The 113,796-nt window shown below is 31.7% G+C and overlaps 6 protein-coding genes across 12 annotated transcripts; all 6 read right to left on the bottom strand.

Annotated features, from left to right (window-relative positions):
• Positions 1 to 1,735: 1,735 nt before the first annotated feature.
• LOC132759826 (tetraspanin-18-like) lies at positions 1,736 to 13,580 on the bottom strand. Of its 3 annotated transcripts, none has more exons than XM_060751700.1 (10): positions 13,475 to 13,580; positions 12,708 to 12,990; positions 9,675 to 9,830; positions 9,336 to 9,446; positions 8,579 to 8,653; positions 7,545 to 7,637; positions 7,070 to 7,264; positions 5,690 to 5,773; positions 4,114 to 4,190; positions 1,736 to 3,810 (listed from the first exon to the last, which is right to left on the bottom strand). In XM_060751700.1, exons 2-9 carry the CDS (start codon positions 12,765 to 12,767, stop codon positions 4,125 to 4,127), a joined length of 840 nt encoding a protein of 279 aa, XP_060607683.1. In that variant the 5' UTR covers positions 12,768 to 12,990; positions 13,475 to 13,580; the 3' UTR covers positions 1,736 to 3,810; positions 4,114 to 4,124. The 3 variants fall into 3 exon arrangements, with proteins under 3 accessions (XP_060607683.1, XP_060607676.1, XP_060607669.1); XM_060751693.1 differs by having other exon boundaries at positions 12,708 to 12,892; positions 13,334 to 13,557; XM_060751686.1 differs by having other exon boundaries at positions 13,334 to 13,557.
• Positions 13,581 to 15,789: 2,209 nt separating this feature from the next.
• LOC132759703 (uncharacterized) lies at positions 15,790 to 37,016 on the bottom strand. Its single transcript, XM_060751524.1, has 16 exons — positions 36,323 to 37,016; positions 35,397 to 35,552; positions 34,755 to 34,865; positions 34,464 to 34,538; positions 33,784 to 33,876; positions 33,067 to 33,261; positions 32,204 to 32,287; positions 31,251 to 31,319; positions 23,043 to 23,198; positions 22,372 to 22,482; positions 21,903 to 21,977; positions 20,373 to 20,465; positions 19,912 to 20,115; positions 18,360 to 18,443; positions 16,788 to 16,895; positions 15,790 to 16,487 (listed from the first exon to the last, which is right to left on the bottom strand). Exons 1-15 carry the CDS (start codon positions 36,380 to 36,382, stop codon positions 16,830 to 16,832), a joined length of 1,632 nt encoding a protein of 543 aa, XP_060607507.1. The 5' UTR covers positions 36,383 to 37,016; the 3' UTR covers positions 15,790 to 16,487; positions 16,788 to 16,829.
• Positions 37,017 to 42,144: 5,128 nt separating this feature from the next.
• LOC132759848 (tetraspanin-1-like) lies at positions 42,145 to 48,437 on the bottom strand. Its single transcript, XM_060751711.1, has 7 exons — positions 47,884 to 48,437; positions 45,757 to 46,020; positions 45,298 to 45,372; positions 44,352 to 44,459; positions 43,824 to 44,012; positions 43,092 to 43,175; positions 42,145 to 42,513 (listed from the first exon to the last, which is right to left on the bottom strand). The coding sequence occupies exons 1-7, from the start codon at positions 47,941 to 47,943 to the stop codon at positions 42,343 to 42,345; spliced, it is 951 nt and encodes a 316-aa protein (XP_060607694.1). The 5' UTR covers positions 47,944 to 48,437; the 3' UTR covers positions 42,145 to 42,342.
• Positions 48,438 to 48,569: 132 nt separating this feature from the next.
• LOC132759859 (tetraspanin-1-like) lies at positions 48,570 to 55,636 on the bottom strand. The gene is made up of 7 exons (XM_060751720.1): positions 55,493 to 55,636; positions 54,348 to 54,611; positions 53,203 to 53,277; positions 52,472 to 52,579; positions 51,046 to 51,234; positions 50,564 to 50,641; positions 48,570 to 49,798 (listed from the first exon to the last, which is right to left on the bottom strand). The coding sequence occupies exons 1-7, from the start codon at positions 55,550 to 55,552 to the stop codon at positions 49,640 to 49,642; spliced, it is 933 nt and encodes a 310-aa protein (XP_060607703.1). The 5' UTR covers positions 55,553 to 55,636; the 3' UTR covers positions 48,570 to 49,639.
• A 1,600-nt stretch (positions 55,637 to 57,236) lies between these two features.
• On the bottom strand, positions 57,237 to 65,710 carry LOC132759868 (tetraspanin-18-like). The gene is made up of 7 exons (XM_060751730.1): positions 65,344 to 65,710; positions 64,362 to 64,631; positions 63,544 to 63,618; positions 61,901 to 62,008; positions 61,245 to 61,433; positions 58,905 to 58,988; positions 57,237 to 58,585 (listed from the first exon to the last, which is right to left on the bottom strand). Exons 1-7 carry the CDS (start codon positions 65,401 to 65,403, stop codon positions 58,424 to 58,426), a joined length of 948 nt encoding a protein of 315 aa, XP_060607713.1. The 5' UTR covers positions 65,404 to 65,710; the 3' UTR covers positions 57,237 to 58,423.
• Positions 65,711 to 69,268: 3,558 nt separating this feature from the next.
• LOC132759875 (tetraspanin-16-like) lies at positions 69,269 to 103,931 on the bottom strand. 5 transcript variants are annotated; one of them, XM_060751745.1, is made up of 9 exons: positions 103,710 to 103,931; positions 83,141 to 83,311; positions 80,247 to 80,513; positions 79,924 to 79,998; positions 79,341 to 79,448; positions 77,192 to 77,368; positions 76,097 to 76,180; positions 74,689 to 74,765; positions 69,269 to 72,848 (listed from the first exon to the last, which is right to left on the bottom strand). In XM_060751745.1, the coding sequence occupies exons 2-8, from the start codon at positions 83,198 to 83,200 to the stop codon at positions 74,691 to 74,693; spliced, it is 846 nt and encodes a 281-aa protein (XP_060607728.1). In that variant the 5' UTR covers positions 83,201 to 83,311; positions 103,710 to 103,931; the 3' UTR covers positions 69,269 to 72,848; positions 74,689 to 74,690. The 5 variants fall into 5 exon arrangements, with proteins under 5 accessions (XP_060607728.1, XP_060607734.1, XP_060607748.1 ...); XM_060751751.1 differs by lacking the exon at positions 103,710 to 103,931 and adding an exon at positions 97,034 to 97,181; XM_060751765.1 differs by lacking the exon at positions 103,710 to 103,931 and adding an exon at positions 92,179 to 92,326.
• Positions 103,932 to 113,796: the final 9,865 nt, after the last annotated feature.

Consider the following 113,796-nt stretch of genomic DNA (forward strand, 5'->3'; position numbering starts at 1 on the left):
TGAAAAAGAGAATAATGTGTAGGGTGTTTGAATATATTACAGAAATGAATTGCAAATTATTGTTAAATTTATTATTGTTAAACAACATTACAGGTATTGTGTAGGTGTTTTATGAACATGCCTTATGTATTGTTTAGATTTAGTATTTTTTACAAAACTTGCCATAGATAGATTTGATAATGAAATCTTATAAGATTGAATAATTTTAAATGCAAATTGTTATAAAGAAGGAATAATTATATATTTGTTTTTATTCAAACAACTTTTAAAACAACTTTATACAAAGGTAAACTCTGTTTTCAGACTAAACAGTATTGTCTGGTTGGAAGTAAAAAATTATAAATTCGGTTTAAGAGATTTTGATAACATTAAGGGGAAAAAAGTGTAATATTTTGTTAATTGAATAAAGTACTAGGAAATTTGAAGGATAAGTGTATCTGAAATAAAAGACCATAAGAAAGCCACCACAATAACTGATATTAGCATTGAATTGGTTGAAATGTAGACTTTGTATATTATTCACATTGAAAATATACTTTAATATGCCTTGGATTGAATTAAATGTTTACATGATAATAGAATCAAATGTAGACACATTATCTCCACAATATTTGCCTTGAATTAAATTGAATGTAAGCACAATATTTTTGCTTTGAAAGTAAAGCTTATATTAGCTTGGAATTGAATTATTAAATGACCTTGAATTGAATAAAATGTATCTGACATTAATTAAACTGATGTTAAAGAGTTGAATTGAATTAAATGTAGACAGAATAATTTCAGTCTGAAAATAAAACTTTGAATAAAGCGTTGAATTGAATTAAATGGCCTTGAATTGAATTGAATTGAATAAAATGTAGACACTGTGTGACTTCGCTCCAAAAAAAAACTTATAATGGCCTTGAATTTATCAATATCTTCATTTTGTTGGCCTTGAATTGAATTAAATGTAGACACAATATATGTATAAAATTGTTTTTAAGAAAGTATGTATGTGTATATATTATAAGACAAAATGAACATACATGTAGTATATGTAAATATTATTGAACCAACCTAGTGCAATGATATTATGTTTGTTAATGTTTATACTTCTATAAATAGCTTCACATTGTTAAGGTTTTTTTCTTTCTTGACCAGGATGTAATTTGTAATAAATATGTCTCTGGAAACAAAATTATTTTTGTTGTTGTTTGTTTATGTTTTATTCTTTCACCTGCAGATCAGGTGATTTTGTAGACAAAACATTGCTGCTATGGGGGTATTGTCATTTTCTTTTGATATCATCAAAAGAATTTGTATCATCAACAACATGGCCGCCATTGAAGTGGTCCCTACCCTGTGCATATGTATAACAATTCATTTGACAATCTCCATGGACAAATCTGCCTCTTAAGCAAGGGCTAGTGGGTTCGAGCCGTACTCTGGTCACAGCCATGTTTCTAGCCCTACTCATGTCACAGCCATGTTTCTAGCCACTGAACAGTAGACGTTTTTTGTTAGGCAAAATATGGATTGATCTTGTCGGGAATATTGTATTCTCGCACAAAACATCAAAAGGTTATCTGCTTAAAACAACCGGTTTCTGGTTGTACATAAGAAGGTTTTATATCCATATGTTAAGTCTATGTAATAGCTTTGTGTATACCATAAAAAATATTGTACGATTAACTAATATCTCGGTACCCCGAGTTGTCACTTTCTTTAAAATAATAGATCTAAAAAAAACAGGTCGTCATTTTGAATATTTTAATTATAATAACAACTAACAGTACATAGATATTATTTTATATCCCGTAAACATAATTATATAAAATAACTGTTTTATAGCATAAAATAACACATTTACAATCTTAACATAATGTGTCTTAGCCCGTCATACGTTTTTACCGGCACGTGCATTTTGCAACCGATATCGGCATGAAATACACATAACAGGTCAGTAATCACGCGGGCCTATCTGAAGGCACTCTAAACATATACAATGTACATGTACCGTACTGCAGTACAGTTGTAACATTTAAAATTAGAAAAACAGAATCAGGAAGTATACAAACAAATAAAAAACATTTTATGTCATGTTTTTAACAACACTAAAATTAACTTATTAGAACAAAAATGATTTTAACATATTGCAACATAATGAACCAATATCAATTAATTCATATTAACAATAATATTTTGGAATTAAAAACATATGAAATTAACAATACATCACTATGCAATCAAAGGGGTCTGACACACTTGGATGTATTCAGACATAGTGTAATTAACTTACACAAGCAATTTGAAAAAAAATTAGTGGGGCAAATATTTTATATAGTCTCTATATAAAATATTTGTCCCAATATTTTTTTTTCAAATTGCTTGTGTAAGTTAATTACACTATGTCTGAACACACCCAAGTGTGTCGGACCCCGTTGTATGCAATTACCAACACACACAATACAAGTTCCACACTTTACCCTGTTACCACACATATTTTGCGACATACATGTATTTTGCGACATTAAACAAATGGATGCAGTTCTGAACAAAAATGAACACAAATATTAAGAACCTGAATATAGTGTTGCTGGAATTGAAATTATTTCAGATCTCCAGCGCCATTTAAATGCGCGCGCTCTACAACAAGGTCAAAGCACGTTAAAGTGCATGCAAAGTTATAATCTGTTTATTGCATTGCATTTACTTAAACATTGCACAGTCGTTGCCAATGCATATGGTTTTCATAGAAACACAATCAGTTTTGTAATAAAAAAAGCGCATTTTCTACATTTAAAAAGAGTATTTTCGTTATCTAAATAGAGCATATTCGTTATCTAAATAGAGCATTTTTGTTTTCTGAATAGACAATTTTCGTTTTTTTTTAAATAGAGAATTTTCGTTATTGAAATAAGGCATTTTCGTTATTAATAAGTACTGTAGAGCATTTTCGTTATCTAAATTAAACATGGAATGATGGTGTTTACCAAAGCATACTAATTACTGACATAGAACATTGTGATTACTTTTGTGATTACTTAAATAAAGCATTGTGATTTCTTCAATAGAGCATTGTGATTTCTTCAATAGAGCATTGTGATTTCTTCAATAGAGCATTGTGGTTATTTAAAAAGAGCATTGTGGTTATTTAAAAACAGCATTGTGATTACTTAAAGAGAGCATTGTGATTACTGATTTCTTCAATAGAGCATTGTGGTTTCTTCAATAGAGCATTGTGGTTATTTAAATAGAGTATGCACATTCCTTTCATAAAGCATTGTCATTACTTATACTTCAATATTTCATTGATACACCGTTTACGTTACTTTAAATAGAACATTGACGATGAAGATAAAGAACATTGATTAGAACAATATATGAATAGATCATTGGCTTTTTGTTTATCTAAACAAAGAATTAACGTCATCTAAAAAATATTGCAACAAAATATACAGTGAGCTGTTCGACACCCTTTCCTAATGTAAATTAAGTTCTTAAACAATTAGTACTTGTTATTACAAAGATCTATATAAAATAATAAGGCAAAAACATTAACAATAATATTGGGCAACAAAAATGATTTCTGAGGTCAAACATTGACAGACAATTATGGCAAACTAGCATAATTACAGAGGTATTCATTTCAAATAATTTTCATGCATTTTAATAAAGAAAGTTTAAAAGAATGCAAGCTCTCATGTTTCGGTACCCGACACCATCTGATATTGCTGTTGTTGTTGTTTTTTGTTGGTGGTGGTGTTGTTGTTATTGTTGTTAATATTATCACAGATTGTAGTCACCATCACAACTTTTAATTGGTAATAACTGTAAAGAAAATAAAAAATAAGTAAAGTAAATATCAAAGTTCATTTTTAAGAAGAGATAAATGTTTTAAAACTCTGGGGGAAGATGGTAGCTGCAATATCCCAAAATTAATTATCATTTTCAAAAAGATTATCATTTAGGTACCTGGAACAATGTATTAAACGTGTATTTAACAAATTGTTTACAAATATGCAATGTGAATATCGTATTTGAATGTCCAGTCGATATCCGAATACTAAACCCTACTGAGTCAACAGTCATAAGAAGAGTTGACAAAGGAGGTAAAATAAGTATAGAACTTACGGTATGATTCTTTATACAGGGGAAACCGATTTTTCTTCGGATCGGGCAACTGTTATGGCAAATAATATGAAGGCAATCTGAAATGAAGATTTTCCAGGTAATTTCTTATGATAATAGATAAATTAAGTAATAGTAATTTCTTTCCTTACAAAATCAACTTTTTATATTAAGCACAATAGTCGGAAAAAATCGGCATATTATGTTAAGAAACATTAGAAATATTAATATGTATATTTTATTATTTTATTATTATTATTATTATTATTATTATTATTATTATTATTATTATTATAATTATGCCTCTAGTGCAATATTGTTCAATAGATTTCAAAATGGACACTATAAAATGAAAAGTAAAAAAAAAAAAAAAAAAAAAAAAAAAAAAGACGTGGTAAACTTAAAGGCCCATTTATGCCTCAGAAATGATTTTATTTTTATTTCTCAAAAGCTTTTTAATTCTGGTGTACTTTTATAGTATCCAAAAGGTTACTCAATGCCAATTACCTGAATTTGTTGCTTCTTGGCAATAAGAACAGTTCATAGTGAATAAGTATTTTGTATGTAAGTCAAAAATAATACTTTGTTTATATTTTGCTACTTTTATGACAAATTGTTCCACATTTAATGCTACTTTTTTAGGTAACAAGCATCTGATACTCTTTTAACCTATTAATTAAACATCATAAAATTCATGTTTGCTTTTTCTGAAGAACCAAAAATGTATTTGTTTCTGAGGCATAATGTGCCTTTAATTTGTTTATCTGGCACTAGTCCAGTTAACTAATTTCTCTAGTATACTTTTGTAATACTCGTAAGGTTCAATGTACTTAGTGCATGTAAACAAATCTATTTTAACTATAATAAAACAATTTTCTAATTGAAGAGTCTCTGCATTAACAATACGCAGTTTCATGATAAACTTTCCCCCATCAACATTTATGTGATAAGTAATCAAATTAGTGGCCTGAAGACACATACTATAATGCGTTCATATACCTTGGAGAATAGCCAACATAGATAGTGGACACGATGAATACAGTCTCTAATTCAGAAAATATCAAACATAGTTGAACGTAGTGAAAAACTTGTCACTATGATTAAAATTAGCTCCTAAATAATAATGCAAGGTTTCTTGTATAGAAATACTGAACATAGTCAGTATACATGTATAGATGTTTGCTTACCTGGAAAATAGCTAACGCAGGCAGCATATATGTGTTTGTTTACCTACAAAATAGCTAATAGGGTTTTGCTTACCTGTAAAATACCTTACACAGACAGTATGTATGTGTTTGCTTACCTAGAAAATAGCTACTGGGTGTTTTCTTACCTGGAAAATAGCTAACACTGACAGTGTTAAGGTATTTGCTTACCTGGAAAATAGCTAACACAAATAGTATATATGTATTTGCTTACCTAGAAAATAGCTACTGGGTATTTTCTTACCTGGTAAATAACTAACACTGACACTTATAAAGGTATTTGCTTACCTGGAAAATAGCTAACAATGGCAGTATAGAGGTATTTGCTTACCTGGAAAATAGCTAACAATGGCAGTATGTAGGTATTTGCTTACCTGGAAAATAGCTAAGACAGTAAGGATCGGGACCATTAATGCTGTGTTAGCCATAGACAGATCCCATATCGTCTTATAACAACCCTGAAATACAAACACTCATAGATAATACCACACTTTTGGACCTTAAAGAAATTTAACATTCATTTTTTGATAATACAAAACATTTTTCAAACATAGCATATAATGTTTTTTTTTAAATGTGTATATGTTAATTAATGTTGATTTCCGTATTTAGAAACCATCTTGTTAAATTCCTGAAGAAAATGTGACAGGAAAATGAGTAAACTGGTACTTTTCTGAACCAGTAATGGACCAGTTAATTAAAGCATTGCCCAAGAGTCCCACGACGAACTGTGGAGACTAAAATACTGTTGTAGTTCGTAAAAGAGTTTATTTGCAAATAAGGTAAAAGTACTAGATTGTAGTCTATAAAAACCTAAATGAAACGTCTTGATTTATCTGTCGCTACATAAGTTATGACATTTTGCGTATATCATTTCACGTAATTATTTCTATCATGGCCCATATTCAAGACACAATGTCATAGACGAAAAAAACGTTGTCCGACAATTCTTTTAATTAATGAGATATCAAAAATCAACAAATGCGGTCAGAGTTTGTGGTGGTCGTAAGATATTTGAATTAATAAGTTGTTTTTGTCTATAATAAAAGGAATTTTGTACATAAACCACCACTTTGTATTTTTATATGCAACTTTTGTTTTGATATCCAACTTTTGTTTCATCATGATTAGAATATGATGAACATAACACGTCATTTTGATGAATATTTAGATTGTTCTTGACAGTAAAATAATTTTATGACCGATTTAAGAAAAAAAAATTAAAAAAGAACGAAAAACCCAAATCACACAAAAACACAGGAAACAATGCTTTGTGGTATTTGTGGTTGGCCTTTTCAAGAATATTGCGTTACAAGGGTTAGGTCTCTAGTCAATAAATAAATTATCAATACAGTCCTTACTACCAGAGCATCATCTCAACGGAAATTTTCTTCCAAATCATGCAGTTTTCCCAAAATTCTAAACTTAAAACAGCTTTCTTACTTCCCAAATAAGCAACTGTAGCGAAAATTGTTCCAAAAATTAAGATCCCAATTAAGCGAGAAAAATCACTGACTATTCTTTATAGACAATTTGTTAAAATAATCTTGTCATTCTCATTTTCGGAACTACTGGCAAAGAAACAAAGGAACGAATTTTTCCAAGGAAAATAAGAATGTACATGTTAGAATCCCTTTTATGTACAGGTACTTGTTAATAAATGTTTCAATATTACAGCTTTCTTCAAATGATACTTTGTAACGCGGACCAATGATACTTCATAACGCAGAACTGAACACGGAGGAGTCACTTACCGTCATACCAGTATTAGTTAGACTATCGTATTTTATGGCACATTGAAAATGATTGGCATCTTTGGATGAAGGCAATGTTTTACAACAAGCTACTGGTGTTTCCAGTGTAAAAGTCCGGCCTTGAACTTGTAATGTTTTGTTCCACGAGGTTGACTCACTAAAATCTTTATAGTTGTCAACACCGCAACATTTAAACTGAAATAAAGTCATACACAGGCATGTTTCTTACATATTCTTTATTGATCAATACACGTACTTCCTTAAAGAATGTACTTTATTGATTAATACATGTACTTTCTTTTTATAAGACTGCTAAAATATTTATTTGTAAAAATCAAGTTCGATCATGATTTACAACTTCTTTTCCAAGTGGAAACTTGAAGCTAAACTGAAAATCTGAACTCTGACTAAAAGAATATATCACGTTTTCAGTCCAAAGAACTTTCAGTGTTGTATGGCATATACATGTATTTACCTGGATCATTATAATGTTCCATGCCAGTGAGTATACTTGCGCTGACGCAATACCTTCATATTCTGACAAAGAATCCTTCAGCTGGTCCGTTACCTAGGCAACAGAAAACACATCCAGTTTAAGATTCACATTATAAACGTTTAAGTTCTACTTACCTACTCGCCCTCCCAGTTTATTTTTTATTATCATTATGAGCCCCCTCCCCTAGCCCCCTTACCCATTTTCATACGGGCCTGTAAACCATGAATATGATAATTGATTTTATCTATAATTTATCAATGAAAAAGCAATTGTTTGAATTAGTTCACAGATACAGTATCTGAAATCAGCAGCTGATAATTATAAAATCAATTGTGTTCTATTGTTTTATCACCTTGACTTAATATATATCACTTTCTCGAATGTTTCAAAATATTGAGTGTCTCAATTTCTTGCAATGTATATTAACAGTCTTTATTGTAAGAAATGTCAACAGTTATGTTACACGAAAACGCCATCACTTTGCTTGTAAAGTGTAATGTGTACATACAAAAAATATGTGTATTTATTAAAGGAAAAACATTGAAAGCGTAGATATAATTGCACGTGTAAAAAAGATATTGGTCTTTCTAGCTATGTTAATTGTCCGGCATTTTCTAACTTTGTTGTTTTGAACAATAGTATATATAAATGGCAACAAAAAATCTAACAACTATTGGTCTATTTACTCTTAAATAACTAGTGTCTACAGTAAGATATTGTCTGTTTCTAAATTTTCAGTACTTCGATATTGAAATTAACACAATTCAGCATTCGGAACACCGCGCCAAATACCAATTATTTTATCCGAAGTTTTACGGAAATAGCCGAAAAGTTGCGATTGCAAATTCAGCAGAGTAATGGTGCAAGTTCAATTTATAATCTGATATTCGATGACAAAGGGTCATGTTATTATATATAACTAAAGCAAGGATGAAATAATCTATATGGTCTTAAACATCACGAAACGCTTCGACAGACAAGGAAAATCGACCTTCCCAGGTCATAATACATACCAAGTCGGGTTTGCCGTATAATAAACCAATGGCTACCATTTCTCCAACAAATATCGTGACCAGTGCTATGATATACTAAAATATAAAAAAAGAAGTACATTGTTAATATGGAAACTGCAAAACGTTACTTAGAAGTTATGCATATTTGATAATTGTAAACAGATTTTTTTAGACCCGTTTTGTGTGGGAGAGTAGCTTTAACAAATACGTTTTACAATGAAGAAACATGTATGCTTATATATAAAATGTTATAAATGTAGTTTAATTCGAATCACGTGAACATATGACCCATTTTAATTTTTTTTTTCGAACGCAATTTTGTTACTAATACATTTGAATTACGGACTTGTCCTACAACACCCATTGTTTCAGGGGTTCCAGTAACCGGAAGCATTGAGTCTTGACCGACTGTACGGGCGTGTCAACTGGCATGATTATACTATTGCTATGTGTAAGTCATTTTTGCAATTTGCATTAAAAAAAGAGTTAAAACTAATGTCACTTCCGAAACTTAATTTTATACAAAAATATATTACACTAGCATCACTTTTCCTAGATTTAATGTTGATTTAAGTGCTTAACAGTGGGAATACTTGCACATGTATCTTTTCTCCTCGGTTTCATTTTGAACGTGGCCGCACTCCGAACCCATGATCTCCTAAAATGAAAACCAACTTAGAAGCAAGTCATGTGCTACTTGTAGTTAATATAGATATGATTGAAGAAAAAAAAATAAATTGCCATCCCTATATCTTACCAGCCACAGCATAAAGCCCACTTTACAACAAGCACCGCAACATCCTACAAACGAGAAAACAAAAAGTGTCACTCCGCCAATGATTAGACCCGTAGCCAATCCCGTCATCACCTGAAAGAACAATAAAAACCCCAGATAGCTTACTATCTAAAATATCTTTTGAACTGTTCGGTTGTTATAAGGCCAATACGACATGGCGTTGTGCCTACTTTATTTTATCTACAACAATGCACCGCTTATTTCTTATTCATTTTAAATACGGACATGTTTTAAGGAAAGTTATAGATCTGTTTTCAAACAGGGGCAATAACTCTGTAAATAAAGCTGTACAATATTGACCTCGCCTAGGTTGATGTCGTCCACACTAAGGGCAGCTAGTCCTGTATCCTTGGTAACCTTCTCCAGTTCATCTATCCCCGTCTTCAAGAATGGTTCGTATATTGTTTTACCATACCGCAAAATAAACCCAACGACAAATATGGCCAAACCCCCGAGCTGCAGTGAAAAATTGATATTATGTATTTATTAGTATAATAATATAACTGTAAAACATATGGTGATGAATTCTTTATTAGTTATTTTACAGGAAAAGTGTTTGTTATTATACATATAAAAGTAATTAATAAAACATCAACATTATCTAAAGCTGTGAATGTCGCCGTAAATATTACAAATCATAAAAATGAATAACACTGGCCTTTGATGATTATTTCTTGAATTAAAACATAACAGAAGTGCATGACTTTGAACTTTTTATGTACCTGTAGCGGATATACACAGACTAAATCATGTATTCATTCTAAATTTATCTTGTACGTTGCAAAATTTCAAAGTTTTTTATGTGAGTAATTAAGTGACGTATATATTATTATTTAGTCACCCAAACGTGATTATCAAGATGCAAACCATGAATTTAATCAAACCTCTTATAATTGCGAAATTTTTTCGACAATATTAACAACAACATAATCATTTTAATTCGTGTATCTATTTACGAACTTTGTCATGACTCAATATAAGTATATAATGAACTGATTTATTTTAGCTCTGCTTTAAATAAAGTTATATCATTTTCCAGTTCACCAATAGGATTCACTAGTATTGTTGTACTGAAGAAACATGATTTTCTTAGGATCACACTCACTATCCCTGTGTTAAATCGCATACATCTCAATTGCTAAGACACTATTCTATGGTTTAATAATATTGAATATTGAAATGCATCCCTTTTTGGTTAAGTTCGACTGTGGACTGTGTTCTTATATAAAATCTTTTTTTTTTCGTAAAATGCCTGGGTTAATTAATACTAAAAACATAAGGAAAGAAGGCTGTCACGTTTATGAATCGAACATTACCGAGTTGACAAAAAAACTCGAACAGAAACGCTCTTTTTTTAAGTAAACAATGATAAAACAGAGAAAACACATTCGACCTTGCGATTACAAACAAGTTGACTGAAAGCGTTTATCAGTTGATACGGCCACTTTAAATGTCCTATCCACTCATTTCAAAAATAAATCATTTAATCATTTTGTTGTTGACTTAGACTTATTAGATAACACAATCGGCCATTGCCTTCAGGTATCAGCTCGATGAATTTCGGCATATTCCGCCACTTTCCGTGTATTAATGAGCTTACAACAGAAGCGGCATCAAATCTTGCAAAATCACTGCTTTCTAAATATAGTATTTAAAGGCCCATTATGCCTCAGAAATTCTATCATTTTTATTTCTCAAAAAACTTTATTTTTGGTATGCTTTTATAGTTTCTAAAAACATTATCAGTTGCTTTATACATGCATCTTTAGTTCTGTTGGCAATGGGTATAATTATAGTGAAGTATTATTTTGTATTAAGGCCAAAATACTACTTTGTTTACACTTTGCCACCTTTTCTACACATTACTGCATATTCAGCGCTACTTTTTTCAGTTGTAAAACATCTAACATGCACTTAATCAATTACATGAACATTATTTGACACATGTTTGACATTTCTTAAAAAATACAAAAATGGATTTTTGAGGCATAATGTGCCTTTAAGGAACGGAAAGAGACGAAAATTGCCGAATAAACATAAGGTCAGAGGAGTGGCTAGCGGCTTAAACAGTCACGCCCTTTGAAAATAGCCTTTGAGTGCGTTAAAGCGACACGCCTCGTCTAAATCAATGACTTTATTATGTACGATGCAAACCCGTCATATATGGATTATGTGCAAAATTCCCAAACTATTATCAAGCTTTTCTTATGATTCAATTTTTTAAAATCTATATTTATATCGAGGGACACTTAGCTTTTAAGGTTATTTCATATACTTAAATATAAATATATTATGAAAAAATAATCTTAATTTAATCTTTAGTAATTTTGTAAAGTCAAATCACGATCATGTTATACTAATTTAAGGAATGGCGTATTCTGAAATCTTAAACTCCGGGTTAATGATTCCTGGTTTCCTAGTATAATGACTCCTAGTTTCATATATGCTTTTCATAACAAGATATACTAAGACGAACACAAACTTTAATATGTGTTTTTGTTTTAGTTTCTGATCAGTAGGAACGGTTGTATGATTTGTTTCAAAATGTTTATAATTTCCCTTTTCAAATAAATGATCGACCATGTTATCTTATTAATACATGTATAAGACCGATAATGCATTGTATATTTTTTTGAGTCAAAATCAAAGGCCTTTAAGGATATTAAGCACATACATGTTCATTTTTTTTTCATAACCTTGGTATCACTTACAGCGGAACACAGAGTGATCTTAAAGGGCTAAGGCTAGGCACAACTGGTATTTATAACACTTCCAGTTACTCATTGCATCTAAAACTTCAGATCTTAAACAAAACGAGCTTTTATAACATAAGATCGCTTTCATCCCTATTTTGGATAAGGACATAATTTTATATTTAAAGTAAACAAACCTACGAGACAAATGAGTTTTTGATTACTATGTCTCAAAATTCCCCTGTTAAGATAAGTAAGATATATGGCAATCTACAGGGTAGTTTATGTTTATATAACTAGGTCTTTGAAAACGATTTTATTATTACACATAGATAAGGAACTGATCCATGTCATATTAACAGGAAAAACGCATTGGCCCGATACCGAATTGTAAAAGTTTTAATCGTAAGAACCGATACATTTTATATCGGTTGGAAATAAACAGGAGCTTGATAGAAATAGCTAAGAAATTGCCCGGACTATGATTGGTTAATTTACAAATTTGACTAAAGACAGACGATGATATCCGGTCAATAGCAATTGATACACGTGCAGGCACTTTCCCCAGAAATACAAGATATATATCAGATGAAAAGTTACCCAAAGCAAGTCAAGCATAAGGAGATTATAAATATCTTACCATAAACACTATATTTAACACGACCAGCAGCAGACGCGCTAATCCGTCGAAACATCCCATCTTTAGTATCCCCGGCCTATATCCCTATTCTTTTAAACTGTCACCTTGTCAACCGTGTAATCTGTATAACTTCCGGTGCTATGGAATCCTAAGGGCTCACATTTTGTACAAATATCGCACTTTATCTACAGTAAACAAAATGAGTTGACTTGAAAATCTTTGACCTACTTTTTGTAATTCAATAGTGCAGGTGATAAATTTCACAGTATTTTCGATTGTTCACCTGTATTTAAAACGAAACTGTTGTTAAATATCTTAAATTCTTATCGTTTAAATTCTGTATGTATTTTCTTATACACATTAACACATCGTGATATCGTGTTAACACAATATATATGACCCTTATAGGTTTTTTTTTAAAAATAGAGTCTGAGTCATGCTTGTTTAAAATATCAAATCATAAAACATACTGCGTATAAGAACGTGTCATTAACCTTACGTTAAATAATTTACTTTAATTTCAAATTGAAACATAAACACATTCATCATATTGTGTAAAACATTCTTAGCTAATCCGCTTTTAACGAAAACAACTTCGGTACATGATTTAACAAATATATTCTTACCGAATGTAGAACTAAACCTAATTAACGTTACATTCCTTATCTATTATCTTTCACCTTTATTCATGTATGAAACATCATGTATTAAACACCATCACGTCCATTTAAAGGCAGTATGCACCGTATAACAAACATATATATTACCTTAATTGAACTTCTTGTTTACTACTTTATGCTAATTTAGAAACCGTGTCACATGATTTAATACACCACGTAAACGCTCTGTACCTGGCTATTATTTAAATACGCTATATTTAATGAGAGTATCTGGGTGCCTTGAGCACATTAATATATTTCGCATGATGATACCTAAATCTACATCTAATATATCAACAATTAAGAATGATTTTAAAGGTGTTTATATAGCATATGTACGTTTATATAGCATGCGTATATATGTACATGCTTCATCAAAAGCAATATCAAACAAAACGTAGTACGAAAGACGAGTGGGGACATTTCAACTTCCCGATTTTATCTTCGTGAATTCATAATTTTAACTTGAATTCACGTATTCAGCATACGATATTCACGAATTCACGACTTCAACTTCACGAATTCACGATTTCAACTTCACGAATTTACGATTTCAACCTTACGAATTCACTATTTTAACTTCACGAATTCAACTTTGCGATTTCACCTTCTAAACTTTGCGATTTTAACTTCACGAATGCACGATTTCAACTTCATGAATTCAACTTCATGAATTCATGTTGAACTTCACGATTTCAACTTTTTGAATTCATGTTTTGAACTTCACGATTTCAACTTCACGAATTCAATACATTTGTATTTCATCTTCACGAAGTTGAAATCGTGAAGTCATAAAGTTGAAATTGTGAATTCTTGAAGATTAACTCGAGAATCCAAGAAATTAAATGTCACCACCGGTCTTTCGTACAAAACAGCTGCTGTTACTGCTTCTATGGCTTTATAAATCGATACACTGTGTTTACAAGTTGACAAGTGACAGTGTATTTGTTCTAAATATAGATTATTTATTAGTTGATCTGTTTTACAATTATCTTCATTTTGTGGGATTCCACCTAAATGTGTCTGCTGACATTGGTAAAGTCTGGTTCTCATTAATCAATATTGAAAAAGGTGAAAATTCCAGACTCGGTGTAATTGAGTCTGTTAAGGAAAGATACTGTAACGATAAATCACTCACGCCCAATAGCACCGCAATTTCACTTGAAATATTCTTGTTTATTTTCATTTGTCTAAATTTCAGAATGTTTAAGGCTGCCCGTCTCCAGATAAGCCACAATATTTCAAGAATGTTAAACGTGAGAAAATGTATCAAGATTTTAAGAAAAGTAAAAATAGTTAAGACGGGGGTAATGATTTACATGTCATTATAGCGTTTAATGATTGTATAGTATTTATGCCAGATATTGATATTGCGTGACTAACGCATTAAGGACTTTCTTTGCACATTTTGACCTCTTTTTGGTAATTAACGTGGATTGAAGGGGTCATTTGCATTGTTTAAATCACTTTCTTTGTTCACTTAACAATAGTTTACCTTTAAAAAAATTTCATGAAAATAAGGAAGCATCTGGAGGCATGCTGCTTTAAACAGCATGTGTAATTCTGTTAAGAAAGAACGACAAAAACTTGACGCGTTTCATTATAGGGTTGTTACGTTTTGCTGGTCCCTCTATAACTAAATAATGTTGAAGATTCAGTACTCCTTTAGACGGTGCTGGGGGCGTTAGAGTTGTGTTTTCCATTATATCTTATATGCAAATTCAATGAAAGCTCACATATCTATTGTTATTTCATTACTCTTCGAGAATCTCTCCTGTTTTTTAGAAAAAGAGACGAGTTGATATATTTCTGTGACGTCATGAAATACAGTTTTTTTTGTCTGTTATCATGAGTACATGCAGAATCATTTCAAATTATTACGTCATGATTAAATTTTATCTATATTTTATATATCATTTTTATATTGAGGGTTTTATATAACAAAGCAATATTTATTACTAAAAAATCAACATTTATTAAAGCACATTTGTCTGACAATTCTGAATATATATCTCAGTTACACAGTCTTCAATTTGTGCACTTTGGTCCAATTAAATATTCACCGGAAGTAAAGTTTTTACAAACGTTCATAATTGTATCTAATTATAGATTCGCCGGAAGTAATGTTCCTTCAATAATGCTTAATACAGTTTGTTACGAAAGTTTTCTCTGGTACGATATTTTTTTTCCAAGAAGTGTCCGTATGTGATAGAAAGATACTGTATCCAATGGTGATAGAACAAAAAATGACGTCATCACGAGATGTCACGAGTTGTGCACGTTTTGATGATTTGTTCTTATAAATTACAAAACTGACAAAATCATACATTCTCATGATTCTTAACAAAGCAAATTTTAAAAAAATAAAACCGTATTAAAAATAAAAAACGAAAATATGTAATATATATAGCACGAGGTTGTTACTGTAGCAGATGTAAGTGTAAAACAGATCGATTTGACGGGCACACTTTTTAAACAGTTCAGTGTTTAATGTTCATTTACAATGAGAACAATCAAAGCAGAAAAAAACAACATCATAACAAAAATATCTGAATGTCGACAAAAAATATTATTCTATATATTATGCAAAACCATCCGATCTTTTCTTGACAGAGGACTATGTGTATGAAATTTAACCCTTAACTTGCTGAATTGTGCAATAGACTTTCTATGCTTTAAATTTGGAAAATTCCGTCCGAAGTTTAAAATATTGAAATATAAAACATACAAAAATATAAAGTCGCAATAGTATACAGACTGGCAAGCAGCACTGACAAGCAGGCTGGTTAGAAGGGCCAATAACTGTCGGTTCCTGCGAGTTAAGGAAAAATTTGCTCAACATTGAACTGAATACATTTTTAAGACTTGACACCCAACATGCACCCAGCAATTTTAGTGAAGGTATAATAGTTGAAAAACAAAAATAAATGCGCTTATATAGCAAAACGATGTGGCCATGATATAAAATATTCCAGAAATGTCAAATGATGGTCAAATGATCGTCTAAAATATACATTTTGATAGCATTTGCCATTTAAGAAAAATGAAATATCTGGTAAAAATATAAAATAGCTAAAACATATCACAGTAAAATGGACGGAACTCTTTCTGTTGTGTATAACTGAAAATAGAAAAAGAAATAAATTAACGGTCTTAAAATCATATGAACATAACATTTGAAATTGGAACATATTTGGAAAAATATAATTTCAAACTCAAAATATCATTGTATATTTACATTGTAAACTATAACGATCAATTTTTTTACTTTCTTAAGTTATAATGCTAACTTTTAGTGAACTTGATTTTATTTACATGTAGATGCTATATATTTCGGTTCTCAAGAAATGATTCAGTCAAATGGGTTATATATCAACTTCTTAAAAATGTATAATGAACTTGTATATAGCGGACAACTTACTCACAATTTTTCTCTGATTTTCTATCAACCAATCACATGTTGTTATACTGGTCCCACCTTGTCATTCTCCGCCTTTGCCACCATTATGGCAAAAAAGATGAAGAGTATCTTTTTTGGATAAAAGATTGTAAAAATTGTTTCAAAACAAGTAATAGTGATAATTTATTTGAATTAATATATATTGTCAGTTCTTTTAACAACATTATTTTTACTTTCAGATTTGTTAAAATGGTTAAAAACTTATATAATGTAGAACACATATATGAGTCAAAATATGTTGAAAGTACTGAACAACTCGGTTGTAACCACGTATTTTTTGTGAAATTGCTTTAAAACAAATAATGTTGAAATCATATTTGAATCATAACTCTTTTTAAGTCTAGGTATCAAAGTTCAAGCAACTCTTTTGTTTAAAATTTGCAGAATAAACATTTTATTCAGACAGTTTGTAGCACAATGTGCATTACAATGGTACAAAGGCACTTTTTGAGTTGACCAAATAAATTTATCAGAGGATTGATAATCTTACTTATGCCACAATTACATCAAATGCCATGCAATGTCCATTTGGAAATGTGACCATACAATGAATAAAAATAAAAACCTTAAAGGTCGCCAAACACGGCCAATATTAAGATTGTTTTTTTTGGCTCGATTTAGCTGTCCTAGGAGGAAATGAAAATGTCAGCTTCCCCCCCCTCCCCAGCACCGGCATTGACTTAATCAGCCCTTACAGTATTAAAGTTCGAGTAGTTATTAGAAATAAATTCATTTAGATGTTTAAACGACGGTATTTAACAAACATTCAATGTTAAACTTCATATAAAGTAAATTAATTAATGTTATACACGTCAGGTCATTTTTTATGTCAATCAAATGAAGCATTTTGGAAGTAATTGATTTTTGGCGTGCTAAAGTTGACTTAGTCAAATGAATAGTACACAGCTTGTTAACATTTGGCGTAACAATAAAGTTCTTTTTTTATTAACGACTTTGTTGTGAAGTGACAAATGTGTAAGGAAAGTGACAAATAAAAGGAAATTTGAAAGAATAAATGAGTTAGTTGCTTTAACTGTGACGTCAAAAACTAGTTTATACAGTACATGTGGTAGATATCCCATAGATAATACTTTAAGGGTATAATACATGTATATACCATTATCGATTATACCTTTTCGTTCTTATAAATTTTACACTTTTAGGTTATTATTATTATACACACAGTATGATTGCACATTGTTTTGATTGCAACAAAATTCAAAACGCATTTTTAAACCAAAGTAAAGATACATGTGTAAAAATATTGATAACATTTAACCCATAACCTGCTGGAACCAAAAGCGAATTACATTTGCAACAAGTATAGAACCAGGTCAGCCTGCATATCCGGGCACGCTAACCAAGAGCCATACTGACTGTAGCTCATTTTTTTCTTCATATTTTGATAACGGACTCCCTTAAAGTTTGAATGGACTGTTCAAAATTCAAAGCTAGGCAAATCGATTATTGAAAGTCAGCAGGTTAAAGGTTAATTACATGGTTTATGTGAAGAGGAAGAGTTTGTATACCAACCTGTATGATACCACAAATCACCAGCACGGGTACGGCAATGGCTGTGTTGCCAAACGACTGGTCCCAAATTGTCGAGTAACAGCCCTGTCATAAAAATGAGCATGCATTTAATGAATAGCCCTGTCATAATATTTAAAAAAAATATGAACTTAATGATAAAAGTAGTATTATACGAGCGTATGCAATTAGTACAAAATTAACACTCTTGTTTTTGAAGGGCTTGAACTTTACTGCAATACACTAAATTATGAATTATTTCTTTTCAACATTTTTACACCAATAGCAAACATTGTTTACATGCCTTAGCAAACACTGCCACGCCATATAAAATTAAAAATATTCCTTCCTTAAATTTTGAATACAATTTACAATAATTTCTTTTCATATGTTAGACCGATGCTGTACACTTCTTTGAATTCTAATTTATCGGACAGTTGATCAGCTTTCATCCTATTTGTAAAATATTTTCGTCTTGAGCCAATGTAAAAGAATTTTAAAAATAAGCAATTGTGATAACATAGTAAGTTATTGGTACCGAATTGTGGCTTACTAATATAAACACGCATTGATTCTTCAAAACAATCGTGAAAACAAAACAAAAGTGAATAGGTCTATAATGGTCGCATTTTTCATTACTATTATTTCATATATTGATAAAAACAATAGAAATTATAATTTTGCATGTTCATATAAATGCGCCTTGAAAAAAAATGGTGATAAAGTAAAAGTGATTTAGAATTACCATTTATTTGATGAATAATAATATTTTGGTCCAGATAGAATATTTTATTATCTTCTATATAAATATAATTATGTTACATTGGATCAGATATCTCATACTTACCAACAACTTCCATGTTTGATTATTTCTTGGTTTGTTAATATGTATAATACTAAATACTTTCAATGTCTTTTTTTCATTGTGTTACATATCTTTCCTTATAGACCTATTCACTTTAACTTGTATCATCTTTAACTTTTATTAATGATAAGCCTTGTCATCAGCATAGAGTCATGCCATTCTGCACCAGGCTCTTTGAGTTTGATTACAGAATCTTTATAAAGGGAAAAAATTGGTTGTCATCAGCCTCGATTACGAGTGATCTGCCTGTGATTTTGTTTTTTATTAAACAGAAAAAGGAACATAAATATTTAATGGAATTTCATAAAATTTGTATTACTACTGAGGATAAAATGAAAAACATAAATCATTCGTAAAAAAAATTTGTTTCTGCCTTTGAAATGACGTGAAGAAAATCAGCCAAATTTAATGGCAGATAACGAGGTCCTTGGCCCTCATTTATTTCCACTTAAATGTTTTTGTTATCATATTCTAAGATCATGTAAAACAAATTCTAATAAACATAGCACATTCTGCTTAATTTCATAAATGTAACTCTAGCATATAAGCATACGCCTTTAAGGTACGATGGAGATATAAAATAAAACAAGTATTCTACCGAATAGGTACAGATAGCATAATATAGATTTAATCACAGCAATAATATCAAAGTGATTATACATGTACAGTGTATTGTAAAAAGGCACTTACTGTTTCAAAATTACTAAGTGCACTTGTTGGTGTAACAGCGCAATCAAAATCGTTTGTATTCTTTCCTGTAGGTAAAGCCTTGCAACATGCCACTGGAGATTCCAATGTAACGCCGATAGCAGCACTAGTACCAATACCAGGTTTTTCCCAGTTAGCTTTGGATGACTTAAAGTCTGTGTAACTGTCAACACCACAGCATTTGAACTAAAATCATACAGAAATCATCATTGATATTGGAATTCATTACAAAACAGCAAAAAGCAAAAACTATTCTAAAATCAAATACAAAAGCAAGAGAGTTAAAACATTATAATAATGAAATTAAATATAATCCAGTAAAGCTTTGACGAATTTTGGTCCAGTGGTTTTCGGTAGGCAAACTTCGAAGGAGATGCTATTAATTCAATGGCAGATTATAAACATATATACAATAACAAGATGATGTAATTCTAATGATATACCTGAATCATAATAATGTTCCATCCCAGCGAATACACCTCGGATGACGCCAGGCCTTTAAATTCACTCAGTTGGTCTTTTAGTTGGTCCTTTACCTAAATATAACAATAACAAAAAATTCATAAACATTGTTTGAATAAAAATGTATGTCTTGGCATTATCTGTTAGATTTAGATATACGCATTTGACATGTACTTGTGTAAACTTTATTTATACTATATAAGTTAACTAAATGTTTTCCTTATGGTTAAAGGTCCATTATACCCTCGAAATGCATTTATTTTTATTTCTCAGAAACTTTTTATTTTTCGTAACCTGTAATAGTTTCCAAAAAGATACCCATTGACCAGTTACCTGAACTATCTTTTCCTCTGCTGCTTTTTGGAATTAAAGTTACACTTAAATATATGTTACACTTTTTCATTAGCCATCAACGACAGACTCGATCAAACCGAGTCCCCACTTTTCATGTAATTTTGTTGTAAATATTAATGCGTCTGAGGGATCACGTTTTGTCCAAATTGTTGTTTTGTATGGAAGTCAAAATACTACTTTACATTTTGCTACTTTGATGACCAATAATTTCTCATTCAGCGCTAATTTCTTCAAGTCTTAAACATTTAACGCCTTTAAAGCATTATCTTAACGTTATAAAACTAATATGTGCACTTTCTTGAGATTAAAAATATATTTATTTGTGGGGCAGTCTATGTGAGGCTACAATATATACATGTATAGGTGATGAGGAGCGTTGGGGGCAAAGGACATATTCGAAAGGTTTATTAATAACACAGACACAGTGTACGTTTTGAAGGTACATTTGTACTACTGAAAACTTTTGATATTTTCTGTCATTGTAATTCTTACTTGTCTGTGTGTAGTATTTTTGGGTTTTTACCCGAAACTAAGCATTTTGGTAGCTTTGTATGTTTTTATGACTCTCCGAATGGAGGTGAAAATGTTAAAAACCAAGCAATGACATTTGGCGCCAAACAAGTGAGAAACTTAAATTTTGTGAAAACTCTAAATGTATGACTGACAGTTCATTGGACATTTTTGAAAAAGTCATCAACTGCATTGTGTGTTAGTGATACTTTTCAAAGAAATCGGACGAATTTTCGAGTATGAAGGTGGCCCATATTAGTATATTTCATGTGTGATTTTTGTTGGGTGGGGGTAAATATAAAAAGCTGTCAGTCATTATCTTAATGACCAATGCATGCAAACTATTATTTTCTTCAATGTATGTCATATATCCTTGAACAATGCTGTGCAACTGGTTATCTGCCTGTGTAACAGATTTTGAAATATTTGGAATTGTGTTTTTTGCCACGCTGAACTACAAAATTGCTTATTTTTAGGTTCCTTGCCCCATTAACAGATTAAAGTTATCCATTTTAGATTTCACGATGGTTAATATATTTGCATACGATAGATAGATTTAGACACATAATTCTTTTTACTTTACTTCATATTTGTAGCGTCAATTTATAGAAAAAAATTATAACGAATTATATTCAGATTATGTTTACCATGTCTGGTTTTCCGTAGAGTAATCCGATTCCAACAGCCTCAACAACCACAAACACGATTATCACAATGGCATACTGTAAATATATAAATACAACATAAGCATACAAAATAATCTTAAGATATTAACGTATTATTGCTTTCCTATGTTATTGCAGTTTCAATCTGCAACTCCAAAAAAACGCTATTACACGTAAGAAACGAGTTGATCTGAACTTTAAGTCAGATTGTTGCAATTAAGGCCTATCTTACAGACAACAATGAGCCAATGGCAGCTTTTTTGTGCTTAAAGTAGAGGTTCAATTTTAATTAAATATTTTGTTGACATCTTGCATAATTGAATATACATATATAAACTTTATAATTCTGTTATAAAGCGAAAACAATATTCGACATTTTGTAAGTTCCACGTAATTCCTATAATGAAAAGACCAGAAACTAGTGAGAGGTATATGAAACGTATAAACTCACCAGCCATAGCATAAAGCGAACTTTACAACAGGCACCACAACATCCAAGGAACGCAATCCCGAATAAGATCAAGCCACCAATGATCAGACCAATTGCCAAGCTCATCACAACCTTTAAAGACAAAGTTGCAGAATTAAACATTGTGAACTTATCTCATTTACAATCGGTAGAATTGAATATACACGTGTAATAATCAAATTATAACTAAAATTCGTAATTTACGTTCTTTAGAACTACAGATCAATAACAAGAAATAAATTATAGATTTAAACAATTCTAACCTATACCCAAGTTGCGTTTGACATGCACAATAGGATAAAATTTGGCGAACAAGCGTCGTTAATAATTGCAAGCTCTTTTTTTCAATGTGTGATTCAGGACTGGCCTGAGTATGATATATTTCATAATCAAAGCTAACCCGTTAATGGCATCACACTTGTAACTTAGTTATAAGCTTTACAAAGCCTGTTGTAATATAAACATTATTATAACTAATCAAAATCGGAATATCGAAGGGTTGTTTCTGCATAAGTTAATTCAATGTGCAACTCAGAGACATCATTAAATGACAAATAGTTATGTTAAAATGGATTAATTTCATTATAAACTGTTTCTATATTACGTCTTAAGCATAATTTTTGTTCATCGACTTTCAGAAGGAGTATCATTACCTCTCCGATGTCAATGTCTTTTACGTTAAAATCTGCAAGACTGGTGGCCTTCAAAGCATCTTGTAACTGGTTCATACCAGTCTCTAGGAATGGTTCGTATAATGATTTACCATACCGGAGCAAAAATCCGACTGCTGTTATCCCTAGACCCATCAACTGTAATAACAAACAAGACGTATTTCATGCCGGTATCAAAGCACTGAAAGTTCCTGAATCATGGTGAAATGACAAGGTGATGGGATGGTGAGATGAAGGTTGGTCGGAAAGGTTTAAGTGAAGGTACAAATTGTTTTCAATATCGAGAAGGAAAGGGTGTAAAACAGCTAAATACTTTTTCTTGGTTAAAGCACGTGTATGACAAAAGGGGAAATCCAATAGCAGTAAAACGGAAAAAGCCTCGTTTTGGATTGTTATAACGCTGGTAAAATGTCTTGACAGGAAATCGCATTTGCTTGGTATATACATCGTAAATAAAAAGCGTTTTGCTATTTCAAAATTGCAACAGTTATATCACTTAAAATAAACTGAAATTGTCTTCGAACTGTGAATCAAATCAACATTTCACATAAATTGCTTGATTAAAACGTGAACTAGATAGGTGGAAAATTGCCTCGTTTTGACATCTTATTCCGTTTTAAAATACAATTTCTTAAACCACATGCGCTTAGTTTTTTAGGTGTTCATATTGAAATAAGAATGTAGTTGTTTTTAACGTTCAATGAGACAATATCTTTAGACGATACATTAAACGAATTACATGTATAAACTTTTATAATTATCAATACCAAGAACAAATTGAATTTCAAAACCAAAGTACTGAACAATATTAATAGCAGAGGACACAATAGTTCAGGTGTCTTTAAAATGGCTTTAGGTGATTAATGAATAATTATTTTAATGTTTTGGGTATAATGCCATGTGTTTAAATTGAATATACTTCACCACCAAAAATTTTACAAACAGGAAATACCTGGAAAAAATATAAACGGCACGATAACCAAACACTGCAGTTTTAAGTAGTTGTCATAAATTCGCTTTATTTATGATACATATAAACAACACACTTCTAATAGAGTGAACAGCTATAAGATCTGCTGTTTTGTGTGTGTGTGTGTGTGGTGTTTTTTTTCGATAAATAATGCTGACTTACCAGAAATAAAATGTTGACTAAGACCAGAAGCAGTCTTGCTATACCGTCCCAACAACTTCCCATCTTGTTTTATTCGTGTCTCCTCTTTTGTTTTTTTTATATCCTTTTAATAAAAAAATATAATATTACAGTTCGATATAGAAATAAATGTTCATGAAATGCTGGCCATAAGAACATAGAGTTTTTATTTTATGTAATACTTCGATAATAAAAAAGAAAACATGTGATATTGTGTTTGCTTCTTTTAACCAATTTTGAGCAATTTATCATTTGACACTACAAAGTCCAATACATCTAATATTTCATACTACGTTAACGTTTGCGGCCTGAGAACACTATTTTCATTTTCATTCTTTTATTAGTTTTTGTCCGTCCGACTCTTTAAAAACAAGTTTACAATAAAAAAGATTGTTGAATTTTTCGACGAGACATGCATTCCATGTTATTTTGAAACGTCTCAATAACAACAATAAAAAAGACGATCTACATAAAATTTTCTTTATCAGTAAACATTCTTTTTTTTATTTTTTATTTTAAATATGTAATCGCATCACAGGTTAAATCACATCCGGTTATTTTAGTGCATTTTACCTTTTTACCAAAGGCAAATTTTGAATACTGATTGTGCTTAAGTAAATGATATGATTAAACGTCATGTACATGTACTTATTGAATTCTCTTCAAAACCGGAAACGATGTCCTTGTAATGGCTGTCTCAATCAATTTTTATCTTAAAAGATAACACATTCATATCCATGACAACCTTCACGTTATTATTCGAAATAAGGTCGTATTTTTTGCCATTTTGTGTTTTATAGATAATAATAAAATGGCAATAATTTCTAATAGAAGAAATCCTATATAAAAAAGAACTGTTTATGAATTTATAGAAACTCAACCTAAAAAACACGGAGATTTTTTTCTATCGAATAAAATTACATCTTAATATCAAAAGAAAAAAGAAAGAAAAAGAAAAACAAGAAAAAAAAATATGTTTACATTGAATGGGATATCGTTATTACTTATTAGCACAATTTTTATAGAATTAAATTAGGTCCGCCAATCAAAAAGTTGTTTGCATGTAGAATGGTTTTAAATCATTTGAAAATTTAGTTTTATTATATACAAATTTACATGTTCACATTTTGTGTATAAAAAAAATAAAGCAATCCGCTCTTCTACATAGCACCTTTCCAAAAATAACCTTTCCAAATAAATAAAAAAAAATTATTTCTAGATTTATCACTATGCATCATTTATATTGATTTAAGATTATTTATATCATCCAAAGAAAAAAAATAATAACACAAAAGAATTATTTACGCAAATCTTTAAAAGGATGATTACTATTTCAAGTCGTAACTCCTTTTGCCTTTTCGAATATTCCTCCGCCCAGTTTATACGTATCGATTTTAGCGTCCTTATTCCTGGAATATGTACATGAATGTGTCCAACCTCGATCCGCTTAATATTCGCCTTTTCGGAAAACAAATATACAATGTACTCGTATGGTTAACATGGGACAGTGCGCATAATCGGTCTTGTTTTCTGCCCGGCTGATTATCAGTAACTTGTATTTAATGTTTCCAGATTTGATTATTTACTCACGTCAGAACCGTTGATATGTATAAGGGACACTGCAAACAGTGGTTTTATGGAGTTTTCAATCATTCAAAATGGTCGGTGATTAATTTATTCTTGATAAACGTTATAAAGATAACCAATTCTGTTATCAGTCTAAATGTCGGAAAGGGGCAATTATTTCTTTTTAATTTTTTATCGGCACTTAACAACTTTTCGAATGTTTAAAATGCACACAAAGGGCTTATTCAAAAGCTTATTTGGTTAGGTATTTTATTGTTTTGAATTAATTTCACCCGGATCCTTGTATTAACTATAATGATCATTTCGAAATACAGGAAAGCTGAAATAAAAAAAATAATGCACTCAGCTATTTTTTCCCTTATTAAAGGAACTCCACTGAGGTTTAAAAGCTTAAACAAATAAAATATGAATTTCTTACATAGACCAGCTCGGGCACTTAAAAAACGATATGCAAAAGTAAATTAAGAAGTATACTCAGAAATGAATTGATAATCGTATTGTTGCCCAATTCCATTCCAGTTCCATTCTCAGCCCAATGTGGATGAAAGGCGTTGCAACGTTTTTCAATTTCGGATCATTTTTAACAATTACAATGATTACTAGTATTTTGGAAAAACGGAGTTAACGAATGATCTGCACACAAGTTATTGGTCTAGACCTACATTAAATTGTACATTAATCTCAAAAAATATTTCTAGTCCCGTCATGTCAAAAAACCTCAGTGAAGTCGTCCCTTTAAACTGTTTCTTTATTCGAGAAAACATAACATTCTGACGTGCATACCTTTTATTAATATTGATATAGAATGATTAAACGTCGTGTTAAGTTTGATCTAGAAAAGTAAAAATAAATGTTTGTGCGGACTCTGACAAAAGGGACAAAAACTATTTCTTAATTTATCATTGATTTCTCTGATAAGAAACAAAAAATAAAATTAATTTGCATGGAGTTGTAAACGCAGGTGAGATTTTGAATAAATGCGATGGTAGAGAATAACGTGATTCAACATATAATTAAACCATGTCGTGATTGTTCATTTTTATAGTGTTTTTTATTTATTTATTTTGATATGCTGATGACAGTCTTGTATAAAGTTGTTAAAATAAAACAAGATTTTACATGAAAGTAGTCAATGGCAAACATAAGTGTGGGGAGGTGTGACCCTGCATTTAAGGTGTGGCTTTGTGGCCTCTCCACCTAAGGGTGATAGGTAAAACCACAACTGGGTTCAAGACCATATTATCAATTGTAGAACCATTTCAGTGAACTAGAAACCAGGTTCGAGAGTTGTTCAAATACGTTGTAATCTTTCATCACGATCAAAATAAAATTAATACGTTTATAAAATAAATATAAATGTTCCTTTATGAAATAAATATAAATGTCCCTTGTCTGTCAAAGTTTCACGCTAGCTTCTCTTTATCAACATACTGTACTTATGTGGAGACGCAATATCAAGGCATTAATTAAAATAACTTAGAATCAGAACTTGATGTATCTAATACATGAATACAAGAATGGATCAACATTCTAAATTTTAAAGTTCTAAAGTTGATATTTTGTGACAAATGTAGTCATAAGGTATATAAATTTTAGAAAGGAGAGATCTCCTGGGGGCAATGTAAATAAACGCAAATAGTTGAAAATCATAAAATCCCTTTTTCAGTCTGTTCAAAAGTATAATGTGTCTCACACACCCTAGCACCGGCTTGAGCGATATCAGTCCTCAACAGGGTTTATTATAGATGTACATTTTTTGTATCTTTATCTTCAATTTGTATTTGACTGGAGTGAATTTTACAAGGATACGATCTCACTAGACACCTTAGCACCGTGTTTAATCCGTTCGAGATTTAAATACAACCTTTATATGTAATAGAACAAGGTTTCTTTTTAATAATCCTTTTATTATATATTTTGTTAACTATACATGTATACATGTATATTCAATCGTTACGTAATTGATATAAAACCATCTATGTCTTTCCGGACCACATTCAAGCGGGATACAGATTTTATCTTTTGGTCCATATTTATTCATGTCATACATGCATCACGTGTACAAAAATATGGCCAGGATATGAACACTTACTTGTCAATTCTTTTTGAAGTAAATAGAAACAATGGCATTCATATCATAATTCATCGGCACGGCATTAAAGGCACCTTGTGCATCAGAAACAAATAAATTTTTACTTCTTTCATAATGTTTAAATAATAGTTTTAGAGACTGTCAGATGCATGTTACCTGAAAAAAGTAGCAAAATATGTGAAATAATTGTCATAAAAGTAGAAAATTGTAAACAAAGTAGTATTTTCACTTCCATATAAAATTCTTATTCATTTTTATTGTACTTGTTGCCAAAAAGTAATAGATGAAAAGGATGGTTCAGGAAATTGGGCAATGAGTAACGTTTTGGAAACTATTAAAGTACACCAACATTTAAAGCTTTTGAGAAAGAAGAATAAAAGAATTGAGGCATAATGGGCCTTGAAGTAAATTAACCTGAAAAATGAAATAACTACAAGCACCTCCTAATACAATAAAATTTTGACCGATGTATGTATGACTTGTTGCTTGTTGAAATGAGTTCCTACACTATCCTAAACGTCGACACATATATATACAGGAGATGACAACTTGCAGAAGGCTGAAACATGGGGTCTCCGGGAGGTCTTGGATCACTTGTTCCTCACGATGTCTGTCGGTTTATATCTTGCCAGCGAATTTATATTTTAAAATATTTTTACATTTTAGGAAAGTCATTCAGCTAGCTTACGGAAGGTCAGTGGTTTTTGCGAACAAAGATGCAACTTGTGGCTAAAATAAGGAAGGAAGGAAAGTCGCTGTATAGCCATTACAATGCCCTGTGTCATTTAAAGCCCTACCAAGTATACGAATAATGATTAAACATATAGTAGACAATGTAACCAATATCAAAAACATCATTAAAAACAAACAGAGAGACATTGGAAAATTGGTCCAAATCATAATTGGATTCTATAGTCATGATATTTAGTAAGACACTAGGGGATCTATACTTCCGCGTTCTGTGCATTTTGAAATATATAACTATATATTTATTACTGTCATAAACTGATATTTGCATATAAAAGGCGTATAAAGATATCTTGAACAATAAATCTTGAATTAAGTTAACAGTGGGTAAGTATCCGGTAACGTCAACGGGTTAATATTTTGAATTGTCACATGTCTTAAAGATATAATATGATATATTACACAAATGTGATTAAGATGGTTGTTGAAGGTATACGAGGTATAAATAAACAAAACGACAACGGATCTCTTTGTTTGTAAAAGTTTGCGGTTATTTTTACAATGTGTAATATCATAAAATGTTTTTGTACTTATCTTAAATATTTTTTGTATGGCCTTTAAATTAGATTTTAAAAGAAAACGAACCAGTAAAATAAATAGAAAGGTGATGCGGGTGTCCGTGGAAAATCATACAAATTTTATATGGCTTTTATCATCTCAATACAAGGAAGCCATTGGTGAATGACCATTGTATAAGACGGCAGAAAAGACGCGATTTAAAAGCAGTAATGGAACATGACGTCACTTCGGCGTCACTATAACGTCATGAATCCTGGAATCTTTGACACGTTTATGGCACTTTGATTGGTTTCTTTATTTGATAACCTATCAATGACTGAGATCCAAAAGTTAACAAAAATGAGTATACTGACATTATTTACACGGCTTATCTTTTCTATCTCCCATTGTGTTTCAAAATAAACACTTTTTGTCTTGTTGAAATATCATTTATGACCACTTGTTCTGATAAGGAACAAACAAGATCTAAATCTCGACTGTACTTTAAAAAAAAATAAAAATCGATATGTTCTTTTCATCCGCGTCTTATGTCAACAACTACATTGATTAAATTACGACATTTTTGCTGCAGAAAGAGAAAAATATACAGAACAATCCGTTATGTTGGAAGATAACAAAATTTATGAATATACAAATTAACAGTACAGACAAATTAATGTAAATTATAATTAAAAGATAACACAAATGAAATCGAATATCTATACATAAAAGATAAGTAATAATTGTAATGTTATTTTGTGAAAAGTCATTGCTGCACCCGTGTCATTTCCGGTCACGTGATTTGTCGTGAGATTCAGGTCCTTCACCCGTTTCGTTCTTTCGTAAAGTAAAACCTGAAAGAAATTAAAAAACAATCACTGTCTGAAGGTAAAACACTTGAAATAAATATATAAAAATATATACAAAACTGTATTGTTAGTACATTACTGGGATAACATACGCTAAACTGTGTTCATTTCATCCTTAAATTATACATATATGGCGCTGCATGACTGCAAGGTACTAAATGTGCCAGAAATTATACTTTGAAATAGTTTTATAGCAATGTTGACACTACAGTTCTTATTTAGCCAGTCGGTCAGTAATACCTTTTTTTGTATTTGAGAGAAAGAAAAAATTTGTTATATATGGTGTCCTTTTTGGGTCAATAAAAATCTCGTCTGCTGTTTTTTCCGTTTTTTTTTCATTTTTAATCAATAACGTAGCGATATTTGAAACTATAGTGACATGTAACGTTTCAGTTGCCTCATATTTATTTTTTTTTCCTCGCCAGACTCAAACTTTTCTTTTGCGAGTCTGTTATATAAACATTCGCAAAGATAAATCTTAACTTCCGCATTTCTTTTTCGTATTTTTTTTTTCGAATATCGGCGATCATATAAAAATATCACATAAAATGATCTTTGTCTATTGGCATTGGAAGAGAGCGGCCATCAATTTAAATCCTTGCAAAATCAAAATGTGAGCATGCGACATTTTAAGTGACCGAAACAGAACACCATATTTATGGGACACCGTCAAACTTTACATAAAAAGAACAAACAATATCATAAAAGGTAAATCATTATCGAAATATAAGATTAAAAGGGCATATATAGCACCTGTATATCAAACGGTATAAGATAAATATGAATTTAAAGCTAAGTCACGAGTTGAAATTGCAAAATTTTGAAATGATATATTAGCATGTTGATACTTTAAAATGTAGAACTCTTTATCTGATATCAAAGGCATTCCATTAACCTTCAAAATGTATGTAATGGATTTAGCCTGATTTGGATCTGGAACATCATCCATTTGAAGTTCATGGAATACAAAACTACGGCTGCCAACATGGTAGAGAATGACCGGAACGCACGTATGTTCAGAGACCAGCCGGCCTCTACACTGATGGCAAAAGTCAGTCACTTTTCAGACTAAGCAGGTTAAAGCTTAAATTCCATATGGTATTTGTTTTCCGAAAGTAATAAATTGTCAGGGCTCATAAATAATTCCACAATAAGGAGGGCACCATTGGGATATCATACATATATTAAAAAACAAAAAGAAATACGACCACCTCATTACAACGTAAGGACATTAAACTTACTGTTTAATACAGTGGCTTTACTTTGGCTTTGCTTGTAGTCTTTGACAAATATATTGCGCTGATGAAAAATAAAACCTGGAAAAGAAATATATATGAATAATTTTACTAGTAGACATGTACTTGTTTCATTAAATGACAGATAATTTCACGAATTTAGTCAGTCTAAAAGTTCAACATTTCATCTTTAAACACTATGTATTAGAGCCGGGAATTATTTTCGAATACTCGAAATACCACCTAATATTAGAACCTTGAAAAATGAATTCGAATATTCACAGAAATAGACATTTCCCTCTCTCGATTTTTCCTAAGAATTAAAATTGATAAGTATAAATTTTAGCACGATAGGTAAACATTATCAAATAATTTTGTTTGATATTGAACCATAGATGATCGAAGTTTTATTTTCTTTGATGTATATTTAAACCAGCACACCTGCAGATTTATGCTTATTTTCATGAAATTTTTGAAAATGTTTTTAAAAGTAAGATATTATTAAGTAACGGAAAGGAAGCAATATTACACATTACAATCAGTATTCACAAGCTAAATAAATTACAAAAATGGCGTCAAATATCCAAAAATAGCCTTTAAATCGCTGTAAAATATGGTTTTTAATACTGAAAAATCAATCATTAACCGTACATAACATGTAAAAGTGTTACTTAATTCTTGGATCTTCTTACTTTTCCTAAAATCTTAGTACGGTTTTCTCAGGTTTGAATTTATTGAAATAGTTAAGTTTATCAGGAGACATTCAGCTTTAAAGCCCAAAGCGTTCCTTGCATAAGTGATGTAAATCTAACAAAGTACTAGACAAAATGTTAACAACACCTATTTTGCTTTCTCAAAATTACACTAGAAATGTACTGGTATTATAGATAATAAAGAGTTGCTTGAATCGAAATTTCAAGCACAATTCCAAAGTTACGAAATGTGATATAAAAAAGTTGAAATACCTGAATTAATCCACAAACAACAAGTATGGGCACGGTCATTGCCGAGTTTCCCAGGGTATATCCCCACACCGTGTCATAGCAACCCTGAAAATTATTTAATGGTCGATTCATATAATTAACCTTTTCAGAAACATTTGAGAAAATAAAAACAATAAAAATTGTATTAGGAAATGTAAATGTACGGTATTTTGTATGGAATATGAATCGTATTTATAATGCTGAAAGTTGACCTGGCTTTGTGCACCTAACCAGTTAGCAAACAAGGGTTTCTATATATCAAATTAAACGTTTGGAGTCGTACTTAATGAAACTGCACACTGTTCTAACAGGTGTCACAACATTCTTATCCAAGATGGCGTCCAAGATGGCCGCCAGATTTTAAGAGAATTAATATTACAAATGTAAATGCATTTTGATTAATGGTATATCTTGAATAAAACAGTAAACAATTTGACATGACAGGACTAAAAATATTTTTTTTCGAGATCTTTATGTCCTTGATGAAGGTCTATAGCATAAACTATGTGTCAATTTACAGTTTATTCGCCCACTTGTTTTGCTGTTGTTTTTTCCCCTTCAAAATATGAGTAATATTTATTGTGCAAAATGACATAAAAATGAAAACACATTTAAACGTTTTTCACTGAGTTAGGGCAAGAATCGTGCGTATTTTCAAATCAATTTTGAGTATATTTCTTCATTAGCTTATCCCCCATATAATACTATTCCGCTTTAAGTGCAACGGTTCATCTATATATTACGATTTTCAAATTGTATGTTTCATGATTTGGATGTCAACGGAGCTCCTTTAAGAATATGACTAACGGAGCACTTATCAGAACATCAAAAAAAATATTTCAAACCTTGTCACAATTGGTCCTGCTCTTCTCGATCGGAGAAACCGTACAGTTGTTTAAAGTAGTTGATGTGGGGAGTATTTTGCAGCAGGCAATGGGAGATTCTAGTGTGTATGTAGTCCCGCCCACAGTCACTGAGTTCCACCGTGAACTTGCCGAACTGTCAAAATCTTGATAACTATCAACGCCGCAACACTTAAACTGAAATATGAATATGAAAACAAATGAATAATGAAAAAAAATAATATCAGTAATAATTTTCTAATATGGTATTAAATGTCAAGGATATTTTCCCGCCTAGTAGGCTTTCAACTTACATAAGCGTTATTATGATGTTATGATAATTAAAAATGAGATACGTTTTAAATAGAAACAGATTCCAGTTAAAATTATATTACACTGATTTAAGTGCGGTCAGGAGGCGCTCAAACATATGAGATACGCAGATGCACCGACGCTATGTATAATGAAATAACAATTTTGCATAATATTATATTGAAATGTTATACGTGCAGCTTATAATTATATTAATTATCCCAGCTTAAACTGGTGTAAGCTTATGTAATCCAAATGTGTGGGTTATATAGCAAACGGCTGTGTTTACAAGGTGCAAAACACAACGAAATTAACAAATACAGTAAACAAAATCTGGTGTGTTATTGAAAAGATTGAGATATGAAAAAGTGTTTAAGATATATACAGTATTGCTGTATTTTACCTTACCTGAATCATAAAAATGTTCCATCCGACCGAAAAAACTTCTGAGGACCCTAGCCCGGCAAAATCTTTCAGCTCCGTTTTTAGCCTATCTTTAACCTTAAAAAAGACAAATTAGATTTAGTTTGCTGTTTACATTTAACGCTATGCTTTCTTTAGACTCCTTTTAGACATAGACATTATAACTAACACATGACCAAGAAGGTAAATATCAAAATATGGGGGATACTAGAGAGTTCAGCGTCCACAGGAGATCCGCTTTTACGTGCAATGTTGACTATAAACATATTGTAGTTGATTTTTAAGTATTAAAAGACCTTTATATAGCGCCATTCAAATATTTGGCGGTGTAAGGGGGTAGGGAAGTGGATGGGGACGGTCCAGTTGTGGCTCCAATCAACTTTGTCCGACATATGCATTAATGTGAGCGTTACCATCGACATGTTCGTAAGGTTCCCTCACAGATTTAAGATATAGATGAACTTAACGTCTTTTCAATACTCTGGTCCAACAGCAAAAGTGATTGAACGTCAACAGCCTTAGCCACTGATAAGTTATCAACTCCCCCATCCGGAACATAAAAGTAGTAAAAATAAAACCTTTTGAACAGACACACATATACAAAAAAACAACTGTATTGTTTATATCGGGTAAGAGTAGAACATAAAGGGCGAGGCAATACTCACTAAATCAGGTTTTCCATAAAGAACTGCTATAACAATAATTTCACAGACCACGAAGATAAATATCACAGCAGCGTACTGAAAACAAAAATTACACAAACATAGGTAAATCATATTAATGAAACCTTTCAAGAACAAATGTATGACACACAATTGCTGAAAGATCTTTACTCTGAAGGCACTCCTCTTATATGTTACTAAAATCGAATTAATGTATCTAGAGGGGCAAGAAAATATGAAAAAGTAAAAAATAAAAGAATACAATTGAATAAAAAAGAAAAAAAATATTCTTACAATCCACAATAAGGTTTTGCTTTTTGAAAATGCCCCATAACATCCACAAAATGCGATGCCGAAAAGAAATAGTCCGCCAAATATGAAGCCAATAGCGACGGTTGTCAATAGCTGAAATGGAAAATTATTATATTAAAGTCAAGATACATGAGCAATTTAATATGGACATAAAAATGTGCATATAAAAGAATAAAATAAATAAATACAAAATCCAAATATTATGTTCGCCATTAGTCTGCATTATTACTAATTGTCCAAGAAAGCCGGCTAGGTGAACGATCGCCGTGATATAACCAAAAATGTGTTAAAATCGACGTAAAAACCAACCAACCAACCAAACATAATTACATTATATAAATCAATATCAGGCTTTTCAAATTAGTTCACAGGAGAATGTGTGATGCCGGATCTGAGCTCAAGTCTAAATTTATGCACACGATTTTCTTTGACGATTTGATTTTTGGCGGCATGTTTCAAGCTTATTGTCTGATACAGTGATTTCAAAAATTTGTCTATGACTTATCATTTTTGTTTCTTTCGTAGATTAATATATATTGCATGTAAGCTACTCCCTCAAAATGAACCATTTCATTGTGACGAGTCCAAAAAGGTAAAACTTGAGCAAGTCTGTGAAGTTATTACCTCATTTATATTAATACTGTCAACATCAAAGTTGTCCAGGTTTGTGTCTTGGAGTGCCGCCTTCAGTTTGTTAATACCGACATCTAGATAGGACTTGTACAGTGACTCCCCGAACCTCAGTACAAAACCCACTACGCTCAGTGAAAATCCGAGTAGCTGAAATATTTATAGTATAGCCTATGTAAATAATTGATGTTGTCACTTAACATATTTATGTAACCTCTCATTTATCTTATTTATAAACATCTAGCATGCATTACAGAGTCTGCCCAAAATTCTTTAAAACGATTTCAATCTTCATTTCATTGTTTAAGTTGTGAAATCATGTATAAATCAAGTAATATTAAGTTTTAACATTTTCAACACAAAGGCATTATAATTTGATAGTAATAACTTCTTATTCGTATCCCAGATAGAAATAAGGAGTGTATTCACGAGTATATTTGTGAATCTGAATGTACCATATATATGAAATGATTTACGTATTGTCATCTATGTTAATCAACATCCGCTCTTTAACTTTGTTTTGCTATTTGAATGATAAAACATGATGATTGAAATTGTGATGATGGCGATGATAATGATGATGAGAAGATGACGATTTTGTTTTGTTGTTGTTATTGTTTATGATGATTTGACGATTTTGTTGTTATTGTTATTAATGATGATGATGGTGATGTTGTTGTTGTTGTTGATGATGATGATAAAGATGATAAGATGACGTTGATGTTGTTGTTGTTTTTGATGATGATGATGATGATGATTATGATGATTATGACGATGATGATTATGATGATGATGATGATGATGATGATGATGACGATGACGATAACGATGATGATGATGATGATGATGATGAAACCCTTATTGTAAATAAAAGTTTGAATTCAGCATGTTAAGGTTCACCAGTTAAAAATTGCTCTTACCAAAAACAGTACGTTCACCACAATCAAGACAGTACGAGCCACATTCTCAATAAGTCCCATCTTTATTGTCAAACTTATTCCAGTGTTCTCTCTTCGTATGCTGTATATCTGTGTGCTTCCTGTTTGTTCGTCGATTCCTATATTTTCGTCTGCTTCATATATGTTCGTCTGTTGTTGTTTTTTTTTGTTGTTGTTTTATTTCTATCTTTTAGCCTATTTTTTTGCTCCGTATTTCTTTGTCTGCTATCTACCTCGTCTGCAAATTGTGTGTTTCTTATTGTTTAACTGCTTTCTGCTATCTTTTTCTTCGTCTGCTTCTGAAATTTGCCGCTTTGATATATTCGTCCGTGTTCTATTTATTCTTCTGCTTCCGATGAATTTGTTGCTTCCTCCGTTCTAAAAAAAATGAAGATACAAAAAAGTTTTTCTAGATTTATATATCTAGTTAAAAACAGTGTCGTTTTTATTAAATCGAAAATATTATTTCATGCTTTCCAGTGTTTTATTGTAATATATCAGATGATTATATTCTGATAAACCACTAGTGAAATTTATAAAATATAATTTTCACTGTAGCCAGACTATATCTGAATGCGGATGAAAAGAAAATCATAACTAAATGGAATAACAGGCAGAAATTAATGCCGTCGTGCGTAAATTTTGCTTCTTTAGGAAAAGAAAGTCTATGTCATCATACATCATGTTAAAAACGTAACAAAATTAAAGAAATTTAACAAACCTATATTTCAAAATTGATTATGTGACGTCATGATGTGATGACGTCACAAAGGAGAATGCGTGACGTTACGCGGCAAAACCAGTAAAAATACTTACAATCACTTAAAAAGCATGAAATAAAAAGAAAATTTATTTGTTTTACATATAAGATTGAAAAATATTTCATTCGTGAACACCAGCTATTATATTTTCACTCGTGGCTACGCCACTCGTGAAAATATTGCATCTGGTGTTCACTCAGTGAAATTATATTTCAATCTTACATGCAAAACAAACAAATATCCTCTATATATTGTCGCTTCGAACTATAAAGTTCACCATTAAATAATGCGCTTCGAATTTCGAAGCGCATTCTTTTCTAGTGAACTTTATTTGTACGCTGTCATCAGAATTCATTTCAATGAATTTCTATGGTAGTTGGATATATTGTTTTGACACAATATACATGTATTGACCTTCATTTATGAAATATGTTTTCTTGCTTGTGGCAAACGAAAAGTTATCTTAAGGTTACAAGAATATTCCTTAAAATACTTTCGAAAATAGAAATAATACTATATAGATATACTATTGGTTCTTAACATAGATGTATCGAAATTCTAAGTTTATTAAAAATAAATACAGACCAACATTTATATCCACAGAATCATTTATTATATCTGAACATTGTAAAATACACATATTTACTGTTGGTAGTAAAAGCATATATTATTCTCAATTCCATTAGTTTTGGAAAACAAAATTCAAAAGATACCACATACCTTATAAAGAATATTTAAGCAAATCCACTTCTGAATAAATATCCGTTTTAAATGCACCAAAAATAGTATTTGTTTTCAAATTTACGCCGTTTCTATAGCATTTTTAATTCAACTACCCCGATTTGTTTTGTGCTCCTATAAATAGATTTATGAACACGCATATTTTTCTCAAAGTTATTTTAATCTATTTTTGACCAATGAAATTACGTGTTGTTTCTACAGTTTTGTTTGTGTTACAAATAATTTAAGATAACATGACACAACACGGTATATACATGTACAATAAATTCTTTTGTTAACTATAATCCGTCAAAGAATCGAGGTATGAACAACAATTTGAAAAGGCAGACATGAAAATAACTGTTGTGCACTGTTATTGACGTCATTCTAAAATGCTTTATAAATGCTTTACGTCAGGAGGAATAAAACGTAAAATTATGATTAAATATTGGTTAAAAGATTTGGGCTAAAAAAATAACTAATTAATAAAAAAGAAAATGTCTAATGTACTGAAATATTAAAACACCTTATTTCAGCAAACTATCTGGACATTTCAAATGTCTTGAGTGGTTTAGCCGTTCTCAAAATTTGAGAGTTTAGGTGTCTGGGGATGAAGTGTCTTATTCCTTCCGAAAAATTGCGATTTGCGAAACATCAGCAGACGTTCTTGCATACGTATAAGGACATACTATAAATTATGTCCTAGCTAAAGCAATGTTTGTTATTACAAATTCCATTGTATTTCAGTCAGTATAACTAGTCTAAAACGTAATAATGCAGAATCTGTATAATATCTGAAGAGAATAGCATTTTATAGTTCGTTTTTTTTGTTTTTGTTTCGGCATTAGGATCTATTTTACTGCACAACAATAAATCAGATTTTTAGAATTTTTGTTATTTTCTTTCAAAATCATCGCTGTCCAGGAACAAAAACAGACTGGCGCAAAAAATTATTTTAATATAAAACATTTAAAAGGTATGATGGCGATTACGTATGTATCGTCAAATAATGAATATATATCTATTCACATCAAACAGTGCGATGTTCTATCAACTAAATTCAATTAACGCGTACATGAATATATTTAGTATTGAGAATTAAAAACAATGTTTTATGTTTTTATATATGGTTTTATATTTATTTAGGATTCTTTTTCTTTTGTTTATATATTTGTATGCATACTGAAATAATCAAATATACTTGAAACTTGCATGGGCCGGTGCTGGGGTGTGAGAGATTAATCACACTATAACTTCTCATGACCAAACTCAATCACACCGAATCTGCAATTTTCATTCCTTTACTATTGATGTAAATTCTCACGAGGGATCTCCCGTTTCCAAGATTTTATCAATGGCAGAAACATTGTTTCACCTCTAAGACTATATTTGAACGTTATGTATAACAAACGTATATAACTAAATTTTAATGCGGCACAAACTATCACATTTTATGTCATACCTTTTATACAATTGTAAATATAAGTTCGTAAATTCTGTTCCAAGCTATATTTTGTGTCGTCGCATTTAAAATTTGTACAATTCTCATTTTTTTTTTATTTTTAAAGAGGATATCAAGAGGCTGTACATGTTTATGAATCAGCAACTTATTTCTGTCACGCTTGCAATTCTGAACGATTTGGTGATAACCTTATGTGTTGTTTTCAGGGTCTTTCAAATTTAAAAGACCCTGTTTTTTTTTAAAGACCTAGTTGACCTTATTAATGAGCCGTGCCACGACAAAACCAGCATAGTGGGTTTGCGACCAGCATGGATCCAGACCAGCCTGCGCATTCGCGCAGTCTGATCAGGATCCATGCTGTTCGCTATCAGTTTCTCTACTTGTAATAGAGTTGGTTAGCGAACAGCATGAATCCTGATCAGACTGCGCGGACGCGCAGGCTGGTCTGGATCCATGCTGGTCGCAAACCCATTATGTTGGTTTTGTCGTGGCACGACTCAATTATTCAAGTACGTTACTAAGGTTGACAACGCACGAATGTTATCATAAGAACTTGGTTTGAAGTGGGGAAGGAAAAAAATGAAATATGTAAAAAGAAAAAAAAAACGACAAAATTTAATCAAATAAGTTTTGACATTACAAATAACTCATTAGCACGTGTCATGGAAAACGCTGCAAGATGATTTTCTCATTTCAAGAAAATATGTAACATGGTTCAAGAGCCTAGGTTGTTGTAAATATTTTTTATGCTAACCCTATTGAATCGGTATTGTTTGTGTTAGTATTGGCAAAACTATTATTTGTGTTAGTTTCAGGTTTAGTATTGTTTGTGTTATCATTGGTATTGGTATTGTTTTCTTACATTCGTCTTCTTATACTTTACAAATACCAAAGTTTTAGTTTATGGAATTTGTACATTACGTATTTCTAATACGGTGTTATTAGGTCAATGTATAGTGTGGACTTACTGCTCCCTGATACTGTAGGCCGTAAATACATGACAGAAACAAGCGTCTGTGGAGTGCTAGAATATATGGTTACTAATTTTGAACGCTTTGGGCGTCGTGTTGGCGCAAGGGACAACACGACAAAGCGCCAAATGGCGCGTTGTCGGACTTTCGTGTTTTAGTCCTATCGCTAACGATGCAGCCAAACGGTGCATTGTCGTGCGACGTGTTTTTGCGATGTCACATTGTCGCTCGGTTCAAATCAAAGGATTGGCTTTTAAGCCAAGCGACAGGGCGACATTGCAACAACGCGGCGTACGACAACGCGCCGTTTGACGTGCCTCGCTAGAGACAGGACGACAAGACTACAGTGAGACAACGCGCCGTTTGGCGCTTTGTCGTGTTGTCGCTATCGACAAGACGAAAAGGCGATAACGATAAAGGTTATGATGTCGCTATCGACAATGCAACTTGCAGTGTACCAAATCAGCTATCTTAGGAATACGCCCAAGCAAAAGTTGAAATCTTGTCCAAGATCAGCAAAAAATCAGCGAAAAATCATTCTGATGTACAATTTATCTAGGCAACTACAGATTCCACTTGAAGTTTTAGGTTAATTTAACAACCTTCCTGTAATTTGTTTTAAATATCAAAACGTGAAAAAAATCTCAACGTCTCATCAAATGCTAGCAGGGGTTTCGAGAATATCATTATCTCTCTGTCAATATAAAGGAAAACATGGCGGACAAACATCCAAAAGAGTAACTGATAAGAAAATGAGCCAAAAGCAAACATAAACTTAGCAATTTAGTAACGATTGAATCTTTTTATGAAAGAAACCGTTTATTTGTTATGTAATCATACGGGATTGTGATTGTCAGTCCGTTTGTTTAATTTATTTAAACGTTTGTCTGCACCTCGACACTGATCCCCATTTGGCTATGTCAGAGTGACAATTACAGATAGTTATTCTTACGATTTTAAATTGGTTTGTCCGATTAGTTAACGAAAACAAGAAAATACTCTGGGATAAGATATGTAAAAACATAACCGAATATTGTATACAAATCTAAGCTACATTACTTTTCTTGTCATTCATACTTAAAGGTATATTCAGTATAAAAACAAATCAACCGATATTACACAAAAGAATGTACGCCTTCCACCAATTGAAGGTTCTTTTTCTCAATGAACTTCCACACTCGCACCAAGCTTAAGGGTACCATTTCTATGAACTTAGTTTAATTTTGTTGTTTCGTTATGATGTTTAGATGTTAATTGTATGCAAAACAAGATAGTGGATGGCCTTCATTAAAAAAAATGAAAATTTATTATCAACAACGTCAGCTAAAGAATTAATTGGCAATTATGTTCATTTTGCATTTTGCAATAGGAATAAAATTTAATTTGATCGTCATGCTTCCCGTGCTTACTTAAAAAAAGATTTTTGTATTTGACTTAAACCACTATTTACATTATTTCACATATATCAGTTATAATGGTGTGTAACATTTATGCAAACAAAATGTTGTTGTCAACGTATGGACGTTGTGATTTGGCCAAGGTCGACCTGACTGATGTTGGCAATTAGATTAAAGGAATATTAGAAACCTGTCGGTACATGGCTGATATACTCTTAAACTAACAAGAACAGAAAGAAGAAAAAGAAGAGAACAACAGCTCCACCAACAAAAAAAACAACAAAAAAAACAAACAAAAAAAACAAAACAACAACAATATAACAAGACCAAAAATGAATAAATGATATGGACTAATGGATGGATGGATGGATGTGTGGATGGATGGATGGATGGACGGACGGACGGACGGACGGACGGACTGACTGGATGGATGGATGGATAACTGGAGCAATAAAGACAAGTCCATGTTGTAAAATAATTTGTAATAGTGCTTGCAAGTGAATTCGTATGAATAGACATGCTAATTGCATAAAAAACACGAAGAAATTAATACATTTATTAAATTTTAAAACAATCAGTTTTAATCGTAACAAAATCAATGTCTGGTCAGCTACTTTTCAATATCTTTTCCGTTCATGATAAACGAAGTGTTCGCGCTTGCCGGACACTCATTTTCCACAATTTCGTCAATTTATTTACTTTTATAATCCGCCATTTCTCTGAAACTAACGCGGTCATACATTGCCGGTCGGATTATTTTTGTGTCTTTGGGAGGCTTGGGTTTAACCACTGGTCTGACCTTATTTCTGTATTCAGTTGTGTCCGAGCACAATATTGCAGCAGATAGAATGATCAGCAGCAACTAAAATAAATAAATAAATAAATTTTGGTAAAAACAAGCAATGCTTATAAAGGGAGACTACACAATGGTAAACCAATGCAGATGACTTACTAGTAGTAAGAGTTACATTTCTTGTTTATTATTGATACATGTACATCTCATATAACTGTTCAGAAAAGCTGACAGGTATGATCGAACAAAAAGACAAACCGTCATAATCATGTCGTGTTTTGACCTTATGTTGTCTGTCACCTTCCCCTAAATATTTGCATTTAACCACCACAGGGTTAGTAGGGGTAATGTTTTTTCCTATGTCCAGACCTGCCTGCCAATCGCATTGTTATATGTTTAACTCATTGTATGCCAAATGTTTTAATGATATTTTAGGACTTTAATGGTTTTGAAGAGTAAACTTATCATAAACTTTTACAATTTTTGAAAAATGCATCTCTCAACATATACTTAGTATTGTAATATGTAAATGTGTGTGCTGAGTAGCAATAACCACTTGTTTACAACTATCATTGACGCATGCAACAAGGCTGTCAACTCTTACCTAGCTTGTTTTAAAAAATAAAGGTTTCATTAAATTAACAAACCTGTAATCCGCAGATGGAACAAAATACCGCGATTCCAGTAGTTTTATTACCAAATAAGAAGTCCCAAACTTCATCAAAACAACCCTACAACAAACAAACAAACATCAATTACAAATCTGTCATAATTAACCCTTGCCCTGCTGGCCGCAACCAATTCCATATTTGTTGCAGTTCCAAGATATAAACAGGTGCCTGTTTGTGCTTGAAATAATGTATGAAGAGGCATCTGATGTCTTCCTGCACTGGTTAAGCTGCAAAGTCGCTATATGACTTCGGTATTGTCGGTGCGACTTCAAAAAAAAAAATGACAACAAACACAATGATACCATCATTTACACTGCGGTCAAACATATGTAGACTATAAATCAATTTCAGGGGAAAAGTTCATACGTCAAGGTGGACCCTTTGTTCATCCATATTTCTTTATTTTTGTACATTTAAAACATTTAAATTTAACACTAAATTAAATTAGATAATTGACTCAAAATGATATACTGATGTTGTCAGACGTTTATATTAGTATTGGTCATGATTCAACAATAGATCCTTTGTTTGAGTCAAGTTACTGATATTTCGAAACAAATTCCAAGATTAACTTCAGTAGTCTATAAAATAGTTTGCTATTTTTTGCGAGCTTTAAGCCATTTTCAGGACGAGTATAAGTTAGGTCTGAATGTAAATAAACTAAAATATACCCCACATCATCATAAAACTTTGATGTAATATACCAACTGTGTTTAAATAATTGTCGGTACTAGAAGCGGATGACCCAGCACACGTAAAGTCTTCACTTGTAGGTAGTGTCTTACAACACGCTAATGGTGTTTTCAGAGTAACTGAAGGCGTGTTAGACGTGTAGTCGGTGATCCAATTTGAAGCTCCCGTAAAATCTTCATAACTGTCAACACCGCAACATTTCATCTGAAATCAAACAATATGTAACTATATTATTCTCTACGCCATAACATAGAATGTTGGTCTATTTAGTATGATTTTTACGAAAGATTCTATGCACTTTTGTAAGAATTTAGCTGGTATAAGATGAGAAATTGTTGTAATTTGGAATTCTTTAATTGTCCGTTTTTAAGATAGGTAACCTATCTTAAAAACGGACAATTAAAGAATTTCAAATTAAATTTGTTGTCATTAAAAGTTGCCAAAATGTTTTAGAAATTCAGGAGGTATTGCTGGAAACAGGGAAATAAGATATTTCATATATAACGTGTTGCCTGCTGACTGATGATTTTTAAGTTTGATTACCTGTAGCATAACAATGTTCCATGCTTGTGTCACAAGATTAGTTCCATTGAGACCACCATAATCAGACTGTATACCTTTCTTTAAATCGTCTTTCATTGAGTCTTGTATCTGAATCCAAACACAAAAGATTATAAAAATACATGTAATATTAATAGAAATATACTAAATAAATCAAATGGACGAAGAATAAGCATAATGTCTTAATCTTGTTGAACTTCTTAAATAGAAATGTCCGGCCTCCACTTTTTGAACTGTTCATTATTAATTTTGGCCTTAGTTTAAACATATATTTTTGCGTTTTTCTCTTCTTTACGAAACAGATACAATTTTACATGTTTAAATCTTAAATTCTGCTTAAACCGGTGCTAGGGTGCATGGACGGTAACTTGCAATTTCCAGTACCGTACACAAACATGCAGGCTGAATCAAACCGAGTCTGCAACATTTTCAATTTTGCCGTTTTGGGCGTTATTTAGGGATTCTGTTTTATTCTTTTACATGCATACATAAGAAAAACAATTAAAGAATACGTTTACAGAATTTACATGGATGCTGTAGTTGTTTATAAAAAGTAAAAGGTTTGGACCGCAAGTTATTTTAATATTCCTATGGCCACTGAGAGGATCAACCTTTCAACGAAATATATCTTTTGAAGAAAAGACATTACTTATGTGCCATCCGTATTTTGGGAAATAAATAAATAATGTCCCTTCAATTAACGCAGTTAGGTTAGGTATGATTTCTATGATAATACATTCTCACAAAAACTTTAATTGATACATTTCAAATTCAACCTTGATTTAACAATTGTGTAAATGTGTTAATGTAATCTTTCTACTTAGCTGCATGGCGATTGTGTTACATGCTTACATTTTCATAAAGTTCATGCTAAGATGCTTACATCTAAAAAGCCCGAGAAAATGACAAAAATTTGAAAATGACTCACCGTTTTTGGCGAACCATAAATTAATCCTACCGTGACTGCTTGCCCGACCAACAAAAGAGAACACACAACGACATACTGTAATAAATTTATCTATATCACCATGTTTATTTTAAAAAAAGCTAAAATAACAGTTTTGTTCAGTCAATCAATACTCAATATCATCCGAATATGCCACATTGCTATGATAGAACACATAAATAAATAAAATAAATAAATGTGCAATTAGGTGCCATTTATTTAAATAGACATCAAAATGTACCTTTTTACGAAAATGAAAATTCTGAACAAGCTCAAAAGACACTTAACTGTTATGTTACATACATCGAAAACGAAACAAGAATCAAAGTGTTACAGAAGTTAAAATGTCAAAAAAGTACACCAACACTATTTTCTATCCATAAGAAAAACTTGTATGAATGTTTCCTGAAGATAATGTTTAAATCTGGAAATGCTACTTACAGATATGATCATGCATTTGATGACGTAACACGCTCCACAGCACCCCAGCACCGTAACAATGATAATTGCCAATCCACAGAATGTGAATATTAAAGCCGTTTCAAACAGCACTGAGGACCAGTTGACGTCAAGTTCAACAAGACCAAATCCAGAACTGTTGAGGGAACGTTCAATATGTGACGCCTTGCCATCGACAATACGGTCTCCTGCTGAATCACCGAATCTTAGGAACAGTCCACCAGCAAATACTGATAAGCCAACAATCTGTTGATGAAAACATGATCATTCTGACAGCAATATGCTTGAATAACTCAGGTGTTTGAACAGTTAAAATCAGCAGTATTTATTTCCAACATATGTTTTGCAATGTAAATTAGTTCTTGTACTTGTGTAAGTATATCTACTATAGATGGAATTAAAAGTCATTTATAAAAAAACAATTTAATAACTTAAGTTGACTTAACTTGCCTTGCATATGTTGTAGCACTTAATTCTCTATTCAAAAGCGGATGTTTTAATTAAGGCGGTTAAATATTGTATTAATCATGTAAGAATCTAGAAAACAAACTGACACGGTTTGTTTGGTATTTATATATTAATATACTATGCTCATCCTTGAGTAAAATATTTTAATCACAAATTTTTTTATTTAAATCTATAAATTCTTACTGAATATGTCTAATTTGATAAAAGAATGAATAAACTTTGTACGGGAAGCTACGTTCGCTATTACAGGTCAAGTAAATTTGATCTTTTCTTTAAAAAATGCCAGTTTTAAAAATATATTTTCATAATTATGGTGACCACACATAGTGTCACACATAGTGTGTAGAATTTAAAACATAACAAATCTACTTCATGTGACGTCAAAACATGTTTATTTTATATTCACAAAGAGGCTGTGTAGCAATTATCAATCTTTTCTAATATCAATATTTGAGCATAGTTTATTTTTAAAAAAAATACTGTTATTCATATTTCTCAAAATGATATATCAATACATTTATAATTAACAACATAAAATACGAAAGTATTGAAATGTCTTTTGACAAAGTTTATTTTCAAATCTCACTGCCTATTATTTTTTATAATATTATATTTTGTTCTAATTAAAAATCTGATTTTACAAATGCATGTACAAATGTATTACGTTTATATATACATAAGTTGTATAATTACATTGATGATTCAACATCGACTTTTTTCCGCTTATTATTATGTAAAACATCAAATAATTTTTGTTCCATATGATCGATATTTGTGAGTGTCAAAGCGGTTATAAAGAATTTTGACAGGTTATTTACGGCCTTGTATAATAAAGCACGTTTGTAACCTTACTTTTCATTGGATACTCGTGACGTCTATATAGTTTTATATCCACGGCTGCTGTCAATTTTATAAGACATCTCACTTTTTTCTCAAAAAGTAAAGTTTGCTGTATTATAAATTCGTTATAAATACTCCTTACAGTTTACCGTATATAAACAGTTGTTTGCAATATAACCCTCGCCTAGCGGTTCGGGTTATATTTCCAAACAGCCGTTTATATAGGGTCATATAACCTGTCAAAAAATATTTATAACTAATAATATACGCGGCTGCTGTCAATTTATGAAGAAATCTCACTTTTGTTCCTAAAAATGGAGGTTTGCTGTTATAAATATTTCTGACACGTTGTATGACCGTATATAAACGGTAGTTTGCAATATAACCGTTTATACAGGGCCATATAAACTGTCAAAATCTTTATAACTTATATTATAAACGGTTGATTGCATATATAACCCCAGCTAGGCGACGGTTATATTGCTCACAACCGTTTATATAGACATAAAGATTTTTGACAGGTTACATGGTCATATATAAACGGTTATATTACAAATAACCGTTTTTATACGACCATATAACCTGTCAGGAATATTTATAACGAATTTATAATACAGCAAACTTCTATTATTAGAGAGGGAATAAAAGAAATAATTTCATAAAATTGACAGCAGCCGTGTGTATAGCTTATCCAATGAAAGCGGCTCGGGTTATATATGCAAATACCCGTTTATATAGGGCTAAATGACTGTTCATAAATCTTTATAACTAATATTATAATAGTTTGTTGAAATAACTTACCATTAATAAACAGTTCCACACAATGACGACAATCCGTAAACAACTAGCTAGTCTACCCATTATCTTTGCGGGTCAACTTTCTTAATATAATACAAAAAAAATCCGATTTTTTTTCAATTTGTAACAATTCTACACTTTGAAATAAAGTTAAACAAATTATTTAATTTTGTGTGAAAGTTCAAACAGAAACAAAAAAAAACTTAGATTATACGACTTTGATCTCATTATCTGTCGATACACCCTATCAATTACAATGTGTTCATTGTTTTCAAGCATTGAGCGTTTAAAGTTTAAATACTGTTTTACATTGCGCATTGTTTTTTGAAAATAGGAAACAAAAAGTGTTTCTGTATCTATTTATAGAAGTATTACTGTATCAACAAGTAGATCATTTGTGCCGAAGTAATTAATATCAAATAAGTATGGAAGAAAAAACAACAACAATGAGAGGCTCATAAACAGTAACTTACGATAAAATTAATTAGACAATGCCAATTGGACGTACATACAATAAATTAGGTATTGCAAATGTGCTATTTAAACTTTGAAAACGTTACAAACCCACTTCTTTGATTTGTATAAAGTTAAAAGGCTTGATAAAAGCAGAACTTTCTTAGTGGTATAATGCGTACACTTATTGTTATACTTCAGTTAAGATAATTCATTTGTATATTAGCTGTAAAACTATATTGGAATGAGGCGCTATCCGAACCTTATATAGGATTTGCAGCTGTGTACGAGTCCAATAGAAACAATAACACAATGTATAATTATCTCTTTATTTTACACCAAAATTTTTTTATAAAGATATGAAGAAAAGATTTTTCCTTACCCTGTACGGAGCCACATTTTTAGTATTACTCAGGAAAACCGCTATATACATGTATGTGGAATAATCAGACGTCTCAGTGCATTATCTCAGGAATTACTTAAGGCATTATTTCAGGCGCGTTTGGGATTCCACTAGAGCTGTAAGGGCCAAGTGCTTCATATCAATGGCCATTTGGTTCATTATTACCCTTGTACACATCTTTTTTTCCCGTATAAATAGATACAACAAAAGCATATGGAATTCTAATAATAAACAGGCATATTACTAAAATGATATTAACATGCATTGTAGAAGATATGAAAGTGTAAGAAAAGATGGTAGGAAATTATTGAATTATTAACTGTTAGGGCATTCCTGGTTCCTTCTGAACAGTTTATTTGTTAAACAAAATTTTATTGTTTAAAATCATAGAAAACATTATCCAGTGTTATTTGAAACTACGTAAAATACAATTTATAAGCAACAACAACAATAACAACAACAACACCACAACAAAAAACAACAACAACACAACAACAACAAAACCGCCGCCAAGCAAAGATACATTCTGTTCTATTCTTTACATGATTAAATGTGTCCATCCGTTTCCCTTCTTATTTTTTGAAGTAAAATACATCAATAACATTTGCACAGCAATGTCCTGTATATATTAAAATATGTAATAAAAACCTATGTTTTTACAAAAACAGAAAATAAAACATTTTTGAGAAAATAACACATTGACATTTAAATCAAGTAACTATATTTAGAAAACAGCAGCAGCAACAACAAGAAAACAATCATGTCCGAAACATAGAGAAACTGGGCATCTCATTTGCTCATTTTAAGATATTTGATTGATGATCATTGTCTAAAAAGACAAACTCTCCACAGGAGTCCACGTTTTAAATGTTGCACTCTCATACTTTACATTTTAATACACCTTTAGAATTTTCTCCATGCCGTCTCGCGAAACATCAATTCAGGTCTCTTAATTTCTGACCTTTTATCTCCTGTATCAGTTACATCGCCCGGTGCTACTTTATTCTCTTTAGTTTCCTGGTCTGAACATAATATAACAATAGCGAAGACAATCAGTAGCAACTGCAAAATAATAGAGAAAGAAAATCGTGGGTAGAATCCGTAAAATATAAAGAATACATTCAACGTATTTCACCATAATTGTAATATGTTTTCATAAATGTTTCTATATTCACGTGACATGCTTCTATGAATATTAATTTCGATATTTTCAAAATATCTGTACCGATGCCATTGGGCTCAAATACTATTTTGGAGAAACGTTTGATTCTCTACAGACGTAAAAAATAAAAATATGATTTTTGTTTTCAGTCAGATATCCACTTACGACGGAACGTCGGTGATTCTGCTCAGGTGCCCGTTTGTGTCTGATATAATGCATGGAAGGATATCTGAGGTCTTCTTTCACCAGTAAAGCTGGCAAAGTCGCCATGCGACTGAATTGGTGCGACGTAAAAACCAATCAAACAAAACAAAACAAACAAACAAGTACCATAATGATTCATTGAAATAAAATTTAATTTTTTTATCTGACAAAAAAATCCCTTGTCAATCATTTTGATTATATACTACGACACTTTCTACTGTCGCCCGCCCACCTTTCTTCACTTCAATCCCTCGCCCCCCCCCCCCCCCGTAAAGGCCTATCCCCTTAACTGTCACATTTTAAGTTCCTTTGTGGTTTGGGATAATTGAGTACAGCCCTACGTTTTGGTCCCATGTCTGTCTCCACTCGCTGTCTCACTACGTGAGTGTGAGGGTCTGCGTTCTGTGAACGTACCTGTCTCTTTACTCTCATAATTTTACTTTGAAAAGTAAAGACTATACCTGTAGTGTACCAAGAGCTCCCAGAAGAATGGCTGTTAAATCTCCAAATATCATGCTCCAAATTTTGTCAAAACAACCCTGTAGCAATATATAATCATTATGTCTTCACATGGTATTTGATTGACGCAAGAATATAAGCACAACAAACGCCCTACCAAAGATGCATCGCTAGAATTTTTTTATAATGTTAACTTAAACCGAATGGTTAAAACTGAATTTTAGGCATCAAAGTTTAGATACCCTAATACATTGATACCGTATTTTCTTTTCGCTTTGTATTGTTATGTTTAAAGTAATGTATATTACACTTTTTAAACAACATATGCATACAAAATATCCAAATGTTCACACAACGAAAAGTAGCAACTTGATATTTTCGTTATTGTTGCTATGACAATCAATATATGTAGACCTGTCAAAGGGAAGAAAGAAAGTAATTTGCGAACTTATTTTACTTCAACGACGCACAAAACCATGCTTACTTTGTCTAAGTAGTTGTCCGAATCAGAGGCGTTGCTTCCGGCACACGTGAAGTCTTCACTGGATGGCAGTGTTTTACAACAAGCTAATGGTGTGGTCAGGTTTATTGAAGGAGTATTAGATGTGTAGTCGATGATCCAGTTGGATGCTCCCTTAAAATCCGCATAACTGTCAACACCGCAACATTTCATCTGAAAGTAAATGTCCGAAACAATATAAATCACATACTCGTGTCGCTTTTGCGTCTCCGGTATTGCTCGTACGTGCATTTATTTTGACGTAACGGTATGTGATTAAAAATTATTTTATGCTTTTCAGATTTATCCGTGAAAATTATATTTGATAATTTCGGAGAAAAGACACACAGGGTTGATATTTTCCATTCGTAATCTTAGTGATGATTGCATGAATGAAATTTGTAAAACTGTAATTTGCTTTTAGCAAAATAACAACGCATTCAGTATAATAACTTTAATACCAATGAAACCGACAAAATTAAAAAGAATTCTGATCTGAGATTAAATATTAATTGAATATTTCTGGAATAAACTTCTCGGTTTGTCAGATCCAACTCAAGCAGATGTCGTAGCTCGAATTTACGACATTAGGGTTGCAAATAAAAACGTATACACATGTGTTTTACCACCAATGTGATTTTAGCATAAGTTGTGGTCGTCAATATCGACTAAGATGACTTCAATTTCAATAAATTACTTTATACATTACAAACCCGTTTTTATCTGATACCCAGTCCACAACGTTAATAGTGCCATAATACCAGCTGTTTAACATGAATTTATTGCGTCATTTAACAATAGTGTTATGACATTTTAAAAGGTAAATATTTTGAGACGGTTGCGACATTAAGCGGCAGTTGCAACATTTAGCGGCAATAGTTCGACATTTAGCGACCAGCGCGACATTTAGGGTCGTAGCGATATATAACGGCGCCACAATAGGTAAATATGGCCGACTGGTATCTATATGTGTATGTTCGCATAATTTGATTAGAACCCCATTTAAGACTTCAAAATTTGTTTTCTCAGCTTTCGAATTCCACATATGAAAGCTGAGAAGTTGACGACAGCAACAAGTTAGATACAAGTCAAATTGCTTATTATAGAAGTCGGGAAACTGTTTTTACGTTTGTTAACTAGTTTCCTCATAATAATCACGGCGTTGTTTTGGAAACCTGGCGTTTGATAATACTAAAAAAAGTGAAATATGCATACCAACATTTACTGCTTGGGACTGCGTTTCGTGAATGTCGCTTACCTTTGTTCCTTTATATTGCTCAATGAATGTTTTCCGTTTATCTTACACTAAATAGTACATTTGCTAAATTTACTATATTTGGTATAATTATGTGTATTCAGCCTAATAATATCAATGTTACCAAAAAGGCATATCAACTACAAAGTACAATACCTTTTGCATGACAACATTCCAGCCTTGAGAAACCAGGTTTGTTCCATTCAGACCTGCATATTGCGACTGAATACCATCCTTTAGCTTTATCTTGAAAGGTTCTTGTATCTGTAAGGAATAGCAAAATAGCATTCGAAAACATTTACAAAAATTTGTCCAAGAATATTTCTGATCGCAGATAGAACTTGATATTAACATTAATATATATCTACCGGACCTTAAGAAAAAGGTGAAAGAAATACGTGGTCCTTGTTTCAGCACCTCTCATGTGAAACTACAGGAATTACCAATATATGAATGTTTCAGTTTTCGTGTGCTGTGTCTTTTAAGCTTCATTTTCTTCTTGTTTTTCTTCTCACTTATCTCTACCATCCACATACAAGGTACAACCGTCAATCATTTCTAATTTAGTCGGTTTCCATTTTACTTATATCCTATGTTGTGTGCATAAACAAGACTAGATTTGTTTATCTACTTAATTCAAATATTCAAAAGATAAAAGAGATAATTCTACATATCTAAGTGCAAAGAAATCCAATCTACTAAACACATTACAAATTTAAAGATCATATTAACATACATAATCAAGACAAGAGTTTCGTCTATTTATTTATTTCAAATATTCAAGATATAAAAGAAATAATTCTACGGACGTATCTCGCTACGTGCAAAGGAATCCCAACTAATAATCAAATTAAACACGATTACGAAGAAATTTAACTAAGACTTACTGTATCTGGGGAGCCGTAGATCATACCAACAATCACCGTCTGACCTACCCACAAGATGGTGCAAATCACGGTATACTGAAAAAGATTCATTTAATATAAAGCCCTTAAAATACTAGATAATTTGGTCAATTTGCTAAATAATTAAATAGCTGACGTTGAATAACTTGCCCCTACCCCCCTTGCTGTGAGTTCAAATCCTATTTGGTACTTTTGATTATTGCATTTGGTTGGTAGAACTGTCTGCCAAATGGTAGAATGTCGTTGCTCTTACTCAAGTAACCGCTCGCACCTATATTAATGCTCAGACGGGCACCTGAGTTTTTTCCACGATAATTACGAATTATTTACGAATAAAGGTTTATTAATGTTTCAATGTTTATTTGCACATTTACCGGGTAGTTCTCATTTTTGAAAATCCTCAAGAGATTATTTGATATACAATATTGAGACTGTCGCTTTATCTACCAACAAACCAATGGGTAAACAAATATTCATACAACCTAAAATCCAATAAGTAGGCAAATATTCATAAAACAAATGATTTCCAAGGACAAAAAATAACCAATTTAAAATCCGCTATAGATTTTTTGCTAATCTTTGAAAAAGGTATATAAACAAGCGCGTTCGAAATTTACTGATAAGTCTTAATGTACTGAAAGTACATGTATTTTGAAAAAATACAATGCATATTTTTTCTTCTCGTTTTTTGCCTTTGCACCCAAGATAAATTTCTGATACACTGCCAATGATTCTAATGATTTAAAACTGCGTGACTCTAGATGCACAAAATCATTTAAAGCAAATCAAACTTTAGAAAAATGTACTTAAATTCAAAGAACAATAAAATGATTCAAGATTCAAATAATAATTTACATGTTAATAATTTATATGTTATGTGTGATTAATGATTGATTTTGCATTATTTATCACAATATTTCCACTGCGTGACGGACGCAGTAACCTTTTTGTAAATTACGTGGCTTGTAAGTGCCGCTTGCAGTGTGTAAATTACCTTCTTTGCTCCCTTTACAATACTTTACTTTTAAATACATTTTTTAAATTTTCATGAACATTTAAATTAAAATGGAGGCATGTTGCTATGAATAAATTATTTAAAACTGTTATAAAATACACTTGTAACTTACGGAAATGAGAAAACACTTTATCTTGTAGCAAGCACCGCAACATCCAAAAATAGTGATGGCAACAATTGCCAGTCCTATGAATATGAACGACAATGCTATTTCAAAGAAGATAGATGACCAATCAACATCAATATTAACGTCTCCAAACCCAGAATCCGACAGTGTCTTCTCGAGAGAGGATTTCACACCGTCCAATGACGACTCAATTACAGCCTCTCCAAACCGTAAAAATAGTCCAACGCCGAATAAAATAATCCCTGTGATCTGGGGAAAATAGTACGATTTCAATTATTATTTAGTTGTTAATATTGCAGACTTGTTATTTTTGTAACATGATGTCCTATTTTTTGAATATAATTTTTGAAACATAATGTCCAATTTTGAATATATTTTTTGTAACACAACCTCCTGTTTTTGAACGTATTTATGAAACGTAATGTCCTATTATTTAATGTGGTTTTGTGAAACAATATCTTATTTTTGAATATACTCTTGTAAAATAAAGTGTTTTTTCCTGAAGGATTTTTTTCCAATAATTCCTTCTTTTGAATGTATTTTTGTAGCATGATGTCCCGTTTTAATGTATTTTTGTAACATCATATCCTATTTCTGAATGCATTTCATTTGTATTGCAATATCTGTTCGTGTCAGTATAAATATTTTTGTTACTCAATTTTTTTCGCCAGCATTTATATCATCTTGAGTTTCTTAAAATTCATAATATGAGTAGTACTAATACATGTATGACTATAAATAATGTAAGGACATGTGCTTTTTTAGCGTTTATCATTCCGTTTTGTTCGTGCATATATCTAAAGCAGAAGCAAAATGTTCCATTTCTTTCTGTATAAAGTATTAATAATTTATATAAAGAAATCCATAATTGTGAATATTTTAAATATATTACTCATGTCACCCGAATTCAAACATTTTTTGCATGACATAAAATCAAATAATGTTTAAGAATCTCTGTTTAAGTAACAAATAATCAAAAAGTAGGCAAAACGTATTATAACAAATAAAAAAATTAAAAGAAGCAATAAGTAAAAGTTCTTATTTTCAAAAGTAATCGTTGAAATAAAATTATAATATTGACAAGGAAAGCAACAATTTGAAACCAAGGAATAATTGAAGAAACATCTTACCAGAAACAATATGTTCCAAACAACGACAACAACCCGAAATAAATTTACAAGAGCCGCCATGTTGTTAAACAGTCAAAACATTTCAATTACTCAAGCGACAAAGAAACCCGAAACATTTTTATTTAAAGAACGCATACAATTTTAAGACTAATTAAAGTAAAAATCGTGTGGTTATAACAAAGCGAAAATTGTAATTTTTATCTTAGTTTATGTTCGTTGGTTTTACTGTTTTATCGGAAATTTCTATTGTTATAAACTTTTGACACTTCATATTTAAATCTCGTTGATCATCTTTTCTAATTATGCGTAACTGATTGTAACAAAAAAGAAAATAGAAATTGTCCCTCTAACCATACAGATTGTTCTGGTATCATATCCTTGATATATATTTTTTTATATTTGTCGGGTATAAGTCACTCCTGCAGTGTTAAAGTAGTACGGCGACTGTCCAGCTTTAATGTTAGAAGGAGACCCCAGGCTCCCCTTCCATACAACATTTTAGTTTCAGTCACCGACCTTTTGTTAGCTAGCTGGATAGCTATCTCACATGAATATATTCATGGTCCATGACAGGAAACAGAAACAAGGCAATTGATCTAAAGATGGTCAACCACTCGACAACCGTCACTCTCAGACCACGTGACATTCTGGGGGTTGGGCTTTACGTCGCACGGTCATATAGTGACGTAATGTACCCCTCTGTGCATTACTTCAGGATTAAGATATAAATTAAAAGCAATGTTGTACAGTAATTTGTAATTACATCTTGTAGATAAAGAAGCACTTGTAACAGGTTTCCAATAATTTTAACGGCAATTATAAGCAACCTAATATTGGAAATAATTTACACTATATATAGACCTTATGCGTTTGTGCACGAGATTGCTTTGAAAACCTTAAAAATGAAACTCGGTGACTTAAGAAATTTCAATAATTTGAAAACGCAGAAGACAGAAACGTGTTTGGCCAGACTTGACATATGTTAACTCTGGCCTAACTATTCACCAGCGGCATAGGTCTGTTACTATCGTCGATAACCAGTCTATGAGTACATACAAATATATACAAACATAAGGTTATTATTTCTAAGTCTTAATCACGTACTGCCAATGAGTATTATAACAGTTTTGCAAATATATCTTAATATTACAAAATATTCTGTTGGTCAATTTATTAAATTATGAGCTGTGAAAAGGGTTTGTACAGAACACGATTGCTTGTATGTGTACATGTACACAGAACAAATACGTATTTAAATACAAGAAGAAAAAAACACTCCGATATATCTATGAATTGGCGGGAAAGTGACTTATTTGGTAAAAGAAATGCTTTTCAGTTGTGCCATTTAATGCAGGGAAACGAAACAGAAATATAACGTCGTGACGGAGAATATATGTTTGTTCTTTCAGTATGGTACTAGAAAGTCTTCTGTTTCCCATTTTATATGGTGGTGATGCTGTTATAATTTGAGCCGCGTCATGACAAAACCAACATAATGGGTTTGCTACCAGCATGGATCCAGACTAGCCTGCGCAGGATCCATGCTGTTCGGTATCAGTTTCTTTACTTGTTATAGGGTCTGTAAGCGAACAGCATGGATCCTGATCAGACTGCGCAGGCTGTTCTGGATCCATGCTGATCGCACACCCATTATGTTGGTTTTGTCATGGCGCGGCTCATATGTTGATGAGTGGGATATAAAGACTGTGTGCAATAAAGCATTAAAAAATCAACAACAAAAACAAGCATGACTAATATTCTTTGTAAGACTTTTAAATAATTATTCATTTCAATGTTTTTTTCATCAAACATTTTTTTCTTCTTGTTTAGACTCTAAAATATCAACAACCAAAATAACAGAAGTAATATAATATAACACATAAATGTGTTTAATGTTTTCTTTCCCATTTTCGACCGGCGAAAAGAGTATTAAAGTGTTAAAGTAGAGTGTTTAAGTGACATTCAGTGTGCGGTGATTACGTGTTACGTGTATTGTGCGCCAACTGTACAATGATACAATGTCACTGTTTAGTGTACAGTGACACAGTGTCAGTGTTTAGTGAAAAGTGATATAGTGTCAGCGGTTTGTTAACTGTGATATACTGTGTAAAGTGTACAGTGATATAGTGTCAATGTTTTGTGTACAGTAATTATGGGTCAGTGTTAAGTAAATGGTGTATTGTAAACCGTATCAGTGCTGTATGAACAGTGATGAAGTGTCTGTGTTAAGTGTATGGTGATATATTTTGAGTGTAAAGCGTACAATGATATAGTACCAGTGTAAAGCGTACAATGATATAGTACCAGTGTTAAGTGTACAGTGATATAGTGCCAGTGTTAAGCGTACATTGATGTAGTGTCTGTGTTAAGCGTACATTGATGTAGTGTCTGTGTTAAGTGTACAGTGATATAGTGCCAGTGTTAAGCGTACATTGATGTAGTGTCTGTGTTAAGCGTATTGCGATAAAGAGCTTGTGTTAAGTGTACATTGATGTAGTGTCTGTGTTAAGCGTATTGCGATAAAGAGCTTGTGTTAAGCGTACATTGATGTAGTGTCTGTGTTAAGCGTATTGCGATAAAGAGCTTGTGTTAAGTGTACATTGATGTAGTGTCTGTGTTAAGCGTATTGCGATAAAGAGCTTGTGTTAAGCGTACATTGATGTAGTGTCTGTGTTAAGCGTATTGTGATAAAGTGCTAGTGTTAAGTGTACAGTGATATAGTGTCTGTGTTAAGCGTATTGTGATAAAGTGCTAGTGTTAAGCGTACAGTGTGAAGTGTTCGTGTAAAGTGTACAGTGATATAGTGTCTGTGTTAAGTGTACAGTGAATAAGTGCCAGTGTTAAGCGTACAGTTATATATCATCACGGTTTTGCGTAAAATGTTACTATGTCAATGTTTCATATACTTTGTTGCCACAAGAAAGATTGTTTTCAAAATCGCAGTGCTTCTTTTCTTTTGTAAGAGACTGGGTCTCTTGGCGATACAGCATCTCTGTCATCTGGTCTTACTTTGTTGCCCTTTGTATTTTTCTTCTGTTTCTTTTTCTTTCCGCCGGAGCACAAAATTATGAGAGCAAATACCACTAGTAAAAGCTAAAATAAATCATATTTTACTTTAATTGATGTAATACAAAGACATATTCTATGAAATGTGTTTGTTTCTTATAAAATGTCAGATTATGTTTGTTATTTATTGACTGTCCAATTTTGATTATTTTATGTCAAAATACAATGAAATATCTATAGAAAAAGTAAAATTAAGCTTAAATACTCTAAACTAATAACACATTGTTGTCATGTATTTCAGTTGTTTGATTTTATTTTTGTACGCATAAAAATAAAACATTTCATTGTTTATATATATCTAAGCATCATAATCAGTGATGGTATAGTTCACATTAAGCTTTAATACCTGAATCACACAAAGTCCGGCCAACGCTCCTAACACCAGTGACATGTTTCCCAGAGTGTCGTCCCAGATCTTGTCATAGCAGCCCTATAATTCAACGAAAAAAGTTTTTTGAAAACAATAGAACCGAAAATAATCGAGATATTTGTACTTGAGAAGGATTGGGACAGGAACAAGACAAATACATATCACATTGACAAAAACATTGACAAGGATATTGACAAGAACATTGACCAGGATATTGACAAGGATAGTGACAAGGATATTGACAGGGACAGGGACAAGGACACGGGCAAGGACGGGGAAAATGACAGGGACCAACACAGGGACAGGGACAAGAACAGAGACAGGGGCAAGGACAGGGAAAATGACAGGGACAAGGACAATGACAGAAACAAAGACAAGAACAATGACAAGGACAAGTACAGGGACAAGGACAAGAACAAGCACATGGACAAGGACAAGAACAAGCACATGGACAAGGACAGGTAAAATGGCATGGGCAAGGGTAAGGACAGGGACAAGGACAAGAACAAGAACAGAGACATTGACAAGGACAGGGACAATGACACGGACAAGGGTAAGGAAAGGGACAAGGACAAGGACAGGGACAAATACAAGGACAAGAACAGGGACATGGACAAGAAAAGAAACAAAGACAAGGACAGGGACAAAGACATGGACAAGGACAGGGACAAGGACAAGGACATGGACAAGGACAGGGACAAGGACATGGACAGGGACAAAGACAAGGACAAGGACAGGGACAAGGACATGGACAGGGACAAAGACAAGGACAAGGACAGGGAACAGGGACATGGACAAGGACAGGGACAAAGACAAGGACAGGGACAAAGGACAAGGACAGGACAAGAAAGGACAAAGACAGGGACAAAGACAAGGACAGGGACAAAGACAAGGACAAGGACAGGGACAAGGAAGGACAAGGACAGGGACAAGGACAAGGACAGGGACAAGGACAGGGACAAAGACAAGGACAAGGACAGGGACAGGGACAAGGACAAGGACAAGGACAAGGACAAGGACAGGGACAAAGACAAGGACAGGGACAAAGACAAGGACAGGACAAGGACAAGGACAGAAACAAAGACAAGGATAGGGACAAAGACAAGGACAAGGACAGGGACAAGGACAGGGACAAGGACAAGGACAGGGACAAAGACAAGGACAAGGACAGGGACAGGGACAAGGACAAGGACAGGGACAAAGACAAGGACAGGGACAAAGACAAGGACAGGGACAAAGACAAGGACAAGGACAGGGACAAAGACAAGGACAGGGACAAAGACAAGGACAAGGACAGGGACAAGGACAGGGACAAAGACAGGACAAGGACATGGACAAGGACATGGACAAGGACAGGGACAAAGACAGGACAAGGACAGGACAAGGACAGGGACAAAGACAAGGATAGGGACAAAGACAAGGACAAGGACAGGGACAAGGACATGGACAGGGACAAAGACAAGGACAAGGACAAGAACAGGGACATGGACAAGGACAGGGACAAAGACAAGGACAGGGACAAAGACAAGGACAGGGACAAAGACAAGGACAAAGACAGGGACAAGGACAAGGACAGAAACAAAGACAAGGACAGGGACAAGGATAAGGACAAGACAAGGATAGGGACAAAGACAAGGACAATGACAGGGACAATGACAAGGACAGAAACAAAGACAAGGACAGGGACAAGGACAAGGAAAGGGACAAAGACAAGGACAAGGACAGGGACAACGACAAGGACAGAAATAAAGACAAGAACAATGACATGGAAAAGGACATGGACAATTGCAAGGACAGAAACAAGGACAATAACAGGACATTGATAAGGACAAGGACAGGGACAAGGACAAGGACAGGGACGAGGGTAGGGACAGGGACGAGGATAGGAACAAGGACAGGACAAGTACAAGAACGGGGAAAAGAACAAGGACAGGACAAGAACAAGGACAGGACAGGAACAAGAACAGACACTTGGAAAAAAAACACAAAAAACCTTATATAAGATTCAATGTATATCGGATCATGCAACGTACAATTGGACGGTCATTACTAGATGCACATAATCGGTATAAAATAAATGCATGTACTTAAATCACATAAGCTGTATATAATAAGTACTAAAATCACATGATCGGTATAGAATAAACTCTAAAATAATATAATACGTATTTAATGAATACTTTAATCACATATTAGGTATAGAATAAAGACTTAAATAACATATCAATATAGAATAGATATTAAAATCAAATAATCGATATAAATAAATACTTATTTTAGCATAATCGGTATATAATAAATACTAAAATTACATACCGTGTTCAGATAATTGATTGATTCCGTAGTTGCTGTACCAGCGCAAGACAGATCATCTGATGTTGGTAGCGTCTTGCAGCATGCGAGCGGAGTTTTCAGCGTGACAGAAGGGGATAGTGCGGTATAGTCTATAACCCATTTTGTGGCCCCGGTAAAATCGCTGTAATCGTCAACACCACAACAACCAACCTACAATACCCAACATATTATTTGTTCGAACCCTAGTAAATTTATGCAAATGATATGTATATATTTAATTTCTAATGAATATAAAAGTATTGTGTAAACAATCGCGAGCATATTTATGTTTATACAAAAGATATATATAAAAACATGGTGTTGTGTTTTTAAGGTCTTAAATATTTAACATTTGCAAATACTTTTGTCTATGTTTTTTGTTTATTTTTGAAATACTTTATCATTCTGATAGTATTCTGGCGCGTTTGCTTTGCTGTGTTATGTCTGTTACTTTCGCCAATTTCAACACAATTTTCCGTCCTACCACGTCATTTGGTTCATCTAATCGGCTTTCCTGGATATCTTACCAGTATTTACCTATTTCTCAACAAATGACCGACAACTTGTCCCATATGTACAGGGAACGCAACTATTCAATAATTACAAAACATTAATATTTCTATAAAATGATTAATTACCTGAATCATCACAACGTTCCAACCTATGGATACAATGTCTGTACCATTGAGACCGGCATAATCCGACTTTATAGATGACTTCAGAGGCTTCTTTACTGGGTCATGAATCTGCAGTAAATAGGGGATATACAATTCTCTGGTCCGGTCACTTCCGGTCTCCGGTCTCTCCCGTTCTTTTTAAAATACTTTCTTTAAAAAAAAAATATCTAGTAAATCCCGGTCAAAACAGACCGGGAGAGACCGGGAATTACCAAAAGGGGACCGGCGAATAATACAACTAGATTTACAACCAACCGATGCGTTTTGCGTGACAACGGCTACAATGGATTATATACTAGACTCATCTTTTGGTAAAATACTATTATTTTAGAAATTTATTGATATACAGTAAATTCGTCTTGAATATTTCTAATTTGAATAAATAAATGTATGAACAGTTTGCAAAGCTGTATTTCCATTCCTTGTCAAATTATTTTGGTCTATTCTTAGAAAAAATTATAGTTTTTTTTAAATGACACTATGTAATATTACTGAGATTGCCTGAAGTTTGTAGAGTTTAAAACGCAAAATATTTTATGTAAGTATTCAAAAGATGTTTATTTTATGTTTTAAAAGAGACTGTATAGAAGTAAACGATGTTTTTTTTTCTCTTCATCAAATTGTAACATAGTATATTTAAATTGGAGCATAGTATATATAATCTTTAAAAGAACACCATAGGCCAATTAATGTTATATTTTAAGACAGGCAAAAAAACCCACTTTTGTTTTTATGATTGACGACTGAAATATACTTTGTTAAAACAACTATGCTTCGTCGTTAAATCTATCTAAGTCTGAATTTAACTCTATTTTCTTTCTGTCATTAACTTTATTTTGTCCACTTCCGTCTTTCAAATACCTGTTCTAAAAGTTATTGTGATTTAAGTACGTCATCAAAACCGATAGTTTTTTTCAATACTTTAAATGTAAAACCTTGCTTTCTTTAGAATATACGACAAGCAATGAAAGAACACGCAATTATCTTGCGTTGATTTAAAGATTAATGCAATTTGTTCAAATAATTTGTTACCTTAAGTTGAACGCACGCACTACTAGTAATAAATGGGACGTATATGTTACTTAATCTGTAAAAATGCTTATTAAAATATTTGTCCGCGTTTATTTCTAGATTATACTTTAAATATAACCTAGGACATCTACTTGTATCACAGATCAAATAAAAGTTGTATGTAATCGAATATTGTTAAATAAAGAGGACACTTGAAATCCATCCAGTAGAGGTGATTTAGTCGCAAAAAAAGTAATCAATATAAAGCCATTGTGTTTGGGGATGAGCAAAGTTGATTTTGTTTCAATTTTTGCGCATGGTCTTTCAAATGTGCAATTCTAGATAGTTATTATTTAATGGTATAATTATTGTTTTGTTTTGTTATGAAATTGTAACGTAAATATTATATCAACTGTTTAATATGCATAAAGTCATACACAAATAGAATGGACACCCCAACTACCGCCACCACCACCAAGGGACATCCTTCGTCATTAAAGTTCATTTTAAAGACTTAAATTTTTGAAAATTTTGTTATGTTATAAAGGTTTCGATAGATGGGTTTACAATTAAACTAGAGTAGGAAATATTACCGTGTCTGGCGAACCATACAAGATCCCGATGAATATAACTTGTCCAACCAACAGTCCGCAACATGTTATAATGTACTGAAATAACAATTAAATAATAATTTAATAACAATTAGATAACGTTGAAAAAAGCAGAGCGAATCATTTATAGTAGATAATTGAGTATCATTTATAAAATTGTTACTATCATTATACAATAATTTCCTCATCGGCCCTAAATAAAATTATTCAGTTTTGCATCAACATTTACACCGTATCTAAAACATATTGATGCAGTTGATAAGGTAAGTCGATTATTTTGACAGATCTATGAATAGAAATGCAATACTAAGTTCAATATCATTTTCATTATTGTAAAGTGCAAAACTTTCAAGACTTGTTTTATAATGAAATATAAAATACCCGAGTCATTAAGAGTTCTTAATTATAAAGTCTGATTAAACACAATTAGTTTATTAAATCAGCTTAATTCAAAATTTCACAATTTTCATGCTTAACTCTTGAATTCTGCTTAAGTAGGTGCTAGGGGGCGTGGACGGTAGCTTGCAATTTCCAGTACCGTCCATGAACAGGCTCAATCAAACCGAGCCTGCAACATTTTCAATTTTGCCTTTTTGGGCGTTCTTTAGGGAGTCTGTTTCTTCGTATCATTACTCCAAATTACCTTTCTCTTACTCAGCTTGATAATGCACACTCAATAAAGTGTTGCTGTAGCAGAATAAGTTGCTGGCAACCACCTGAATTTCTTTTTCTCGGTTACTTTACAAAACATACTTTTTATATGCAAAACAGGCACAATAATTCTTCTAAAAGTACTTTACCGCTAACAGCATAAATTTGATGTTACAGCAACTTCCACAGCAGCCGAGGAAAGTGAGGATCGACAGTAACAGACCAGCAACAATCAGCCCGATAGCCAGATTACGTAGGATCTCGGTAACATCAAAGCTCGACAAATCTATGGTGCCAAATGTTGAAACACTACTGACCGAAGCCTCCAACGATTTCTTAGCGGAGTCAACATAACCATTGATGATACTGGAGCCGAATCTGATAAAAAGGCCGAGAGCAAGGAGTACGAGCCCAATAACCTGTATGACAAAGATATTACAAAGGAAAGAGAAGACATTTCATAAGCTCAGTGTGAAATTGTTATGTTATTATGTACTAATGATTTGTTTTCTCAAAAACAGTGTAGTTTCAAAAAAATACTTGTAAGACGTTTTTAATAATAGAAATCTAGAATATATACGTGAGAAGTTATTTAATGATAGAAGTTATTTAATAATAGAAATCTAGTTCAAAACGTTGGAGGTTGATTAGATAGTTATTTAATGATAAAGATGATCCTTTTTCAGAATTTGCATGTTTCGACACAGTTTTTACAATATAACTGTAGCCCCTTTAACATTATCTTTTTGTTGTGGCGAAAAACAAATACTTTTAAAAAATGACTGAAGAAAGAGCTTTATATCTGCTACAGAATTTAAAAGATATCAAACTAAATGTGAAAAAAAACCCAACGTCTAGATAATGTAACAATCAAATGTAAGAAATAGAAAATAAATAATAAATAACTAGGGAAAATTTTAATAATACTAAAAATATATAGGATCTAAACACGTATTCAATAAAATACATTTAAAACAATCATTTTATTATATAATCATTAATGATGACAATGATATCTCAAATTTACGGGCTGATAAATTGTTTCACGAGGCAGAAAAAAAAATGTTTATACAATCATAATAAAAAGAATATAAATATATCTTTATTATAGAAATATTTTCACATACTTACCAGAAAAATGATGTTAACAACAACTAAAAACACTTTAGCAACAGTGGAAAATCCACCCATTTTTTGTTATTTTTTTTAATATTATTTTAGTCCGTCCGCATGCACTTTTCGGCGTATTAATATAAGTCCAAATAGGAATATAAGTAAATAATCAGACACGACCAACAGATTTCACGTTAATAAACTCTTCTTCAATATTTGAAGACTATATTTCTTTTTATCCCTTTCTCTTAATCCGAAGTGTCAATTTCACGGGGCATTGAAAGTGCGCCTGTTTTCTTAAGTTTAAACCAAAGTATAATGGTACGTTACAATATTAGTAAAAATATTGTATGTAATCTATTCAAATTTGAAAAAAGGACAATTCGCTTAAGGGTTAAAATGTGTATAAATCCTATATATAACCTTAGAGTTTTATTTTTATAGATCTATACGATTTGATAATTCTGCCACTTAAGTATATTGTATGACGTTTGATTTCTGTTTTAAAGGTTTTTAAAAGATACCATTTAAAAATACATAAGTTTTCTTCAGTAAGATAGTCTATTTCTCGTTAATGTCCCCTTTTTGTATAGGTCCCTTTCTCGTTATGGTCTACGTCTTATTATGATTACCATCTCGTTATGGTCTACGTCTTATTAATGTCCCCGATCTCGTTATGGTCTACGTTTTATCAATGCCCTCATCTTGTTATGGTCTTCGTCTTATTAATGCCCTAATCTTGTTATGGTCTACGTCTTATTAATGCCCTCATCTTGTTATGGTCTACGTCTTATTAATGCCCTCATCTCGTTATGGTCTATGTCTTATTAATGTATTAATGCCCCCATCTCGTTATGGCCTACGTCTTATTAATGCCCTCATCTTGTCATGGTCTGAGTCTTATTAATGCCCTCATCTCGTTATGGTCTTCGTCTTATTAATGCCCTCATCTTGTTATGGTCTACGTGTTATTAATGCCCTCATCTTGTTATGGTCTACGTCTTATTAATGCCCTCATCTTGTTATGATCTACGTCTAATTAATGCCCCATCTCGTTATGATCTACGTCTTATTGTGATGCCTATCTCCTTATGGTCTACGTCTTATTAAGATCCTTATCTCGTTATGGATAACGTCTTATTAATGTCCCCTTCTCGATATGGTCTACGTCTTATTAAGATCCCATCCCCATCTTGTTATCGTTTACGTCTTATTTCTGTCCCAATCTCGTAATGGTCTATGTCTTATTAAGGTCTCAATCTCATTATAGTCTACATCTTAATAAAGTCCCAATATTGTTATTGGTTACGTCTTATTGATGTCACCATCTCGTCATGGTCTACGTCTAACTAAGAAGCCCATCTTGTTATGGTCTACGTCTTATTAAGGTCCCTATCTCGTTATGGTTTATTTCTTATTGTGATCCCCATTTCGTTATGGTCTGCGTCTTCTTAAGATCCCCATCTTGTTATTGACTACGTCTTATTAGGGTCCCTATCTTGTTATGGTCTAAGTATTATTATAATTCCTATCTTGTAATGTCCACGTGTCATCAAGGTCCCCATGTCGTTATGGTCTATGTCATGTTAAGGTCCCAATCTCGTTATGGTCTACGTCTTATTTATGCCCCAATCTCGTAATGATCTACCTCTTATTAATGTCCCCATCTCGTTATGGTCTATGTCATGTTAAGGTCCCAATCTCGCTATGGTCTACGTCTTATTAATTAATGCTTTCATCTCGTTATGGTCTACGTCTTATTGATGTCCCCGATCTCGTTATGGTCAACGTCGTATTAATGCCCTCATTTCGTTATGGTCTACGTCTTATTAATGCCCTCATCTCGTTATGGTCTACGTCGTATTAATAGCTTCATCTCGTTATGGTCTACGTCTTATTAATGTCCCCATCTCATTATGGTCTACGACTTATTAAGTTTACCATCTCGTTATGGCCTATGTCATGTTATGGTCCCCATCTCGTTATGGTCTACGTCTTATTAAGATTACCATCTCGTTATGGTCTACGTCCTATTAATGTCCCGATCTCGTTATGGTTTACGTCTTACTGAGATCTCCATCTCGTTGTTGTATACGTCTTATTGAAATTTCTTGTCTTGGTCCAGGTCTCATTAAGTTGATATATCGTTTTGGTCTACGTCTTATTTATGTGCCCATCTCGTTATGGTCCACCTCTTATTTAGGTCCCCGTCTCGTTATGGTCTACGTCTTATTAAAATCCTCATCTCGTTGTGCTTTCACGTCTTATTAAGGTCCCTGTCATGTTATGGTCTACGTCTTATTAAGGTGTCCATCTCGTTATGGACTACCTCTTTTTAAGGTGTCTATCTTTTTTGGTCTACGTTTTATTAAGGTTTAAGATAAGTTTTAGAAATAAGCTTTATTTAAATGATGTTAGGTATTGTGAACTCTCGAAACATGAGAATAAGATCAATAATAGAGAGATAAACTTTACCGACAATAGCTATCATCAAAGGGTCACTGGAACGGCCCCCAGTAGGAGCACCAAACATGATAAAAACTGTTTCCTTGTTAAAACAGTTTGTAAAACAATGCGAAGCGTATAAGAACATGCATGTATTTTTAGTGGCTCGGTATTTGTTCAAATTATAACTTTTTGTCGACCTTAAGTGTCAAATATTGAGAACTGTTTAGTATACAGGTAATGGGTTTGTAGATTTTGGATATGATATTGAATCAACAAGAAAGGTGGACTTGATCTCTTTGTCTAAGTGTCAGAATTTCATACACAGTAACTTTTTACTGAAAAATTTTATTTTTCGGATGACGATTGATTGTTAAATTGTAGTCAATCAACAAATTTTGTTTTTTGTAATGGATTAGTTTTTGGCCTTTTAAACTAAATGAAATGCTTGCTTAACTAAATGAAACACATTTAGTTTCAATATGCAGCTTTGTGAATAATGAGGAGGTGGAAAAGTGTGTTTTCATAAGTTTTGAAACATTAATTGAAACATTTTTGAAACATTAATGCTTCATTATAAATTTGAATGACCTACGTTTAGGAATACAATACATCTTATTTTTCACTCTAAATCTTCGTTGTTCAAAGAAATACTTTGCTTTTACAGTAGTACATGTATTTCCAACCCTTCTGGGTTTTTTTTGCCTGATTGCTTAACTCAGGACCTAATTGCCATTTTCGATTTTCTTGTGTCGTCAATGCAATCCCGTACTATTGCACATCCATAATTTGTCAGTCATTTGTAATTTTTGTTTTCCTTCATGTTGAAATCGTAATTGTGTATAATTATGTCAAACGACGATTCAGCTTCAGGAGTTAGGTTGAAATGTGTTTTAGGCCTTACCTTTCTACAGCTTCTTATCCATTAAAAGAAATTGACAATGCAAATGAGCTACAAGTAAAATGGTTTCCTGCGGGGAACGTTTTTAATGATATAGATATATTTCATTTAACTATTTTCAATGGGGGGGGGGGGGGGGGGGGGATAAAAAAACGTTTGTATCAGGAAATATGTTACAGAAGAAGGTCTTTGGAAACTGGTGACCGTTGATGACCGGAGAAGGTCGAACATAAAACAATTATTTCTTTTTTAAGAAAATAATTAAATAGGCCTACCATTTTATGAATAATTCCGAGCAAAAAATAAAAATAAAGTAAACACACAAGTATTTATTATGGCTGATGCCACTACGAATATTTTAATTTTGTAGATTTTCAGTATAAACAATTTATTGTTTGTAACATTTTGAGATACATATTAAAGAAACATTGATAATTTTCAAACACATCATTCAAGTTTTTCCACCTTAAACGGTAACTTAATTATAGAAAATTAAAAATATCACGTAATAGTTTTTTGTTCTTAATTAGGTGTCTTATAGTGTTGCTATTTGACCAATAATATTTGTATCCCAATATCATATAATAATATAAACACTGACGTTAAGTAATTTCTTTTATTTCAACTTATAAACAAATGTCAGAAAAATACATATAAAACGTAACATTTAACATGTTGTTTAGACAAGTTACATCTTAAAGTACGTACCAACCAACTTCTAACGTAACGAAAAAGCAAGCAAAGGCTGATTATCACGTATTCGTATTTAAGTTTAAAGGCCCATTATGCCTCAGAAAATCTTTGAATTTTATTGATTTTTTTGTGTCCTATTTATTGATTTTTGGTGGCCTATAATAGTTTCCAAAAAAGTTACTAACTCTTCGATTGCCTGAACTATCTTTTGATGATTTTTTAGCAATAAGTAAAGAAATATTGATTTAGTATTTTGTCTGGAAGTCAAAACACTTCTTTGTTTACATTTTGTTGTCTTTATGACACACAATTTTATAATAAGCACTTCTTGCTTTAGATAAGAAGCATGAAACATGCTCTAAAACCATTATCTAAACATTATGAAATTAATGTCGGCATTTTCTATAGAAATAAAAAAAATATTTGTTTCTGAGGCAAAATGTGCTTTTAAATGATTATTAATAAAATCATTGCATCACATATATTTTTCAAGCTTTATAAAATATAATAACCGTCATTGGTAGCAACACAAAAAATGACCCATAAAAACAACAACAATTAAGGATAACCATTCTTTAACAAAAACAAAGACAAATGCTGTTAATTTTTTTTATGTATGATTTTTCGATTTTCACCTTTCAGTATTATGTGATGTTTTTGATTATTTTTCAACCGTAATTTATAATTTTTATGCACTCAAAACATTATCTCAATTGCCACTTTATACACACAATTAAAAGCAACTCTATATTAACTTCTTTATGTTATCTGGCAAAGGACGATAGGTGCAATGTCCTTTTATGAATAGTTTCAACACTATAAACACAATTGCCATAAATATTCAATATTTTAATATAACATACTAACTTGATAAATTACTTAAAGGTCCATTAAGCCTCAGACATGCTATTATTTTTATTTCCTAAAAGCTTTTAATTTAAAATGATGTCCTATAATAGTTCCCAAAATGATACACATTGACTATATAAACATATTTTACTTCTTTTGAGTTTTAGCAATGAATATAGTTATAGTGTATGGAAGACAAAATACTACTTTGTTTACATTTTGCTACTTTTATGACAAAAAACAAAACAAAAGACTTTTAGCATTACTTTGCTCAGGTGACAGACATTTATTATTCTCTAAATTCATTTATACCTTTCTAGAGAAGGAAAAAGTATTCATTTCTGAGGCATAATGGTCGTTTAAGTAACCATATTTTTCTATTTAATATACATAAATTTGCATATATTGTGTTATACAAGTATCTTTAATATTTGGTAATCAGATTAAAAAAACAAAGGTCAATATGTCATGGTATTTTTTCTCGTCATGTTAAAGTGACATTATACCCATCCATTGGTAAATAGTCGGTGTCATAATTATGTTCAATTTTAGATTTTTCTATGAAAAAAAAAATCAGTAACGGAAATGTCTATTAATATCCTTTAGAATGTACCGGAAATGTGCAATTCTAAAACAATGTAGGGCAGTCTTTTTATAATTTAGATCGTTTATATATTGTATCATAAACATTTTTCTTTATCAAGTGTTGGTCAATCATCATTTTAATAGTCAATCTTTTGAAATATATTACAAATTCAACACAACTTGACAGTGAAAAAATGAGTATAATGTCACTTCAAACTTACACATAAATTTCATTAATAAATAAACACAATGCGTAGGACAATGTTTGGCAAAAGAAAATATCTGCACTGAAACAAAAAAATAAAATTTGTTCTTGCTGGCCCGCAGCACAATTTTGTGTAGTCATGTGACACTTATTAAAAAGTGTAAAAACAAGAACATAACAAATACAATGAACAAATATGAAGCACAACAAACATTGAAATGAAATTTTAGAATTTGACAGTTCAGTTGAAAAGAGACAAAGATTTGATCATTGCGAGCGAAGAGGAACATACATGTATATTAAAATGTTATTTTGTTATGTTATATGACATTGCTGATAAAGAGAGACAAAAGCCAAAATGTTATTTTTTTATCATGTTATTTGACATTCCGGACGAAGAGAGACAAAGATTAAAATGTAATTTTTGTCATAGCATCTCTTTTACGTGGAACGGTTGATTAATTAACAAAAACATTTACATTTGAAATTGCTTTTATCAGGGAGAAAAGATTTGCTAACATTGCAAAAGAAAACGAATATCATGTACAAGCAGCGTGCGAGCATAGTAGGATTTTATTGTCTGGGACAGGGTCTTGATACTGGTGGGCTATAAAAAAGGTCAATGTCGCATGGAACGGAAGCACCGGGTGTGATCCGGCCTAGCAAAGTTCATAGACCACAAGGTCACGGTTTTCTTTACAATACTCCTTTTATCTTATTACTTTCTATATTGACTCTATTTATTTGACAGACAATTAATGAAATAATACAATTCAGGTAATTTCGTAACAATTTTGCATTGCACACATATGCAGTGTTTTTGTTCCTGCCCAGTCACTTAAATCCAGAAATACAAAAATTGTACTAGATTATACACAAAAAACCATCCAATATAGTTGAATTAACTAGATGGCGCGTAGAATATATGACAAAAATATCTGATAATGCATTACATATAATAAAACGATAAGTCACCACTAAAAATACAAACAAATCCCATAAAAAACATGTAATGAATATAGAAATATCACAGTCAAAGATATAACAGTCTATGTTGGTCAAACATATACACCAGAAAGACCCATTTGTAATGAAGTATTCAAACAATATGTACATGACTTTTTTTAAACATTTACTCTAGCAGATATTTATACTAGTATTAGTTCAACAGAAGGCAAAACATGCCTTTGTTTATTGCTTTGTTGGTTTAGACAATGATATACATGTGCATACATGTGAATTTTAACAGTTCATTCAGGCCTATATCTTTTTTAGTCTTTAACATTTAACCTGCTAAATTTCTTAAATGGACTGGTACAGCTTCCATTTCTGGACCTGTCCATTATCATTTATCATTATATGTATAGATGAAATTTTGTTACCGTCTGACCAGGCTCTAAACTGGTGGCAAAGGCTTACAGTTCCGAATCCAGCAGTTTAAAAGTTAAAAGAAAAAAAAACAATGCTGCTTTTGCATTGGCTAAAAGAATTAAAGCACCGTAATCCGGTATCCCACATCATGATTAAAGCTGTTAAAACCGTTTATTAATATCTCCAGAACACGAATACTCCGTGCAAGGTATAAAAGAAACAACAATTTCTATTATAACTAAATATGTTCGCATAATTATGCTCTTGATTAGGGTGGAACGGTTAATATTGTCAAAGAGTTTTTGAAAGTACAACATGTATAAATTATGTAAAAAATGACATGGTTTATAAGAATGAGTTTGACTTTGAAATACTAATTAATGATTATGTAATTAAAATCTGTTATTTTCCCGGGTTTGTCTTGTTTTTCCTATCTTCAAGAAGTGTTAGTATTCCAAAGCCGAGCAATGCAAGCTGAAAGTGAATAAAAAGATAATGCATAAATGTAAATAATGATCAAAATAAATCTAAACTATATAATAATAATAATAATAATAATAATAATAGTAATAATAATAATAATAATGATAATAATGATAATAATGATAATAATGATAATAATAATAATAACAATAATAACAATAAAAGATCTTATAATAATAATAAAACTATGGTAGGAAAATCTACGGATGTATTCTATGCTACTGTTATATTTAATTTTGCTACAATTTCACTCAAATCTGAAAAATATAGAGACAATATCAATGCCATTGTAAGAAATCTACGCACTAATTTTATGCCAATAAAATATTTCATTTTGCTACAATTTCATTCAAAATTTAATTCAGTGAGAACAAATTGCTGTTAAAAAGTAAAGATAGCAAAGGTTGCATCCCAAAGTCGCTATTATACCAATGTAGTAAAAAACTCAATGTTTATTATGTCATTGCAAATTCTAATCAAATTATACTCTTAAGTGGTCAAGATGAATCTACATGTAAAAGATAACTTTATAAAACATATTGTTTGAAAATTGAACAGTTCTATTTCTCAGAAGATAGAGACATGAGGAAATGAAAAAAAAAATAACAAATGAAACATATATGTATTAGGGTCACTACATAAAGACAATCAATTCTATATTTTAAAAAACTTAAGTTCTACAGAAACGGGAAAGGTGTAAACCACTAAACAATTGCATGGTAAACAAAGAGAGTGTGGGGACTGAATTATAAAATAACTAATGTACCTAAATATCAGATAACTGAATATGAAATAAAATAAAAACAACTAATATAATTCTCTGATTTAAAATCAAGTACTCTTGTAGAAAAGTACATACTCGAATTTGAGATTTTTTTCTTTTGTCTTGTTGAAATATTTAAACATTGCTAGATATACTATGCTCTTCTTTAAGTAAAATATTTTTATTGCAGAAATTTATTAAAATCTATAAAATTCATAATGAATATATTTTTTATTAAAAAAAGAACGTACAAATTATGTATGAGAAATCTGCGTTCCGTAATTTGGGTCAAGTAAAGCTTGACTGCCAGTTTTTTCACGACACTATATATTCATAGTGTGTCCACTTAATAGTGTGTAGGATTTAAAACGTTTCTACTTCAGGGGAAGACAAAACGTGTTTATTCTATATTTACTAAAATGCTGTGTAGCAATTATCAAAATTTTCAAAATTCATTTACAAAAAGTTCTTAAGACTTCACGCTGTCAGAGACAAAACTTAAAATCTATTGTTTTGCTAATGATTAACTAACTAACTAACAATTGTCGGCCTTTATAAATGTTGACATTTAAAGGACATTTTCATTTTACTTACGTGAAACATTCATCAGAGCTTAATATATATATATATAATATATATATATATATATATATATATATATATAATATATATATATATATATATATATATATATATTATATATATATATATATATATATATATATATATATATATATATATAACTTTACGGTGGAACATTTAATGATTAGACACTAAAAACGGTTAAACTTGAGTTGCAAGGTTCAGCAATTAGAAATATAGAGACTCTTAATTAGGGATTTGATTAATATTGATCAACCAATGCTTTGAAATGATATTACAGTCACTTAGGGAGATGAAATTGACATAAATAATATAATATAAATACGCCAGATATTCTACATAGTCACTGACAACATAATTATCATTAACAGAATATTGTAATAAAAATACAGTAAAACTGTTATGCTCGAAATCCCCAAGTACCAGAATATTGAACGTTGCGATTATATTACGGTGAAAACATACTTTTAAAAATCCTTATTGCCCGTCTTGTTCTTCTTCATACTACACAAAATAACTATTCCAAACAAAATCAGTAGCAGCTGGAATGAAAAATAATTATTCGTTCAATAAGATGTCTTTTATATATTTATTCATGCGTTTGTTTACTACAAAAGCGTACATGCTTTGTGAAGCACAAACCAGAGTGGATATTTCGTGAAGCACAAAACGCAATGTATATGTCGTGAAGCACAAAACCAACTTGATGTTTTGCAAAACTAAAACACTAAAACATGCTACGTTTATTATCATGCGAAAAAAAGCATATTATATTTGCTTTCAATACACCGATGTCAAAGCGCGATACACATCATGCTAAAACTACATGCGTAAAAGCCACACTGAATTCCAACAAGTATCAAGCATTTTGAGTACCATGACCTCATATTATGGCCACAATCTTACAAGATGAAATGAACAAAGTTGACGAAATGAATACAAATATAGTCCAAAGACAAGACACATGCACGTTACAAGATGTAATATACGTGGTTAGAAGCAATACTTTTGCCAACGTTTATGACTTAAAAAACCCCAAAAAATTGGAACTTTTATAACCAAGAAATTTAAAAATTTTGTTAAATGTAAAATGTTATAAAACAAAAAACCTTTTTAACATTAATTTAAAAATGAAAAAAAAAAGAATTTTTAAAACAAGCCCTTAATAAAATGTTCAAATTTTTGTATTCTAAAGAAAGATTTACATATGGTATCAAAGGTGCAAGCAAAATGTTAAATGGAGGTGCATCTGAAAACTAATCACAACGTGCAGAAACAGAAAAAGTCTAGGTAAAGGAGCACGCAAAGCAGCTGAATACTGCAATAATAAATATAATCCATCTGCATGTATGATATTAAACGATGCATTGATAAATGTGACCGTAACATGACAATATTAGGTAAAATCAGATTTTGTTAAGAAAATCGATTTAATCTGTTTATAACAAGAACATCTGACAAAATAAAATATGTATGATAAAATCAAGTTTACAGACAATCAATTTCAAATTTACTGTTACCAAAAATGCAGATGGGGTTTAAGGTTTTTTTTTCAGAATTGTTAGTTGTTATTTGTAAATGGATACACGTTTTAGTTTAGTGCACTAAAACATTAGGTAGTGCACTATAAAATACAAGGTATACAAAAAGTGAAAAATATTAACAATGAAAACTAACATCAAACATTTTCTTTAATAAATACTCAATAGAATAATTTTAAAACTGATATTTGTTTAATCCACTTTATACTAACTGTCCGTAAAACTCTAACTGAAATAACTTCTTATCAGAACAAACTCTAACTAAATTAACTTCTTATCAGAACAAAACATTTTATTTATATCAATGTAAATGCTTTAGACTTTAGACTTACCTGGAATACCGCTACCCCAACAAGAGAGCCAACCATTATTGCTGTGTTTCCAAGTGTGTCTTCCCAAATTTTATCATAGCAGCCCTGTAAAATCATTAATATTTTATCACAAGAAATCTTATATTTTATGTTGATAGCAAATTTATAAGTGGTATATTGTAAAACTATTGTTTGACACTACATTTGTCCTATCAAGAAAGTAAAAAGGTCCATATATTATTTAGATGGCTACATTGGTAAGGATGAGAGGATGAGGGTGATGTTGACATTGGTTCTGCGATTGTAAAGTCCTCCACGTGACTTAAAGCAAAAACGATATTTATGCTTGTGAACATCCCTTACTATTGAGAAATCCGACGATTTTGTATAAAAACAATAATAGAACAAAACAAGTATGTAAGCCCTTAATCTACTGAAGACAAAATGCTATCAGCCCTTGCCACAAGTTTGTTTGTTTGTTTGGGCTTTACGTCGCACCAATTAAGAATAGGTCTTATGGCGACTTTTCGGCTTTACTGGTGGAGGAACACCTCAGGTGCCATTGTGTGCATTATTTAAGGCACAATCGGGCACCTTTGCCACAAGTATAGAGCCAAGGTCTAATATACATCCGTCGCGTTTGACCAGGCTATTTAATGTAGGTATCTTAGGATTAGTATTTTGATATTAAAATCCCTTCAAATATTCAGTTCCAAATTAAAAGCAGGAAAAATGCGTTAGGGTTCACCAAAAACCACACATATTCAAACAAGATGGAGTGCATGTCGTAACATTACATGTTGAATGTTAAAGAACTTTGAAAATAATGTACTGACAGACTCGCAAAGTCACAAAGAGCCTTTTATCATTAGAAAACAAGTTTGTCTTTAACATTATCAGATGAGCGTCAATTTTGTAGGCAGCTGGTAGTTGGTAGTTAGATATTCAGATAAACAACTACCTGTGAGCTGGTAGTCGGTAATTCGTGATTCCCAACTATTAAGAAGCTAGTTGCAGGTAATTCGATCCAATAACATTAGAATGCAATGTTCGAAAATCATATACTTTTTAGGAACACAGAATAAAGGAGGTATTATTATGAAAACTGGAACATACCGTCTCTAAATAGTTATTTGCTGTTGTAGCAGTGGAATCTGCGCATGAAAAGTCTGTAGAAGATGGTAAAGTTTTACAACAAGCCAACGGTGTCTTTAACGTGTAAGATGTGTAAACAGATATCCAGTTACTGGCTCCAGTGAAATCAGCATAACTGTCAACACCACAGCATTTTACCTGTTGTATAAATTATCCTTGTTAAGCCGACAGTATCATTGTAAAACAAAAAGAACTAAATCTGATTAAAATCAGCTGTTAATTAACGCTACGCATTAAGAAATAACTTAAGCAGGTCGGAACTTTAGTCAGATTGTAATGGACTCAACCTATTTCCGTGAAAGAATCAGTGGCCTTTTTTCCTTGAGCAAGAACCTTGACACTCATTGCTCAGTACTGGTTGGTTCCAGGATGTAAGCTATTAGCTTCCTACACAATCGAACTAAAATAAAGTATGTATAAACCAAAAGACATTGTATAAAACGATGTGCTTTTGAAGTTCTAACATATATTTAACAAGTTATATGTAAATTTGTGTCATTGTCATACCAAACTAAAAGAATTTTTTTCATAAAGTGGTGCTTCACCAAACAATGTGTATGTAATCTTATTAGTTAAATGCGATTCTTTATTTCTTAAAGTGTATACATGTATATATATCTGATGAAATATTTCATAAAAATTTAAAAATTACGCGTCACGCAACAATAACTAATCAATATATTTCTGCACGCTGTACCATTGCAGTTATCTACCATAAGCGAAATTTCGTAATCAATTTTTATTGTCTTTTTTTTTCTTGATGGTAAATCTTTTGTTTTTCGTTAAATATGAATATATTTACAACATGGTAACATTCTTATATATTTATCATATCTCGTGAAAATATATTCAATATTTCACTCAAAAAAACCCTCTTAATAACCAATTACAAGATCAGCTGCCCTACAATCAACTATATTAATAAAAAAATCACAAAATCACGAAAATGTCACAGTAAATGCAAAAAGTCAAAGCAAACAATAATTTATATCATTTTCACACCAGCAGCAGTGAAAGCTATTATGAAATGTATTGATAAGTGAAATAAACCCGAATGAGACGCTGGTAATTCTATTATTGCCTGATAACATTTATAAATTTGGTCTCCTAGGTGTCGTATGGCATAAAAGTGTGTCTGGTATTATAGTATTCTTATCCAGTAGCATTCATAAAACTCGTTTCCTCTTATAAAACGCTGATAAACATTTCGCAGACGACAGGAAAAAGTTGCCGTTGAACTTTATTATATAAATGTTGAAATTGTAAGAATAATAATATCTCTTATGTGTTGCAGTTCGGATCGGTAAATCTGTCCTGAGGGTACCTGCTCATGGACAGCGGTACGACGAAAACAGTATAACGGTCTACGCATGAACGGACACTAATTATGTTTTCATCGGATACCGCTAAAATTTAGTTTTTAGTAAATTTTGCTTGAAATGTCGTTTTTGAAACGTTAAACTTTAATTATATGTATTATATTCAAGTAAACTATGGTGCATAATATAAGGACAGTGGACGTAATAGCGTTATAGTAATCTCCAAGTCAACTCCAAACATTGAACGGACCTCAGCCTTCGACTTCGATTCGTTTAATGTTTGCGTCATTATATAATGGTATGAGGCCATCGGTGCTGTGTAATATTTCTTAAAAATTGCACACAAAGGCTCTATCTGTTTATTAAGGAAATAGTGATGAGCATGTTAGAATAATACATATTATAACAACACGTTTCAGCGCTTGTCTGATAAAATTTTGTAATATCTGGTATTTTGTAAAGCTATAAGGTCAAATAAACTAACGTAGTACAAATGTTGAATCTACATATCATGTGTAATCATTGACAAGGAACAAGTAAACGGCCGGCTAGAAATCGGACGCGATTTGACACGCGTGCTCGAATTCGGATGTGACATTACACGTGTCGTAGTCTTCAATTGTTGTGCCATTTAGATAATGCATTGGGTGAATTCTTTGAATATTTCTTGTATAGGCTTTAATAACTTTCAACAAGACTGGAAATGTTGTGAGACTTGTGTCTAGTAGGCTTTTGTTAATCGTTGATTCATTTACTTTGAGGATCATTAAAATTGAAAAAAAGAAACATACCTTTTGCATAACGACGTTCCAACCGATTGATACAATGTCGGTCCCGTTTAAACCAGCATAATCTGATTGTATACCGTCTTTAAGTTTCTTCTTTGCCGGATCATGGAACTGTTTAATACAATATAATATAATGATTTATCTAAAGTAAATCTAGCTTTGGTTCGGGTGATACGACATTTCTACGGTGCTTTTGTTCATAAGAAATGCATTTTGCGTGCTATTGAACTGAACAAAACAGATCTTGTAAATTTATACAATAATGTTACTAAAATGTGTGACTAAAATGACACACTTATGAAAATCAAGAAGCATTGGAAACTTCAATTATTTAAGTATTATTGTCTTTAATACCATACTATACTGTATTTACAGGTACATTATGCCTCAGAAATCCATAATTTTTAAATTCATTAAAAATGCCAAACACGTGTTTAACCATTATTTTGACTGTGACAAAATACCAAAGATTAAAAACTTAAATTATAGCATTTCTAAGGCATAATTGGCCTTTAAAGTCAATTATAAAACTGACTTGACTACTTTTGCTAACGTCAGTTATTCTTAGAAAGGAATTAATACGTACCGTGTCTGGGGATCCATACAGAATGCCAATTATAATTATCTGTCCAATTAGTAATACTATACATATTATCACATACTGAAATAGGAAAAAAAACATAACAAAATATAAATAATTAGTTCCATGAGAACAGTAACGGATTTTCTGTTCACAGGTTTAAATTGATGTTTACAGACATAATAATTATATAATATTGAAAGTAACTAAAGTATTAATTTCCAAACAAAACCACAAAAAGCAAATAGAAAAGAAATGGTGAATATCTGTTTGGTTTTTTTGTAATGTAAATATCCTACAAACTTTGTTATAATTTTATAAACACTGACCCCGATGAGCATGAACTTGATTTTGCAGCATCCACCACAACATCCTAACACGCTGATAATTATCAAAAACAAGCCAAAGAAAATCAGTGCAAGGGCGACTCCAAACAACAAATCGCTGATATCGAAATTTGAAAGGTCCACTGTGCCAAACCCAGAACTTCCGGCCGAACTCTCTAACGACTCCTTGACCCCATCGACGTAGTCATTCAGGATGGCCGTTCCGAATCGAACGAACATGCCCAGTGCAAAAAACACCAAGCCGATAATCTATGTGATATTAGAAAACAAGAGCAAAATTTTATCCTTTGAATTATTGATAAGAAATAACTTATTTTGAGTACGAATACAGGAATACGTATGGTAACTGGCGTTAACTGTTTAGAAAAATATACATCAAATCGCCCCATTAAAGCAAAAAGGTACCAAGTGACATTTTCATGTTTTCGAGAAAATCGCGTTTAAAGATTTGAAGTTCAATATCAAATCAAGTTTTTACAGCATGGCAAAGAAACTTCACATATATTTAGATAATGTTTGAATGTACATGCTCAAAAAGTTGGAAAGCTTATATATTACTAATTAGTGATAATTAATCAATTAAACGCAATGGTTCCTTTTTGCACTAATAAATATTTGACCGACAAATGCAAGAAGGTACCATATGATCGCTTGGCCCCTTTTTGCATTGTATGATTTTAAACATTTGCTGTCGAATACATCAATAAAAGGTACCATATGGCAGTTGGCACCTTTTTGTCCTAACAATATTAACATAAAGCATCATTTAGTTACAGTTTTATTCTACAATGATGCAAATAAAAATATGAAATTATTGTGTTTTCAGTAAATGTCTGATACAACTATCACATTGCATGTTTTGAAAGTCTTCCTATGTGATCAATCTCAATACCTATGTCAAAATCTCTTACATTGTAAGAGTCAAAATCAGAATCATTCTCATCCGATTCCATCGTGACATAACCCTTTTCATTCCTGTATGTTTGTTAAGTGGCATTATAATTATGGAACTCTTTAGGGATAATTTTCTTTGCACACAAAGTAATCAAGTTATTTTTCTTTTGAATAGAAACTGGCGGTTTGGTATCATAACTTCATATCTTGTTCACCATTTGTCCACTGATACTTTCTTTCTGTCTAGATTCTGTATTTTGAACTTCTATTTCCATAAAAGCTTCTGCATTGAAGCTGTTATTTACAAAAACTGACTTTGGGCTTTCCTTTGGTACCTGCATCCATTTCACCTGTCGCCAGTTTACTCTTTGTCTGTCAATGGATGTTTTGAGTCTCGGACACTGTTTTTTTTAATGAAGTATTTGAAATCAAAAACATGGTTATATTTCATTGTCACATCAATGTTTGGCTGTGATTTTCTGAGAACACAACTGAATGATACATAATTATACAGAAATTGTTTTCTTTGCCCCTTCAAGAGTCAAGTTGTCACTCCGTCTGTGTGTGACCCGATACAAGAAATTTGTGATGATCAATCTTAAATTTGGAACTTGTGATAATATAAAAGAAGAGACGCAGCTACGAATTAATTTCTGTTTTGTCCCCCGTATGTATCTGAAAAATAATGACTTATTTGACATTACCACTCAGGCAAGTAAAAAAGGGCTTTTATTAAGCAGGAAGCTATTTCACATGCCTCTCTTTGCAGTTTGTTTTATCCCATACATGACATACAACATTTTTGTCTCATAAGGAATATACTGTCAAGTTGTGTAGCAAAAGTTTTCTTGAATAGTAAAGCTTACTCACTAATGAGCAAGGGGTTGTTACAACAGCCTTGAGATCAAAACATGCAACATAAACGCATGTTTCACCTTTTGCTCCAACTTTATTTTTAACCTTTACTTCTTGTGAATTTTCTTTCTGTTTTTGATGTTCAATATATTGTTTCTTGATCGTGCCATCTAGTGTGCCTACTGCCTTCCTATACGTATGTTGCTTAACAGGTTTCATTTCCTTCGTTTCACATTCAATAGTTTACAGTTTCCACATCTTTTTAATGTTTAAGTCATAGTCATGAGATAGGTATTCAGTTATTTTCAGTTTTTTTTCTTGTAGAACGAGATTTCATTTTAGGAAATTACTCTTTATGCTGTTTCACCAATTTAACTATATCATAATCTAGTTTATTTGCAGATGTATGCTTCCCTGTCATGCTTCTCTTTCCATATAACCCATGTAACTTGTTGACACGAGTATAGTCAATTACTTTTCTTTTAACGTCCACGTTTTTGTGAAGAAGTCATTTATACAATATCATTATCTTCACACTGTCATCATTCCTCAATTTAAAACAGAAACAATAATTTGGGATATATTGTTATATTTGATGTCCTTATCAACATCTAAATTGTGTATTCATTAAAAAGCTAAAAGGTACCAAGCAAACAATTTAATATATAAAATAATCTTAAGGGTTGTAAATTCTTTGTGTGCAGAAAGGGACCATATGGCACATGGTTCCTTTTTGCATTAAAATAAGTGCTCAAAACTTATATAGTCATTCAATGCAAAAAGGTACTATGTGACACTTGGTACCTTTTTGCTCAAACTGGTATACATATGGTACCTTTTTGCATTACTAAATGGGAAAATATTGACATTGTACCTTTTTACATAACCTTATATGTCTGTAAATAAACATGATACTACAGAGATATTTCTACAGATTAAAGATAACATTAAAACATAATGGAAAATGGTAAAAAGTCATTTTTGGCCAAAATGTCGCTTGGTACCTTTTTGCTTTAATGGGGCGAAATATTACTATCAAATTCGGTCAAATCCGTTTTTGCTAGCTACATGTATATAAGTTATAATTATTGACCAAGGCGCTTTAAAACATTAAAAAATATACTCACCAGAAAAAATATATTAACAACGACCAGAAATACTCTGCCGAGCGTCGAAATAAATCCCATCTTGTCTATAATCCGTTAGTTTTACAAATAAAATTTATTCACTATATTATATTAATGTTATCGTAGCACTTCCGCCTTATGTTGACCAATCGGAATCCTCTTTCAATTCATCTGTAACGAAATGTAAAAAAAATATAATGTTTTGGTTACATAGGTTGTTCAATGACATGAAATGAATTTATTTAACTTTTCATGATTAGTAAGAAATCTACCGTTATTGAATAGAAGGTGTGGATTTGAATAATTTAAAAATGGCACGCCGCTGTGATTTTTGAACAGAATTCTTGGAATAAAGAATTGACATTTTGAAAAGAATCCATTAAATGGTGTTTGCAGATTTCAGAAAATTGAACTGAATGTTTGCGCAACTACACATTATTTTCTCAAAGGTTTGTCCTAGGATGCCGGTACACAATAATTTCGTACAGTTTTGATTTGGTAAATCAACATAAGATGTCGGTACACAACAATTTTGTACAAAATTTATTTGTTAAATCAACATAAGATTCCGGTACATAATAATTTCGTACAGACATGATTTGGTACATCAACATAAGATGCCGGTACATAATAACTTCGTACAGATTTGATTTGGTAAATACATAAGTCGCCGGTACACAATAATTTTGTACAGTTTTGATTTTGTAAATCAACCTGCGATGCAAGTGCACAATAATTTTGTACAGATTTGATTTTGTAAATCAACATAAGACGCCGTTACACAATAATTTTGTACAGTTTTGATTTTGTAACTCAACATACGATGCAAGTACACAATAATTTTGTACAGATTTGATTTGGTAAATCAACATACGATGCAAGTACACAATAATTTTGTACAGATTTGATTTGGTAAATCAACATACAATGCCGGCACACAATAATTTCGTACAGTTTTGATTTGGTACATCAACATAAGATGTCGGTACACAATAATTTCGTACACTTTTGATTCGGTAAATCAACATACAATGCCGGTACACAATAATTTCGTACAGTTCTGATTTGGTACATCAACATAAGATGTCGGTACACAATAATTTCGTACACTTTTGATTCGGTAAATCAACATACAATGCCGGTACACAATAATTTCGTACAGTTTTGATTTGGTAAATCAACATAAGATGTCGGTACACAATAATTTCGTACACTTTTGAATCGGTAAATCAACATACGATGCCGGCACACACCCTCCTCCCAGATTTTTACACGCATATATTCAAAACTCAATAAAAAATCAGAAAATAACACTCAGAAACAAAATAAAAGCATAGTAACGAAAACGCATACACGCTCATTTAGTTCTTGAGTCCGCTAAACTAGACTCAAACAAATACATATTCTACAACTACAGGCAATGCCAAATAATGAACGAAATCTAATAACGTTTTTCTATTAAATCATTCATATTTCATCCCAAAACTTAGCATAGATTTTTTTGTTGAAAAAAAGCTTTTAAAGCGAGCCTAATGATTCGATACCTGAAAAGAAACATCTAAATAATTTTACATTAAATTAAGAAACTTGTTTGACAAAACCAAGCACTTCATGCTATACAACTTACAAGCAAATTCCCATGTAAATATCATCCAATTTTCCGGACAGATTATTATTTTTATAAAAATACGTAAAACAAGCTAGTACTGATTAAACAAATTAAACAAACCCACTGCAAAGTTTTGAAGTTATTCAATTCAGGTGTCTCTACAAGTTCAAACAAATAATCCGAGGCGGCAAAACCAATAACAAAACGTACAAATGTATGCATTTTCTGACATGTATAATTTGCATTTCGTGACAAATGCAGAGAAACAAAACTCAACGATCTGAAATGCCGCAGAAATTGTATAATTAAATCTAAACCTAAAACAATTTTACGAAATTTCATGAAATTCAATCCGCCCATATTAGACGGCGCTATAAAAAAATCTCGCACGTTTTTGGCGCGTCTTAAAATCACTTGTCAACTGTAAAGTTTTGGTCCGCTTCGGATCATATGCCAAAATCACCCCGCACGTTTTTCAGTAGCTTACGATGTTTTTACCCTTTCAAATTGTATACCTTTTAACCAAAGAGCAAAGAATATGGGAGTAAATCCTACTTAAATTTTAAAAATCTAATTACCTCATCCGTGTGTTTATTACAGATATTTCTATAAATATGCCAACACTTTTTTAACATTGTAAAGTGCCGCCTCCGTGGTCGAGGGGTTAGAGTCGATGACTTCTAATTCAGGTACCTCTCTGGCGTGGGTTCGATCCCCGGGAGATGCTTTGGTAGTTTAGCGCGGAGGAAGGTAGTCTAGTACTGGTGTAACTCTCCAGGAACGATGGTTAGGAAACTACCCGCCTATATGACTGAAATACTGTTGGAAAAAGGCGTAAAATTAAACAAACAAACAAACAAATAACATTGTAAAATACGCTCTCTAAAATCTAAACGCAATACATGTATACAGTAAAGTTACAATGACTATGCACTTTATAAGTAGCTGTGCAATTTGCACAACCAGATTAATTCTGATTTATCTTCAAAGAATCTAATATATGCCTACTGATATTATCTCATTTGGATATTTTTCCTCTCTCTTTATTGTATAGTGCAATTGGGCTTCAATAATCTGTTATTTTAAATATTGACATCATATAACCGCCAGAAATAAACAACGCTTTATTGTTATTGATCTTTTATTGTATTTATTTGAGCTGAAATTTGTCAGTGTTTGAAATATAATCGTAGAAACGAACCAGGAAGTTAAACAATTAATTACAAGCAGGGGGTAATCACAATAGAAATTAACTGACAATAAGAGGTAATCACAATAGTTTTATAATGAAATGCGATCCACCCAATTGTGTGTAGGTACCGTGGTACTGCATAATTCATTAGACAAATAATAGAAAGAGCACCGAAACACGAGGTTATCTGATTTGTACGAGGGGGCGTAGCCCCCCGAGTATTAATCAGATTACCGAGTGTTTTGGTGTTCTTTCTCTTTTGTATCATAGTCAAACATAAAAACACGTTCCCTGTTGTTACAATATGAAACCCCGGCAAAAATGAACCAATTAACGAGCATCTAAATATGACATTTCTGTCGATTTCACTTTCACTGCCGTCACAATATGTAAACCCCAGCAAAAATGAGCCAATCAATGGGCATGCTCTGGAGTGCGGGTAACTAATACACGCACTCCAGTTAACCAAGGGGCAGGACGTGAAGTGGTTGCACACTTGGTTCAAGCGAACGAATTGGTTGCAAACTTGACAAAATGACGAAAACGGCGTGATTTTTTGAAACGGGTGAACGCATTTTTGCCAGGCAAGTGGGTTTGTTTGTTATTTTGAAGTTCATTAGTATGTCTATTCCATAATGCAATATATATGCCACACTCGGTTAAAGGTTTCAGCATCCTAGATTCTGTTTTGACGAAGTTATTGAAGATATAAACTGATCATGTAGATATTTTGAAAATTTACATGTGACTGTTCTGGTCGCCTTTTTTCCTAATTTATTAGAATTTGTAAGTTTTGAACTACATTTAACAATAACAAAATATGTTTCTGTCAATGCTGTACAAATGTTTTAGTTCGCAAGTCCGAAGATAACGTTCAATACACAAAAATATCTTGTTCAAGCACATTTTGGTTGCAGACTTATACTTCAAGCATTTTTGGTTGCAAACTTATTCTTACTCTATTGAAATCCATAGTAAAACTTTGCAAAAGGAGTGTAGAAGGTTATATCTATTAACCTTTTTTCAATGGCAATTATTGACATTCATGTTCTGTTACTTCTTTTTGTTATAAATGTTATTTATACTTTCTTCTTTTACAACAATTATGCACTTTTTGTTTCAAATTACATGGTTCTCAGTTCAATACTATAATCATCAGTAAAAGCCTGCAAACAAAATAATATTATATAGAAAAATATTTATGGATACTTCAATTCTAAAGTATGTCATCATATGTAAAATGCAAATGAAAACTACATACAAAACAAACGTATGTGAGAATACTGTTGTATTTAAGTGAATTATTTTCATCATAAACATAAGGTAAGGACATGTGCACACATAGGATGTTATTCGGCAAAATTTCCAAAGTTTATCAAAACCACAAGAAATTTTAATTTGCTTGTTTCGTATGTAAAGATCAGCAGTTGCTTTAGACATATAGTATGTAAATGTACTTAAAATATTTTTACAAACCAAAAGTTAAAATGACGTATAAGTATGTTTGTTTACAATATTTCGGATTTGATGTACATCATATGTCAATTGGTATTCTAGAGATGATTTTGATCATAATATAAATGAAATACGATTGGTTATTTACATTGACTGATACGTGACAAAACTACTTAAAGTCATTGTTCGAGTTAGGGAATTTGGAAAATGTTTCGATTTGTCAATAATAAGGAACAATTTAAAGAAACATGTGAATGAATGCCCTTGTGTCAATGTTAATATAGTTTTTATCCACTATATAATAAAATTTATTTCAAATCTCAATAAAGAACAATAATGAAAGCTGTTTGTTGCTATTTTTTCTTCTTTTCCTTTACAGTTAGTCATTCCAAAATAAAAATGTCCTAAGACTTTGTAAAAAGAAAAGGAGTATATCGAGGAGAAAAAATGATGAAGATAAACACAACTGAACTTCAATTTAGCATATTGTGTTATATATCTTTTTAAAAGACCCTGTGTTAGGATATATCTGCACGCATGCACAATTTGTATATATATTTCTTATTAGATGAACGGGTATAATTGTCTTAATATTGCTAATTATTTAAAAAAATGATAAGTTATTCCTCGCTAAAAATATGCATGCAACATTATTGACACAAAAGTTTTCAACCAAAAATGCTTGAAGTATAAGTCTGCAACAAAAATGTGCTTGAACAAGATATTTTTGTGTATTGCACGTTATCTTCGGACTTGCGAACTAAACCGTTTGTACAGCATTGACAGAAACATATTTTGTTATTGTTAAATGCAGTTCAAAACTTCCAAATTCTAATAAATTAGGAGAAAAACCGGACAGAACAGTCACATGTCAAATTTCAAAATATCTACATGGTCAGTTTATATCTTCAATAACTTCGTCAAAACAGAATCTAGGATGTTGAAACATTTAACCGAGTGTGGCATATATATTGCATTATGGAATAGACATACTAATGAACTTCAAAATAACAAAGAAACCCACTTGCCTGGCAAAATTTCGTTCACCCGTTTCAAAAAATCACGTCGTTTTCGCCATTTTGTCAAGTTTGCAACCAATTCGCTCGCTTGAACCAAGTGTGCAACCACTTCACGTCCTGCCCCTTGGTTAACGCACTGTGCATGTATATGTATACGATTTAACCCTGACACATTTTCAACAGAAAGGTCTCCAAACTATGATACAAGAACTGAATACTTTTAATAACAAGTGTCCTACAATTAAAATTCTAGTAAATATGGTGGCTGTTTTGTGCCATATTTGTCGTGTTTTTGCTCCGCGGGATGCAAGACGAAAACACGACAAAGTGACTACTTTTCGTACTTTCACTGCGCAGGGGCGCCAGGCGGAAACCTATTTGTCGTATTTTCGTGATTTCGCCTTTCGCTCAGACGAAAACACGAAAATACTAGTACGAAAAGTATGATAATTAGTCGTACTTTCGAAATACGAAAATACCACAAAGTGGTTACTTTGTCGCATGTTCGTGTTTTTGTCTGGCGTCCTGCCTTATGATGCTAAGCTTAGTCCCAGTGCGTTATTACAAATATATTTGCTATCATATGACGTAATGATGTAACAAACTATCTGAGCATATCAGAATGGAAAAAGATACATATATATTTTTTCTTCCGTATCATGTAGATCTAATATTGCATGTTTTATGTCTTAAAGACCCCGGACCCCTAGCCTTCTTGGTTCCATTACTGCGCATTTAAATCTGAACTCATATGTGCGATATTTTATTTTACCGATGATTAATGTATTCAGTATTAACAATCTATGAGTAACCTTTGAGTGTCGTTACAGATCATGACATATCGTGGAATATCATGAAATACAATGGTATACCGAGGTCAATATCGTGGTGCACATATCGTGGTGCACATATAGTGGCGTTTAAGACGGTATGTCGAACATTTTCACGATAAATTCTAAACATTATCAATGGCATGGTATACCACGTTTAAAGCAGTTATCAATTCTCAAATTATCTTTAGATAATTAGGCCTACCTATCTTTGTAAGAAAATGAATTATCATACAGTTATCATTAAATCATTAGTGAATTATCATAAATAAGGGCGCTTAATACGACATTGACTTAAGCGACCAATCTAGCTAATATTAGCTTTAATACATTAAATTTTGTTTAATCAATTTTACAAAGTCACGTTTTATCAATAATGTCATTACGACCTACCCTTGATCGGAATTTAATTTACATTTGAATGATGAGCACCCGGGATTGGCCACAATAATACATTCTTAATAATATAAAAGGGCAAAAAACGGAATGACTTAAGTTCGTAAGATATATCGCTTAAATCACAATGACAATATGGTGTTAAGGTCGTTAAACATCGTGCAATATTAGTAAGGTATCATCAACTAAATTCGAACAGGACATATCTGATTATAACCCACAGTGTCACATAAAAATATGATTAGCAACAAGGTTTTTTGACATTGTTTTTTAAGGAAGATTTTGAAATGATTTCTGTAAACGGCCGCCTGACGTTTAAAGGAAGATATTGATCATTTTATCTTAACTGAACGCCACGTGACTTTTTTTAAGGAAGGTTTTAAAATGAGAATTTTATCGTTTTCCGATCATGGGAATAAAAAAGTAAATCAATGGTCCATATGAAAAGACGACGAACATTTACATTACGAAGTTATCATTTTCGGAAATTTATGACGCACACACAAGAAACACGTTATTGCGTGTTCTTAACACGATATCATACAAATACAAATTGTCGTAACTTGTACCAATAAATATCATTTTAAACTGTTTACTTGAAAACTTTTGAAGTTATTGAAATAGATCGATTAGAGGGTTGGGTTTATTTTTTATTAAGCTCAAATCAAATTTTAGCCAATAATTCAATATCTTTGATGTTTGCTTTAGAGTTAAAAGAAGAATATCAAACATTTTACAATAAATTAAATTCTACTCTTTTTTTTCTTTTCTTTTTTTTACAAAAAATATTTTTGCAATATTTTTCTTTGTATAGAAATGAACAGGTTTTATATTATATCTTTATATTATATCTTTATATATTTAGTCTAATGGATTTCAAAGTGACAGATTAAATGTAGATTTATAATTTCAAAATATAGCTTGATTCAGGCTAGTATACAAGGCACATGTGTGAGAAAGGCGTACACGTGTATTCACGCATACACGAGTATACACGTGTAAAAAAATACACGTGCATGCTATTGTACAACACAAAATACACATTACAGTCGTAAGAAATGTGCATTAGTATTAAAAGTTTAAATTGAATAAACCAATAAAAAAGAACTTTACTAGATTTCACAGTATTTTTTCTTATATTTTTTATAAACATATAAAAAAAATGATTATAATATTTTTAATGCCCTACGAAATTATGACAGTTAGCTATAAAGCCTTTGCTGACATTGGCCAACGTGTTATATTTATTCTCTTTGGTTATCGATCTGTTTTTAATTAGCGCATGGAAACGTACTTATCGGCTTTTACTTAATGAACGGAAAGTTTAACTTAATGAACGGAAAGTAGATTGTTCGTGGAAAATATGGGAAAAAGTTCTGTGTTAGTCAATATTCCATGAAAGGAGCGCTGTTGGGTTTTACCTTGACCGACATTTATTACCTTCACAGCCAACTTTAAAGGATAAAGGTTTATTCAAATTGTATCTACAAAGGAGACAAGGAAATTTTGGCCCAACACCTTTTGTATATTTATATTATAGAATTATAGACAGATATCCAAATACACGTTCTACATAATACGTTTGATCTAATATTGATTTGAAAAAAGTATAACGACTCTACACTATAACTAAAGTAGATGCTTTCAGGCCTTATAATGCAATAAAATATTGTTGTTGTTATACGTGTATATTTCTATATTTAATGTATGTATAAATGAATATCCAATATAATATTATTGAACTAATACCAGAAACACTATATAAGTGTTTCGGAAGGACGGAAGGAAGGCGACTATGAAATTACTTATATGATAAATTGATCATGTACATAGAGAATGCCTATCAATTAATAACATTGTAGAACTAATCCAAATATGTTAAACAATTTCAAAGAACAAATTATTAAATTTCGTTGCTGTAACATTTAAATTTTGTAAGTGAGTTTTTACAAAATGTAAATGTCAAATTATGATTATTTTATCGTCATATCATTAACTTTTCATTTTTTTGAAGATTCCTTATTCATTTTTTTTTCAACGGAATTTTCAAATAAGCAAATTTTGCACCAAAATATAATATAAAATCTAAGGCAATCCAATACCATGTGAATGTTATGGAAAAATACGTGTAACATATCAAAATTATAAGTGTAATAATAATTTAAAATTCAATTAAAAAAATATAAAATAATATGAAACTTTACTTATACAAAAATGATATATGATATATTTTCAATTATATATTTCGAGAAAATACAGTGTGAAAATAAACGTTTAAAAATCATATTATTTTTATACTATGAATAATGTGTATGTATTAGATGCTTTAATGAGGATTAATCCGCCTATAAAGGCACTCAAAGAAGCTTATTGCCGAGTACGGCCCCACACTAAGACGAAAACACTAAAATAAAAAAATAAAAGTAATAACAAAAAAGAACGTTGTTGATTCAATTCTATTATTTTGTATTATTATTATTTATTTATTTATTTGTTTACTTTTTTTTTTTAATTTCATGTAAGATCAATTTTCTTACCTTAAATAATCCTTAATATTTTCAACAACTGTTGTACAAAGACTAAATATCGATCAAAAAGATAAAAAATAAATATAAAGGGCAAAAATATTAAAATCGATAACAACAAAAGGGGACGGAAAAAAGAGCCGAAATCTTTGTATTTATTTTCCGGTTGTTTTATCATGTTACCGGAAGTGTAAAATTTTAAAGTGTAAAACAATGATATCATCAGGCTAAAAATAGCACAACAACAATAACAACTAAGATAAGTCCACATACAAAACTTTTGTTTTGCCTTATTGTGATTTAAGATTACAAAAATTATTTTAAAAATCCCAAACTTTGCCTTGATTAGATAATGTTTCGTTTACAATGTTTACTGTTGGGGTTATAATAGTACATGTATTCGTGATTGGGTAGAATTATCATAAAGTAAGATGTCTCATAAAGTATACTATTTTTAGCGCTTCTTTTTCTTCCTTTTTTCTTCATGTTTTTCTTTAAACATACGTGCTTTTTGATAAACTTGTTATTTCTTATATAGGCGATCACGAATTTATTACGAAAATGCGTAATTATATTTATTTTCTTTGTACTTTGCTGCGATATGGATTACATATCCTTCTACCCTTCTGTGCACCAATAGGAACCAGTTTATCATTACTTTTATTCTATTTATTTTTTTAGATAGTTTAAGACATTAATTTGCAATATAAGAAAAATTCACTATCCATTTTTTTAGTGTCACTCTCTCTGTTTGCATTTTGCCATGTCGCTACAAAGGAAGACGACAGCAAGCTTCGTATTGTCGTGCGTCGCCATTTCGTTAAAAAAGAAGACGACAACAAGCTTCGTATTGTCCTGTGGCGCCATTTCGTTAGAAAATAAGACACAACAAGCTTTGCCTTGTCGTGCGGCTCCTTGTCGTTAGAAAAGAAGACGACAACAAGCTTTGTATTGTCGTGCAGCTCCTTGTCGTACAAAAGAAGACGACAGTAAGCTTCGTATTGTCGTACGGTGCCATTTCGTTAGAAAAGAAGACTACAATAAGCTTTGTATTGCCGGCAAGACACCGCACGACAATGCAAAACTTGTTGTCGTCTTCTTGCCGGCGACACGGAGCGACTAGGCGCCATCACAGAAGAAAATATAATTCACCAAAGAAATTTGCGGATAGTTTCACTTTGAATACTAGGAAAAAATATTTATTTCGTTTTTCCATGTAGTGAAATCGATTTGGTGTGTTTGATTGAAATAAATATTTATCGAGTCATCAAATTACGCAGACGCGTATTATATTTATACATTGTATTTAAAACTCTCCGGGGAGTCGTGTCTTCAAATAAAGACTTAAATTTCAATGGAAAGTTATGTCAAAATCAATTACTTAAAGGCCCATTTAGCCTCAGAAATGCTATCATTTTTATTTCTCAAAAACTTTCTGTATTTTTTGGTACCTTGTTATAGTTTCTAAAAAGCTACTAATTGATCTTAAATATAATTTATCTTTTGCTAGTTTTGTTTTTTGGTTATTATTATAATTTTTGTGATTTAGTATTTTGTATATTTTTTGTCAATTGTCCATGCTTTGTAACATGCTTTTGACCTTCATTTCGCCGATAAGACAACTGTGAGATTCTTAAGTACGCATATTTTGATTCTGCCTGATTTGAACATATATTTCTATTTAATGTCTTTAAATTATTATTAACTTGTTTCATTTATGTTCTTCAATATTGGATGAATAAAAGCTATATTATTATTACATTTTGCTACCCTACCGACAAATTACAGCACAATCTTTGCTACTTTCTTCAGTTGTTTATCATCTAAAATGCTCTAAATCCGTTACCAGAACATATTTAAACACAGGTTTCACCTTTGTAAAGAATTAGAAAATAATTTATTTATGAGGCATAATGTGCCTTTAACGAATACTGTGCTATAATTATACTATAAGCTTAAGTTAATTTTGAATGCACGGCATTGTGGGGAAATGGTTAAGTATTTCCGCATTCGGTCAAATTGTAAAGAATAATTATATTCAAGGGCAAACGAAGATTATTCGTAATTTGATAAAAGGTTGACGTGACGTTGAGACAGAGAACTTATGAACTACTCGTATATAAATTAAAAAGAGAACATATGAACTACGTAATAAAAAGAGAACATATGAACTACGTATTAAAAAGATAACATATTAACTACGTAGATAATATATGAACTAAGTAGAGAACATATAAAATATGTATACTATTCATCATCTACACAGACAGCATATGAACTACGTAGAGAACATATGAACTACGTAGAGAATATCCGAACTAAGCGAAAAATTTATGAACCAGAAAGAGAACATAACAATTAAGTAGATAATATATTAACAAAGTGCATTCCATATGAACTCAGTACAGATCATATGAACTAAGGGCATATCATATGAAGTACGTACAGAACATAATTATGAACTAAGTAAACAACATTTACTTCGCATGATAAAGACGGATAAAATAATATATTAATGAATAAAAAAATACCCAAATAGATTTTTATTTGAACATTTATCTGATGAACTTTCACGTGGTATAATGTCAACACAAGTTAAGTGATAAATTAAACAATCAAAAAGCAAATACAAAATATTTGTAAACGCATCAGTCATAAAATAATTGGACTCGAGTGTTGTTTTTTAAAAATTGTTATACACCATGCATAATATTTACATTTAAACGATTTGGATTTTAACCCATTACTTCATATACACGCCTTTTAACGCCTTTTTCACCCCCCCCCTTTTTTGTTGTCTCAAATGATGAAAAAATGCCTTATTTAGGCCCCAAACACTTGTTTTAGTTTGAGAAATGTTGTTAAAAAAGTGACCTTTTTTTCGGCGCGGCCCCCCAACCAAAAGATACATCAGGGGGTTGCCAGAAGGGGGATGTGCCCCCTTCTGTTTTGGGGGGTTTGAAGGGGGGCGGAGTCCCCCTCATCGCCAAGAAAATTTTGGACTTGTGAGAGGCTGTAAATGACCCCGGATTGATCATAAGGTAACGTGTAACCAACGCTGAAAAGCATTTGACTCTATCTCAATCCATTGAGAAGTTGCAGCACTTTGAAATCAATTTTGATGGAAAAAATCAACGCAAAATAGTGATTTTTGGCATTTTGAGATGTCCCCTCGTTGCCATGGTAACAGAAAATTTAAGCCTGAGCATGTTGTTGCAAGGACAATGGTCCAGTCAACATTTGTGCCAAGTTTGATTAGTGTTGAAGCAGTTTTTATAGTATTATAGCAATTTGAACTTGTAACGGGAGACTTTTCAATGAAAACAGCCATTTTTCACAAAATGCTCATGAAGTAATGGGTTAAGCAGAAGTTAGATATATTACAGGAAACAAAATCGGGACTTTCATTTTACTTCGACACATCGAGAAAATCGACTTATCGATGTTCGACTCATAGAAGCTCTACAGTCCCCTGATTAACATTATAAAGACAATAACTAATTTAGTTTATAAATATGGCTCACCGTTTTTACCCTTTAAATTGTCATTAATAAGGACATTTGAAAAAAATTCTAATAGAATACGATCAGTTATTCTGACTGCATTTGAAAAGTATTCAGTGTGTTAAAACGGCGAAAACCGTAAAACGATGCCCATATAATTAAGTTACTTATCTCTTTACCTTATTTATCATGCACATTTTTTTACCAAACTCTTTGAGCTTTATATGTAAAAACGCAATAACACTCACGCCCCCGGCACCGGCTGTTCAACACTTTCATGCTGGAATCAATTATATATAATAACACTGCAAGATGTTAATTTAATCGATCGAATCGATGTAATATTACGCAATTTATAACCATATCATAAAATGACAATATCAGGAAATTACCCGCTTTTTTATCACATAAAATTGTTCAAGTAATTGTTACATGTTGATAGATTTTTACAGCTTAAAGCAGCACGCCTCCAGATTTATGCTAATTTTCATGAAAATTTTGAAAATGTATTAAAAAGTAAAATATTGCGAAGTGAACAAAGTAAATAATTTTAAAAATGAAAACGGCACTTACTATACAGACCATAAAAGTTACCAAAAAAAGAGGTCATAATATGCAAAATTTGCGCTTACTGCGTTAGTAACGCAGTAGAAAGATAGTGAAAATACTGCAAAATTGGTCATAAATCGCACATAACATGAAAATTTGTACATTTGTCTTGAAACTTTTATTAATATCTCAGTAATTTTTGTCAAGTATGTTTTTCTTTAAATATTTTGGCTGATCTGGAAGCACGCAGCTTTAAATAGGCAGAAGAGCGACCGACTGTACCCCATTTAAAGCATTTATATTTTTTGTCATGCGCTCGCCGTTTATTAAAAAAATGAATATTTTATTGGTTGAACAAACGCTTTTGAAGACAGTTTATTACAGCAGAAATTCAGAAATATTCTAATTTTGTCTTCCTCATTGGAAAAACAAAGTAACAAACAAAGTAGTCCAACTTTTGAATTCTAGTACATATATTATTTCACGTGAGAGACTGTACATCCGACAAAGTGACCAGGAAGCTGGCATGTATCATTTGTAATTTTGAAAAAAAATGACACTAATTTTAAAAGAAAATTTAATTAAGTCTACTTTTAGGGAAGAAAAGAATTAAAAGGAAAAAGGAAAATTATGATATCAAATTCTATCCAGTTTTGTGTGTGTACCAATCAAATGAAATGTACTAGTATATATTAATACGCATCATAAACTTTTAGAAAATTTCGTATCAAAATACAAAAAATTACTCCGTATTTAAGTCATTGTTAATGAATTATCAATCAAATTAAAAACAAGAAAAATGGAAAAATACGCACGTGTCTTTTAAGTTTGATAATCCAAGACGCATTGAACGCGTTCACAAGTACTTTGTGTAATAAGGAAGATTTATTCGAAGAATAATTGGCTTGCTTGTACAACCTATTGTAGTACACTGAAATATCACCGACTTTAACAATGGTAAAGATATCAGATAAAGTCGCTTCGTTAATTTTGAATAAACAGTTTTTTTTGTTTTTTTTTTAACAAATATCATACTTCGACTGGGATGTAATGCGAACACGGGTTTTGAATAAAGGGCAGATGGTTGTCGGTAATTAATGATTGGCAAATATAGAAGAAAATGTAGTGAATCAATACATACAATGTGTGTGCCAATTATTAATTTGTCTTTACTAAGAAAGATGTCGGTATAAACGCTAACACACACACACGCGCACGCACGCACGCACGCACGCACGCACCAACACACACACACACACACACACACAGCCACAAATAAACAAGCATTCTATCACGCTTCACACTATTCCCTCATCAATGTGTCTTGCATTGCAGTATAACAATGCACGGTTTAACGTTCAAATGCTTTGTAATTAATCACGAAGGCCGATATATCCCTGCACATTTGAACTCAAACCGTGCATTATTCTACAATAATGCACTCAAAATTGATATCTACTAGTAATTCTTAAATATAAACCTTTGATTGCAAAAGAACAACTGCCGTCGGGTAACTATAATGAAAGGCAAAGAACAAGGTTGTTAAAATATTAAATACCCATTATGCACCAATACTAGTAAAGCATTTATTTTCATTTCTCAAAAGCTCTGTTATTTTGATGTCCTGTTATAGTTAACAAAAATTACTCTTAGGCCAATTTCCGGAACCATCTTTACTTCTGTTGCCATTAGTACAGTTGTACATAGTGACTTAGTATTTCTATGGAAGTTAAAATACTACTTTGTTACTTTTACATAATTGCATTGTAAGTGTTACTTTCTTCAGACCATTGTCCAGGCGTTGTAATATTCATGTTTGACCTTTTGTTAAGAAGTAAAAACTAATTCGTTTTTGAGGCTTTATGGGCCTTTAATCAATTTGAATGCTAATTAGGGAATGGAACGACCTTATATATGTTTAAAACCAATTTATCACCAATATTCTCGCTGACAATCTTGCAAACATATCATTTTCTATTATATACGAAATGCATTATTAATGGTTTAGAAAGTGCATGTGACAGATTAAATCTCTTGTTTACCAGAGTTAATGAGCCACCAATAGTTGTGAAACAGTATAATAAACTATACAGTTTTGTTTTCCTTATCAACGCCATGCATATTTGAACAAATTCATTTTACTGTGGTTTGTATCTTTTACAGTGCGAATTTAAAATGTAGCGGAAGGCAACTTTCAAAAACAGTCCATTATGACAATTCTTATCTGTTATTTAGTGGAGGCCATTTATATAATAATACAAGTAATGAGTTCCCTATGTAAAATATATTAGTATCGTGAATGGCATTTTATCTTCAACCAAATCGCCAAAGAAAACACCATTAGCTAGGAACATGATTTTTTTAGAAATTTGTATTGAAAACGCAAATGTAATGGTTGAGCATAAACAATATAGCTATAAACAGAAGTGTGTCATATATATTTACAGTCAAACCTGTATTAAAATGACCTCTGATATAATCTATTTTTTCTTATTTTCCTCTATTGCTCTATTGACTGTATTTCAAAATGAAATACACCGAAATAGACCAAATCTCTCTTACCACTGCGGGTTCGAATCCTGACAGGGATCTTGGTTTCTTTCACATGAGGAAAAGCTGTCCATGCTAGCTTATAGAAGATCGATGATCCTACTTAGGTATACCTGGTCTGCCTGAAATAATTCACGACGGGATACCTGAGGTCTCAATCTAACAGTAAGGCATTAATATCACCGAATGTTCTTTACACTGTCGGTGTCACATGAAACTCAACAAAAAACTTAAATAAGTGGTATATTGCAAAATAGATTATTTAAATAAGTTACCTCAGAATTTAACATTATGGTAACTTAATGTGTTTCTTTATTTCAACTTGAAATAAAGGGTATATTGCCAAATAGATTATTCACAAGTAAGCATTATGGTAACTTTACGTTTCTGTATTGCAACTTGCATATTTGATGAATATTGTCTTATATTTCAACATCATGTACAAAATGAAAACGCAGATGAAAATCTCTATTATCATTATCATAATGACAAATAAGTGTCGAATATAAACTTAAAACTCTTCAACAAGTACTGATCAGCTTAAATGGCCAGCGATCATTAAAGACTAGTTTTAAAAGAAGTTCTACTCTGATACGGGAAAATGAAATGTTAACTCATGTAAGATGGTGGTAGTGGTGGTGGTTAACCATTGGGATCACGACTGTAAGCTAAACTGAATTAATCAGAGCACAATTCAGCCACCGGATTGTTCCTGGGCAGGCTGGCCAGTAGTTAACCAGTAATATTTGCCTCCACTTTCGCAAGGAACTGAAACTGCTGTACATGCCAGAGCAGAGGTACAGTGTGAATGGCTGTAGAAAGGATAACATTATAAATCACAACGAAAGTGACTTGTGCCGTCCGGGAATCGAACCCGGGTCGCCCGATTCACAGTCCAACGCTCTACCTATTTAGGTAACTCGTAACATCTTCCATATCTGATATTTGTATCATATCTCGGCGTTCATGCCATCTAATCGGCTTTCCTTTATAAGTAATTGCCGATTTCTGCGCCTGTCACCGACAACTTATCCTGTATGATTTCTAATTCAGTGTGAAGGAACACATAACCATTTTACACAATGTAGGAGAGCAATTTGGCTAGGAGAAATTCCGCATCTCACGAGGATCGAACCGGCAATTTTTGGATCAAGAATCAGATACTTTTACCTAGTAAGCTTAGCGGGAGGGCTTATATCTCATAAATGTTGTAAATATAAATATAAAACTATCTTTTTTATGAATAATAAGACATTTTTTTTATCATTCACAAACAAAAGCTGTGTTTTAGAACAAATGGGATTATATTTTGTCGCCAAAAGTGGTAAGAGGCATACAAGATATCACTGTAGAGCACACAGTAAAGCGCTCCACTAGAATTATTGTTAACTTTTAATTCATTCAGACACATGTTATCTTTAGGCCGATGGCAACTTCCTAGCTTTATTGGTTGGAGTAGACTCGAGGTGTCCTTCAGTGCAATATATATAAACGGTTGTTTTTGCATATATAACGCAAGATGCTAGGCGAGGGAATTATAACAAAAAGAATATTTCTAAACTGCCATACAACCTTTCGAAAGTCTTTATATAGAATGTGCAATACTTGCAAACTTCATTTCTTTGAAATAAAAATGAAAAAATATAGTCGTATATATAGTTTATATTAATGTCACGATTACCCAATGAAACTCGGCGTCACAAACGTGCAACATTTACAATGTAACATTATGTAAATGCACCTACCCATGTGTTATCTTTCAAAATATTTTGTATTCATAAACGAATTGCACCACTCAAAATATACCAATAAAGCGCAAAAGGTTAAATCATGGTCCTTGAATATGAAAAACCTAACTTGAATAACTTGAGCAAAATGCAAAGCAGACGAAATGAAGCGATTAGATTTACTATAGTGATTGATTGCGCTGAAAATCTTTTTTTGTCCAATATATTTGATCCAATCATGTATTTTACAAGTTTAAAATTGAAATGTAAATTTATTCAATTTAAAAAAATAGATTAATTCATGAATATGAGAAATACCGTAATCTGAACATTTCTGTTTTTGAAAATGAATAATCTAAAGAACTTTTTGAGTAGATTATTGAATAAACAATGTGAGATGGACGATTTTCATTTGACATTAGTTTCATATTTATACTGATTAGTCTATCATTTATATGAAAGGTAAACTTCCTTGTTAAATACGCCCTTGATGAGATTATTTTTATCCGTTCAAGTGGGTGAATATTTTCAATGTTATACCATATAACCATTTAATTTCAAACAGTTTTATCCCATCTACAAATACGATCAAGTATGAACCAAATTATCAAAATGGTCAGTTTTATTGCCTTTTAAATCAAGTTGTAAAATAAAATAAACATTAATTTGTTCGAATACAACGATATGACAAAGCATTTCTATAGTGCACTATTCTTTCATTTCAAAACTATATATGAGCCGCGTCATGACAAAACCAACATTATGGGTTTGCGACCAGCATGGATCCAGACCAGCCTGCGCATCCGCGATCAGGATCCACGCTGTTCGCTTACAAACTCTATTACAAGTAGAGAAACTGATAGCGAACAGTATGGATCCTGATCAGACTGCGCGGATGCGCAGGATGGTCTGGATCCATGCTGGTCGCAAACCCATTATGTTGGTTTTGTCGTGACACGGCTCATATATTAAAGAATTTATTTTAATCTATTTGGCGGTTTTTGCTAATTATCGAGAAGTTAATGAGAATTAGATTTAAAAATGCCGGGCATTGAGTGCTAATAAAAGCAATATCGGATAATTAATAAGTCGAGGTGTATCCACAAAGAACTAATATAAACGATATTGTATTTTTTAAAGAACCGTTCTGAGTTTGAAATATTTCTACATCTAAAACACCTTAGTATAAAAAATTTGACTTCTTCATAAGATAATATCAATTGAAATATGCATTATTACTTTTGTTACATGATGATGATATCAAAGTGTGCGCATTGTCGGAACAATGAATTAAATAGCAAATTTTTGGCACAGCTTGATGAACGTCTATTTCAATAATACAGAAAGCACAGGCAAAAGTATCGGACCTGGGAAGAAAAAATATGACCAGATTGATAAAAAAAAACCTGTGTTCATCTTAAAAGTGTCAAAAAAAAACAACAACAAAAAATGTATATAATGACCCCCTTTAAAAATATACTATAAGTTAAGAGAAGGCCGGAAACTCCAGATTCGAGCCTACGAGCAAGGGATTCATTTCCCGGGCCGTTGTGAAAACAATTGGCCAGACAATTAAAAAAAACTTTTATCACTATTTCACGTTTATATAAAGCTTCAAAATGAGACCAACCCCAAGTCTCTAGCCCTTCCCGTTCATGAAATATCTATCAGGAAACGAGCGACTTCGTGCTAAAAATCCTTGGTAGACATAATTGCGGCACAACAATTCGGTACGTAAACATAGACTAATACATGTATGTCAGCTGACTACGGGTCAAAATTACTTGAATTTACTAAATAATATTACTAAATACATTAAGTTGGACCACTCACAACCGTCAGTAGCATCTAATACACACGAGATTCGAGTTTCAAACATTTACACGGTCTTTCAATCGCTTTCTACGCCATTTTGCATCTTGTGTGAAACGTTCCGGTTTTCGTTGCTATTGGCCAATCAGAAGACTCGTTACAAAATATCGAACAGCTGATTGACAATGGCGTAGAAAGTAATCTAAAGACCGTGGAAAGGTTTGAAATTCGAATTTTGCGTGTATCAGATGCTACTGACGGTTGTGAGTGGTCCAACTTAATGTATTTAATAATATTATTTAGTAAATTCAAGTAATTTTGACCCGTAGTCAGCTGACATACATGTATTAGTCTATGTTTACGTACCGAATTGTTGTGCCGCAATTATGTCTACCAAGGATTTTTAGCACGAAGTCGCTCGTTTCCTGATAGATATTTCATGAACGGGAAGGGCTAGAGACTTGGGGTTGGTCTCATTTTGAAGCTTTATATAAACGTGAAATAGTGATAAAAGTTTTTTTTAATTGTCTGGCCAATTGTTTTCACAACGGCCCGGGAAATGAATCCCTTGCTCGTAGGCTCGAATCTGGAGTTTCCGGCCTTCTCTTAACTTATAGTATATTTTTAAAGGGGGTCATTATATATATTTTTTGTTTGTTTTTTTTTGACACTTTTAAGATGAACACAGGTTATTTTTATCAATCTGGTCATATTTTTTCTTCCCAGGTCCGATACTTTTGCCTGTGACAGAAAGATGCATATCTAAAAGTAACAATAATTTAAAAAAGAAGGACGTTACTAGTATATGTTGTTATATATAATTCTACACACAACAATTGGTATCATTTTTTGAATTAACGGACAAAGACAGATTAATAAATATTTCGTGCCAATACTCAAACACAAAACCCAGTACACTCGAACTCCCACACACCCGCAGTCCCAACCCAAATAAAAAGAAAGAAAAAAAAAGAACAAAAAGAAAAAAAACTACGTAGACTTGTATGTTCCATATAAAACATTATCAAAATTCTTCATGGGGCAAATGAATATAAAATTGTTGTTGCTGTTATATTGATGTCCTTGCTTGAGTAAATCTTTTTCAAAATCTTTTTGAAAAATGAATACAATAATACCGAACAGATAAAAAAAATAAACAACACTTACCCGCTTTAAAAATCCGTATATAAACAGTCGTTAACTCAAAACAGTTTTTAAACATTCCATTTTGAAATTTGACACAGTAATAACCCTGTTAACACTATCATTAAAATTAATTAAGATGCTGATTGAGATTAAACTGGTTTATATTGAAATATATATTTAATCTGATACACCAATCAATCCCATACCTACCGGGCTATAACATCACAATCGTGAATGAATTATAAACGATTCTTACCGTGGTTGTATCGATTATTGGTCGTAGACAAAAGTTACTGTTGTTTTTCTTTTATAACTAGACTTAAGTTCCCGTTTACTCTGTAGAATATAAATAAGATATATAGACTATTTTTTTTCTCTCACTGGAATGTTGAATATAATTACATTGTACAGTTTCAGAAACTTTCAAATGAACAACACTAACAATAATAACACTTATAACTCATAAACACGGTATTGTTGCTCGGCGATCCGGAAACCATTAGGTTTTAATACATTGGTTCAAATGATTAATATTTTTACTCACGACTATATCAATAGGAAGTACGTTGAATTTACGTACATTGGACAATTCGTGATTTTTTGTCATTTTTACTTGATTTTCCAACGCTTTCCTGTTCCTCTTTAGTCGCATCATTTATTTTAATTCAGAGATGATACTTTACTGAAAATTACAAACACTTAAATGTTAACAATAAAGCATATTAATATACGTATCATTCGACAAATCAAAGTATGAAAATAAAGGAAATTTAAGTCACGATCATTTATGAATCATTGTGATTTTAAAAACCGATAAAAATTTCATATATAAATAAAAAGATATTCATAAAAATTGATAAACTATTGAATTTTAACAAACGCAGTAAAACTTGAATGTTTAATTTTGTCTATTTTGTTTGAAAGAAAACTAGAGCGTTTAATAGGGAAAAAAGTTAAAATACTAAAGGTTAAACAAAGGTCGTTGGAAAATATCAAAGGAAACTCATCGATAGTTTGAAAGGGGGACGTCCGGTTTTTATTTGCCTGACAAATGAAGTTCAATAATAGATATTTCATTCAATGTTTTTGTATTTCATTTACATTTTTTCACAACTATTCAAAATAAATGCAAATTTTGTTTAAAATATATATTATAAAACGATAAAGAGTTTAAAACCTGAATATAAAATAGGATAGAGCATAACAATCAACTATCAAAAAGAATTTCCATTAAGAATTTGCCATGAACAAAATAAGCGAATGCAATCAAACCTGCGTTTAAAGATCACCTCTGCATTAATAGTATTCGGTTAATAAAGGCTAAATTTCGAAATCCTTCATTGTAAAAACAGCAACAAAAACAAAGTAACCTTTAAATAAAGCCCACTTGAATATAAAGGATATGTTTGGTCTCTCCCCTGGACGACCTTTGATCACAGCAGATTTTACTGTATAAAACTAATCAATGTATCTATTTACATGTTAAATTGTTTAAATAAATGATAAAATATTCATACTAAATCACCTAAGTATAATCTATTGAGCAGGTGTGACTCTATCCCTTAATATTCCCTTTCAAGGACAGTATGATTTTTTCAAAGACTTTTATTGACTTAAACTAATGAAAATACAACAATATATCAAATTTCAAGATACAGATTCAGAAAAGAATAGTATTTACTTAAAATGACTAACTTCCATATATTATTTAGGATCTACATATATTTCATTTAGGATCTGCAAATGGATTTTATAAGGATCTACATATATGTTCTTTTACGATCTACCTATATATTTCATCTTGGATCTACATATATATTTCATTCAGGATCTACCTTTATATTTCATTTAGGATCTACTCATATATTTCATTTTATATAAACCCATATAATCAATTAAGGATTTACCCATTTATTTCATTTAGGATATTCCTTTTTATTTCATTTAGGATTTACCCATACATCTCATTTAAGATTTAACTACATATTTCATTTAAGTTTAACCCATAAATTTCATTTAGGATTTACCTTTATATTTCATTTAGGATCTACTCATATATTTCATTTTATGTCAACCCATATAATTAATTTAGGTTTTACCCATTTATTTCATTTAGGATCTTCCTTTATATTTCATTTAGGATTTACCCATATATTTCATTTAGGATTTACCCATTTATTTCATTTAGGATCTTCTTTATATTTCATTTAGGATCAATCATTATTGTTAATTTAGGATTTACCCATTTATTTTATTTAGGATCTTCTCATATATTCCATTTTAGATCAACCCATATTATTAATTTAGGATTTACCCATTTATTTCATTTAGGATCTTCCTTTTTATTTCATTTAGGATCAACCTATATAATTAATTTAGGATTTACCCATTTATTTTATTTAAGATCTTCCCATATACTTAATTTCGGATCAACCCTTATATCTAATTTAGGATTCACCCATACATTTCATTAGATTTACCTATACATTTTATCAAGGATCTGGATGAAACTATATATTTCATTTAGGATTTACCTATATATTTCAGTCATAACAGTGATTGTTATATTTTATTGCTTAATGTAACATTTCACAAATCAAAAGAACAAACATTAGGTAAATATAAATTTTCATGACATTATGTTCCAGTTTTCCAGTACAAAAACAAGAACACTTCGTAATATTGCATTTTTCATTAGCACGTTATGCATATAAGGAAAAAAACAACACTATTAGAAATAGATTCAAGTTATGAAAACTGTCACGAAAGTTCAGGTAAAAAGAAAAATAACCCTACCTGCTTTATATATCCATATAAAACCGTCATTTCCTTCCGGACATTTTCATCTAGTCAATTATAGCCGTACACACTATTTACATTGTACAAGTAAATACTTTCATTAGAATAAATATATATTCAAAAACCAAATAGGGTGATAATGGTCCGTTAAATGGTTCAAGAAATCAAATTTTACAATGAAAGTGTTACACCAACAAACCGCGCTATTACACCAAAGATAGAATGAAAAATAAGCAATTCCTGTAGATGCTGTATCGATTATTGGTCAGAAACAAAGGTGCTACTAATTTCTTTTATTACTAGACTCAAGGTCATAATTAAATACATGGGGGATACACAAAGGTACGGTGATGGCTTTATATAATTTAATAAATGAATTCCTACATAAGCTTGAAATTTAAAAGTCTTACAGTTAAACAGAAAATAAAAATAAATAAATAAATAAATAAATAGATAATAATAATACGAAGAAGAAGAAATACAGGGGAGTGGGGAGGGTGAAAGGGTTGGGAGGGGTTATATGACCATCATATTAACAACCATGGATAATTAATGTTAAGCGCGTCAGTAACATTTAGTTTCGTGTAAATAGTTACATTGATTAAAATGGACAATCTTTTAATTTACTAGACCCTAAATGAATATATTTTTTTATCTACTCCTTAGCTATGATAGGAAATGAGTTAGATATACAAACACAAATGTATCAGGTTTCATAAGATTTTTGTTGTTACATGTTTTTCCTGTTTCACGCAGTTTTGCTTAAGACTTAAATCTCCATTATAATCGCCGCATGAACACATCTACAGATGTTTCTTAATTCAAAATAATACCATTTGTTAAAATGTTGAATTATGCCCTAAGCCGGTGCGACCCGGGGCGTTTTCTCTATTTTACACTTATGTTCAAATAGAAACAAAGATAAAATTAAATGGAATGAAGACTTGTGATACCAAATAAACCGATTTGCAGATAACCATGCATTTACTGGTACTCATTGTGATTATTTCAAATCTTATGTTAAAGCCTTTTATAAACGCAGTAAAGTATGAATGAAATCAGATTGTTTCGCATGAAGAACTTACTAAACTCGGTCTGTCTTATGATAATGTGCGAAAAGGTAAATATGGAAAGTGAAAAACAAAGTAATTAGAAATTCGAAACACGATTTCGACATTATTTTTAAGAATAAAATGCAGTACATATGTACTTTTTGCAGAATGTTTGTAAGATATATTCGGAATTAAACTGTACATTCCATAATCATATATTTAATATAAAATTTGATAAAACAAAAAAAAATGTTGGCTTTTGGTGTCAAATAACAAGAGCTGTGGGAAGGACAGTGTGCTCGACTACTATCAGTGCTTGAAAGTAAAACAAAAGTCTGGATAATGTAGAATGTTTATGTTAATAAGGGACCATAATTATATCAAGAATACCTGTTAGAGTTATGAGCTTTTGGCAGTAATCTACTGTTATGCTCTCAGATTAGTGTGTTAAGTTTCAAACCCATTCCCTTTAGTACTTTTGCGGATACCAACGTGCACGCAAAATTTTAACCCAAAGTGTGACACAGTCGCCGAAGCCAATGCCGACGCCTGGGCCATTACAAAAGCACTCTCAATTTTACGATTTATCGAGCTTTAAAGTTAAACACAAAATCACGATTGCAACAAGCACAACTATTGCAAGTCAGAGGTGTTGAAAAACAATTTGAGCCGCGTCAAGACAAAACCAACATAATTGGTTTGCGACCAGCATGGATCCAGACCAGCCTGCGCATCCGCGCAGTCTGATCAGGATCCATGCTGTTCGCTATCAGTTTCTCTACTTGTTATAGCGTTTGTAAACGAAAAGCATGGATCCTGATCAGACTGCGCGGATGCGCAGGCTGGTCTGGATCCATGCTGGTCGCAAACGCACTATGTTGGTTTTGTCATGACGTGGCTCATTTGTATATGATATTATGAAATGATCTAATGGATAAATATTTGTTATTTAAATCTACTAATCAGGACACTGTCCTTGCTGAAATGTAAACTTTCTTGTTTAAAAACTACTTAAATCGTTTAAATATTTGAATATTGTGTCACTAATCCATTAAAGTTAGATCAGCTTAATCCCATATACAAATAAACACAAGAACCACATAGATTAGAAAGTGATCATTTATCTTATGTGTTTAGATCACCAAGTAAAATTAAATAAACATTAAAAAACAACCAAAAACCTGTGTTTGAAATCTTAAGTGCAAAATTAAGAATTGTAATGACTTTTCAAACATTAATTCTAGTTTATTATTGTTTTTTATTTTAATATTATAAATTTCTTTGTTTTAACTAATGAAAACCATTTTTCCCAAAAGAAAATGAAGAAAAAAAAAACATTACTTTGCTTAAAATACTTGTCTAAATTTGAAATAAATTGAATCTTAGTACCTCTTTATTATATTTTTTTTCTCCAAACATTGAAACTTTATTGAGACTTTGTAAGACTATTGGTTGTTTTTTTAACAATCACTTCTTGATATTAGTTCGCTTGTTATTGTAAATAAAACAATAAGTTATATCAATATTGTATATGTACCAATAAATAAAAAACGAATAAAGTAGAAAAACGGTCAAAGAATGCAAAAACATTAAGTGCTGAAATCAAAAATTTGGCTTTTGATAAGCCCCGAATCAAAGCATAAAAATATTCAAGAAAGAAAAGAAACAACAACCAACAACGGTCAATTATTTATCTATATATTTTGCCCCTTTTCCTTTTATATTTAAACGAATCAACATTGTGCAATTCTATAATACCTAAATTGCACCTCCAATATAAACTTGAAATGGTTAATCAAACAGAAATACAAAACCGGTCTATTTTCAACATTAGAAAACACGTGGATGCCATAACTCTTCTTTCAGATATACACAAAACAGTTGGCATATCTTGTCATTATTTCAAAGATTGTTGTAATTTTATAAAAATTTGATGGTTGTTTGATCTTTTTCTAATTTTAAGATTTCCCATGGCAATTTTTAAGAATATACGGGTTTTACCTCTTATATTTTAAAAAGATTTTTTGACAGGTTATATGGTCTTATATAAACGCTTGTTTGTATATATTACCAGAGGCATAAGGCGAGGTTGATATTGCAAACAACCGTGAATATACGGCCATATAATCTGTCAGGAATCTTTATAACGACATGATAATACAGCAGAGAGAAAAGTACGTTAATAATCGTATATCACGGTGATGATGGTTGAGATCTTGATTTTACGGCAACATGACACAAAAGCCGGTTGCTGAGATCAAATGGTTTACATTGAAATATATATTAATATTAAACATCAATCAATCAAATGATATACCTATACCGGACTTAACTATCTCAGTTATAAATTATAAACCATTAGTCGTTGTATCGATTATTGGTAAAAGACAAAGATGGTGTTTTCTTTATCCTATTTATTTAATGGAGAATTAACAAAGGTCTTGCTAATGGTCATTTTGAACTTAAACTATCAATCAATATTGTTTGAGTGGTTTGCATTTGCATATAAAATTATAGAATGCTTCGTAAGAATTATCAACTTAGCTTATTCTGGTACATGTATATCAAATTTGATTGATTACTGCTCGGGCCAACAAAACTGTTTGTTTTCATACCAGCTTTCATTCTACCAGACATTATTGAATATTTCATAACTTTAACGCTTTATTAATAACAAAAGAACAAAGATTTCTACAAAATATACAATACAATTATATAATATCACGTGATTATTCGTTTGATTACGCAAAACCAACAATTGACATAAGCCTATGACAACGGGACTCCTGCAATGTTGCTTAAAGAAGCTCTTATAATCTGGGAGAATTCAGTACAATGTTTCACATATAAAAAAGAAAATAAAATAAAACCGGTTAAAATAAAGGTGTTTGCAGCCAAATGACACCCAATACCTTATAAGGCTGGTGATTCCGATAACAATATGCTTTAGAGAGGAGACAAAAATACTAATCATTTTTTTGACATTTTGCTAATTGTTAGGTATCGATTGTCGACACCCTGTTTTGCCTTACTTCCTTGATGATAAAGCTTTATCAATATCCAATCTGCAAAACTTATAATAACATTTTAAAGATGCATGGCTTCATGAGCAAATATTTCAAGGAATTCAAACTTGAGAAAGTCAAGAAAAGTAAAAAAAGATTAAAGATTCAAGAAATAGTTTACATGTTATGTGTCATTAATGATCGATTTTGCAGTATTTATCCCCATATTTATACTGTGTGCATGACAAACGCAATTAGGGCTTTTGGGGGTACATTTTGACCTCTATTTTGGTTATTTACGTGGATAGAAAATGTTGTTTGCAATGTATAAGTTACTTTCATTATTCACATCACAATGTTTTAGATATATTTCCAAGATATTCTAGCATTTTTAATATTGATACATGCTGCATTAATGCGACCGTAATTGGTTTCTTATATTTAAGAAAAGGGAGTAATTTACAATGAGCCGTTTATAGTATGTATACGTTTTCGATATGTACCTTCAAAAAAAGCGATAAACACAGGGTACCACAGGGTATGTGATTGTTCAGTAAATACAAGTAAAATGTATTTAATAAAGCATCACGTGACCGTAGTCTTAGTATCTCCTTTCTTGACAAATTCGTTATTTCAGTAGGAAGAGAATTATGAATACGTTGCTAAAAAGTTTAAATTAAAAATTCAGACATGACTTTAATTATTACCAATACCATATTATAAAATTCACCCTGGGATTAAAGGGGGAGTGGTGACCTAGTGGTTAATATGTCTGCCTCTTAACCGAGAGATCATGGGTTCGAGTCCTCATTGGGTCACGACCATGTTACTCCATATGGCATCAGTACTGGTTGGTTCCGAGCAGAGGATTTTTGAAAGTGATTAATATAAGTTGCAAGAACTTGTTTCTCAATCGAGCTTAAATAAATATGTTTAAACCAATAAGATTTATATTGACTCTTTTAATAATACATTTGAATAAATGTTTTAACAATTGACTATTTTGACACTGCATTAGATGTATCTCAACTTAGTGATGAAAATTATTTATTTCAAGAGGTGCAGTCTCACTTAAGTTTGTTCGTTTCACTTTGCTCAAATTTTCACCACATTAAGCAACAGTAATGATTAAATCTAATGACAGTATTACTGAGACGTAAACCGTTGCCATAGAAACTTTGTAATTTAATAAGCTATTCATTTGGAATAACTGAACAAGGTCAAATATGAAACGGATCCTATGAAAAATAAATCAATTATTAGGCCATTCATCAGGAAAACATATCTCTAATATATTCAGGTGTAAATATATGTAAATACGTTCAAAAGTAGTTCCATACGTCAAACGCTATGATATTTAAAAGTAAAACATTCCTTTGCTTACTTAACGTATATACTTAAATATTTAAATAAACCTAAGTTTGCTTTCTCATAAAGAATTTTTTTATAAGTATAAACATGGTTTTGACCGCTTCGAATTCCTCGGGTGATCTCTTTAACAGACACGTGCAGATGTTTACGTGCATGTTATCTCGTCGAAACAAATACAATATTCAAAATATGATAAAAAAAGCCCATATTTCAAAATACCACATAGTTGTATTAATATCACATGCATTGCCTTCTTTAGCAAACAACTATTATCTATTTAATTTCCAAGATAGTTGCTTCCCTTTCGTTTTTACGATTTTCATAATTATACTTCCAAGTATTTTCTGAATTAATAAATGAAATACATGTACACAATATATAAACAAGTCTACCTCCTATTATCGCAAGGAGGTTTGAAGCTTTGTTTGAACCTGTTCATGGACGATAGCGGTACGTGCTCTCTGGCACCGGATTAAGTGGTATTCAGAATTGATATATGACAAAAACGAACATATTGTTTTTAGAAAAAATTACATTGGATTATACAAATGTACAACTGTAAAGTATTTGAAAGCTATTTTAACTTGATTAATTTCATGTTTCTATATTTATCTTGTTGTTTTAGAGGAAAAAATATACTAATTACGAACAGCCTTGTAACACCGCACTTTGGGGTCAAACGCACTTTGGGGTCGAACCCCAAAGTGCGTTACGCACTTTGGGGTCGGACCCCATAGTGCGTTACGCACTTTGGGGTCCAATTTCGACCCCAAAGTGCGTTAAACAGGTACATATGCATTTTTCAACATCAAGCAAACGACCGCACTTTGGGGTCAGAGAAAATTTATGTTCATTATGTTTTAAATAATATAGTGTAGTCAAAGCCAATGGTAAACAAAAATCAAGGTATTAAATAGACACAAAACATGTGCCCTGAATCAATAGGGATTTAAATGGTCTTGATTAGTAAGGGAAGAACTTTCACAAATAAATCACCAAAAAAAGAATTTGTATAAATGCAGCATGCCTCCAGATTCACGCTAATTTTCATGAAAATTTTGAAAATTTATTTGAATGTATAATATTGTGGAATAACCAAAAGGAAGCAATTTGCACATTATCAATGGCACTTATAACTTACGTAAATTACCAAAAAGTTGTCAAAATATGCATAAATAGCCCTTATGTTAGTAACGCAGTAGGAATATAGTTGTAAATATTGAAAACTCAGTCATTGACCGCACATAACATGTAAAATATTACTTGAATCTTGAATCATTTTACATTTCCTATAATCGTAGTACATATTTCTCAAGTTTGATTTTACTGAAATATTTTGACTCATCTGGAGGCATGCAGCTTTAAGCTTAAAATATGTTTTTCTAAAATTTTCCATTTATTTTAAAAGAATGTACACCTTTCATTAACTCCATTGTTTTTATCTAAATGCATCATTTTCCCGTTTGTTATTTACACATTTTACAGAAATATGATAGTCTTTGCATAGACAAAGGCATAAATTATGGGTAATCTTAGTAAGACATTTCAGTAAAAAATTTGCCTGATAATATGTTAAAATAGCCATTCATTTAGCTAAATGTGACACATTAGAAACTTGACTAGGTGAAGATGCGGCTTTAAGTAGTAGTCCGTACAGGCAGTCAAAAAAATATCAACTATTTAAGTAGTCGCACATTAAGAGCGAGCTTCAGAATAATGTAATGCCCCGGTCACATATTCACGGATAATGCCACGGAAGAGCTACGGTCTAATCGTTCACGGATTACTACGGAAATGTGAAAATCCGTAGACCGCTACGGTTCCAGTACGGACACACAACGGTATGAGTACGGACTTCGACGGATTTACCACCAAAAGCCCCTGGAGAGACACGGATTGTTACGGACCGACACGGTTTGATACGGAGCGACACGAATCAGGACGGACGCACTACGGATACACTACGGTCTGCTACGGTATAAGCACGGGTTAGTACGAATAAGTACGGTCTGATACGGAGAAGAACGAATTGATACGGAGAAGAACGAATTGCCACGGATCTATACGGACCTATTATATCCGTCCACAACCTCTTGCATGCTCATTTTCAAAATGC

Source organism: Ruditapes philippinarum, unplaced genomic scaffold, assembly GCF_026571515.1.
Source record: "Ruditapes philippinarum isolate M1 unplaced genomic scaffold, ASM2657151v2 ctg1465_1_1_1_1, whole genome shotgun sequence".
NCBI classification, from domain to species: domain Eukaryota; kingdom Metazoa; phylum Mollusca; class Bivalvia; order Venerida; family Veneridae; genus Ruditapes; species Ruditapes philippinarum.

Bases quoted from the DNA above. Each gene is read 5' to 3' on its own strand.
- LOC132759826 (XM_060751700.1), bottom strand. From the start codon at position 12,767: ATGGGATGTTTCGACGGATTAGCGCGTCTGCTGCTGGTCGTGTTAAAT. The intron at 8,654-9,335 runs GTAAGATATAGG...TTTATATTTTAG, and splicing joins TGGGCTTTATGCTGTGGCTG to TATATCATAGCACTGGTCAC. The intron at 4,191-5,689 runs GTAAGCAAATAC...TCTTCATTTCAG, and splicing joins CTGTCTTAGCTATTTTCCAG to ATTGCCTTCATATTATTTGC.
- LOC132759703 (XM_060751524.1), bottom strand. From the start codon at position 36,382: ATGGGACTTATTGAGAATGTGGCTCGTACTGTCTTGATTGTGGTGAAC. The intron at 31,320-32,203 runs GTATTTCAACTT...TTTCTTTTCCAG, and splicing joins TTGTTTGTGGATTAATTCAG to GTTTTATTTTTCATCAGCGC. The intron at 21,978-22,371 runs GTGAGTTTATAC...ATATATTTACAG, and splicing joins TTCGCTTTATGCTATGGCTG to TATGCCATTGTGATAATCGT.
- LOC132759868 (XM_060751730.1), bottom strand. From the start codon at position 65,403: ATGGGTGGATTTTCCACTGTTGCTAAAGTGTTTTTAGTTGTTGTTAAC. The intron at 63,619-64,361 runs GTAAAGTACTTT...TTGTTATTTCAG, and splicing joins TCAAATTTATGCTGTTAGCG to TACATTATAACATGTTGCGG. The intron at 58,586-58,904 runs GTATTAAAGCTT...GATTTATTTTAG, and splicing joins CCGGACTTTGTGTGATTCAG to CTTTTACTAGTGGTATTTGC.
- LOC132759848 (XM_060751711.1), bottom strand. From the start codon at position 47,943: ATGGGTAGACTAGCTAGTTGTTTACGGATTGTCGTCATTGTGTGGAAC. The intron at 45,373-45,756 runs GTAAGTAGCATT...AATTTATTACAG, and splicing joins TCAAATGCATGATCATATCT to TATGTCGTTGTGTGTTCTCT. The intron at 43,176-43,823 runs GTTGGTATATTA...TGTTTGTTGTAG, and splicing joins CCGACAATTATTTAAACACA to GGTTGTTTTGATGAAGTTTG.
- LOC132759859 (XM_060751720.1), bottom strand. From the start codon at position 55,552: ATGGCGGCTCTTGTAAATTTATTTCGGGTTGTTGTCGTTGTTTGGAAC. The intron at 54,612-55,492 runs GTAAGATGTTTC...TATTTTCCCCAG, and splicing joins TTTGGAACATATTGTTTCTG to ATCACAGGGATTATTTTATT. The intron at 49,799-50,563 runs GTATAGTCTTTA...ATTATTTTGCAG, and splicing joins GAGCTCTTGGTACACTACAG to TTGCTACTGATTGTCTTCGC.
- LOC132759875 (XM_060751745.1), bottom strand. From the start codon at position 83,200: ATGGGATTTATTTCGACGCTCGGCAGAGTATTTCTGGTCGTTGTTAAT. The intron at 80,514-83,140 runs GTGAGTATATTT...AATATCACATAG, and splicing joins TTGTTAATATATTTTTTCTG to ATTATCGGCTTGGTGTTTTT. The intron at 79,449-79,923 runs GTACGTATTAAT...TGTATTAAACAG, and splicing joins TGTATGGATCCCCAGACACG to TTCCATGATCCGGCAAAGAA.